Raw genomic sequence first — 132,993 nt, 5'->3', positions numbered from 1 at the left:
ACCAGGTGCAACCACCAGTAAAGCCAAGGGTAAGAGCAGAGAAGTGGCAGCTCAGTAACAAACTTTTTGCACTTCCAATGCATACAAGTCGATGCTCAGTCTCGTTATTCAGCAGCAAAGCCACTTTGGGGACCTTATAAATTTATCCCTCTCCATGCTTGCCAATGGTTTCACTGTTGCTGACTTCTTTGCCTGCATATCGTCTGTGGATTGCTGTTCTTAGATGGAGTACAGTTGTTAGCTGTTTGAGACACCACAAATACAAAATACCTGCTTGTTTGACCTATACTTTAGCAACTGTTAAACAAGGCCTCCTTTACATAATACACCATATGAGAAGAGAAAAAACCTTTAAATACCTGTTGAGAGATGCAAAGCTGAGTAGAAAATGTCCTGATACTGACATAATTTCTTAGTCCTAATCTAATCATAGATTCAGTAAAGTTTTCATCCTGAAACTGTTTCGTGCCGCATGAACAAGAACAAAGCCTCTTCTAGGGCAGGTCTGTCCATCCATCTCTCAAATGGTGGCATGTACAGTTACAGGAGGAGCTCATGACTGCAGCTCTTTGGTACCACCTGAGCAGGCAGCTGGCAGCCCTCCCCTGGTGTCTTCTTGGCAGATGGGAACAGGAACAACATATGTAAAGAACAGAAACAGATAGCAGGGATGAGGCTCTTGGCATCCTCTGAGGCACATTTCTTGCTTAATAAGGCAAGATTTGTCACAGACTGAAAGCTCACCTGCACAATCCAGATGCAGTTGTGACATTGTTGTTATCCTCTTTTCTCCCTGCTGTCAAATACATGTGTCTGCACTCCTGGATCTGGCTGGATTAGCATGCAGAGAGCTGCCCAGTCCAGTGCCTGGTCACTGGCACTGCCCAGAAACACTGTTGGACTCAGAATGCTTTAGAAGCTGACATGCAATATAGACATCAGAGCAACTTGTGAAAAACAGATGAGCTTGTTTTCACACATCACAGTGAATTGCACAGAGCTCAGCCACTGCAGGTGAGGAAGCAGAGCCCCAGCAACACTTCACACAGAGCAGGAGCATCAGGGCTGCAATGCTGAATCAGTGGGAGGGGAGCACTTCATTCTTCTGTCCTCCAACTGAGTGGGAAGGAGACAGAGACCCTATGGAACAGAAGCCTCCATGCCTTTATTTTGAGCCCGAAATGGCTAGGTAGGACCTCAAAGAGAAATTACAATTTTGTGTGGACCATGAAATAACATTTTGGATCCTTACAGAGAGCTGGGTCCCATTAGACTACTTCTACAGCATTCCAGAAATAATTCTTCTTTGAGGTAGCCCTAAATAGATGAAATTCTCACTTAAAGCTTAAATTGCTTTTTTCAACAAGACTTTCGGTTTTCTGGTAAAGAGTCTCTTTTTCATCAATACACATGGAGGGAGAACTAGTTTCTGATATGGTGACTGAGCATCACCTGGTCAAAAGTACAAGAAAAGTGATTTTTGCACAAATATCACATTTTGTGTCCCAAGTCTTAAAATTAATTTCCTGTAACAGGATAGTAAACAACAAATAGACTACTTTGGTGGTAGATAGCACGTTTACCTTCTGTCAACATGAGAGAACATGAACATGAGAACATTGAGAACTTGAAGATACTTGTAAAAGACTCCAGGTACTGTTCAGAATGAGTAAAAACAAGCCAAATCCTGGTACAATCTAAAGTGTAGGAAGTGGTTTTTAGAAAGACAGAGTGCATAATTTCTTTTGTAAGAATACTTCAAATTAAGGAAACCAATACTTTAGGCAAGATAAAGGACAACAAGCATTTACAGCTCCCTAGCCTCAAAGATCAACCACTTCCATAGCAAGTGACACCAAAAAGATGATACAGAGAAGTCAGTAGGACTTAAATATAGTGGGTATATGGCAGGAGTCAAGAGAGCAGCTACAATAACTAGAATGGGGCAAAACATAACTCTGTGGGCCAGAGGCAATGTGGCCAACAAAGTCTTCAATTGCCTGTTGGCTCACTGACTGTCATTGTACTGCCACCAACTACCTACTTGATCACACAGGTGGGGACAGGGAAAGAAGGAGACAGAATTGTTGATTAAGAAAAAAATAAACTAGTTCTGGGTATAATATGCCAGTTCAGATTGGTCTAAAATATGTGACCCCTGACATTCTGCAGGACAAGAGTACACACAGAGTCAGCCTCATTCAAGCTGGGCTTTGTTGGTCTGTTACACTGCCATCCCCACCAGTGCAGAAGACAGTTTTTTTACCCAGGAAACAAGGCTATTGCACATAACCACCTCCAAATCAGCTTGTTGTACTGCCTGTGGTTATTACTTGTGATTTACACATCAGAGCAGTGAAAGCCATGGAGGAATCTCCTTGCACAAGCACTGCAAGCTTTCATCAAAGCTTAGGATAATGACTTGATTACATATGACCCTCTTGACTGCAGAGAATATGACTTCATATATGGGCCTTCCCAGGACAGCTTTTTCACCAGAAAAGACCACACTGTGAAAGCAAAGAACAGTCTTTGTGTTCTTGATCAAAATATCTTTTAACTCCTTTGCCACCAACAGAAGTGGCATGGCAGGTAAGGCATGATTTTACATGTATCACAGTTTGTTTTGATTAGGTTTAATAGGTAAGAAGAAATGATAAGGATAAGGAAAAAAAAATCTTCTCTCCTGATTGATTCCCAAACTTTGGAAAGCTGCCTAGTTTTAACACGTATTGCAGCAAAGAGATTGATATAAACTGCTAGAGGAGTTACCCTGAGCTGTTATGCTTACACTCAGCTAACATAAAACTCAGGCCCACACAAGTGGTGAAACAGTGGAATAAATTGCCCAGAGAGATGATAGCTGTCCTGTGTCTCAAAACCTTCAAAGCTGAATGGGGCTCTCAGCAAGCTGATTTAGTTAAAGATGTACCTACTCATCTCAGGAGGGTTGGGACTGGATGATGTTTGGGTCCCTTCCAAACCAAACCATTCTATGATAACCCCTAGATACAAAAGCTGATGCAAAATGAGATATTATTTACATCTTCTGGCACTTCGTATGTGGGAAGCTCTGAAGAGTTTTTTAGAAAAAGCAACAGCAAGTAATGTGACACAATAAATAGAATAGCTATTTGAAAACCAAAAACTCAAGCACACGAGCACACACATTTTTGCGTAGATTGAGACTTCATAACAACCAGTCTGCAGAAGATTATTAATAGCTGGCTTGGGTAAAACCCAGGCAGTCGGCATCACTTGTTTCAAGGAGAGGAAAGGGTTGCAGTGCAAGTGCTAGAGGCAAAGAGCTTCAGTCAGGAGGTAGGCAGGAGACACTGGCTCAGGGAGGACTAAGAGCTGTGTAGATTTACCAATTTGCCTTCACTGTCTTGCTTTATCAAGTTTAGCTATAACACTTTCTCCCAGCCACCATGGCACAGGTGCATTCCTTTGGATGTAAGAGAATACAGGGATAAACACCAGCAATCAGAGCTGCAGGAAAAGCTGTGAGAGACCCCATCCCCGTTCTGGGTAATGATGAGCATGCCTGGACCTCTATGCCTTGCAGGTCTGCAAGCACAGGGCACCCTCTGGCACCAGCCACCACCACCTGTGATACCAAGATCTCCACCAAGGGGTTCTCAGATCTTTGGCCATTAGAGAGGAGCAAACACTGCAAAAGTGCAGGGAGGCATCACCTCCTGAAGAGCAGGCAGGGGGTTTGCTGTGCGTCTTCCTGTCTCTCTGGAGGTGTTTGCTGTCCTCCCTGCAGAAACACATCCTCAGGCCCACGGGGAAGAGAGGATCCCCTGCTGTTTGCAAGCAGTCTATCTGTCTTCCATCTGCTTTTCCAGCCTCAGATGAGCCTCATTGCCCTGCAAGAGTTACCCAAGTAGGCTGTCACAAATAGTTTGGGGTCTAACAACTGCACCATATTGGAGGAAACAATCCTTCCTTGCAGCTCCCTGCATGATGTTTGATTAGAGGCCATTAAGAGACACAGCTCAGCAATAGCATCTCTTCTTTGTACCCCAGCAAGATACAGCCATAATCAGCAGTCCTTGTATCTCTATCAGACCTTCACTGTGCCGTGTTTGGGCACAGTCCTTCTCAAGGATGCATGTGATGATCTAGAAATTTAGGCACTTGAGAATAATTTTGCATAGAGCAAGACAAAGTACTGTCCTTTCATGCATACATACATACTTTTTAACTAAAGATGCCTTCTGGGGAACACACTGGATGTGTCTGCCTTTCTGCCTTCCCTCTGCCATGAAAGAGTGTTTTCTAAGCATGAAAAAGACCCAAAGCAGATGCAGTGAATGAGAATATGAGATCTCTCAGAAGGGACTATTTGGAGTCCTTTCTAGTGGCCAAGTTATTTCTTGCTCTCTGACCTAGTTACTCTTACCACTTTGAAAGATCTTAGAATAAAACCTAACAAAGGGGCTAAGGATTAAACATCCTAAGGGGTAAACAAAATGGTGGTGACATCAGAAGCTATTAACCCAAAGATGTCATAATCTGCAATGACCCTTCACCAAAATGCTATCAACTCTAAGCTAAGAGTTACAAATTCCATGCAAAACATCCATGATGCAAATCACTTCTAAGGAGGTCTTTTGTCTATACCCTATCATTTACAAACCTTTTACTCTCTAAAGCCTGTAAGTAGGCCCACTGGTGTTTGGAAACATTGATTAAACAAGTACATTGAGTAGGCAGCTGGGCTTTTGCCTGGAGTTGCTGTGTCTTCAAGCTCTGTTCGGAAAACAATAGTTGGATACATACACAGAATCCAGAAAACCTGAGATTAGCAGAGAATCTGCTAATTTAATTCATCAGTATCTGTTTTAACAGTTGAAAATTTAGAGGTGGAGACTAGTTTAACAAGTTCTTGAACCAAAGCATGTTGGTTCCCAAAATTCCCATTGAAGGACTTCTGATTAAGATCAAAGGTGTCCTTTGAACAACCCAATCAGCTATGCCTTTATCACAGAAGTCTCATAGCTAAGGCTGAGTTTAAGAACACCTATAGGCATTCATGCACATACATATTTGTGTATTTATTTTCAGAAGTGTTCATTAGAGACAGACTTTGTACAAACACTCAGGATTTCTCAACCAGAATTGGTCTTGCACCTTAAATAAAATAAACCACAGCACAGTAACAACATTATTGCATTGATGAAATTGGCAATGTGAGCTGTTGCCTATGCTAGTCATGGTGCATAAGAGCTCTCCAACCCTTCATTCTCAAAAATACAAAGCACCTTCTGCTTTGCTAAACTAAACAATATTGCTCCTGGATCATTGACAGCCAGATTTTACCAATGGCTTTATGTTAGCCACTCTCCACTTAATCATTCTTGTGCTCCAGTCCCCAGCTGAATCATCTGCTGCCATACTTAGCAGAAGTTACACCAACACCAGACATGTACAAAATATCACCTCTTTCCTCTGGTTGAAGTCTATCAAGACTGCAGAGTCCAGGTAAATTTACCAATCCCAGATGACGTTGAGAGTACAAAACCAAAGCTCAGTGCTTTGCATTGTAGAATGCCCTGGCTACAGAAGTGGGACTAAAATTCTATTCCTCTAATCCCAGCAGAAAGTGCTTGTTTCTGCTTTTTAACGAAACTAAACTAATCAGCATTCATTCTACTTGGTTCTGCCTTGCAACTAATTTGATCCCCAGTAAAGCTTGGATTACCACCACCAGTTACTTGCCTCTTTTTGCAGAGCCTCTTTTGAAACATCTTTGGAAAGTCCTTATAATGAGAACCCACACTCCTTTACCCAGCTCTGAACTGATATAGTTAGAGGACTCCTTGGTTATGAGCTACAATGAGAAGAGTCTTCAAGCCTTTGTTCAGCATTTGAGTTTTTTCAACCAATTTGTTACAAAACTTACTGTAATGCAACTTCCCTGATCAGACCGAACCTCTTCTTATAGTATAGCTGCTCCCTCTTTTTGCTACTGGGCAGTCCTGACAAAAAGTGGATGGGATGTAATCCAAATACCCAATTGCGAGAGGTGTCTCTGCACTGCCCAAAAGGTCTGCAGTTGTTTCTTCAGCTCCTCCCCACTTCATCACTCAAACTACAGGCAGGGTTTTTAAGATCAGCTTTTACCAGTTTTGTCTTTTACCAAGGCCCTCAGCTTCTTACTGAGAAAACTGTTTAGTTTTAATGAAAATTAACCATTCAACCCTCCTTCCCAGTCAGTTTAGCTTTAGAAAAGACTTCTCAATAGCAGTCCATGTAGATCATTGGTGGATTCAGGGCATAGCCTTTAATATTTCCTTGTCTAGAGCCCAAAACCCAGCATTCCACTGCCTGAACTGATAGATGACCTTGCCCAAAGCATTGCAGGAAGGGCACTGAAGTTCAACTCCATCCAAAGCATCTGTTGAACTATACTGGCTTTATAACACAGGGTATATAATTTGCAGAATGTATAATGTTGTTTCTTTTTATTTTTTCCCCAGCAAGATACGCAAGCTAATCTGTGTTGTTTTCAAGAATGCTTTGGATATTATTTTTTTGTTTATTGATGCACTTTTCTAAAAGCAAACATTAGCTATGTGGAGCTGCCATTGCCCTTGTGAACCATACAATTCTCTTTTCAATAACTCCTCCAACCTTCTTTGTTATCTTGGATTTCTCAAAACCAACTTCCTTTGAACTACAGATATATGGTTCTGCATATCACTATAACCACGCTTAGCTCTTCACAATCAGGCAGGATCCCTCTGACTTTCTAGGATTGCCAATTACAGAAGAAAACTCAGCTCTGCAAAGCTCTTTACTAAAATAGCTGAGTTTTACATCAGTACATGGATCTTGGAAGAACTTGCCTTATAGAAACTCTTATAACTGAATTCAAAGGAGACAGGATTATGTTAGTCAATAGCATCACTACCAGAGCACTAGCACAGATATATTACTAAATAATAATTCAAAAGTTTTCATTAAAAGCATTGTTACACAGCCATTCCTACAATGGACACCACAGAGGGTAGATGCAAGAATCTGAAAACTGGTCCCAGCTGCATGCCATCTAGAGTCTTTTATAGCAGCAGGTAGAGTGGTCCTGATGGGGGTAAATGAGCTCAGCTGGAGAGGGAGAAGCATCTTAGCAGCAGTCCCTGAAAAAGAGGGAAGAGGCTGAGAGAGAAAGGAGGAGCTTTTTGTATCCTGAGATATCCGTCAGCTATTTGGAGTGATTGGCTGCCCTCAGCTGTCCTGAAAGGCATAGTGTCCAGCACCTGGCTGGTATGTAATCTCTCCTTGGTGTTTGAAAGGATTTGGGAAACCCTTCCAAAAGCACAACTTGGGAGCGACCATGGGCATTTCTGGTTTTTGAGATCATGCCTTCCCTAAGTACCTGGGAGAAAGCTGCTTTCCACTGCACTGCCTTCAGGACTTGCTGTGCAGTTCTATTTGCCATGACACAGCCATAAGGAGGCCCTGGTGGGGACAGAGGGACTGGCTTGCTCCAACAGAGCTCTCAATGGCAAATGGTCACGGCTAGGGACTGGGGACTCGAAGAGCTTGGTTCGTTGCCTTCCTCTGGGGGAAATATTTGTAACCTAGAAGCATCACAGAAAAGCACTGCCTATACTCTCAAGGGCATCAGAGAGGTGCATGGGGGCCATGAGGGAGATACTCACAGGCAGAGATGAGAGGCTGAGCCGTGCACAGGCAAAGGGAAGGGGTTCCTTCACAGAAGTGCTCTTGGATTACTGTCATTAAATGCTGGCTAAGTAAAAATCATCATCTTCTCTAGGCTTTCCTCTGCCAGATGGAGCGATTCACACTCACCTGCAGAGGGAGACAGCTCCTCTTTATTAGCCAAATTTTGTTGACACAGTTTGGTGCTGCCACCTTACCAGGCTGGAAAAACCAGATAGGGACTTGATGTGGCTGTCGGGCAGCCCACAGCCAGATTCTCCCATGGACATGCTGTCAGGGGTGTGCAGGGACCCTTTCAAAGCCAGCACTGGGGCTGGAGCAGCAGTAATTTATGAGCTGGTGGCAAAGTCCTTCAGGGGAGCAGCCTCTGGGGCAGTGCCTGGCTGGCTGTGTGCTCCAGCAATGCTGCAGCTCCTGGCACTGGGCTAAGGACAGGGGTCACAACAGGAGCTGTGCCAGCCTGTGGCTTCACCCCTTCCCTATTCCCCACAAGGTGCTGCCGCCGACCCAGGGTTTGGGTAGAGCTGCAAAGCCATCACCTGGAAAACACATTCATTTGCAAACCCAGGGTGTTTCCAAGCCAGGACATCTCCCAATCACAGGGCTGCCATGCCTCTCACAGAGAAGCTCTGTGAAGAGTTGTGGGGCCGGGTGAACCTGAAAAGCTGGCTCAAGCGTGCCCCAAACTCCTCCCTGCTGCACTCGAGGCCCTTGCAGGGAGATCTGCACGCAGCAGCGGGGCCGGGGGTGCTGCTGCATCCTCTGGGTGTTGCTGGACCCTGCTCATGACCCCCTGCCCTGCCAGGAGCAGGACAGAAGGCAGCTTGGTCCTGCACACAGCTCAAGCTGGGGTTGCAGCTCTTGGGTGAGGCTTCTTCAGTCTTCTGAAAAGTATTGACTCACGTCCTATTTTGCTTGAGGGGAAAAAAAAGGAAAAAAAAAGAGCTTGCTCCCTGCTTGCTGCCTCATAAGCCACAGTTTCAATTTTTTAATTTCCCAAGTTACACCACAGCCCTGCATGCCTGCCTCAGTACTTATGACAGGGAGGGCATTTAGTAACTGCAGGCATCGTGAGATCAGGCACCAAGCTGAAGGCAGAGCTGCATGAAGGATAAAGCTCACCTCCATCCCTTCCCCCACCATGGCTTTTTAATGTGTGTGACAGGCTACTTATTATTCCTAATTTAACTTAATAACTAGCTTAAGGCCTTGTTATACTTTCCTTCTGTATTCAATATTAAAAGAATAACAAGGAGCAAAGTAAAGAGAAAAAGCTATGTGTTTATTAGGAAAAGATTTACAGAGGACAGAAATAAAGCTGGAAAAGCTAGAGGAGCCTTAATCTTTAATGAGTATATTCAAATACTTTTACAAAATCACCTTATAATTTAAAGAATGGCTCCTGACAGTTTCTAGGCCAGTATAGAGCTTTTCTTAGGGAAGACTCTTTACTTTAGGGGTGCTTTTTAAATGTCCACTTCTTACTCACAGGGTCCTTGGCCAGGTTAGTGCTTTACTCCATTAGAGAGTTGTCACCAAAATGAGGAATCATTTTTAATAGACTATATATGTCTTGACTCCCTGGATAGACATGCCTCCTAACTCTGCAATACCTTTGGGAATGAAAGCAGCCATGGGAAGTTCAAGTTTAGAGCATATCTGATAGGAGACAACATGCTACTGCTGCATGTGGTGCTTGCTTGAACTTCTTCCTGAAATTGTGAATATCAAGGAGGAAGCAAAGGAAAATAGACTCAGATTTTTGTAAGCACACACAGGCTCTTGGGTCTCAAATACTTCTGTCTGCTCTTTTGCTTGCAAACAAAGCAGTGTGCAGGTCTCTGTCCTTATCAGGCCATGTTACCTCCATGGATGCACCAGTATGCAAACATGGTATGTTTGTCCTCTTCCTCTGTTTCCTTCAAATTCAAAACAATCCAACATTGTCACCAAGCCGCAAGCTTGTCAGCTCTCTTGCTATATTCAGCCTAATCTAAACATCTAAACTCTCATGTAGGCAGCAGTAATGATCTCCTTTTTCTACCTCAGAGATGATAAAAGGCCCCACCTCCACCCCCTTGTCCAAATTCATCTGCTAGGAGCTGACAACAAGGTCACCATAGTGCAACTGGAAAAAGGCAGGAATGCTGAAAATTTGTGTCGGTATCTTTTATATCTAAAAAGAAACCCCAGATCCTATCAACCCCTTAATTTCAACTTGCAGACAGAAAGGTGTTCCTATCACTTATCTACAAAGCCCATTTTCCCCCAATTATCTATTAGCACCTTGCTCTGACCTCTCTCTTCCAGCCATTAGAGACTATGAGGCTCCACATCCTAAGCTCAGAGAGCATGAAGCCACAAAGCACTGCTACAGAGCAAGGTTGATGGGTCTTCAAAAGTCACCTTCACCTTAGTCCCTCTGCAAGCTGAGGGTTGGGGTGGGAAGACAGCACTGCCTGACCTCAGAAGAGCCCCCAAGTCAGAGCCAGGCACTATCCCAACCTAGAGCAAGCCAGGAGCCTAGCCAAACTGCAGTAGAAACACATCTTTCATCTGGGAAAAAACCCACATGGAAGAGCAAGAGAGAGTAGAGCCTAGAACTACCAGCAAGAGCAGCTGTGGCAGTGAGGTTACTCTCCAACTCTTGCCAGCACTCCAGTGGCCCCAGTGGGAGCATGGAACAGAGCCCTTGATCCTCAGTGTGGAACACTGGAAGCAGGACCAGTGAACAATGCTGTGGGCAGGCTGTGCAATTGCACCCCAGTTGGGTTTGCCTTAGAGCCCAGAGTGTGTAAAAACACATTAGGCATCACTCCAGACCATGGCCCAAGTGGGGCAACAGTAGTGTCTGTTCACATTGAAATGAGCAGAGCGTGCTGCTTCTGCAAATGTGGTGTATGGCCCATTGCCTATGACCAGCTCTCTGAGCTATTGACTGCTGATCCTGTGGTCCTGGCATTTGCATCTGTTCCAGATTTTTCTTTCATCACAGGTTTGGAGATGCTATGGACATGGCTGTGTGCCACATGAAGGCAGAGGAGGGAAGGCACTGAATGGAAGCCTGCAGAAAGGTCAAAAAATTGTTGATGGAGGTATGTGGAGACCACAGCAGCAGTAATGAGAAGGAAAAAGCACTTTCATCTTGCTTGAACAACTTTCTGTTACAAGAAGCACAGGTTCACATTAAACCAAGACCAGACAACTGCCACACAGGAGAAAGAATAAGTTTATTTTAAAAAATAATAATTTAGCTTGAACACAAACTGGATTAGAGTGTTGACTGAAGCAGGAAGAACAACATTTATCCACAGAACTTAAAACAGACCAATTTTTTTCTCTTGTAGATGATACTTTCAGTGCCCTTCCTTGTCCACCAGCTATGCTTCAGGTTCTCATTTGCACTTAAAGACATCCTGACTCCTGGGGTTCTTAGTAAGAAGGCAGAGGAGAAATGGTGTCTGTTGCACATGAAATGCTGCTCCTACCTCCAGGATCCAAAAAGCCAGAAGAGCAACACCAGCATCTAAACCAATGTGCAATACAAAGGGAACAACTTGCACTCCTACCTGGAAGTCTACCTACCTATGCCCCATTCCCAGCACCCTGGCCAAGTGCTCCCACCCACGCCTGAATTCACCCCCCCTCCCTACCCACAGGTGCTGTACACAGAGGTGTAGACACAGACCTTTGCAATACTCCTCCCTCCTCTTCTCTTCTCATCCAGACCTGCAGATCTTTCACCTCTCTCCGTGCCTGCATGCCACACATTTCTTGGCACAGCAGCAGTTCATTTCACAGTGATAGGGTATGCCCTGGAACATGCTGGCCACTACTGCAGCTTTTTCTCATCTGTGAAGTGGCCTTTCATGCAATTGCCGTTCTGATACACAGGGCTGCCCCCCTTCCTTCTGCACCAGACCACAGATTTGTAGAGAATGAATCCAATACCAGCCAGACACAGCAAGAGAAGAGCCAATATGTCCAGGCAGAAGTACTCATACAGGGAAAGGTCATAGACAGCCGGGCGAAGGTAGGGAGCCCCATCATGACGGAGGATGTACTCCAGCCAGTACACTGTCCTGTTGAGAGCGTGCATTGGTCTGTCCAGGTGCAGAGCTGAGATGTGCTGGGCTGCTTTTCTGTAGCTGCAAAGGAAGATGACAAGACGTTTACCTTTTAACAGAAACTTCATACCTGAGAAGCAGCCTGAGACATCCAGTGATGCTTTCAAGTCCAAAATAATACCTTGGGAGAGGGGCAAATTTCTTCCATTCTTCTTCTGAAAGCCACTCTCATAGCACTCACCAACCATGAAGGCACAAGCCAGAGTGTATTTTACTTTGTGTTTTGTTAACAACACTGACAGTTTGGCTTGCAAGTACCTGTTCAGTGAGTTCATGTATATGGTAATTTCTGAGGGGAGTTTGCACCTTAAGACCTCACCCACCATCAAGCAAAAGTTACACACTTGATGAGTAGCCAAACCCTTCCAGGTACCAAATTGCAACACCTCTTAACAGGTAAGAAATGCAAAATGTTTTAAAAATCAAGCTCTCAGAGAGCATTTTAAAAAACAGCAGTTGTACGTGTCCTGTTAAAAAACAGGAGTCCTGTGGCCCTTTTCTGTTCCTGCTTCAGTTCTCATAAAATGCAGAGTATATGATTGACAGAAAAAGCAGATGGAGCATTACCTGCAGTTCCTTCTCTGTTTCTACAGAAAGTTTTTTGGACAAGTTCAGGGAGTCCCAATGGGAGGCAGTGATCTCACTCTCCCTGATGACAGGCTGGCGTTAAGAGAAGAGGTCTGTTCTCCAGTATCTCAGCAAACTTTCTGAGAACATTACAGTCAGTCAAACAGGACTAGACTCCTTGGTAACAAATGCTGGACTATCTCCTCCTGTGCTGCATCTGAGGATTTTGAGGCACTGACACATGGTCATCTGAGCAATGCTTGCAACTGTGCTTTGTACAGAAGCCACCACAGGCAGACACATTGTCCCTATACACTGTCTGCACCGAGGAAGAGTGTGATGCTTCCAGATGCCTCACCTGGGGTCAGAGATGACTGTGATGACAGCCTGGTAAAGTTCCTCTTCTTTTACTCTGCTCCAGTCCATGAGGATACCCATGCCCTTCGCCTGCACTCTGGTCATTATGTCAAACTGGTCCCCATAGAAAGGAAATCCCACCACTGGCACACCGTGATAAATTGCCTCAAATACACCATTCATCCCACAGTGGCTGACAAAAGCTTTCACGTTGGGGTGGCCTGCAGGTGAAGAAATGGTAGCAAGTCAATACCTTCCATGTTGCAACAGGGCTACCAGGGGGGTTCCTCAACACACACTATGTATGTTTAGGGAAAAACAGGCATGCTAAGCAGAAAGGACGCTACCCTTTGGGAATACATCTGGCTTTTGGCAGCCCAAAATTGCTGAGCAGAGCCTGGAGGAGAAGGGAAACAGGAGCCAAGCAGCTTCAAGCAGGTGTTAGGTGAGGATCATGTTTTGTACAGATCGGACACACAAGAAGCAACAGACTTAGATCCACACAGGTGCTGCTATCCTTCTGTGCCTTTGCTGTGGTTTGGGCTAAACTCCAGGGGTGTTGTTAGTGGCACACACATGCACAGAACCCAGCCTTACCTAACAGGTCATTCTGGGGCAGCCACCCCATCATCAGCGTATTCTCACCCAGGTTTCTTGGCTTCTCACCAAAATATCTGTGGGAGGAGACAGAGAAAGGGCAAAAGAAGAGAAACACGCAGAGAACAATAATAAATTCAATCCAATCAAGAGACAGAAAGCAGATTCTGTCATTTGAAATGTATCAACCCTCAACATTGTTTTTCATCCAACTCAAGTGCAAATGAATCCTGTCCCCTTCTCACCTCCACACCACCCTTTGTGGGAGGCGAGCAAATGCACCGGCCATCTTCTCCACCAAATCGCCTGGAAGAGCTCGGATCCCGATGCCAAAGGAGACAACAACGACACCTGCCTCTGCTGCTTCCACCCAGAGACGCAGACCCTGTGGGCAAAACACACACAGCTGCCCTGAAGTATTGCTGCAGAAAGGCCCTTCCCACTCTCGCCTCTGTCAGGAGAAAGCTGTCCACAGAGAAGATGAAGCCAAGTCCACCCGGAGCACAAAGCTGCACTGTTTACACCATGCAATGAACTCTAAAACCGCTGTGATTCTTGCACCCAGCCAGGAAGAAATTACTTGAGCACCTGCTGGTCTTGAGAGTTTGCAGGGAGTTGTCCAAAACCTGCATTTCATAGCATTATCTCCTGCACTGGAAGTAACACAATTACTCTTGACAAGAAGAGTTCTGGAAACAGAGGGGCTACGTAGGAACAGCCAGGGCAGAGAAGGAAATTGGAGTAAAAAGAGGAAGGCTATTTTCCCATTACCACTAAGACAGGAGCTTGTCAGGGTCTCTAAATGTAGGCTGATACAAAACATCACACAGCCAGGACCAACTTCTTCCGGGAGAGTTCCTACAAACACTCCAATGTCAAAGGCTCCTGGAGGTCACAGAAAGTTTTGCCATCTTGACAGGAGACTTCTACCCATCCTTGATAGCTACTTGCAGACAGCAGATTTATTTTTTCATCGCTGGACAGAGAGGTAGCTACAGATCCAGAAAAACCCAGAGTTTTGTCCTTCATTTAGAGGCTACCTGTAATGCTACATAAACAGGTCTGTATCTAGAACACAGTCTATACTTTTTTTAACCAAAGCCAAAAGGTAGAAGGAAGAAAAAAATCACCAACCACAGCTGCTGTGAAGCAAACATGGACTATTCCCTCCTATACCAGGCTGGGCTGAATCGATTGCTAATTATGAATTCTGTCTGTCCTGCTTCAAGTTTCCCATGTATTCAGGAGCATTTTAGGGAAGTTTAATAAAAATCTATCTTTGAATATAGATATTTCCTAAAATAAACTTGTAGGAGAACGTGACTTTTTTAAAAAAACTGTCATTAAAAGAGAAAATTAGAGTGATTAATTCAGAATATTAATTGTAGTCTAAAAGTTAGGGGATCAGAGTACAAAAGTTACAAAGCACGTCTTAGTGTTACTCTCCAGGGATATTTCTCCTTTGTTTTATGTTTCAGAGACTCAAGCCTATCTTTTCAGAAATGCTTAGAGTGCCCTAAAACAATCCAAGAATCAAAGCGTTTACAACAGAGATATTTTGGTTTCTCCATTCTTTTGAGTTTCACATCCTTTGAGCAGTACAACCACTGAAATTGCTGCAGAAGAGAAAGTGCTGGCTTTCCTTTTCTAAATAAAGCACAATGACTCCTAAACCAGATGACTAGGTCATCCATTATAATTGGGCTGTAACATTTAACTTACAGAAAAAGCATTGAAGTTGCCAGGGAAGCATGGTTGACCACCAAATGTTCTCACTTTCTCTCAAATACATACCTATATTTAACCAAGTCCTAATTAGAAGCAATCAAAATCATAGTGTTTCAAATAGGAGGAAATAAACATTTAATTACATTTCAGATGGGACATTTTTTAAGGTACACCTAGACCTACAGAGGCTCTCTTCTGCTGGCATCCCATGATGTGGACACGAACATGCCTACCTGCTACCATGACAGCCACCACCTACTGCAGGGCTCCAGACTTATCTCCAGCATTCTTTCCTCAGGTGCCCTGGGAAGCCATGAAGCACATGAGTAATGTCCTAGCAAACAACTCCCTTCTTTATAAGGCAGGTGTGTACGTGGCCAGGTTGGACCAAGCCAGAGTTTTGCAAGAGCTGTGAGGCAGCCACTCTCTGACACAGCTCTCAGAGCACCCTACATGTGTTTCATTACCTGCAGGCTGCGCCACACGGGCAAGGCTCATGTGTGGTCAGAGCTTCTTTTTAAGGCACCTAATCTCACTTTTTTTTTAAACTGAAAAATATTGGCATCCACAACATCAGCTAAAGTTGCCATCAGAGATCTTGACAGGCCTCTAATAATTTGAAAGTTGAAATCTTATCTCTATTTCAGACCCTTAGTCAAGACAGCAGGACATCTTGACTGCCCAAGTTCTATTATCCAGGTTTATTTCCAATGTTTGTACAAGTGGTAAGACAAATCCTACTCTGTTCCAATACTGTCTTCAGCCAGAAGCTTTAGGAGCTTGTCCCTCTGGATTTATTACTGGGATTAGTGAGGCATAGGCTGGAGAAAGCCTTGAGAGGAGTTTTCAGGACTGAACCTTGAGAAAAAGGGGACGATGCCCTTCAGTTTTCTACATTTTGGGATTCGGCACTGAATTTAATGAAGGAACACGAATAGCTCTCCCCTGTGGTTTCTTAACACTACAAGCTCAAGGGCAGAAATGCTCTGTAAGAAATAGGGTGAAGGAGGAAATTCTGGATTAACATATCAGTGACGAAACAAGATTAATTGTTCTTTCCATTTCCACTTTAGCATAGGAGCAAACTATTCATTATCAAGACCCTGAGGCAACACTTTAATCTTAGGAATTCCACATCATTTTATATCGACAGTGAGGCCAAATCCCACTTCAGAGTGGACCACTTAATTCTACATCCTCCCTGCAGCCTGACAGCCTTCAGTGTTCTCCATCTCACTGATGCACCCACAAGCACCAAAACACAGCAGCTTTCCAGACACTTGGGGCTTCAGAACTTTTATAAGGTTCTTTCAAACAAGATCTGAACTAAGTAGCTTCCCCAGTTGATGTGCAAACATAGATCAAAGCTTTCTTGCACTTACCACTGGAAGGGGCTTTGCAGGCTCAGCAAGGATCCCCCCTGTGAAAATGACATGGGGGAGCGTTGGACGGGGAAAGTCCAACACCACATCATTACAGAGGAAGAAAAGACTAGTTCCATGAACAAGGTCCAACATGGATGTCTTGGGCTCCACTCCATGCTTCTCCATGAGACGTTCAAACTTGGGCAGGATGACCAGTTTTGTAGCCACACGAGTGATTATGTAGACTAGGAGATTCCAAGTCCTACCAAAAAAGCCCATCCTGTCTGTCATCAGGGAGTTGAATTCAGGAACATAGGCAATGGGAGAGCTGGCACCAATCTCTGCTGGGAACCAGAAACCAGTGGAAATCACAGCATATTTGACATGTAGGATGTGGGCCAGGATAAATCCACACATCTCATTGGGGTCCACCAAAAGCAGGTCAAACTGCTCCCACTGGAGTTTCTGCAGAAGGGTAGAATTTCCCAGTACTAGGTCACAGTTTTCCAGGTACTTCTCCAAAAATGAAAACACCTCCAGAGAGGTCATCTTCCCTTGAAAGACACGCTTTATCTTCTCCTGCACCCAGGCATCTGCGCTCTCTGTGCTGAAGGTCCCCCAGTATCGCTGCAGGCGGAAGCCAGGCAGGGAGGTTTCCACATCTCGACCCTCATGGAGCAGCAGCACAGGGTCATGGCCCCGGTCAGTCAGTGCCTCTGCCACCCGCATGAACACTCGCAGGTGGCTGTCAAAGACTATGGTGGGCATGATCAGCACTTTGGCACACTGAGATGGCTCCACAGTGAATGCAGTCACTAGGAAAAGAAGAGCAGCAGAGCACAGTAGCACCTTCATCATCTTCATCACTGCAAGGAGACAAACACACCATTAATGTCCTATCTCTGTCAGGCACTTAGCAACTAACAGCTGTGATTGTAGCTGCAACCCAGGACTCTTGAGCTGGGAAAGGAGAGCAGTCTGGAGTTCTTCACTGGGGAACATCCATCCCTTTCCACTCTGCCTTGCCCTAAAAAAAAAAAACAAACCCACAAAAATACCCCAACAACCAAAGTCAGATATCAAGGGAGTTTTCCAGAAAACCTCTTCTCTGTGCTCCTAAGGCTCAAAAACCAGCAGACTGACTCGCAGGGAGGTACTGAGGGTGAATGGCTGGAAGAGCTATGCTGGGTCACAGCACCAGCAGGGACACTTGCTGTTCGGTCCCTGTTTACCGCTACAGAACCAGATCAGCTGGATTTTACTTTTATTTCTGTCCAGCCAGAACAGCTGGTTCTCTCTGAGCTCTTGATGTCTGTGCAAGCTCACAGGGAGGCCTGCAGAGCTTGGTGGAAATGTCAAGAGGTGTACTCTGGCTATGGCCTTCACATGGCTGGCAAGGCACCTTGCTCAGCACAAACGGGGTGGGAGCAAGTCCGGGTGACAGCAGGACTCACTGAGAGGAACTGCAATCCCAGAGGGCACAGCAGCAGTCTGGACAGAGAGCTAGCTGCTCCAGTATGGATCAGTCATGGGAGGCTCTGGGAAAAGGAAAGCAGGTTCCAGGATACTCATCCACTAGAAGAAGGCAAACCCAGAAAGCAATCCCAGAGATGACATGCAACACCTGTGGCACACTGACGCCCCTTAGTCACACTCCTAAAGCCGTCATCCCCTCTTCAGTGAAACACCCAAGATTTCTGTTGTGTAAGGGATGTTGCTACATCACTGGAAGCGAATGTGCCTCACCCACACCTAGCATTATTTTGGGAGAAGAATTATGTGATAATTATTTGGGAATAGTCAGAAGCACGGTAGTTTTCTGAGAGCCCAGTTCAGACACGCTAGGAAGCAGCAGTGGGAAGAGGAAGAAGATACAATGGGCACAACTAGAAGTGGATTTCGGATGGTGCCCACACACTAAGCCTCTGTGGGGCTGCAAGGATATGGTAGAGTGGAATTTGGTACAAGATTTTCTGACAGCCCCTCCACTAGTGCTTGATCAATTAAGAGGTGGGAAAGAAAGTAATGGACAAGATTCTGCTAAGTACAATCTTCAGACTACCCTCAGCAGGCCTCTCTCTGGCCAAACTAGGCACATAAGGGTGCAGATAAGGGAGAATAAAACTGCCCTATTCTTCATTGCTTGCTTGTCCCATGTGGGGACAGGACATAGGAAAGAAACAGAGCAACTGCTGGTTGGGACCCTCCCCTGTTTCAAAGGCAATTCCTGCTAGTGCTTGGACTCCCACCCTTCCCACCTAGGCTCAACTGTGTGGCTGTGCGTGCACGATTGATAAGAAACATGAGAAAAGCTAAAAGATACCAAGAGGGTAGTTGGACCCACTGAATAAGAGCTCCAGAAGAATGTACACAAATGTGATGGGCTGGAGGGGAGGAAACAAGCTCTGCAAGGAAAGTAAGGATCTGCCCAGTATCCTGCCTCCCTAACAGCAGGAAACAGGCTGTCCTGTGACAAAGTGTTGGTCACAACAGAGCTACAGACCACAAAGCTGGTCTAGTACTCAGGTTACTTGAGAGGCCCAAAGGGAACTTATCCTGCCCAATACCAGGGAAGGTAAAGTATTTGGCTATGACACTCACAGCAGATCCAGAAGCACATGCTGTTTCCAGGAAGTGAGGGAAGGATGGCAGTCACGTACTCCTGATCTCCTCTGGGATGACAGGGAGTTAAGGACAGAAACAGGCATAGGCTTGTCCTGGGGCACCTAGTGGGTCATACGTGCACGTAAATGTGCCAAGGAGAGTAGAAGAGGTTTTTTATGTGGGGTAGGGTGTTTTCTCATTGGGCAACAAGTAAAAGATGAAGAAATACTCCAGGTAAAAGGTATAGTTATTTAGAGAAAAAAAATTGTCACCTATCTTCAGCAAGGACTGTGTTCTGCCATGGACCTATGTGCCAGACATTGCTGAGACCCTCAGCTCAGCCAGAACCCTCTGGGGACTGCCAAAATCCAAATGACAAGTAAGCTGTCAATCTCAGCCCTCAGGTCAGGACCAGATGCTGACACAGTGAGACTTGCAAACTGCTCTTGGTGGTTTCATCTCTTCCAAAATCAGGAGCAATCCCTAAAGGTGCTGGCTCAGGAGCCTCTTCTCCCTGCCCAAGCAACAAGGGAGGCTGTAAATCTTGCTAAGAGGTGAGAGGATGCCAAGCTACAGGAAAATACCTTTTTTTCCTATTTCAGCTCAATACCACCAGAGAATCTCTGTTCTGTCCATGCCCAGAAAGGTGCCCTGGTCATAGCTCCAGCCCTAGAGCTGTGCTGGATACACCAGACACAGCCTTCATTATTATCCCAATAGCACTAAAAATCAGGATAACTACCAGCAAAAAGGGCACAAGGGCTCTCTGTCCCTTGTCCAGCAACTAGTCATTGTTGCAGTCTCAGGTTGATAGCAAAGGGAAGGAAGTCCCAGACCTAGACAAGGGGTAATGGCTCACTTGAGGGAAGGCTCAAAATCCACCTGCTCAGCTCACTGGTTTACATCTTACTAACACTGAACAAAAAAGCTGCTCCATGAGCTCTGCAGCAGGGTCCTCCAGCCCGGGCAGCTCCTGTGGCCAGTGCAGCACAGGCTCAGCCCAGCTACTGCAGGCAGGTAGTTGTCAACAGAAACCTTCAAACACCTGGGCATGGGAATGTGATTCTCTGGGAAGGTGAATGCACAGCTTGTGCCTTGTCAGAGATGCAAAATCCAGTAAATGACAAAAAGTAAATGACAGATCCCACACTAGGCCTGAGAGCAGAGTAGACAGAACCATCTCCTTATTTGTGGTCTGGAAGCCCTAGAGGCTATGTCACAAATACTGCCAAAATAACCCTGCCACTGCAAGGTGAGGGCTTTTAAAGAGAGAATAGACTCTTCCCTGTTTTCATGATAAGTGCTACCTGATTTACACAGAGCAATGCCCCAAACGTCACAGTTAATACTGGAAGCCAGAGAAATGGTTCAAGGGAACTGTTGGAAAAGCCCATGCCACAAATGTCACAAATGTTTTAAGTTTCACCGCTTCAGCATTGAGGGCAGAGCAGGCACCTCAGTAAGAACAGGACGTGGGAAAGTGAGACTGTCACTGCAAGCAGCAGCATCTCCCCTACCCTGCACACCTGTCCACCTTCAGCTGCTGGAAGACTGCTTTCAAAACCACAGCAATGCATTGACACTGAAAAGTGAGGCAGCAGAAAGGGAGCAGACAGAGCACAGTTCTCTGAAATACTCCTGAGAAACCTCTCAACTGGGCTGAAATTTGTCCCAAGATTTTGTCCTGTTTAACATGTTTGACAGGGTATGGCTTTGGTATTGATGGAAAATTACACAAATCAACTTAAGTGAAATAACTGAACAGTTACAGCTCTAATTTAATTCAGGCGCCTTTTATTAGGCTGAAGTACTAAAACCTCTGCCAGCAAGCAGTCTAGGCAAAGAACACCACAGAGAAAGGGCTATAAACAGGCTCAAATGCAAGGTCTGCCATTCATATCTCTCCCTCACTTGTTTATATTACCTAGTTCCTGCCCAGGACCTGGAAGTCCATATACCTGGGATTGAATTAGTTCCCCTCCTGCATCCTAGTCTCTATGCAGCTCTTGCCCACAGTAAGAAATGTTTTCACTGCAAACTTCTCAGGAGTTAACAAAGCAGCAAAATTAACTGAAAACTGAAAGCAAAAGATATATTCACCTGGATGCTCTAAACTCTTCCTGGAATAAGATACTGAAATTTGCCTGTTTTGTTGGGTATGATCCAAAAAAACTAGGACCATCTGCTACCATCACGTTGATGACAGCCAGCCTAGCTGCAGCTAATTTATGGAAGCCAAGACTCTGTGAAGGCAGGCAGGTATGCAGCTCCAAGAGCAACTTTGTCACTGCAGGAGGATGTTGCACTACAAGCCGGGGCTGCTCAGGGGAATCCCTATTAAAAACCTAGAGGATACAATACTGTACATAGCAAACAAAGCACAGGTTGAAACAGGGAAGTTTAACCATCAGTTATATCCAGCCCAGTGCTTGGTGGACTTCTGGGCTCTAGTTTTGGTTTATCACAGACTCTGACTTAACCAGAGTCACCTGGGTAAATTACACTAAGATATTAATATTAGCACTATAGAATACTAATCACAGTACACCAATACTAGCATTAGTATTTTAGTACAGAAAACAGTGATAAAGGAAAAAAAAATCCCTTCGTATACAAGCATCCCCTGTCAGTCTACAACCCTGAGGGTTTTCTAAAATACTGTTTGCACACAGACTGAATAGTGCACAGATAGTCTGCTCAAAACAACATACCTTTCTAGCATTTTTCCTTCATATTCATGGCAGCCCACTACAAGCACAGATAACGAAGAAGTCAAGATCCCTAAAGGACCAAAGGGAACAATCACAGCAGTGGTCAAGTCAGCATAAGAATGATTTATACTTTTCACCACATTGGTGCTACTGCTGCCACAAATCACCAGAAGTGCTCTGGCTCATCTGTTTTGGACAAAGACTGATGTAGTCCCCAAACAGTTCCTAACTTTTGGTACTTTGGACCATCTTCAACATCCTTCCTGTCTCATTAGAGTTATATGGAGGAAGTTCTACAGGCAAGGTGGGAATGTGTGGGCTAGCAGGAGGCTGCCAGATGATAGATCACTGCCAGAGAACCATGATACTAAAGGAAATACTGGTCCATAACAGCTGAGAAAAGAAATAAAGATCTGGATCTCAGCTTGCTGCGGTATTTGAAACTACACACATCTTCAGGACCTTGAGCTGGGGGATGGTGTCAGACACCACACATCTGCTTCCTCACCTGGCCTCTCATCATACATCTGTCTGGGCAGTAAGTGAGATTTCCCCCATTCAGTATCCACAGGCTTCCTGTTTGTCTTCTAAAAGGAACAGAGATGGTTTGTGACACCAGGGTGCTCTGCAGTAACAAGTTCTTCCGGACAGCCTTTTTCTCTCGCTTACAAACAGTTGCAAGACAGAAGCACCTGATGTGAGACTGAGCCCCTTTTGAGTGGTCTGAGGTCTGCAGTGTGGAAGCAAGTCAGAACATTATTTGTAATCCCTGGATGAAAGAGAGAGAACAGCTTGGGGCCATTTCCAAATAATCATGTGAGCCATAGACCTCAAAGTGAGAGCACATGACAGGGCAGAAGATTATTTGGCCTTAAGAAGAAATTATGTTTGTATGACACTTTCAGACTGCAGAGAAAACTGGGAAGATTCAGGTGCACCAAACTTTAGAGAAGTGGTCAAGAGGAATGGGGAGGAAAAGAGTCTGCTCATTTACTGCCTCATCACTTCAGCTTCTTTCTGCAGAGAAGCACCACATTTAAAGAAAAGTTATTTAACATCCCAGAAGGTTGAGAAATCTCATGTAGAAAGATATGGGGACTCCTGACAGACAAGTCTGATCACATTTGACGGAGTTACAAGAGTAGAGAAGCTAGGGGTGAGTCTTATCTTCAATGAAACAATTGACGCCCTCATGTAAAAGAAACCCACAGCCAAACCAAAGAGCTTCTTGGCTCTGAGCACGCCAGAGGAATGAGACCTGGCTGAGCAACCGTAAACAGGGGTTGAAGAGGGTTGCATAGGAAGAGGAGGCAGAACAGGAGATGGAAGATACTCCTGAGATTTAATCTTCTAAAGGAAGATGAAGCAAGTTACACAAAAGCGTTCTGACGGGCTGTCCGTGTGCCAAGGCTCTGGTCCTGCGCATTGAAGCAGATGCTGAACTCGAGCCTCGCCGGAGCAAGCCAGGCTGTACACACGCATCCGGGCAGAGCCGGGACCAGGCTGCCAGACGGGAGGGAATTCAGACCGAGTCGCTGTCCCCGTCTCCCCAGCCGGGCAGCTCAGGTGCCATCAGCCCAGCCCAGCCCAGCCCTGCCGCGCTCACTGCAGCGCGGCTGGCAGCCCCACCCGCGGCCACCCCGAGCCCCGCTGCGCATCCACCGACCCCGCCACGCCGCAGGGCCAAAGGACCTCCTAGCACGGCAGCCGGGCAGGACACGAGCCGGGGAGCCCCGCTGGTGGGACGGGCCCAGAAGCACCGAGAAGCACCGGCCGCAGCTGCTGCCGAGCCGGCTCCTCCCGGGCCGCCTGCCCCCGCCGCGGTGCCGGCACCCACCTGCAGCGAGTCCCGGCGGAGCGCGGCCCGAGTGAGAGGCGCGCCGGTGCGGGAAGTGGGAGGGGAGGAAGGGAGGGATGCAGCCGCCACCCGCCCGCCTTCCCCTTTCAAGCCGGCGGGCGCAGGTGGGGCCGGGCGGCGCAGCCTCGGCCCACGGGCCGCACCCCGGGCCGGGCCGGGCCGAGTCCAGGGCTGTGGCACGAAGGCGGGGCGAGAGGGGGACGGGATGGGCACAGAGAGCCGCACCTGCTGCCCTGGCAGCTCGACAGGCAGCGGGGCAGCGCCCGACAGCTGTGCTTGTGCCTCTGGCCCGGCCGGTGTGTCTGATTGCTGCCAGAGCATCTCTCCAGGGACCGCTGCCAGAACACTCCCAGGGCCAGAACCTCCTTGAGAGGAGGGCAGTAGGAACACGATAGTCAGGACAGCAAAAGGGAAACGATGGTGCACAAGAGAATCGGGATGTGAGGGACGGTATTCCAGCACACAGCAGAGAGGGATGTCCTGTTGGTCCAGTTCCAGCACTAATAACAGCTGTAACTGCACCACTGTTGCACAGGGAAACCAGGCCTCTACAGCAGAGCAGAGATGTAGGCTAAGTATGTCTAGCAGCTGCAAAATCTTTTGAAAGGACCAATTTTTCCCAGGAGTGTCAAGCATATCACTTTGAGAGTCTCACAAAGCACTTCCCACCCCAACTTGTTGCACTTGCTCAGTCAGGTGCTGATGATCTCCAGCATTCTTTACATCCTGTGCTGAAAATTCAGAAAGCATTACATCTCCTACAGCATCACGTTCAAAGTGAAAGGGTGTTGGTTACAGAGCAACAGAGACCTCAATGCACATGGTGCATCATCCCACCCTTTCCAGAGAACCAGAGTGCAAGGGGTTAAATTGAGCGTTGCAGAACTCAAGATCTCCACGACGCCCTACTTATCAGCAAGTTTATTTTCCTTGCACACATAGAGGAAGAAATCTAAAGGGGACACAAATCAGTTATTTTAACTAGATCTATACAGGGTTTTTCGGTTGTGCCTTTCTCCTTCCTATATGCTAGTGTTTATATGGCCAAATGCCATACAGCTGATACTTGAGACCTGATGATGTATTCTGAAGGGAAGGGACTTATGCGGCCTCAGTTTTTGATGCAAGCTTTTAGCATCTTACCCAAATTTCTCAGTCATTCACCAGCTAGCTGCACAGGACACCTTTCATTCTGAAGGTTTGTTACATGTCCACAATCACGTAAGATGACAAGAAGTAGTTGTAGAGACAGTGCTGTTACCCCCAAGCACTAGTACCCTCCCTTTTCCCACCCACTATTCCATATCTTTAACTACCAGATCCAGACTACAAAGGCGGCAATCTTTATTTTCTGACACATTAAATTCTCACTTTTCATACACTTTAAAAAAAACCTCAAAGTGTAGAAGTATTTTAAAGAGTTTCAAATATAAGTCCCGAATAACAGAAAAAAGAGGGCAAATGATGAGAAAGATGCTGTTCAAATCCCCATGCAGAAATACTCTTCCCACCTTCCCTTGGCCTCTAACCTTTACTTTCTTGTAATAACCATGCTCTCCTGGGCCCCTCTGTACTGTAGCCTTGAATCCAGGCCCCAGTGATTGTGCAAGCTGGGGGGGAAAAGTCCTGAAAAATGCTCACTATAGAAGTTGCCACTCATGTACATGGGGGTGGCTCATCAAGTCTCATCTAACCCTCAATTAGGTGACACTGCTTTGCACACAAACATAGCTTCCTGTAACCAGGCTCTTCTCATTGGCACCCTTTGGGGAGGGAATGGAAACATGGAAGTCAGGCCCTGCACTACCTCTCAGTGGCTAGCAGTTTCATTACATGGGGTAAGCGTATCTCACAGCCCACTACTACTCCATTTCCAAACATGCACTACCACTATTCAACTCATACTGGCTGTGGGCTCAACCCACTGCTCCTCAAACTAGTTAACTTAACCCACCTAACAGAGGGCAAAGTATTAGGGGGAATATTTTCTACCAGATGCAAGCTGCACCTAAGTAGGGAAGCAGTCACACAACTGAGTGAATGCAAGCCCACCCCTCAGTACCCCATTATACTGTCAGTTGCTCATGAAATCTCAGTTTAGGCTGCAAGTTTATCAACTTTTTTGTGGCTCCTCATACTGAACATACACTTGTAGCTGGTACTCCAAAACTTACAGCACCACGGTTTGCCTTAGTGCTAGGGGGAACAGGCATTTTACTTCTCAAGTGGGATTTAACAGATGAAAACAGCTCAAAGACCAAGTGATCCAACTCAGAAAAGAAATTTAAGGCATTAATCATACATTTATCTTGACTCCTAACAAGCTGCAGCTCACACTGCTGGCAGTAAATGTAAGCTGGCACATTTTATGTTCAGACAGAATAAGGAGTAATGCCACACTGCAGCCAGAGCCTCTGAAACAAGAACACTGCTTATCCACCTCTGCCTTTTGCTAAGAGACCTCTATCTCTTCAGTCTCCTTTTCCCTTCCCACCAAGTGAAACTTCACAACCCTCATGCAGTCTAGTTTCTGTACAACTTCACTCCCCAGCTACACTAAAGGAAGTGTTATCAAGAGTGCCACAATAGTATGATAGTCTTTCTGACAATAGCCCCCACCTTGCAACTGCAATTGATACTGTTATTCAACTACTAAACCATATTTAGACATTGCTTCTCCAAATACTCTGGTTAGTGGCCTCCACAGGAGTGCAAGGAAGGGGAGAGTAGCTATTTATTGCAAGGTGAAACCACAAAACAGAACAGAAAAGGAGCCTTGTCACACTACAAGGGTAAACATGAAATGTCATATGGTGGTGGGGATTACAGCCAGAGTGCTCAAATCAGTTGTTCTTACAGTAACTAGTCAGAGGCAAGTGGCATTACTTGCCTTTTCAAAGGCATGAGAGTTAAACTGGCTGAAGAAATGGGAGGTTAAAATACAGGACAATGATTTCTCTTTCTTTTACTAAATGGGCAGGAAACCAAAAGTAAAAATCACTGCCAGCCTTTTAAAATAAGACTGTAGAAAATGTAAGTCTTGGTGGTCACCCTAGTGGTGCCAATAACACCAGCTTAAGGATGATTTCAAATCAGGAGACTAAAACAAAATTAGAAATAAACAAGGAAACATCCAACCATTCTCCCACATCCCTACACTGGAGCTGCCTGCCCCACAAGGGGCTTGAGGAGGTAGCATTCCAGGGAGGCTTGACATCCATAATGTCCATATGCCCATCCAAGATGTTCTGGTGAGCAGATGGTTTATGAACTCAAATATTCTCAGTCACTTTCAAATTTGACGGAATTGACTTGGGTCGATATAGTGCCCCCACGGTAGCTGCCTCGTTTTTTCTTTGTTTTCTCATGACGGAAAGATTTGCCTTTAGTGTATTTCAGGATGTTGTTAGCCTTCTCACCCCAGTCACCAGCTGCTCCTTTCTGTGAGGGATGGAGGGGGAGAAAAAGAAATTCAAGTCAGTACCCGGGAGAGTGAAGGCGACGCCTCGCACTTGGCCGTACCCAGCAAACCCCAGCACATTCACACAGGAGCTGACACCACTCTCCAAGCGCCTCCTGGTGGAAGAAGTTCTCATCAAACCACTCCACAGAAGCACACCGAGGCTACTCTGCAGACGTGCACTTCCCCTGACCAACTGTTACCACTCTGGCACCACCTAGCCCTACCTTTGCTTCAAATGAGTTATCAGCCACACGGGCATCCACCTCAATCTCTTCTTCCCTTACGCGGCGGAATGGAGAGGACGGCTGTTGAAAAAGAAAATGAGATACAGTAAGCACATACAAACACACAATGTCCCTTTGCTAAGAACCTCCTTCCTTGCCCTGCAAATACAGAATCCTGGTCACATCACCTCAATCTTTAAGTGTTTCTCAGATTCATCATTCTTTCCCTGCTTCAGATCAGGCAGCTCGGGAGTATGCAAGTATATCCGATCAACTTTGGCCAGAATAATATTATGTTCTTTTATGCACTCCCTAGGGCTCCAGATAAGGTTAAAGTGCTTAAGGAGAGAGTAAAAATACCAATAATCCTGTGGGCCCAACCACCCAGAAAAACCCCAAACCAGCCTACTTGCTCAGGAGGCAGAGATGCCTCTTCAGCCAGCTGCCACAGTCCATCCTCACTCACCCGTTTCACCTTGGGAACTGTGTGTGGTGTTTTTGCTTTGATCTTTGCTTTTTTACTGTGTGGTGTTTCTGTCTCCTGAACATCTTCCCTCTTCTGTTTCTTCCCGACTGTGCCTGTTAGATGTACAGAAGTAAAACTTTAAAGGCCGTGTTGGAAAAAGTAATGGCTTCTATTCTCCAGAAAGCAAACCCAATGTTGACACAGGTGTGAGAACTGGTGCCTGCATTACTTCACCCAGAAAACAGACTGCTGTACCAGATACTAACAAATTCTGAGTCAATAAGGACCTCCCCATCCTATCCTAATGGATAAAATTTAATGCAATAGGGTAGCTCTATATAAATGAGTTTGCATACTTGAGAGAGTTCTGTTGGTCAAAATTTGCTAAACTTTGGATTTGTACCATATGCACTTACACACATCACTAGGGCATCGCTAGTTATTTTCCTCCTGGAGGGTAAAAGACTGAGATTGTGCACTGAGGCATCAACTGTGTCCCACTCCACACAGACAAGGTCCTCCAGCAGTCTGCTTTGCTGTTACTAAATCTCACGCATGCACAGATGGCAACTGGCAACAACTACACAGAATTGTACTTCACATTACCACACATTTCACTGCCAGCAGCTATGCAATACAGACAAAAAGGATCCCACCAAATTCAAAACTAGCCCTTCTCTCTTACTACTGCACCAGATGGCACAACCTAATAACACCGAGATTAGAATGAGTATTGTTTCAGAAAGTCTTCCATTCATGCTTTAGCTCAGTAACACTGCCTGACAGACCCACTTTCCAGACTGGTGATAATACCTCCATTGACTTTTCCACTCTCTTCTTCAGAGCTGCTTTCACTGCTACTACTGCTGCCACCAGCTGGTTTAGACTTCACGCTGTTTGCAGCTACTGCAGATGCTTTTGCTTTCTCTGTGGAGGCAGTGGTTTTAGAACCATTCTGCACCCCCTTCACTGCCTTTTTGGGCTTCCCATCCTCTTCACTGGAACTGTCTGATGAGCTGCTGCTACTACTAGAAGCAGCTGCCTTCTTCCCTGCAGTTGCTTTTGCTGCCCCTGTAGATTTGGTGGCTGGTTTCCCTGTTGGCTTTTCTTCTTCACTGCTTGAGCTATCAGAGTCAGATGTGTCTGCTTTGGGAGCTGGAGTAGAAGGTTTGGACAGTGGCTTAGCCACTTTGCCAGCTGGTTTAGCTGGAGGGCCTTTCTTCTTCTTCTTCTCATCCTCAGAACTGCTGGAGCTGCTATCTGAATCAGAGCTACTTTGTGCTTTCTTTGTGGCAGCTGGTGACTTCTTTGCGGCAGGGGCTGCTGCTTTAGTTGTGGGCTTCACAGGAGCTGCCTTCTTGTCAGAACTATCAGAATCTAGAATGGAAATAAAAAGAGCAATCAAGACTTAAGTCCCATTCCTTTAACACAAGGCTATCATTCAGATTCAGTGCTGATATATAGTACACTTCATCATCTGGTTGAAACAACACTGCAATGGTATTCCTGTCCAACCTACCCTCAGACCCTACCTAGAAACAGAAAGGTCTGAACAAAAACAGCATGCATGTAGAAATTCTCCTTCTCTCCCACCCCAATACCTGAGCTGTCTGAGGAAGAACTGGAGTCTTTCTTTGCTTTTCCAGGCTTGACAACTACTTTTGCTGGTTTGGGAGTACTCTTTATCACAGGTTGTTTAGCAGGGAGCTTATTCCCTACCTTCTTTTTATCATCTTCAGAGCTAGAATCTAAAAAAAACACCAAAAAACATGTTAATAGGCTTCATGTGCAAGTTACCTTAGTGAAAACATGTATGGAATTTATGGGTAAGTGAAAAGTAAAGTGGATTGTGGCTCAAGGCTGAGCCACTAAGTAACTGACAAGCATCTGATGAACACTTGAACGGTCAGAGGACAGCATTAATTTTCCATGCATTTTTGTTGGGAGAAAGTGGAAACAAACAGTTTAAGTTCTTCACTAATGCATACACAAGGAAGTAAATATTTGGAGAATAATGTAGGAGAAGTACTGAATAAAGAACTTTAGAGAAAGTACCAGTATCATCAAAGTTGGGAAGAAGGAACATTGAAAAAAAGAGTCTGTGTGGTAAGGATCAAAAAGCCATACAAAAAATTAAGAGATAAAGTTGACAAAGCATACAAAGTGAGGCAGCAACAGGACAGCATCTCATTTTAGCTACTTCCTCTATCAGATGAGATAGCAGCAGTTTGAAAATGGAGACTCTTGAGTACAAACACATCCTTGTATTGTGTTACATGAATCTGGAATACTAAACCTGATCTATTCCAGTATTTCCAAACACTTTAGTAAGAGCAATCAAAAACTTGACAGTTTTGAGAGAACCTAGGTAACAAAACCAGAAGATAACTGCTGACACTCATTGGAGTGTCACACAACCTAGTGCTAAGGGTAGCCATCTGCAGACAGAGTGGCAGCTGCCACCCAGTCCCTGCCATAGCACCAGAGATGCAGAGATTTGCCACAGGAGCATCCTGAACTCAGAGGGAAATTGTAGCACATAGGGAACTTACATGGGAAATACCAAACCTCAAACCTGGTCAGCAGGAGAGACAAAGTACACTGCTCCCATCTCTAGGGTCACATTAGGAAAAAGCAGGCATCTTATGAATCTATTTTGAACTTCATATGGTGATTACCTTTTCATTTCAGAAACTTCTCCAAACACAATGGAATAACAAACCCCAAAAATCTCAAGACACAGATGCTCAAGAAGTTTAACCATTAAACTTCTGAGAATTCTGATTCACAATTCCCTGCCCTTTCCATCTAGCAATATGGGGACTTTTCTGCACTTGCCAATAGTCTTGTCTTATGGTCACATTCCACCTTGAATAGTAGGCTGCTGGTTTTCAATTTCACATCTTGCTAGCCATGGAGATTCTGAAGCTTTTAATCTCACACACTAAGACTCTTAGATAAACCTCTGTGGAGCAACTTGACCAGTAAAAACATTAACACAAAATAATCAACTTGATTTCTTGAATTACCTGAGTCACTGTCAGAACTGGATTCAGCCTTCTTGCTAGTCACACCTTTCTTCTGGGGGGCAGGGGTTGTTTTAGCTACTACTGCTTTGCCTGCAAAACCAAGTTTAACATTAGTAGGCCACATCCACGTTAAACCTTTGTCCCAAGATCCAAACCTCAGCAGATGTGAACAAGCTTCATTCTCAGTACACCAGCCACTCAGCCAGCCCACTGGAAGCCACGCAAGAATAAGGCTTATTCCCCTAAACTAGATCCCAATGACTTTTCAAATCAGCATGTGCAAATCCAACCTGACCACAGTTCAGATCCACAAGTTGTACACAGTGTTGTTTGGGATGCCTTCAAATTAATCAGAAGCTTCCAGAAGAGCAAATAGCAACACAGAGCAAACACAAATGGCTTTTTTGAGGAAGCCAAGGCCTTGCAAAGACCTTGTTGGCACAATGCAGTACTTCCCCTGCAGCCTCTCCTCCTCACAACGTACCTGCTACTGCCTTTGAGGGCACCTCCTCTGCCTCATCACTACTGTCTGAAGAGTCACTGCTCTCAGCCTTTTTTGCAGGAGCCTTATTAGCAAGGCCCTTCTTTGTCTGTGCTCCTTGAGGAGGTGGTACAGCACTGTATGGACCTATGAAGAGAAACAGAACATTCAGATGTCTGCATAATAATGTGAGCAGCACAAGATGTTTGCTGTAGTTAGAATAAAGCACTTCTGCTATTCACTTCCATTTATTCTCCTTCTGTAGCTACAATCCAACACTAGTTTATAATTTGAAAGATTTTATCTGCCCCACTATTACCTCCTCGTTTCTACTCTAACTCTCTTCTTGGGGTTCGGCTGACCCAACCATCTCTGCAGAAGTTTTCTCTGCACTTTTAGAAGAAAACAAAGTTTGTCAGCAAACTTTTTCAGAAAAAAAAAAAAAACTAGGTATGTCAATTTTTCATGGTTTTCATTTATTGCCTTCTCAAATCCTCCAGTCAGAGTCAGACTGACCTTGGATGATTGACCCTCTACTCAGACCAGCTCTCTCCTGGAACCCTGAAGACATTATACCACACTGAACAGAGGCCCATTTAGCCCATCAGCTGGACTGCAACTGAACAGCCCTGGATACTTCACAGAAAAACCCTATTTAGTGTTTCTTACCAGACTTTGGCTTTTGTTTTGCAGGTGGCTTTTCATCATCTGAGCTGTCAGATGAGTCCTCACTACTAGAACTTTTCTCGGCACGTTTCGTTTTCCCAGGACATGCTGGAGTGGCTGCAGCTTTTGGCAGAGGTGATTTCTTGGGAACAGCCTTATCAAAAGAAATATACATTAAAAAAGGAAATTGCAGAAATCTTGTGGGGACAACCGGATGTGGATCTTGTTTAATTCCACAACTCACTTAAGAAGAAATTCTTAAGACAAAGGGAAAAAAATTAACAGAGGCCCTCAAATGCAAATTTTAAGAAACATATGAGCACCATTATCTTTCTAGCTCTTCTGCTATTGCTTTCTGCGCCATGAACTCCTAAAGAGGAGCTCCTCTGGACAAAAGGACAGAGGACTTACTGAAATTTAGCAACTGCCACATTATTAGAAAAGACTATGATTATTTTTGTGTCACAGGAAATATTTTTAAACTCTCACTAGTGGAAAACTCGAAGTTACAGACAGCTAAACATGAAAGAGTCAGGCCAAAGTGACTTTATATAATGGAGATACTACGTGGTTATGACACAATAAGATGTCTTCCTGCACAGGAAGCAGCAGAGAAAGCAATAAGGAGTTATTAGAGAAGAAAGCAGTACATGGAGAGATGCTAGAACACATAACCCCACTGTATGAAGGAGAAGCAGGTGTAAGAGTTATGTCGAGCACAGCATTTGTACAGTCTGTGCCTGCAAGATTATAACACCCAGTCTTACTAGACTTCTACACTGTTCATGAAGTTTTCCATAGCCTAATTTACCTTTTTTGGTGCAGCTTTTTCCTCATCAGAATCTTCACTGCTGCTGCTGCTGCTACTGCTTGCTGCTTTTCCATTGACAACTTTGGTGGCTGCCTGGGCAGCTTTACTTCCTTTTGAGAGAAGAAAAGAGGGACATTGCAAAACATGCTATGGTAGATGAGGGATAATTGCAGTGAGTATCTTAGAGAGAAAAGAACCACAGAAACCTATAGAGCAAATTAAGGTAGACTGCAAAACTATTGGTTTATCCTACTGCAACCTTAGAGAAAGTTTTCCTGGAAACTGTGTCTTCTAGCTCATGGGAAATTCCAAAACTAAAGGGTTAGTAAAGCTCTTCCCTGCTTTTTGAGGGGAAGACAATGGTAAAAGCAAAACATAAACAGTTACTCAAACAATGCAATGTTCAGGACCAGATGTTTTATTTGCATTCAGCTCTACACTTCTGTCAGAAGAGACTAGAACGGAGTGCAAATGGCAGTGAAAGCAGATTTTCAGACTGCTATGTTAAGACATATGTCTTTGCATGTAGGTTCAGCCCCCAGCAATCCTTCCCTGCTTTTTTGATTTTACACTTTACTCATGATACACTGCAACAGGTACCTGATTTAGGTGTTGCTGGTTTGGGTGGTTGCTTCTTTGGTGCTCCTTCATCAGAACTGCTTGAGTCAGAACTGGAACTCTCTGCTTTCTTCTGAGGCTGGATTTTGGGTCCAGCTGGCTTCACCACAGGTTTTGCACCTTTCTAAACAACACCAGGAAAAACTGTTTTACCCTCAAAGTCATGAAAAGAAAACAAGGCAAATAAGGTGGACACATACACAGAGTGTAGAAACAGCTGTCTTTCACAGAGATTACCATTTAGATTTGAAAACACCACTCTGCTGAGTGGTCAGGGTCTGAAAATCCTGGGATAAGAGTTTTGCTCTAGAAAACCTCCCAAAAATGCTTTGGAAGCCTCCTTTGCACATCAGTCTTCAGTTCTGCCTCCTCAAAATGAGGCAGCTCTGACGCTGGCACTGTTCTCTTCCTTCTACAGATCATACTAGCTTGAAGACTGAAAATACTGACTAGGCAACTCTAGCTGGTCTCCTCTAGTGTAAAATGTTATCACTCTTTCTCCCCTGACATCATTCTTCCTTGCCTCCACTTCAAGACCATGACTGCAGCAAGAAAAAGGAAAGACAAGATTTTTTTTTTAAATAAACGCACATCTATGTATAAAGATCAAACTTATAGTAGCATCTGTAAGTGAATCTTTCTTTGCCAAGGAAGTAAGCCCTGGCAGTCTTAGGATAAAAGCAAGGACCAGACTTGGACATGAAACAAACTGGGTGCAGGACAAAAAATTAATTGTTCCTGGGACCAGTCCAAATGGCACTACAGAAATGTCTTTTTGCATTGTATCTGCAGCAGTATGGGCACTTCATAGTTCAGGCCAAGTGAGCCCAATTTCACACACAATTCTGTTGGCTAAATTTGCTATTATTCATCACTGTCAAATATGCATTACAGATGCTATAAAGAAAAGCCAACCTTAGCTGGCTTCTTCTCTTCCTCTGAGTCTGAATCATCACTGGAGTCTTCACTGCTGCTCTCTGCCGTCTTGGCTGCAGGAACTGCTTTTGCTTTGGGCACAGCTGATGCTTTAGCTGCAAATAATGACAAGTTAGTTCACAATTTTCATGTACCTATATCCTGGGTATCACGGCAAAAACATACATTAAGGTCACTAAACCATGACAGAAGTTCATAACACTGACTTTGTTTCTTGAGCAGTGCGTGGCAGACTGCTCCAAAATGGGTAAGCAAAAAGATAAAACCAATTCTAGACTTCATCTTTGTCACACACAAATTCAAGTGCAGACTTCTCTCACCAAAAAGGATAGTCCACAAAGAAAGAGCACCCCCAAACTGAGATAATATTAGCTGACCCTGCATACCTTCCAGCTTAAAGAAACCTACTGAACAAGTACAGACTGGTGCTTGGAAAGAGAACAATGGCAATGCCATGTTAAAGTTCCAGACACCTAAATGCGTTTTAGCCAAACCCACTTCCTGGTTACTGATTCTTTTTAAAAATGTGGAGCAAAAGAAAGAGTTTTGTCTCATATTATATTTACAACTGTCCTTATTAAATAAAAATCTGATCTAAGTTCAAATTCAGCTATAGGATGGTTCAAGTTGAAGACATATTTCCTTTCTGTGCCTCTCCCTCTCCTCATTTATTCCTTCCCTCCTGCAAATCTACTGCTAGACACACACAACGTTGTGTACAGCGATTAAGGAAAGCTACAAGAACAGTTTCAGATAAAAGGGAAAAAGCACATGGATGTATTTTTTGACAGCAGTAATACTCGAGCTTGAAAGAAAAAAGGGCAGCAACCTCACACAAGCAGCAGGCGAGTATGGATGCCTGGCATTTCTCTGGAATGGCTAAAACCTTCTATGGGACACAAACTCTGCTGTACCTAAATTTTAACAAGATAAAGAGATCACCGTTAACTAAAATGAACTTATATTCCACATCATGAGCAAAAGACCTGCCAAAACCGAAATCAGTCAATGCAAACCTAATCTCTGATAGCTCTAAATGCACGTGAGAAGCCAATGCCAAACACCACGTGCCGGTCTGCACTAGAGCCACCCACAAACCTACCTGGCTTTTTGGCAGGGGGTTTCTCATCCTCCTCGCTGGAGCTGTCACTGCTGCTGGCAGACGGCTTCCTCTTGGCCTGGGCGCCGTTCGGGACCAGCTTTCTCTTCTTGGCCGCCGGAGACCTGCGGGCAGAAAGGCTGAGCGGGGCCCTGCGGGGCGCGGGCCAGGCTGGGGGACACCCGCATCCCGAGGGGACTTACCGCAGCCAGTAGGCGAAGATGTCCAGGAGGGAGGCCGCGTTGGGGTCCTGCTCCTTCTAAAGGGAGAGAGACCGCATCAGCCAGTGTCAGTCAGTCGGTCGGTCGGTCAGTCGGTCGGTCAGTGAGTGAGCCCCGTCCCGCCCCGCCCCGTCCCGTCCCGTCCCGTCCCGTCCCTCCCCTCCCCGCTCACCGCCGCCGCCTCCCTGGCGAAGGCGCGCGCGGCACCCTGGCAGCCGCTCTCCCGCAGGAACGCGAGCACGAGTGGGAACAGGTCACTGGGCACGGGCCGCCGCTCCGCCATGTTGCCCACGCCGACACGTGCCGCGCGCGCACACGCCAACGCCTGCGTGCCCCCGTGCGTGCCTGCGTACATACGTACGTACGTGCGTGCGTGCGCACCGTTGGGGCCACGCCCATACCGCTGCCGGGGTGCCCGTGCCATTCTGCTTTGGGGCTCGTTGGTGGCTCGGACGGAGCTTGGGCAGGGACCTTCCTGTTGTGAGGGGATGAGGAAAGGCCTCCTCAGTGCTGGTGCCTGCGTCAAGGCTAACGCGCAGTGCCGAGCGGCTGCTTGTGGACCAAAGGCTGGAGAGAGGCTGGAAACCCGGGAGTGCCCACTCGACTCAGGAAGCGGGAAAACTAAGCCTTAAGTCCACTTAAGCCTCACCAGTTTATTCCTACTTATAATCCGTTTTAAAACACTGAAAGGAGAATGCTGGGGAATGGGAGAGCAGGAGTTAGGTTGTTCTAGGGAGCAGAACAAGCTGAGGGCTGTGGGCAGCCTGGAAGCTGGCAGAGTCCTCACCCGCACGGCCCAGCCCGGCATAGCCCCGCCCGGCTAAAAGGCGGTAGGCGGCGCGCTGGCTACTGCTAATGGGATTCACCGGTACCCTCGGGAAAGATGGGCTGTGAAGCAGTTGAACCCGTACAGGAACGTAGTGAATACTCGTACTAAATCCATACAAGAATAAAGGAAGTTGGTAAAAGCAACACCATGATCCTAAAGCGGCAACCTATAAGAGAGAGAAAGAAAAGGAATTTGAGACAAGGCTAGCTACAATATAGGCTTGAAGGGCTTCAAGGCTGGAGATAGGGTATGAAACAGGTATAGCTCAAGTAAGTGCTGAAGACCCGGACCTGATCCTAAATGGAGTTTCTGGACCTCTGGAAAAGGGTGGATGTGGAAGCCCTACATGAGGCTGAGCTTAGACGGGGACAAGCTTAGCGTGTTAGTGTGCTCGGAACCCTGATGAGGATGAGAGTTCATCCACCTGTTGTATATTGCTGTGACTTTAGTTACTTTTCCAGGGAAGTTTTCTTCCTGTAAAACTGCAGGTTTGCTCTGTTGGATGTAGCGCTCTATTCCTGCCTTTGTGGTGGATGGTGCATTTCTTGATTTTCTTCAATAGAGTGTACTATAAAGCTTGCTAAGGCCCAAGAAAAGAGAGAGTCCTGTGCTTGAAGTCTAGGTTTAGGGCTGCCAGGGTGAAAAAAAATAGTGGTAGGTAGGCAGTGTTTTGCTTTTTACGTTTCCCCTACCTAGCCCTCTGCACTTAACTCTTTCCAAATATTGCTCTTCTGTGGTGTGTGGGTTTTCTGTGCCTCGGTGCCTAATTAACACACATAATTAGGTGGGCTCTGTTCTCAGCAAAGCATGCCTGTTGCTGGTGTTTCTGGAAGGCTCCATGTTTGCACTCATGGGGAAGCAGAAGTCAACTCTTGTGGTGTTTTGTACTGTAAGATTCTGTCATTTTGTACAGGTACTGTAGTCTGTGTAGCAGAAAAGGGGTGTTCAGCTGAGGCTTATTTAGATACGTTTACTTGCTTTTGAGATGCCTTGCCCCTTTTATGTATGGAATAACATGGGGCTGTGTTGCAGAAAGGAAACTGTTTGCAGGCACTAATATTTCTTAACTTTTGTAGTTTCCCTCTACAGTAGCCTACAGCTACAAGCTTCATCTGCAAAGCTCAGCAAACTTGTGCTTTTGCCTGCATTGGAAAGGAAAAGATGCAGCTTTTGCTGGTAAACTGTTGTTATTTTAAGCCCTGCAGTGTGAAGTAACTGCTGTGAGGAACCAGGGAAATGACTATTTGCTTTACTGGCTCACTTTGCTTCTCTGGTTAATAAGTATCTCCCTCTCCTGCCTGGCCTTTGCCAGTGAGGTCTGTGCTGTGTGGCTCTCTAGGTGTGTTCCCCTGTCTTTTGCTTGCAGCTGTCCAGATGACCTGGCAGGGAAAGCCGTTTTGTCACTGAATTCCCCAAGACAGTAGTGGGAGATCCTGGGATCTAAAAAGCAAGCTAATTCATCTGATTTATATGCTACTGCTTGTGAATTCCTTTGTTCCCCTCACCTACTCCTCATAAGTCTTTTCAGTCCTCTCCTTGGCTCCCATATTTCTTCTGTTAAGACTGCAGGGAGAGCTATGCATGGGATCTTTTTAGTATTACAGTGACTAAACTGCCTCCAGCACCCAAGGTGAGGCTGCCCCAGTACAGAGCAGAGTGGGACCATCCCCTCCCTTGCCCAGTTGGTCATGCTGTCCCTGATGCCCCCAAGGACATGGTTGGCCCTCCTGGCTGCCTGACATTTGACTTGCCATCGACCAGGATCCCCAGTTCTGTTTCTGCAGCACTGCTTTCCAGCCTCTCATTTCCCAGCTCATCTAGAAGAGAACGCTTCTATGAGAGGTCTCAGGCCCTTCTTCTCTTTTCCTGACCAAGAAAAAAGTGAAGACACATAGCATGAGTATTCAAACACTCAATCCTTTCCATGTTACTGCTTGTAAGTACCTAGCAAAAAAAGCATTGGCTCTAGAAAGAGCAAACTAGTCCTTTTCTTTGGACAGGGATAAGATAGACCCTTGAGAATAATGCTGCAAATGCAGCTGTGTTCGTATACTGCAATGAACTGAAGCGAGGAAAGATTTGCACAGTCAATTTTGGACAACATAGGATGAAATGCTCCCATATACCCTTTATATCCTTATTTCCGTTCTTTTTTTTTTTTTTTTTTTTTTTTTTATTTCTTGAGGAGATTTATGTTTGTTAGGCCTTCCTACTGTTCCAGGGTGTGAAGAGGCTTTTGCCTCGATTTGTCATCTGAGTTTTTAGTTGGGGGTTGCTGAAACATACTGTTGTTTCAGCAGTTCTTTTACTTAAGCTCGTTTGTGGAGGAATATTAATTTCATTTTAGAGAAGTTTAAATGCCAAAGAGGTTTCCTGTGGGCTTTGCATTGATTAAATAAAATGCAGAGTGTCCTAAGTGACACTGACAGACATGGAGAAGCCCTGTGGTTCCCTGGAAGCTGCCTCTGCTAACCCTCTCTATGATACTGCAAGGCTTTAAAGAGAGAGAATTTAAAAGCTCATTTCATAAGAGCATGTTGAAATTCTCATGTAATATCAGAGAGATTATTTTGTTTTTAACTTTATATACTGAAAGTTTGAAGATACACAGCTTAACAAGAGAAATAATGCGGAACAGTCATGAAGTCATACATGTGGTTATCCATCTATTAGTTCTTAATATATATATTTGCTGTTTCATAATAGTAAAATAATTTGCTTGGAGGCTCTTGCTTCCAACTAGTTAACTTTTGTCTTTCACATAAATCCCAGGTTGGTTCTGTATTTGCACACTTCTCCAGTGCTCATGTGTTCTTTATTCTATTGTATATTTTTGGGATGATTCAGAGGGGAAAGGTACGGTTTCTTCTTTGCATACCTGGAGTTACTCATCAGGAAGGCTCTATTATCAGGAAGTGCTTTTTGTCCTAATACTTCCCTATTGGGAGAACAAACACCCTTGTTTTGGAAGACAGTTTGTAAGCTTAAACTAGGTTTTAAGTAAAGAAAGATTTGGAGGTAACAAGAGAGTTTGCCCAACTTCTAAGAGCTTGTTAGTGGAAAATAGTTGATTCTTTTCTGCTTGTAACCACCTCTGTTCTAACATTAGTGGTGACATTAAGCTGCATACAGAATGTCCAATGACGTCTTGGGAATGACTGCCTCGACTGGGAAGCCAGATTGTAAGGGTCTGCTTTTGCTGTGCTGAAGTGCATCAATGAAAGACCTCACTGGTACAAGTGCTAAGTTTGCAAAGGAATAGGCTGAATAATTTAGACAGAATCTGTTGTTTTGTCTTCAGTGACAAAATCAGTAAGTTGAGTCCTACTCTCTGAACAATAACAATAACTGTCCTTCTGCTGCTTATTGTCTCTACTCAAACAGGAGCATAGTCTTACAGAAGCTGGTAAATCTCATTGGAAAGACAGCATCTTGTAGATGAAAACACAGAACATCGATCTACTTCATTCTGTAGAGAACAATTTGGCTTCCCCCTATGAGTTTTCCTTGCTTATAGGAGACCCGACAAAACCCAAGTTAGGGATGAATATAAAGCAAGCATCTGTTGTTCTTTTCCACAGCTATTGCTCCAGGTTTCTCGAAACAACTGTAACACAACTTTTCCTCGTTGTAGCGCTGTTTCCTCGCTCACCTACGGAACGTGTGATAGGAGCCAGCTGGAAAAGGCTGTTTCCCTCCTCGGGGACGAGTCCCGCCGAGTGCCGGGCAGGAGCAGCCCCGAGCCCGGCTCTGCAGGGGGCGCCGCGGGCGGGAGGCGGGGCCGGGAGGAGCCCCGTGCCGTGTCCTGTGCTGTGTCCTGTGCCGGGGGCGAGGGAGCGGCCGCAGGGCGATGCGCCGCGTTGCTGTGCCGCCGGTGTGAGGGAAGGGGAGCGGCCCCTTCCCCGCCAGCCCTGGACCATGGCGGCCCCCGGTAGGTGCCGCGGCTGTCGTCCCGGGAGCCGCGGGGAAGCGGCGGGGCTTCTCCGCTCAGCCGGCGGGCCGGGGCTCTCCGCAGCTGCCCCGCGCCGAGGTGCCGGCGGCCAGCGGAGCGTGGCGGAGCCCTGCCCGCTTCCCGCTCCCCGCGGGGCGGTGCCGCTGCCCGGCTCTGCGCGCCCCTGGCGCTCCGCTGCGGGGGAAAGGGGAAGGGGGCTCTGCTCTCCGGGTTCAGGGAGCCCTGGCGCTCCTCTGAGCAACGGTGGTGCCTTTGCTCGTTAGCCGGCTGCAGCGCTTTCTTCTTGCCTTGCTTCACTTGTCTCGAGTTCGGGACAGCTGCTGGCAGAGCTTTCCTGCATCTTAAGTGCACTTCGGCTTGGCAGATCAGCGAGCTCTGAGGGAGGGTGTTCTGTAGAGTAATTTGCCCTTGTCTGCCTTTACCACTTGCGTGTTTTTCTATGATGTTTTCCAGAGAAGTCAGTTTTTCCTAAATACGGCTTCATCCTTCAGCACCACTTCCTTTTGGGCGTGGGACTTGGTGCCCCCTTGCCACAGTGGCACAGGATCACAAGCTGAGCTAGTTTGCTGTAATTGAAAATGTTTTAGCTAAAATATGTGCAGGTAAAACTACCTAGAATGGAGCTGAAAACTCAGGGGGAGACGGGTTTAGCCTGTATTATGCAAGTCTTGCAAATGCCCAATTTGCAAGTTCCTCTCCTTGCTGGGAAGCGAATGGGTTTTACCTAAAAAAGGAAAAAACGTGCCATTCTCGGAGTGTGAAGTAACATTTGCGTTTCATTGACGCGTATCTCCTTGTGGGGTAAAAATAAGCTAAATGCTGGCCTCAGGAGACTTGTGGGCAAAACTACTTTTCTCCTTATAAACAGAAGGTGATTTCACAGAGGCCTTTAAAAATTCACAACTTTAGATCAACGTATCGTAATGCAAATCTCTTGTTCCTCTCTGTGAAGTTTGGTTTGCAGAAATTTTATCTGCTTTGATTCTGCTATTTCCTCTTACTTGTTTGCAGCATTTTATTTAAAGTGAAAATTTTCTGTTCCAGTCGAAGTAAGAAGTCTCACTAGGATGTTAATAATTACTGCATGTGATCACTATTACCGTGCATTCCATGTATGCAGAGAATGCATTTATTTCATCATACATCACTTAAATACACACACTTCATATACTAAAATGTGGAAGGTGCTGACGATTTCTCTTAATGGCCCACCAGCAGTTTCTATCACCTCCTGGAAGTGCTCTCTCTTTTGAGAATTTGATTATTAAGACTCCTTGAGTTGCATTTCCTTTATACCATAGACAGTTGTCTTTCATGAAAAGTGAAGTCCCATCTATCAAGGATTGTTATTTTGGACAGCAATATTTTTGTATCCTCCATACACATGAATTGCAAAGCACACTGGAACAGGTTACATAATGCCTTTCTTATGTAGACAGAAGTGGAGATGGATTTTTTCTAGTAGAGGAAAATAAATTGTTTGCCACTTCATGTGATCCTCTGAGTTAGAGTGAAGGATTTAATCTCAGGTTTTTTGCGTATTCTGTGGACAGTGAGAAGTCATAACCTCCTTATGAGAGGTATGTGAAAGATACGGACACGGAAACGTTGTTTATTACTACAAATCTTGAATATTCTTTATGGGGTCTAAAAGTACAATGGAAAACTTAATGATCTTTAAAATGAAAATAGGTCAAACCTTTTGGGCTTATGGGATGAAATAATAGATAATAACAGCTGATACTGTAAGATGTAGGCTTACCCAGAGCTGATATGCCAGCTTCCCACAGTACTGTTTAGCTATTTCAGTGGCAATCAGAACCTTATGATATGGCCATAAACCACTATCATGTGTTTGGGCTGAACCTGAAGATTATCACCTTACTATTTGCAGACACAGTTTGGAGATGAGCCCGATTTGTTTGCTTCTCAGAGAGAGGGACTGTGAAGACATGACATGGTCATGCATACTTCTGTTCTCTTGCCATGAGTGTGTGAGATTTTTACTAAAGTGTTTCATCCTCTTCCATTCTGTGTGCATTTTGTAAGCTAGGGAAAGCTTTGTATCATGTTTTTGCTGTTTAATTTATGCAGCTTACACTTACAGGTCTTCGGCATTTCTGTGGTGCTGGTTTGTAATCTCTTCAGTCTGTTACTGTTGCTGTATAGTGAAATGTGCAGCTGAACACTGAAGGGGCAGTTACAGCTGGAAAGCAGTCCAAAGGTTATGGTTTATCATTGCAAACAGCAACAGAACTGCACCTTCATGATTTTCTATGGAATAAATGGAAGTGCCCTGCAGTATTGTTATACTGCTGGCATTTTGTAAACAGATGCAAAAGTATTTTTAATACTCTAAGCTTAGGAATCCAGTAACAAGGTATTGTTAAAATTTAAACTAGATCATACTTGAGAGTGTGAAAGATAGACTTGTGCCTGCCAACTGTTTTTCTTCATCTTATTATTGTATATAGTGTTCATATATTTCTTCCTTTAATTGAAGGCTTTTCCAAAACCAGCTTGTCAAAAACGTTGTCAAACCATCCATGTAAGGGTAAGGTTTAAGGAAATAAAATGTTTGGTGTTCACCAAAGGCTTCCCTATATGTGAAAAATAGGTAGAGTATGCATTATGTTTTGAACTGTGGTCAATGGGTTTTTCTGATGTTTGAAGAATTGTGAAAAACCTCCCTGAAGTGTTCTGTATTCTTTGTTTTTACACTGTTCCTTGAGGACTGGACAGTAGTTAGTGCTGCAAAGGCAGCGATTTGGTTAGACAAATAGTAGCATGATCCAGGAAGGAGAGTCCTGTGTCATTCTTCTTTTAAAGGGGAATGTTGCAATTGACGTTATTTCTAGATTTTTCGTTTTTGTATTTTTTTTTAAACAGTCACAATGCTGACTTAAGCTTATTTAGCTCTGCAAGACCCACTTCCAGTATTTTTGCTTATGAACATGGAGCATTACTTTGGCTGTACAAGTGGAGTCAGTAATTTTATTTCTCAGTTCTCATTTTAGGAACACTGTTCCTCAGTTTATTGCGTAAAAGGCTGTTGGAGCTGAGGTAAGGCCTGAGGGGAGAGCTGGTACAGCTCTGTTAAGGGGAACAGTGCTCTCCTAGAGCAGTGCTAGCTAGGAAATCAATACCTTTCCTAAACTCCAGAGGAAGTTCCTTCCTGTTGGATGCAAAGGTTGCATTGTTCTGGCAGGGAATTTGCAATGAGTCTGTCAAGTTTGCATCCTTTATCTACATGGCAGAGAAGGGAGGGATTCTTGGATACTCTGTGCCCCTGCAGTGCAAGGTTTTTTAAAGTCAAGGGCTCTTCCACCTTGTTTCCAAGCACAGCTGCTTTCTTTCAGTGAAAGCCTGGAGAAGGGCCTGTTGGCTCACAAGTATAGTTGTGGAAGCTGTGTTCTTCTGAAAGGGAATGACTGGATTAGTTGTTCCATTTTATGGAATGTTAACGTGCCCAGGAGGCCACTACTGATTTTTGCAGAGACTGGAGGTGGGGCTGCTGCCAGAGAGTGCCAGACTTCAAGAGCTTTGGGCACACCGCAGAGAGTCAGTGTGTGGTTTCCCCATCTGTTGAAGTCGAGCTCAGCTGGCCATGGTGCAATGCGTGGGTTCCATTCTCAGCAGACAGTTGTGCTGTCCTTTCCCACTGTACTGTGTGTAAATCAACCCAGGGCAGTGGAAGCAGAAGTCTGTGGTATGTTTCCCTTTCTAGAATAAAACTTGAATTCTGCTTGGTTTTCATGTGTTTGCTCACATAATTCTGTTTTTGCCAGGTGGTGTTCAGTGATATTTTGGCAATGGTGGTGTGCTCACTGGTGTGAAAGCCATCTTTTTTCACAGCAGTTCTGCACTCTTAGCTTAAAGATCCCAAAGTCTTGAATCCCAAGGACTCTGCTTTATGAGTTTGCTGGATCCTCTCCTATGGGAACGCTGTCTTCTACAAGCCTTCATCTGTGGTTCAGGAGCTGTATTCACTCACAGGCATGCAGCTGTCCTAGTGAATATGTCAGCACTGTACTGTCCCTGTTCTCCACAGCTGGGATATCATGCTTTCACTGCTAGAGATTTCCTTATTTATGCAGCTAACTGTAACAGTATCGGTCCAGCTGAGCGCATCTCCATTCTTCTCTAATCCTATCACTTCTCCTGAACTACAGTTTAAAGCTGTTAATTGTATGGATTAGGGCTGGGGTCTCTCAGCCTAGAAACATTGTTTCAGCCTTAATTTCTTAATGAAGGTTCTGGGGAAGCTGATAGAATAAAGTCTTTTATTCTATAGAATAAAATCTCTGCAGGCTGTGCAATTTTGGTTTACTTTTTCTAAGGTGACTGCAAAACTGTCAGCTTCAGTTCTGGTAAATTCACTCTGCAGATCCTCTTTTTGGCTGCCAAATTTTAGGCATTGCTCCACTTTAATTGGAAAAATTTGCCTTTGCTTGCTTCATGATGGAGAAGGGTTGAAAATGTTGACATTTCTAAAGAGTCAAACTGAAATTAGAAGACAATTTGTTAACAAGGTTTTAAATGCTCAGCTCTGAAATTTACTATGGACCTGAGCTGTAAACCTCAATTTTGAGTAAACTTCTTCACAGGTAAATTGAAAAATTACATTTAGACTTAAAAGTTTCCTTGAGATTGATGGGAGAGCACTGCATCATGTCACACTGATTCCATTTGCATCTACTCTTAGCAAGCTGTTAACATTTTAAAGTGCTTTTGTGCCAGAGCGCTGAAATTCATGAGTCTGTAGGTAGAAGCTGTCTCTAGAGAATTATGGAAGAAGTCAGCTCTGGTGAGCATATTTTGGACTGTCTTATGGCCACCACTACTGTATTAGCTCTTTCCTTCTGAAGAGTGTTTGTCATTCCAAAAATTGTTGGGAAAATTTTCTATGACAGTTTTGAGGATGGACTCTAACACGGCCTTGCGAAATGTCTGAAGTGCCTGTGGTGGGAGCAGTGGGGCTGATGTTCACTTAGTTGCATGCATACTTTGCAGGCAGTTTGCTTTCTGCTGCAATGAGAGCAAATATCTAACACCACGGGGCGGTAGTGACTTCCTGTAAGCATTGTGTGACCTCATTTAAATAAAAAACTTTGTTATTTTAGTTGTGCTGTTTAGTGTCTGTTCCACTTGGGCGTGTAATGATCTGCAGTTGTGTTGCAGAGACCCTATAATTGCCTAAAATTATTTTAACTTTTCATGTGAGAGCAAACTTCCCTTTTCAAGCTAGTTTTGAAGGTCTGGTTTTTGTGGCTTTTTTTTCCTATCAGAATGCTTTAAATCTATAAATCTCTGTGTAGTTTGTTTCACTTGAAACTACATAGGAAATGCTCTTCTTTATAGGAGGAGCATTTTAATTTTTTTCATTTTTAAGAATGAAAAAACTACTTAAATTTAGTGAAGTAGATGCAAGTAGGAGTTCATTCATCCTTAGAATTGCTTTGTGGTTGTGAATACCTCACTTTGGACAGAACTAGTGTTGTTTTGAAATTCTTTGTAGTTTCTGACAGGAATTAGACACAGTGCTGTGGGTGTTTTTTGTTGCAAAGCTGTGGGTCAGTTCATAGTTTGAATTTAATCCTTTTTCCTGTGATCATCTTGCACCTGTACAGGAGCCCCTGGAGAATATGATGTGCTGATTGTGTATGCAAGTGACGCCACTGAATGGTGTCAGTACCTCCAGAACCTCTTCCTCTTTACTCGCCACGTTCGAAAGCATCGGATTCTGAGCTACCAGCTGGAAGACGACTCTGCCATCTCCCAAGAGGAGCTGAACCTGTTCAGCAGAAGTCGGAGTATCGTCCTTTTGCTGTCTGCTGAGTTGGTGCAGAGTTTTTATGTTCCTCACATCCTGCTGAGCCTTCAGGAAGCTTTATGGCCCCCGTGCAAAATAGTCAAGCTGTTCTGTGGTGTTACAGACTGTGAAGACTTTTTGACTTTTTTCAAGGACTGGTCTCAGTGGCAAGAACTCACAAATGATGATGAGCCTGATGCTTACCTTGCAGCTGTCGAGAAGGCTATTTCAGAAGGTAAGACCATAGCTAGGAGCTGTGCTTTCTGATTGGAGGAAGGAGATACATGATACTGTTTATTCTTATTTTAAACTGGTAATGTGCTTTACTTAAAGAGAAAACTAAAGCAAATTGTCCAACCTTTGTAAACTAGGAAGTTATGCAAGCAAATTTTTCTATGCCTGGTTGGCTGATCCCTAATTCAGGAGAAATTACCAGCAACTCACAGAGAACTTCTGAATTTGAGATTGTCTTGGGTGCCTGCTTTTCAAGCAAATTGAAAATGAAAACTTTCATATTTTAAATTCTGCCTGTAAACATTGTACTCAGCAGTTTATTGACCCCAATCAATGGAAAATTGTCTTTTATTTATTTAGTTTAAGGAAAAGAATTCTCTTTTTCTTCAGACTTGTTTCTGTCATACCAGAACAAAATAAAGCCTAATATTCATTCTCTGGCACTGGGCCTAAGTTACCGTACTGACAACAGTTCATTTTTTCAGCTATGATTTAAAGGCAGAGATTAATTAAAGAACTGCACTGATAGCCTTAAAGAAAACCCAACCAGTCTGAAAGTGATCACCCTGTAACTAGGGAAGAGGACTTACTAGCACAGAAGTATTAACAGCTGGAGACTACACAAGCCCAATCTACTGAGTGTGAATGGATTCCAAACTTTCCTAAACTCTAGAAGAATTTGTAGAATTCCTTTCTCATCGTTTCTGTTGAAATGAAGGTAGAGAGCTCTGGGCAGTTGTGCTAGTCTTGGTATTTTTATGACATTTCCATAGCTGGGTTATAGTATTCTTTGTCAGCCTCAGCAAGACTGGAATCCTGTGGTTGCATCTTGGCTTAAGATTTATCTCTATTCTATGGCATAAATGAGGCAGTGTGTCTAGTGTTATGTGCATTAAGATACCTTATGCCAGGATAACCACTGCATTAGTCATGATGACAAATTTATCACAGTAAAAATAAATTTTGAAAGTCATGATCTTGGCCAAAGCAGTTCCCCTGAAAAACGTTTATTTAGGGGTTATGCTTGAGATGTCATTCTTAGGTAACCAGGTCACAACAGCTACTTCTTAGTATGTTTTAAAAATCTCTGTAAGTTGAAATTTGCATCTTCCTTTCATGTACATCTGAAACATCTTGTTTTCCCAATGCTAGAGCTAAACCAAACCTAAAGCTCACATAGTCTGGCTCCTTTGCTTTCAGTCTGGAAGAAGATAGAAAACAGTGGCTGAACTTTTATACTCTGAAAAATAAAACTGAACAGATATTAACTTAGCCTTTCTGATGCTTTCTGACCAAAAACAAAATTTAGGTACTGTTTCCCTCCAAACTAGGGTCTAGAACACAGAACCAATATTTTGTTGATTTTAAATATGCTGTTCAAAACTGGGGAGATTTATTAGTATTAGTAGTGTTACTAAACATACCCAAGGACTATCAGAGTTATTTTAGGCCAGACTAGGAGTAAGTCCTAATGTAGTTGAAGAGTGTGTGAGAATACAGAGGGATGTTGATTCTGAAGTCTTTCCGCGAGGCAATTCTTGACAGTGTTGCCGCCAAGCTTGCTGCATTCTGAGCAGCAATTTACTGGGCTGCAAGGCTCTAGAGTCTGATTTCTCACAGTTGATCTGAAGTCCTTCTCCATCTGTGCTGCAAGTTAGCATGTTCTGAAATAAACTGTGCTTTGGCTTTATGTGAGTGGCGTTTTGAAAGGGAGTTCATGCTTTGGATTTTTGTTGCTGTTTCTACATAACAAAAAAAAAGTTTTTCTATTTTCTCACTTCAATAAGCATACATTGGTCTCAAACTGACTCCAGCGTAGCTAGAAAATACTTGGCTGGGAGAAAAAATGAGATAAAACTAAACTCGTTTGCTGTGGAGTCTGCTGTAACATGTTCAGGATAGTTTGGTACACAAAGATTCAGAATTTCTGGACTTCTGTTACGGTTATGGCAGTCATAGCTGATGTGGCTGTCAGCTGCATGCTATGTCAGGTTTTTGGTTTGTGCACATCACAGCAGTTGCAAAGGTGAGCCATCAGCTGTCACTCTAATTCTTGTGAAGGAAGAACTTATTTAAGATGGGCTGCTTTCATGGCCAAAGTATTTGGATGAACGTATCAGATCCTGCTTCTGTGTGGGGAAAAAATGACTGTGACCTCTTCTATTGTGTGATTCTACACAAGTTTTGTGAATGGCCTCAAATGCAAATGTTCAGATGTTTGCCCTGAAGACAGACCCAGGTGTACATGGTTCCTTTTTTGGGTGAAACTGTGAAAACTTTCTTCTTGACTGGTAAAAAAAAATCTGCTATATGGTTTGATTGCAGCATGAGTAACTTAAAGTTTGTGACAGCAGACCTCTCCCACAGAGAAACATAGCCTCTGCTTTGGTCTTAGTCAAGTTTGAATTTTTCCTGGTTAAGGCAGCCCTTAATTCTTACAGCACTTAGCACAGAAAATTCATGACCATATTTGAAATTGTTTGGGTCTGAGTGTCTTCCTCCAAAAGTACTTCTCTTCACATGCACTCACCTGTGCTTCTAACAGTAGTGTCAAAATAGGCCTGATGCTAAAATGGCTCAGCTTCAGCTTCCTAATTTCTGAATCCTGAGCTAGTGAGGCATGGTACAGGGGTACAGGATGCTGTCAGGGCAAATTCTTCTCCAGAGGCTGCACACTGGCCCTGTGCAGGCTGTGCTGTTGTCTCTAGCACAGCTGTTGGCTGTGGTTTGTTTAGGGCATCATGGGACCATGACACCCCCAGACATCACATGCTGAAACCTATTTTAATTTTTATTAGTTTAATATGAATTCAGAAATGAGGAAACATTCATCTAGTTGACAACTGTGTACTGATGCTGACTCTTGCTGTCTTGTAGATGCGGTATTTTTATTTCTAAAATTTCTCAATTCTGGCAAACTAGAGAGCATGTGAAGGTTTGCATTTGCAGGCACTCCTGTTATCTGTGGGGAAGTTTTTCACACCATGCAGTAGTTGTGCTAAGGAGATGGAAATCATAGAATTATTATGTCTGGAAAAGATCTTCAAGATGGAGTCTAACTACTAATCTAACACTGCTAAGTCTATACTAAACCATGTCCTTCAATACCACATCTACATGTTTTTTTTAACAGTTCCAGGGATTCCCACCACCTACCTGGGCAGCCTGTTCTGATGCTTGACCACCCTTTCAGTGAAGAATTTTTTCATAGTATCTAATCTAAGCCTCCCATGAAGCAACTTGAAGCTCTTTAATCTTGTCCCATTGCATGTTGCCTGGGAGAAGAGAGTCTACGGCCACTTCTTTGGTAGTTGTAGAAAGCAGTAAGCTCCTCCTTTTCTCTAGATTAAACAATCTTGCTCAAGATGTCTCTGTACACACCAGCTCAGGTCCAGCAGGGTATAGTCACTACTGCTGCTTAAACCCTCTTGCCTGGCTTGTGACAGCTGTGCTGGGTGCACTGAGCAGCTGCGGGTCTGAGCTGCACAGTCAGAGTCAGTGACCTTTCTCTTCCTCATGTATTTGCAAAGCTCACTTGACATTTCAATTCCTCCAGCTTATTTGTCTCTATCTATGTTGTTTTGAAGCATTACAGATTTCCCATTTTAAAGGCTGATGTTTCCAAAGCATTTACTAATTAATCAGTGGCTTTGAGCTTTCTGTATCCAAGCCATATATTGTGAGGAAAAACACGGGGAAGTCCACATCTGCCTGAGATTGCTGAGGTGGTAACTGAATATGACAGCAGCTGTGCTGCTGGCGGACAAGTGCAGCCTGGCTGAGCAGAGCTCCTGTGCACTGCAACAGACAAGAATGAATGATGAGTGCCAACAAACTTCTTGTGAAATAAGAGGGTCAGAAGTCAGTGTAAGGAATCATATGGTGAAGATGGGGGGCCTTGGACAGTTAGAAGGAAGATGAGAGCTTTTTTTGAGCTTGTAGATCCAGAAGAGCTGAAATGTTACTCCATCTGCTGAGGGGCTCGTTGAGAGATGGCAGAGACCAAGGCAGTGAGCTTTTTTGAGAGGGAAATGGCATAAGAAGAACCACCTACATAAGCTGTATAATTCTTCCTTCTGTTTATGTCAAGGAATTGAATTAAGTTCCTGGTTTTCTTCTGTTGCACTGATGAAACCACAGATGAAACTTGAGAGCATATCATTCAGGTTGGAAGGGACCTCTTGAGATCTTCTAAACTTTCTGCTCAAGCACAGTTAGATAGAGCAGGTTGCCCAAGAACATTTCCAGTTGGGTTTTGAATGTCTGTGCAGGTGGAGACTCTGCAGGACTTCACAGCCTCTCTGAGCAACCTGTTCCAGTTGTTTGACCACCCTCAAGAGTAGCAAAACGTTTTCTTGTGTTCAGATGGAACTTCATGCTTTTTAGTTCGTGCGCATTGCCTCTTTTCCTGTCGGTGGGCACTAAGGAAGTAAATCTGGCTCCTTCTTTTTCATTTCCTCCTGTCTTATCAATATAAGAGTCCCCTGGGTCGTCTTTTCTCCAGGCTTTTCTTTGCTCCAGCTCTTGCAGCCTCTCCTCTTATGAAAGGTGCTGTGGTTCCTTAATCATCTTTATGGTCCTGTGCTGGACTCAAGCTGTAAAGATAAAGCAATCTTAGAATAAGCTACTCAGAATTTAAGGTCACGTTGGACAGATGTTCTCAACTGTTTCTCAGATAGGTGAAGTTGTAGTACATGTGAGATTCCCTTCAGCTTTATGCTTCTGTGATTGATTGCTTACTTTTGCTAATTTAGTTGCCATTTAGGGCTAGAGACCTAAATGCGCAATGTCTTTTAAAGTTTGGCAGGAACTGCCATGTAGTGTTTACTTCTGGATCTCAGGGTTCTGTGGAGGAATATGTTCCTAGTAGTTCTCTCTCAGCTAATTACACCCAACATTGACTTCTGCCAGCTTATTGAGGTGGCCTTGAAGATATGAGGTGGTAGCACGCATTCTCTCTCCCTCCTCTTTGAAGAGGTAAAATTAAGTGAATTCTTAAAACTATATTTTTCTCTGTTCTATTGTGTTTAAACATAAGATGTGGTTCTTTGACCCTGTTCATTGAAGAGGAGCAGGTGAGCTATTAGTCACTTCTCTGGGTGCAAATGAGAGCCTTCTTTGTTCTAGGGGAGCTCAGCAGCCTGGCTGGTTCTCGCTGCCTGCCAAGGAGAGGAAACTGTGACGCTCTTGCACAGGAGTTCAGGTTGAGAGAACATGCTGGTAGCATGCCTCTCCATGCATGGTATACATGACTGATGCTGGAAAGTCAGACACTTTAGAGAGCTGTTTAAAGCAATTGGAGAAACCTTAACTGAGCCCCCAAGTGATACTGAGAGTTCTCTGAGAGAAATGCAGGGATGTTCTTACCCATCTGTAGCATGTGGGATCAAGTAGTTAAAATAATCTTCCTAGCTGGACGATTGATTAATTGTTTGTCATCAAGGTGTTTTGTAAAATCCCAGTTTATTTACATAAGAAGCAGTACTTCATGGTTTTCTTTCATGGTAGTGTAAAATTCAAACAGTGCTAGTATAGGTGCATACTAGCTTTCTAAACAGCAACAATGAAATGATAGCCCAGAAATAGTAAAGGACAGAAACTGTTGTGGTTAAGAAGCTTCAGACTATAATAGTCTTTATGCACCTTGTAAATACTAATTGTATTTCTTTGTGGCTTGTGGTTCTGATTATCTCCTCACAGGTTGCTTTGTGGTGATGTCTAAGACTAATTCTAGGTACCTGCTAGTGAGAACTGCAAGGCTTTAAGACTTAGTTACTTAAAGTAAGAGCCCAGTGGCCATCACTGATCATATTAAAGTCTGGAGCAGCTGAAGTAATTTCTGAAAAATCTTGGCCGAAGTATGTGGTCAAGACAAAGATGCTTTACAGAGCAGGTCCCAAGAGATGTATGGAACAGAATTTAGGTTATTTCACAGTTACACCTTCTTGTGTACTAGGACAGTTGTTTTGCTTCCAGGGCTGAATTTTGTAAGATTTTCATGACTATTTGTTTTTACCTCGGAAAACTGACATGTTTTTCAAAAGTGACTTGAGAATAGCAGTGTATCTTGAGTTTCCCAGGGGGAAGATTCACCAGTGGCATAGGCTGACCTTAACATGGAGTGCTGCAAAAGAGTGTCTGCCCCATTCTCCAGTTCTCATCTGTCTGGATGATCAGCTGTGACATTGGACTGCAAAGATGGTATTCCAAGAGAAATTATTAGAGAGAGGGAAGGCGTAACTGCCTTGCAGTAGTAAAGTGGTCTTAGATCTACTGAAACCACTTGTAGAACCACACATTCAGTCAAACAGTGACTGGTGGAATGTTTCCAAACAGCTGCCCAGCTCTCTGAGGTGGAGTTCCAGTTTTGTAGCCTTTTATGGGGACTGTCTCTTCTGTCATGCAAGTGTTCCGGATTGCACTTAAATTGAAGCAAGGAGGAGATCATGAATTAGCAAGTTGGATGTTCTTATTTCTTATCTGAGGCTTCTCAGGAAGACTTGAATCAGTGATGAATACATTGTGATTCTTGGCACCCTGGAAAATCATAAGGGCATGCATACGCCTTGTCAGTATGTGTTGTCTCTTTCTGCCAGAAGTAGTGGAAGCGAACTATTCCAGCCTCTCTTGCTTGAGATTTTGGTCACGTACACAAAGACTGTTGTCTGGGTAACCAGAACCCTGCTTCTTCCTCTACGTCTTCCCTATCTCTGTCTTGTTCCTGTGCACCCCAGCTAGTTTTTTAGGTTTAGACACTTGATCCAGTCACAAATTGACCACTGGACCTGCAAGAACCTTAGCAAAACTTGACATAGTAAAATGCACCTTGTTTCCTTGAGGGCGGATGAGAAATAGTTTATTGTCGTTTCAAACTTTGCCTGACATATGAAACATGACTATGCTCTTTGTAAAATCGAAAATCTGTTCGTAGGTGCTATGCTTGTAGATGAGTTGCTTGGAGTGAGGGGTTTGGGGGGGAAGGGGGAGATGTTGCATACTTTTTTTTGTTCTGTATGGACAGTTTTTACGAAGTCTTAAATTTTCCTGCGTTTTGTTCTTCTCACTTGCTGTTTTTCTGCAGGTTTCTCTCCACTCAGTTGAAATGGGAAGTGTTGCGACAGTAACACCCAGTTTTGAGGGCTTATCACAAGATGTTTCTCTGATGGGCGTTTATCTCGTTGGTAAAGCAGGGGCTCTGATGTCAGCATGATGAAAGATAACTTTCCCTCCTTTCCCTGACTACTTGTCAGTGCTTCGTCTGCTTCTTGCAAATGTAGCTGGAGTTGCTCTGGGAGGCTTAATATCCTTATTAGCACTTGGGAAAGGATACTGGCCAGTTGCAAGCTTCAGGTAAAAGCAGGAGCTCTCTTTGAGGCTCTTCCCTCTTGCTCTGAGCATAGTGAGGTGAAAGTCTGAAGCCTTGCAAGAGCAAATTGTCTCAAGTGGTTGATGGACAGAATCGGAGGTGTTTACAGACATCAGCAAGGGGCAGGTCTGCACACACAGAACTTAAGAGACAAGCTGTTGCCCAGTTGTGCCATTAGCATTAATATCTGGGTGACAGAGTGCTCTGGACAGACTCCTGACTTGTTCCAAGTATTCACGTGTCCTGTGGTGTAAGGGCTGACTTGTGAGAGACCACAGCTGTTGGCTCCATGCTGATAGCCCGCCAGCTTTGCCAGGAGGAAATGGATGATAGCGCGTGCTGTGTGTGCTCTACAGCAGCAGGTCAAAATAACTGACTGCTTCATGTGAGTTTCTAAAGCTGCTGAATGGCTTTTGAAGCACATGTCCATGCCTGTATTTTCCCTGGGCTTTTCCCTGGGTGAGTGTCTGCAGAACAGCTGTGCAAAGAGCCCAGCAGGGCAGACAAGAAGGGTGTGAGGCTGCTCTCTGCAGCTCAGACTGCTGATGCATCCTGGAGGGGGCCATGTTCTTCAAGGGGAAATGTGGTTGGGTTTCTTGGACCGCATCTCCTCCCCTTGCTGCTATTCTCACAAGTATTTCACACACTGTCAAGAGGGGCCTGAGGTAGCCTCTGTTTAAAAGGGAACAGAAAGAGAGAGCCTCTTATGAGTGTTGACCTACAGCACATGGTCATGGAGAAGCTTAATTCAGGTATTCACTTAACTTTATTGAGTCTGTTGATCCCCTCAGTGATGGCCTCTCTAGGCTGGCTATTATTGCAATGTTGTAACTGCAGAATCTGTATATGTAAATGGGTTGTCATTATCGAGTATCTTAGTGAGTGGGAAACCTGCCCTAGCAATGTCTTGGAGCATGGATATTATCAAATGTAATGGGATGATTTCCTCTTCCAGTGCTTGCGTGTTCATCAGTCAGTCATTAGCACATGACTGGAACTTGCAAGATGAATCATAGGATCACATCACTGCTTATGTGGGAATTTGGTACATTGCAATTTCAGTATTTTCTGAATGAAAAACCAGATGAATAATTCATACTTGAAACTCAGTGTCCCTGTTCCTTTAGCTATTAATCCAATTACTGATTAACATTGTGTGCTTTTTCCTGTATTACCTAACAGCTCTGTGTTCACGTGACCTCCGGGCAGTCAACTCTGTTACAAGAATGCAGAAGTGCAATGCCAGAACGTCTTAAAAGCTCTAGTTATTCTTCATTTGCCAAGTTGTTTCTGGTATCAAATAACACCATTAAAGCAGAGGAACCAGGGGGTTTGTTCTCTCCTTGCCCCCCCCCCCCCTTATCCTTGCTTGCTGTGTATGTTGTAGCTGTGATCCACATCTTTGGTTTGATTGATTTTTGGTTTGATTTTTCTCTGAAAAGGACCACATGTCGGCCAAGTGAGGTAAAAATTACCCCACTAATGGTTCTATATTGGGTTAGGGATGAAGTCCTGAGGATCAGGATGCTGGCAAGTCTTATTTGTGCTTATTTTGAAGGAACATCAATGTGTTGCTGTGTTTTGGTCGTCATTGGCTCTCTTACCTGCTGTGAGCTCCGTCTTTCTGATTTAGTCATATTGGAAGTAACCAACAGAGATTACAGAGTCACTATTCTAGTAACAGTTGCCTATTCTCCCAAAAAGACCTGGCATCTTGCTCTGCATGCGTCAAACACCTGAATTGACAGCTGTCATATAAGGGAAGGATATGGGACCAGTGCTTTTTCTCCTGTATGCAGCAGGGCACTCTCAGGTGGGAGTATTCCATGTTTCTCTAAGAGAAGGGTTCCCAAAATGGGTCTGGCTCTTGCAGCTGATGACTTTGAACAGTATAAATTGAAATACTGAGTTAAGGAATAGAATGCCTAAGTTAATTTTCTCTAATACTTGATACCAGTCTGAGAATTGCAAAGACCACTTTCAGTATAGCCTTCAGCCTTGTGTTGAAGCAGTTGCTTAGTCAAATCTTCAGATTTGGTCCAGTATTAAAATCTGTTTGCTAAATTACATGTACTGTTCTAGGTTTCTTTAAGAAATGTTGATGTTAGTGGTCATGCTTTACTTGAACTTCAGAGTTGCAAGTTTTTGACTCTATTCTTTCTTCAGCAAACCTTAAATCAGCAATCTACTTGTTCTCATATGAGTAGGCTTATTTGCCACGTGGAGAGATTCACATACTTGGTTAAGTGTGTGTGCACCACAATTTGTGAAAAAAATTTCAGCTGAGTGACTTGCTAAAGTTTTGTGGCTTAAAACTTGTCTTCTAAAAGCAAAGTTGATTTCATACAATTCCTAAAATCCCATTTAAATGTATCAAAAATACCTTTTAAAGAATTATGTGACAAAGCACGTCAAATATCCTAAGTTTAAGTCTTTGGTGGTAGTAATAATAATAATAATGAAGTCTACATTAAAATTCCTGACTGACTTCTAACTTCAGTTCAAAACTAGGGAGGCATGAACTCCTTATGGTGGCCCACTTACAGTTATTTTGGCTCTCTTGATTTGTGGGAAATTGATGTACTTAGAGATTGGGGGAGTCTGAGTGAAATCTGAATTCTTGGCAGCTTTGCTGTATGGATGCCACAGGTGTGACAGCACAGTTGATCACTTAGGTCTTTCTCATGAGGACTGAGCATTTTAAATAGAATATTTCTTACTAATGTAAGAACGACAGACCAAGTTGGAGATTTTATCTGGTAAATATTTTGTACAAGTCTTTAAAGACGTGTTTTATGCTAAATAGTAAATAACACATAAGTTCCAAAGTTACTCCTTACAAAGGCTTACAAAGTTTGGAAGTTCTGACCACAGGAAATAGTTTTAAGAAGTCATGATAGTCTTCTGACAGAACTGAGTCAGTGACTCTCACCTTGTGTTCTGGGAGATGGGCAGGGAGGGAAATGGTGTGAACCATGTGAATCAAGAAGCAGAAACTAGCTAGAAAAGTGTTATGTACTAAGTAGCTACGTAATTGTCTTGTTTCCTTTCTCTAGCTGAGAAAAGTATTTCCTGGCAGGGATAGGTAATCCGTTTCCATTCTGGCTAGGTTTTTTTTTCAGCTAGTGGTATCGATTCAGTTTGTTTGCACTTCTATCAATATCCATGCTGGTTTGGGAAACAAGAGTGAGAACATTATTTTGTACACATGTATGGTAGGCTTACACGTCTTTATTCTGCTCTTGATTCTGTTTTGGTAAAGTGCTGTTACTTTTCAATGCAAAGGTTCTGGTACTTTTCAGTTTCACTCTTGTATAGATACTGGAGCTTATGGCTCCTGCTCAATGAACAGAACCCCTTCAGACTACTTCACGTTTTATTTTTTGATTCAATAATGAACTTGGGAGTTGGGTAAGCAGCATTGAGAAAACTAAAGATGCTACTGAAATGACAAACATTGGTTTTCATTATTTAATTTAGGAAAGTAAGACTAAAGGCTGCTGCCCATCCTACAGTGCCTCAGAGTGCTGCTTGAGTCAGATGAGTTCAGATACTGATCATTCTTATATTAGACATTCACACGCTAATTTTCCTGTCTAACATGAGGGGACTGTCCAGCTCAGCAAAGAGTGCCACTGTTGTTTGTTCTGTAAGCATATTCAGTGCTACTCTACTCTTTTTATGTCTTTGTGAATTTCCCCCTCAAATCCTCTTAAGGGAAAAAAAAAAAGAGGAAACTCTGTAGTTTTGCTTTCTTCAACTAGATCCCCTTTTCTGAGCATTGCTTTGGGAGGAATAGCAAGTTCCACCCCACCACCTTCACAGCTGTTTTTCAGGATGGATATGTGTGATAAGCATTTTCAGCAAAGGGGAGTGTTGCAACAGGACTGTGTATACTTTATTTTAGACTCAGGCTGTGACTCTGTGACTGATACAGAAACAGAAGACGAGAAGAATCCAGCTGACTCCCAGAAACTTGCCATGAGTGAAGAACATGAATCATCCAAGAGCACTGGGGACGGTCCAGTGGTGCAGCCCAGCCGCATACAATGTGGGGTACTGTATGTCCACTCCTTGGGCTATGTTCTTACTGTGAGCTGGTGCAACGCATTATGCTGCTTTGTAATGGTCAGATTTAGAGGCCTGGAAATTATCCCAAATTCTTCTTCTGTCACCTTCCTTCTCAGCCCCCTGTTATCTATGACTCTTGTTTCATGGGCTTGGCTCCCTAGGCCCAGGAGTAACTTGGTAGCTGCGGTGCTTAGTGCTGCCTAGGCTGTGGTGTCACTTAATGACTGTCTCATTAATATAGCTGCTTGGCTGTTGGGATGCAGGTGCACACTCTTCCCTTCCTCTGTTCTAGTGGTAAGTGGAGTAAGATGACTGTAATGAACTGATTAACTCCACAGTCAGTATCCAGTCTAATATGGCAATTCTGGTGCATGCTTGCAAGTGACACTGAAAAGCTTGGATCATGGCTTCTTGCCTGAAAAACAGTACTTTTTAAGTATAGCATCTCCTCAGATAGAAAGAGTCTAGGTTTCTTCTGTTTGTTTAGCATGTGGCTGTGCTGCTTAAGAGAAGAGATTGATAGAGCTGAAAGTAAATAATTTTATAAATCTAGCCCTAATCAGTTTATAAATCTATCTAATTTATCTGGAGTTCTACCAGTTTAATGCTTGCATCTATACTGGTGCATGCTGTAGCAGAAGCCACCTGCCCGGTTAGTCTGTGACTGGAAGATGCTCCTGAAAACAATTAAAAACTGTGAAAATGATAGATAGTAAATGATGTGTTAGTTGCAATGAGAAAAAAATCCCTAGAAAATTGACTTAACCAAATAAGTGTTTTTATTTTGAACCTGTGTGTTGTAATGCCTTTTGTCTTAGGTGCAGACAACAGTTTATATTATCATGAAATGTAAACTAGATGGTGAAATGAAAACTGAAGTTGAATTTTCTCCAGAGAATTCATCTTCTGTGCGTGTGCTGGCTGAGTTGGAGAATGAGTACACAATCTCTGTGAAGGCTCCAAGTAAGTTGGACTGAGTTTTTCTTTTTTCTTCCCCTCACATTCCATTCCCCACTGCTTCGTTTCTATCTCAACCTGCCTGTCCTGAGAAGTCCCAGGGGGATAAGGGTAAAGATTGCAATGCAGAAAAACTTGAGTCCAGAAAATCTTGAACTTGCATTCTCACCTGTGATACTTTTGATGAGGAACTGAGAGAAACTGCTGCTTGTGGGTTCTGTTTTCCCCTCAGCAGCAGAAGGGTTGCAGGGTGGAAACACCTTGCTGGGAGTTGTGAAAACAGATTGCAGCTTGTAGAGCACTTTGAACTTAGCTGTGTGTTATGAGCACCACCATGTTAGCGTTGGCAGGGGACCAAGAGAGAAGGTAAGTGCCAGTAAATAATTACATGACTATAACGGCATATGTTTAATGTGTAGTGATCTCTGTGATCAGAGCTGAAACTATTCTGGCTTGCCTTTTAATTTAGGTGTGTTCTGTCACTCAAAATATTTACATTTACAAAACTGAAGGTTGTCTAAACTTTAGGTTCACTGACTCTTAAAGGCATGATTTCAGAGACTTAAAGATGGATATTATTTTCCCAGCATTATTTTAATCTACTTTGGTCTGTCCTTTTGAAGAGTCATTGTGCCATTTTCTCTGAGAATAGAGACTAATAGTCATTGTAGCAACTACCATAAAGTCAGTGAAGTGGGTTAATTTAAAAAAGGTGACCTCATGAACATATAAAGGCTTAATTTAATCTGTCTTATATCAAGACTTATGATATAAACACTGACCTGGAAACTAACTTGCACTTTGAATTATAAACATGACCTTCACATTGATGGAGTATACAATGTAAGGTCTAAAGTTTCTAAGAGTAAGAGAAATAATTTTTAATTCCTTTGTGTTATTAACTGTTTCATCATTTCCTGAGTTGTTAACATGGAAAGACTAATTTTAGTGGGATTCAAAATATCTGTGTTTCAAACAGAAAGTTCAGACTTACAAATGCATACTAGACGAACATCAAGAAGCTCCAAGGTGCAGGTAGAAGATAATCCTGTGCATGGGTGAAGTTGCAAAGCTGGAATTCCTTTTTATTGCTTTTATTCAGAGACTAGTGAGGCTGACAGAGGTTGCAAAATCTCTAGTGACTTTTCTAATTTCTCTCCCCTTTTTCCTCAGCTCTTTGTATTTATGGTATGGCTTTATAGACAGCTCCAGAGAAGCGAAGGGTGGAGAAATGTGAGGCTTTCTAGTTCAAGCTGGAGCACTTTTAACATTAGTGGTCCAGTCTACTGTTAGCAGAGGACCTAGCAGGTTATGTACATTGATATAGCTATAAAGAAGGTAGTTCCAAAGTTCTTTCCTACCAAGTGTTCCAAGATCATGACTCTTTTCATGACTTTTCATGAATTCAATATAACAGACTGTTTTGGTATCCATCTGGGGTATATCCAAACTTCTCCTGTCCTCACAGTATGTCATGCAAACTCATGAATGTTGTTTGTGCTAATGGTGGTTTTTGCTCTTTCCTTTCAAAGATTTAACCTCTGGGACAGTGCCCCTGCAGATATATTCAGGGGACTTGATGGTGGGAGAAACAAGTGTCACTTACCATACTGACATGGAGGAAATCAGCAATCTGTTGGCTAATGCAGCCAACCCTGTACAGTTCATGTGCCAGGTAAGGAGTTTAGCAAACAACTACTTTGGAAACCAGCTCTTTCAGAGGCTAGACAAGTAGGCATAAGCAAAGGTGCTTGCCATGAAGTAGCTCTTCTAAAATGAAGAAATGCAAGGTTATTTAGGGATTTTTCACCTAACTCTAATATCCCCTTTTATTGAAAGCATGGGCGTTTTTTCTGTCTCTGGAGCACATAGTTGGCTAAGGTGAGCCAGGTTATCAAACTAAAAAAAAAATGCACTCAACACCCACATTTAGACCTTAATGACTTCACAAGATTGGAATGACAGAACTTGATATAACAGAAAGTACTGTAAAGAAATAAATTGTTTTAGAATTTGTACCTAGGCATTACTAAATAAAAGATGTAAATAGTAGCATAGATTCATATTAGCTGGAAGAAGCAGAGTAACATAAAATGATTTGTTGATTCTTAGCACTTACTTTTTCAATACAGCCACTCAGTTTCCCTGTTCTGTTTTGCCCAGTTGGGGTTTTGCCCAGTTGGGGTACCTGAACCCTATTAGAGGGGTAAAGCTTGCACAAGAAAGTTTTCTGCTGTGTTGCCCTGTTGCCTGCCTGCATGCTCCTGATCTGCCATGTAGTGGAAGCCTAGAGAGTAGCCTTGTTAGACACCAATATACCTGGGGCAGGGGAGGCTCTTTCCCTTGCTTTTTAGTTCACATTGTGTTGCAGTTGGTACTGGTTGATGCCTCTGCTTAGGGAATATTCCTGCTTCCCAGTAGTAAAGAACTACTTCAAAAGCCAAATGCAGAGTTTGTACCAGAACAATTCAAAATGGACTAGTGCATACTTAAAGCAGGAGTGACATTTCATTGGAACAGTTTCAGAAGTAAGTGTATACCTGCCATGAAAATAGGAAGCAAGTTTTCTGTGCTTCCAGTTGCATGAGTGACTTTCTCATTGTGCTCTGTCTTGTGGAGTATAGAGTTCTCATCTATTGAGGTTGATGATACTCTGTTTCTACACCAGGAAGCCATTCAAGTTCTTTGTTTGACCTGAACATTTTTACCTTCTGTGTTTATACCTACTGTTTTCTGATTGTGTTAAATAATAAAAACACCATGTAAATCTCACCTTAACTGAATCTCCAGACTCTACCAAACAAAAGTACTTTCAATTTATCTGTAGGCCTTTAAAATTGTGCCATACAGCATAGAAGCCCTGGACAAACTGTTGACTGAGTCACTCAAGAAGAACATTCCTGCCAGTGGTCTACACCTGTTTGGAATTAACCAGCTGGAAGAAGAAGATATGACAGCAAGTAAGTTTAAAGATTCTTGGTTTATTTTTATATTTTCTTTGTATGAGTTGCTTTACCTTGAAGCACCTTAACACTGCAGTGTGTGGTACCTGCACCGGCTGTCACAAAAACCTTGTATCTCAGCTAGGAAGCTACATTTGATTATGTCTATAGAAAGGGAGTTGCCATTTGAGTCAGGTGACCCTTTTTTTATTACATGTATCACTCTCACTTCCCTGCACTGTGGCAGATGCTGCTATGTAGACAGCTTCAACCCAGAGTGAAAAATAATGCTCCCCAAATGTCTCTCAGGTTTTCTGCTTTGTTCCTCTCTGTCTCATGTGCCGTTTCTCTAGAACCCAGTCCTTTTCCCCAAACTCCATAAGATACACAGTGGGCACTGAGCAGTTGGGTTATTATGCTGTCTTTTTGTAATGATGGTCTAAGAAGTCCTTGCAAATCTACATAAATTTAAGCTATTACGGTGCCATATTCCCCACTAAAGGTTATAGGACTTAAGCCTGGAGATGCACAAGATAATTTGTACAGTTAGCTCGATTTTGAAACCATATGTATGCTTTCAGAGATTTCACAGCTGCTTTGGTCTGTGTGTTTGCTGTGTCTGTTTCTCACCTACTGGCTCTGTTACTACTAGAGAAAAACTTGTGTTCTAATGGGCTCCTGTTCTCACAGATCAGAGGGATGAGGAGCTGCCAACACTGCTTCACTTCTCTGCAAGATACGGGCTGAAGAACCTTACTGCTTTGCTGCTTACATGCCCTGGAGCACTGCAGGCCTACAGCGTAGCCAACAAGTATGGCCACTACCCAAACACCATAGCAGAAAAGCATGGCTTTAAGGATCTCCGCCAGTTCATTGATGAATATGTGGTAAGAGGAGCCGAGCAGGGTTTCTGCCTCATCCCGCCCCAGGTGCAGGCTCTGGCACTTGGTGTTATTTCAGCAGGAGTGATGGGGTGTAGAAGACAGACATCCAGCCATGCTGAAAGCTTTCAGGCTGGAGGGTTAGATGTGTCTCTGGAGCCAGGGAAGTTCCTGGGGCTTTTGTACAGAGCAAGTAAGATGGAAGCAGAGAGTGCCATGCTGGCTTCCATTCCTCCATCCATCTAATGAAGTTTCTGCAGGGATGTGGGTGGTGCCTAGTGTGCTCTTCTAATTCCAATCCTGGGAAAAGAGCCCCTTCATTCAGCTTGCTTTAGGGAGTAATATGGGAACAGAATATGTTTGGGAATATACAATCTGAGGTCCTCTCTTATTAGCTATAGTATTGTCAGGATTGCTTACTAGCTTATTCACAGCTGATCTGTGTAGTCTGCCTGTTCCACTTGATACCCATTTCTCCCTGCATTGGTATAGCTGTCCATGCTCAGTTTGTTCTATCAGGGATCCCAATTTACAGTTCATTTCTCTTTGAGGTAACCCCACTCCCAGAAAACAGCACTGTGACTTTTCCAGATTATGACATGGGCCTGACTCCAGCTGCGCCAAACAATTGTTTCTGTGCAGTACTTGGGTATGCGTAGAGTTTCTCTGTTCGTTTCAGTTTGAGCTGTTTCTGGCCTGTATGCTTCAAAATAACAAGGAGCTCCTTGATTCAGGTCACATGAATTCTATTTGCCTTTGCTTTAGGTTGAAAAGTTCTGTTTAATTGTCCTTAATGTTGTCTTGAGTGCTGGGTGAGAGATCTGCCAGCTTTAGTGTGGTTCTGCCAGCCAATTGCTGTAGTGTTTAAGCCTCATTTAGGAGGCATGGGTAGTTCTTGGACTTGGGCCTTGTTTCTTGACATTATACATTAGAGCTAAATAAAAGTAATTTCATAATCAGATCAGGAGGGCTGCAGAAACTGTAAATTGTGTGATCAAAATCTTTGCACGGGGGTAAGTGAGACATGTGCAAGAAGTCCTTCCAACCTCTCATTTCAGTACGGTGCTCCTCCCATATTCTCTCCACCAGCACAGTGACAGAGCTGTGTTAAGAGTAGGTTCGCCTTACTGACCATCAAGCTCAGGACAGTGCAAAGCACACAAATCATCTGCAAAAGTGTGACCACTGCAAGGAAGTGACCACTATCACTGGTAGTATGGATGTCTGAAAATCCCAGTAAACCCCTTTACTCATCTCTCATCTCAATTTTCTCTCTGGCAAAGGTTCCTCTGCACCTCTGTAAAGCATTGCTACTGGCCTGGCCCATTTTGGCTGTGGAGGGAAGCATGTGTACACAGCTTTGACACACATGCCCTGTAGATTGAGGACCCGTGAGCTGGCATTTATGGATGGAAGAATATCTTGTAGTATTGCAGCTGTTAAGATGGCTGTACTTGCGACATAATTGGAATTTGGGAATAAGGATGGGATGAAGCTTTACATTTTGCTTCCTTGTGTGTAATTTGGTGAAGCTCTGCCTTCCCCCTCGCTCTATGTTGCAAATGCATAAGAAAGGATTCTGCTTTCCTGTGAACCAGAAGTTGCCTGTATTACATGAACTGCTGTCTGCTGTGAGGTTTCCTGTTAATATCACAGAAAAGGGTCTGTGTACTCCCACTCTGGGTGTTACATGCTGCTGCTAATGCCAAGAAACTGAAACTCAATCTACATCAAAGCTAAAACTTTGCTATTTTGCAAGTGCTCTGCATGTGATAAGCTTTACCCCTTACGGTTAGCTATGCATGCCCCAAAATAGCCTTTGACCACCATTTGTATTTTTAGAATGAGCTGTGCTTCTGTTCTGGGAGTTTGCAGACATTGGGTAGGACATGAATGTGATGGGGTGAGTAGCTGTAATGGCTACTCAGAATGTGTCAGCAGCCCTTGTTTCACCTTTGTTACCTAGTAATACAACATAGATCTCGAAAGTTTGGCCCAGACAGCTGTAGTGGGGATTTAAGACACTTGAGAAGTCTTAATCTTTGGGAATGAGCTGTCTTCAGAGGTTTTTTCCATCACTGATGAAAAAGTGAGGTGTTTTTTGTTTGCTTTTATTCTCTAGATTGTTTATTTAAAAGTGACTTGATTTTTTTTTTTTTTCTTACCCTCCTTCCTCTCCAGGAAACTGCTGATATGCTAAAGAGTCACATTAAGGAAGAGCTGATGCAAGGCGAGGAGGATGAGTCTGTTTATGAGTCCATGGCTCATCTGTCCACTGATCTGTTAATGAAATGTTCCTTGAATCCAGGCTCCGATGAAGAGCTTTATGAATCCATGGCTGGATTTGTCCCGGGTGCCCCAGAAGATCTTTGTATGTATTATTCATACAATTACAGAATCATGAGAAGGTTTGGGTTAGAAGGTACCTCTAAAGCTCACCTAGTCCAAGCCCTCTGCAATGGGCAGAAACATCTTTAGATCAGATTGCTCAGACCCCTGTCTCTCTTAGACACAGCAATGCCTCAGTTACAGCTTTTCTGCTTCCACCACAAGGAAACTATGCTGCATTAACTGACTGATAAAATTGCTTTATACCTTTTTTTTAATTGCTAGTGTACAAGATCATGAGCTGTCTCTTTAGTGTTTCGAGGACTCCCTGAACCCTGAGCAAATAAATTAACACATAGAAATGAGACTAAATTTTCTACCATGTCCTGTTTTTTCCTCCTGAGGACTGAGTTCCTAGGAACATTCTGACACTGACAGAAAAGAACACTATGTGATTTTACTGACAACTGTGAAACCGAAAAACAAGAGCTGAGATTCTAGCTCAACAACTTTTCTTCGCAAAAGAAAGCGAACATCTGGAAATATGTGTTCCGAAAAGATTATAAGTGAAAAATCATTATTCTAATCTGCTTGGTTTATTGCTAAAAATAAAGAGCTAATTCTGATAAATATGCATATGTTTAGTTTTTTCACTATTGCATTAATATTCAGTGAGGCCAATTGGAAATACCAAATTAAGTACCTATGTTAAGCAATTGTAAATTTGCTATTCTTACTCACCTGTCTGTTTGGTCTGACTTATTCCACTGATCTATTTTATGATTCCCATAATGAGCAGAAAATTTAGCTTCTTGTAATTTAAATACCTCTTTAAGGTACTTAAGGACTTCTAGTGTTTCTGCAGTTTTTAAGTGTGCTGCCTCAGGGGAAAAGCTTTCTTTTTGAAGCACTTGTGCTTATGTGCTATATTGGTCCTGGACTGTTTTTCTTTTACATTCGATGATATTATAAAACACATTTTTATTGATTATGAAGTCCAGAAGACTGTATTGGTTCTTTCCTTGAAATTATAAACTCTTTTCTGCTAAGCGTTGTTGTCCACTGCAGGGATAGTTTTACTACCAAAACCAGGATTATTCTGCCTTTAGGTGGAGGTAAGCAGTAAATCAGGTTGGACTTGTAAGGAACAAAGCTGCTCTTGTTTGCAGTAATTCGAGTGAGAGTTTCTAGGTGTTCGGTGAGTCTGCCTCTAATCAGTGCATCTCTGAATGGGGTTGATTGACTAAGCCTCTGGAGGGTTAAAAAACAAGCTCAACACTACTAAGCCAAGCTTCCTTCTTCCAGGCCTGAAATGCCCAGATCTCCCAGAAACTATGCACGGAATTTTCTTGCAAATTGAACTCCCTGTAATTTAGCACTTTTGAACTGGACTCTGAAAAGCCTCTCTTTCCTACTTCTTCTGGAGTTCTAGTGTGTTGCCTCTGCACACAAAGCTCTGCTGTCTTCAGTTCGGGAGTCTTCTTGAAATTCTCGGTTTTCCTTACCTGGTCTGTTAGTCTTTGCCTGAAGAATATTAACAGCTTGTCTGAACAGTGCTTAAAATTTACCTGTATTGTAACAGATAGGTTTAAATTGGCACAGTTCTCAGCACTTTGATTGTCTCAAAGTGAAAGTGTTTCATTATCATTTAGAATACCAGCACACAGGCAAACCCTCACTGAAATTAATGGGAGTGCTGGCTGGTTTATCACACATAAAGGATTTAAGCTTTTGTACTGACTTGAAGGTTTTTGAGGATGGCTCACTAGGAAATCATAACTAACTTCTCTTGAAGTACTTTTTCTAGGAATTACCCTTATGTGAGTAGATATGACTGTGGTGCAGAGGATAATACCAGGGCTATTTTAGGTGTAGCCATATTGTAATAGTGTGCCCCTTCATTGTGATCAAGATGTGCTTCCACTACAGTTTTTCAGAGACTGATCAAAGGAAGGTTAGATACACAGGGTCAATTTTTCTGGCGGGAACTTGTTTCAGAATAAGGTAACAGAGGACTGGAGCTAAACATGTAACCCAAACGATCTAGTTTACATAGCAGTAGATCTATGACATAGAAATAGATATGCCTCAGAAATTCACTTATATCAATAAGCCTCAGCAATCCATTTATATCCCTCTTGTTTTTAATATCATTAGGAACATGGTTACCTAACATTTTATTTTAGTTTTAAGATCAGTTTCAGCGTTATGATAAGGTTGACCTTTTTCTTTAAAATCAGAATTCTTTATGTCAAAACACTGAATTAAAAAAGTATCTTATTGTTTGCTGTCAGTCCTTTCTCAATACTGAATTACCATCTGACCCTCTAAACACTTTCCAGATCCAAGTAATTAACTCGGCCAACTGCTTTGACTTTATCCCAATAAATAAAACAAACATGTTATGTGTCATGGGAAAGTTGTCTTTAATGTGTTGTTTTTCCAAGTCACACGGTTTCCTCTCTGGAGCACTGTTCAGAGGCCAAAACTTTCACCTGGCCAACACACGCTCAAGAATAGCCAAAATTCAGTGCCTGCTTGAAGCCTTGTCAGAACTTCTCAATAGCATTGTTAGTCACCCTCAAATATAAGCATCAGGCAGCTGGAAAAAATTTGTGCAGAGTGGACTGAACATAGCAACTTAGAAGCCTTTTTTGAGGAAAATATCTGGCCATTCGCCCAGCTTCTTTGATTGTGACCATAAAGTAAAAGTCCAGTTCATTATATCATGTTATATCATTCCATGTATTGAAGGATATAATTAACAGGTTCATCTTTCTGGGGTTTTTTTCAGATGTAGAGATGCTTCAATCCAAACCAGACACTCCAGTTGCTGGAGATGAAGTTTCCATAACTACAAAAGACTCAATGCTCCGCAAGTTTTTAGAAGGTGAGACCTATTTTGAAGGAAAAATGGCAGTAGCAAGTTAAAGCAATTAAACAGAATCTGAGATTTCTTCATGAACTCCTTAAGGATAGAAGATAGCCCACACTATTTGCTTTTTTCAGACAAAGCACTAATTCTCTGTAGTACTTCACAGACTATCACACATAGCTTTTGGAAACCATTGGTCTATTTGATTTGTTCACTATTAAAGTATGTTAATTAACTGAAATTAATTAAACTAACTGTCCCTCAAATTCTTAAAGAGAGTTAGGAGATTTTTTACTGTTTCTTCAAAACAGATGGTACACGCATAGTGACAACAGTTACATGCTACTAGATGTTACTGACTTAATAAAATCCTGTCATTAAGGTCTTTGGTACATATAAACTGGATGGTTTTGGCTGTGGAATGGCCAGCTTGGTAAGAATGTGGTACATAATGCATCTGGAGGGAGCCAGTATTCAGTGAAATGGCCAGGTTGCTATTCTTATAAGCTCTACTCCGTTGTAGGTGGTAGCATGGATGTGCCAGATTCCGAGGAAGGAGGTCATGAGCAGTATGGTGAAGATGTGTACTACTCAGTGGAACAAGACCCTTTTCCACAGGAAATGGCAAACAGACCTCCAGTTCCTGTTCCAAGACCAGAATCTAGCTCTCCACAGCCAGACAATGAGCTGTACATCTCCAAAAGTGAGTTGGTTACCAGTGGAAATGTAGACCAGTGAACTGTAGAATGGGCTCTAGTTGCCAAATAAATGCCAAGATCCTTGGTTTATTTGACTCTGGAGTTAGGTTACCTTTGGGATCCAATTCTATATGTGTTTTTTCATCTTTGGCCTACTCTGAAAATGTGGGGATGTTATATCCCAAGATCTTGGCCTAAGCTTGCTCTTCGTGAAAGCGGTAGCATGACAGATTACCCCAAATGGTATAAACAAATCCAACTAAATAGGAAAGATCCTGATATTATATAATAAGTATGCAACCAAGCTGATAAATTGAGACATTGCTGATCTGTAATGGTATCATTGATTCAACTGCATTTGTATAGGACATGATTTTATACCTCAGCACCTCCCTCTGAGGTAGTGTTTTATTGAAATTGAAGAAGGTTGTTCCCCTTAGTTCACTAGGCAACTTTGGAAATCTTGGTGATATATCATGAACGTTCTAACAAGAACAATAATGACATGTGAGAGAGTAATTTCAGTGACTTCTCCTTCCTGCTGTGACAGGACTGTGGAGAAATCGTGTCCAGATTTCTCTTAGAGGTGGCTGAACTAAATTCTTTGAGGTCAGTAGAAGGAGAATTCTACTGTACAAATCTTTGTTTTCTTCAACAGACTTAGAAGGGTAACAGAAGCTGTAATGCAGTTCAAAATTGTGTATGCTTGCCATATTCATCCTTGCTATTTCTGTCTTCATGAGATGCATTTCAATATCTAAAGAATGTTTCTTCTGCAGTTTTTGCACAGAAGGCTCAAAGACCTGAGAATCTTTATGTCCCTAGAGGAAGAATTAAGAAAGGTAAGGCAGAAGTTCACCCTGAAAATCCTTTCAGTAATCCAATAGCAGATCTGTTATGGTAGCTTCATTTGTGTGAAATATGGCAGAATAGACTATTTTGCAAAGCTCTAGGGATAACAGTCCTCTATGAATGACCTGATCTTTATGACCTTTTGTGACACTGGAAACTTTTATAAGTGCAGAGTATCATGGGAGCACATCTCATGTCTTGGGAACTCTTCTTTATGGTACAAATGAGTTAGAAAATGCCAGCATCAGCAGAATGAGTTTTCATTTTCTGGGCTTGAACTACACAGGTTAGCTAGATAGAGTCTAGCTTTGTGACTGCTAAGGTAAAAGCTCTGTTTTGTGAATTGCTGAGGAGGCAGGGCACTTTAAGTAATATGTTTTGTGGTCTTTACTTAAATTATGTTTTTAAGAGCAGAGCTTATCTCTGGGATATATTTGTGTACAAGGCTACCTCTCACCTGGGCTTTTAGACCTATTTTTAGACAAATAGTAGGATGGCCTAAAAAGAAAACACTTCTTAGGAAACATTCAGTCTGTAATGCTTTTTTTTTTTTTATGGTTCAAGGGTGCTTGATCTCTTTGTATTCAGTGAGGAAGGTAGATGCCACAAGTTTAATGATATTTTTGCTGGTGTTCTCATTTCAGAGACAATAGTCAGGCCTGTGAGGGACCTGTCTCAATCAAGTATATATGATCCATTTGCTGGAATGAAAACCCCAGGGCAGCGGCAGCTCATTACATTACAGGAGCAAGTGAAAATGGGCATCCTCACTGTGGATGAAGCTGTACTTCATTTTAAGGAGTGGCAACTGAACCAGAAAAAGAGATCAGAATCATTCCGGTTCCAGCAGGTACAGACTTACATTACTGTTTAAGAAATACAGCTATCTCTCTGGGTATATATCACAAGCTTCTCAGCCTGGGTACATTTTTTTCCTGGTTGGAGCAGGAGGACTGCTAACATAGCCCCCAGCTAGCAGAGTTCTCTCCTGCCATGGGGGAGCTGTTCCCAGCAAGCAGTTTTACAGATCTGTTTGTCTTGCAGTAATATTGTTCGTTTTTGAAGATCTGTGTACATGGAATTGGATCAAATCCATTTGGCTAAATCACCTTTCTAGAGGTCACCTAGCACCTACCTGCTGGCAGGAGACTTCTGTGATGAACGTTTAACTTGTTGGCTCTCATCCATTTCAGATCAGTGAAGACTCTGTGTCCCAGTTGGTATATTGGCTGTAAAATCCTAGTTGGTAGTTGATCTGATTTCTCCAATCGTTTGTTCATGGCTACAGGACTGTTCTTTGCATCTGGACAAGGTCTAGCAACAGTCATTAGTAAAAGCAGAGTGTTTGGGTGGCTTAACAGAAAGAGGGAGTCATTTGGAAGCAGTGACATAATGACTGGTGGAACTATCAGTTATAGTTTAAAATTTTCATTCTCAAGTTAGAGTGAAGCTCTCTCTTTAAAACCATTGCCTGCTTCTTTTGGAGCCTTCTGTTCATGCTGTGGCAGTCTGGTCTCCAGTGGGTGATGTTGTTCTGGAAGTTGTCAGAACAAAGCAAGGCTTTTCTCCTCCTAATTCTCACTTGGAAAGGTTCTCTGACGCAGGAACAGAGGAGTCCATTTTTCTACTAGAGAAGAACATAGTGCTACTTAAGTAAATTGATGTAGAGGAAATGAAGTGGCATGTGCCTCATGTCATGAGCAGCTTTCAAAGTATCTGCTCCGAACTTTGCTTCATGGTATAGCAGTTGCTTCATCTGCTTTTCTACCTATTCAAGGGTTTCCTTCTCTCAGATCTGTATATATTTCCCTGATGAAAAAGGTTGTCTTTTTTCTCCCTACCTTTTTGTACTGTAAGGTGTAATATGCTGCCACACAATGGTGAAGAGTCTTTGCTCCAAGTTGCATTTCTTCATTGGGGATATCCTGAATTCTGAGTTGTACCTCACACTCTGGGATGAATGGCAGCCTTTTCTGTCCCTGCAGTCTGCAGAATCTGTTCATTAGCACAGAAAGGACAGTGCAGTTACTTGATGGTGGGTCTTGTTTCTGTGCCAGTTGTCACAGTGCTAACAGAAAATACAGGGAGTTCTAAACCCAATCTGCTGCTTATCTGCAACTGTCTGTGGGTATGTGAACTTGACCTTAACATACATAATGAACATCAGAAAAAACTTGACTTCTGGAAGGCGCACATGGGTTTCTGAAAGGAATAGGTTAAAACCTGTTGACATGGTTTGGACTTCAGCCAGGTCTAGCAAGCTTTGTTACAGCTTGACTGCAAAGTTAGCTAAAATATAGTACTGGTTTTGTCAGAAAGCTGCTTATCTTCCTTTATCCAAAGCCCTGAAAAGACTATCTTGTGATGTTTTTAGGAAAATCTGAAACGTCTACGAGACAGCATAACCAGGAGGCAAATGGAGAAGCAAAAAAAAGACAAAAGTGCTGGTAACAGTCTTTTGATTGTCCTTATGCAATTGTGTTTAACTCACTCTCCTTAAGTGTAAAACTGTCTCTTGGAGGTTGTAATTGCATAGACCTTTCTGAGCTGTTCATTTTCCCTTACAGATTTGGAAATTACAGTACCCATTCGACATTCTCATAATACTTTGGGGAAACCAGAATGTGGAATATATGAATACGCCCCCAGGAAAAACTTTTATCCACCAAAAAAGGAGTTAAAACGAGGAGACTGGAAAACAGAAAGCACATCCAGCACAACAAGTAAGCAAGCTCTGAGTGTCACTGTCCCCACAGGAAAGCTGGATGGAATGCACTTCCCAAGCCTGACCCTGGAATCAACCCAGGGGACAGGCCTTCTGTTCCTGAATCCCAGCACTGACAATGCCACCCCAAATCTTGCATGCCTCAGGCCAGCTGTTCTAAAAACTATAAAAGCAAGTCCAGGTGTGTATCAAGTGGTTTGGACATCTTTTGTCTGCATCTCTGCAGGAGGAGAACTTGAAAGCTGAGCAAAAGATTCTCTTGAGGCGTCTCAGGGAAGGCATACCACCTTTCTTCAGTTCTTAAAAGTAGATGGCAACTGCTCTCTTATTGGAAAGGGGCTCCAATGCTGTGACTGCCAGCAGACTGCCAGTGTGCTCTTCTGGCCTGAAGGGCAGTTATATTTCAGTCTAGAAACCAGTTTCTACATGTTTTTTCTTCAATTGTTTTACATAAAGGACAGCATTTTTCATTGGTAGCTGTGAGGCCTCTTGAGTGACTTGGGCAGTCTGCATATTTTTATTATCCTTGCTTTTCATGACATTTAATTTGTGCAAGTTAAATCTCAGCATTCTTGCTCTTACTGCAGACTGAGCAATTTTCACAGAAATCATTTAGGATCAGTTTGGTCCTTTGAAAGGAAACCTGACATCCTGTGAGATTACCATCTTTGTGACTCTTGGCAAGATGCAGCTGGCATACATCCAGAATAGGTGCCAGAGGCAGGTGACTGAGCCAGTAACTTGCATACAAGCACATGTGAGAGAAGTGTTATCAAGTCTGCAGAGCTCGATGTACACACCTTGGTGCTCTTTCTCATGCTGTGATTGTGAGAATGGACCCTAACACGGTATTTAGCACTCTTAAGTGCTGCCGTTTGTACCAGCTGATGAGACTTACCAAAGCTAGCAGGAAGGTTCTGCGTCTTAGGAGAAAAAGCTCTCTAGCCACCACTTCAGTGTAGAGGTTTCTGAATATTAGTGTCCCAGTATTTCACAGCCCTATAGAATGTTATCTATTTATGACTGAAACCAGCCATAGCAGTGTAGGATATGTTTATGAGTTGCTGTCACCTTTGGAGTTGGCATCACTGATTGCAAAACAACCCCTTATCTGAGTCCATGACAATTAAATAGGTTTGCATAGATGGGTACTGAAAGTTGTTTGAACAAACTTGTTTTTAGCTTAGAAATAGACTAGGAAACATTCCTGTGATGAGTGAGGATTATTGTAAGAGGGGATAGTAAACAGTTATTTATTTGGAACAATAACTTCTTAAGCAGTCACTCCAGGAATGAATGTAACAGTGCTCAGAGCCATCTATCTTCATGCAGTTGTTAAAAATATGGGGACTGATAATGTAAGTGTACTTAAGTGTTGGGTGTGTAACCCTTGCGAAAATATTTGTTTGACTTGCCAGATATTGGCACTGGATCTTTTCAGTTAGATTATAGTTGTGAGTATTTAACCAGAAGACTGGATAGAGAAAGATAAGGTAGAAATCTAGAAAGAAAGCATAATTGAATGGCTTGGTCCTGTGGTTCGTGTTGTATGAAATGTTGTAGTTTGGATCCTGAACATACGAAAACAGTGAAAATAAATGAATCTAAACAAGCATTAATTATGTGTGCAAGAATTAAGCATGAGGTTAAAAAGAGGCCCGAGTTAGGGATTTTCGGTTAAATCACCAGGGTTTATTAATCAGCTTTTCTCTTGCTTTACTCCAGGTAGTGCAAGTAACCGCTCCAGCACTCGGAGTATATTGAGTGTCAGCAGTGGGATGGAAGGGGACAGTGAGGTAAGCTCCCACCTCTGCTATGTACTGCTCTACTGTCCTTAAGTACATGCCTTTGTTTGCATGTTAAAAAAAAGAGCTCAGAGCTGGCATTGCATTGAGAGAAATGCCAAAATGTCGCCAATTCTCTTGTGAAGATACCAAGAACTAGATTCTCCTGTTCTGTAAACAATTCTCTTTATTTTTTAGGATAGTGAAGTCCCAGAAACAACAAGGAGCCGCAGCCCAGTTCTTCACCAAGTAGAGAGGATTCCTTTCCCAGAAAGGCCTCCCAGAGTGCCCCCTCGAGGTGCAAGCAGGTAAAACTAAAGTGCAACTCAAAATGTGTGCTTTCAGTGAATCCACATGGGAGCCTTGGACAGAAAGCAAGGCAATTAGCAAGGCAGAAAGTGAGTGTGTTTTTGAGCAAAGTCTACCAGACTGCTGTCTGTCAACACACACTGTTAGGAACTGTAAGGTCACTGTTTCTTCTCTGTGTGTGGAGGAATCTGTTTCCTAGTTGGTAACAAGGCTGTTGCAGTGCTGTCCCTGTGGTTCATGCACAGCAAGAGGCAGCAGTAGTGAAGCACACAACGCTTGCCATAGTATGACTGACCCAGGCAGAGTCACATTCTGCCCTTGGCAGAGATTTAGTACCTGACCCTCCTGAGAATATCCTCTTGGAACATACAAAGTGTAGTGCAGGGGGAAAGTTCCTTTTGGCATTCTCTTGGACTTTATTTTTACAAAGTTCAGACCTCTCCAAAGCATATATGTTTACACGTTACTGACCTCAAAGAAACAACTGCACTGGTTTTATAAATGGTGCTGAGGAGTTTTGCCTTCATTTGATCATAAACTTAAATAACTTGTAAACATTCCTTTAGTCCAACCAGTGCAAGTCTATGAAGTCGATTGCCCAAAAAGCTCTCTCAGTACAGATACTAATACAATTCTCCAACTGTTAAAGCAGTAATTGCCACTGTGCGGGTGCAGCAAGGTCTGTGTTGTTAGCTTGGCTTTGGCAAGGATATAGCTGGAATTTATCTGCAGTTAGTTTGAAAAAAGGTTTTGAATCTTTTGATCTCTTCCTATTGCATCTTCATTTCAGGAGAAAGCTACCATACTATCAAAGCTTTACTCCAACTATTACAGCATCTCTTTCCAGTAAAAGTAGAATTACTGCAGCTGAAGAACAGAAGAAATAGCTTGGACAGGAACAGTGCTCTGGCAGCTTGGCATCTGCTCTGTTGCTCAATCAGCCTGTTTTTCTTCTTGTGTGACTATTGATTGTACAGTATGCTTACATATGATGTTATTGCATGCAATGTGTTATTCCAAACTCTATTTTCTACTACTTTTACATGCGTTTTCATTCTGTTTTTTTATAGGCCTGTAAGCTGTGAAGGCTTTTATCCTCCACCTGTGCCCCCAAGAGGTCGCTGAGTCTCTCAACATCTGTGGAATATGAGATTTTTTCTTGTTTATATATGTGTTTGTACAGATATTTTTTGGGCTGTCTTAAATTATTTATAAGTGCGTTCAAAGTGATTTCATCCCGTTCATCCTCCCTGAAGCACTGGTGACTTTTCCCATGATTTTCACTGGGACTTTGGCGTTCTATAACTTTTTTTGGTTGGAAGAATTTTGGTGCTTTAGGGCTTCAAGAAAAGGTATCATCATTGAGAAGAAAATGAATGTGTGTCTTGGGAGCCTTGCACCAACACAAAGATGACATTTGATCAAGAAAGCACATGTGTCCTGATAAGCATTGTTACCAAACCTCTCAATACAGTCTACCAGGGCTTGACTGGAAACCGTGCTTGAAAAGTAAAGGAAGTAAGATGTTTGAAAAATGCTCATTATAGCAGGAAGAGGTGAATGTACTACTGCTTGGCATAACATTTTGAATACAATTACACTGACCTTTCAGAAGGTGTAGCATCCCCCTTTAGCAATTATTAAACCATGGGAAGGTGAGAAATTGTCTTCAAGAATGTATTTTGCATACAGCCTTGAAAACGCCTTTCCTTTTCCTGTTCCCTCCTTGAAGAGGACAGACAAGGTGTTGTGTGTGCTGTATTTACCATGAAAATTCCCAAGACAGCTGGTAAAGGACTTTATCACAAACCAACCGTACTTAAACCTTTTTCAGGCAGGGTGCAGGTATGGTGTTACAAATTCACATGACTGAGCTCTCAAATTAGAGAAGGAATTGGTGGCAGTGCTGTGTTCTGTGTCTTTTACATGTGGTCATCATAGCAGAAATATGAAGTGATTTCACTTCATACCCTGGAACAGTAGTGAATCTCCAATTATCAGTGCACACCCCTCACAAATACCAGCTGTATTTTAGATGGCTGCATTGGAAGCAGCCTGGGGGCTGGACTCTGCTTGCTCTACTGTTCCTTTCTACCAATGTGACTCTGCAGCAGCTATGTCCAGCCTTTTTTCTGCCTGAGGGCTTACAAACTTAAGGAGGCTTCCTGGTTTGGCTGTCTTCCAGACTTTGAAATCTTCTGTGCATATCCCAACCCTTGGGGGACAAGTTTAAGGCTCTGGTTGTCCATGAGTGACAGAGATGGGAATTCTGCAAGATGACATTCAGGGTAGAGAATTAAACATCATTGCATGCTTGGTTTTCAGGGATGGAAGAGGGGGAATGGCTTTAAAAACACGCAGATACATCTGTATTAGGTGATTCCTCAGGTACAGGTAGGACATGTAGAGCTTATGTCCAATCATGTCAGCTCCCCTTCATCGGTAGGAGAGCAGGGGACAGAGTTGCCTTTCTCTTGTAGGGTGGCAAACCCAGTATGTGAAGCTGCAGAAGCGACAGCAAGCACTGAATGAAGGTGGAGAAGCCCCTGCTGCTTTCAGGGATAGGCATGTGCTAAATATCTTCTGTGCATTAGACTCATAGGATTTGGGTGACTCCAAATGCAGTTCGTATACACTCTCCTTTTGGGAGGATGCAGGTGTTGTGCTGCATACACAGCACAAAAGATAAAAAGGTGTCCTTTCTGTTTTGTTTTTTTTAATTTTATTTTTAAAGGAACCTCAGTGCTGTCTCCAGTAACTGCCACTATAGACTTTCAGAGACAATTTGCTTTTGTTTACTGTAGCCAGGGGAGTGGTGAGAGCTGTCTTCCTGTGCTCTTCTTGGAATGAAACAAGGTTTCCAGCACTATTAGCTCAAACTGGAAGGAAGGAGGTTTTGGTGCTGAAATGAGAAAAATAGTAGTAAAATTATGAAAAAATTAGGGATAAAAGATAAACCAAAAGAAGAAATTCAGCAGCTTGATTGTCTTCAGCTGTCACACGCTTTGGTTTGCACACAGCTCCCTGATTTTGCTCAAAAATTCCCTATCTTCTTGGTACTGCCTGCAGCTGTGCCCCAGACCTTGGAGCTGTGATGTGGTAAGAGGAATTTGTCTGCTTTCACATCTGCCAGGTACAACATAAAGTAGAATTGTAGGGTGTGGGTAAAACTGTAATAAGGCAGGTAAGGAAGAGCAAATTATATGCATGTAATATATGCATAGATGTATCATATATGTATCATGCAGATTTTGTTTCAGCACTGTTGGACTGAAGCAGCCCCAAGGATCCGTCTTTCCAAGCTAATTTTTAATTCTGCATCCCCTCCATGTTATAGCCAAAATGTCCTCTATGGGAGGCATTATATCTGAGCATGGTTGTGAACTGGATATTTATTGCTTGTGGAGAGATGGTTATAGCTGAATTGCTGGAAAGTAGCTCCTAAGTAGCCGTTCAGTCCCTCTCCCATCTGAAACTTAGATACTTCATTACTCTGACCTGGCCTATCACACAGAGCCAAATGCTGGTGGGGCTCAGGTTTGGAGAAGAGATGAGCTGGGAAAAGGGGAGCTGAGCCATGCTGTAAATGTATTCTGTTGAGGCCCCTTCTGCACTGCTTAAGGGAGGGAAATTGAAGATGCAGATGTAGTTCCAGGCGTTCCTGTCCCACTGCTGCTGGATTAGTGAGGGATTTCAGTAACCAACAATCACTTCAAGACTCTCACCCTATTGAGGAAAAAAGGAACAGCACTAAAATAGCTCTACTGTTAGATGCAGGTAGACAATTGGATGCAGGCAAGTCTTTCAAGCCTCTTACAGTCCAACAGTGATGCACCTGCTTAGCCACCAAAGTATGTGTTCCACATATGTTGGATTCATCTAGTTGCTTTCAGCCTCTTATATTTCAGTGTATGAAGCCCCTGTATCTCTATTTTATGGTGGTAAGCATGTGGTGTGTGTTGCTTCCACCCAGGATGAGAAATGCACCAAAACCGAAGATCAGAAGAGACCAGAGAAGAAAACAGCAGACATGAAGATTGCTGGTTAATTAAGAATGTGCTTGGGAGGGAAAGTGGAAAGTGAAGTCAACAGTGCTTCTGATACATATCAGAGTTCAAGGACTGAAGAGATAATAAAATGGCTTGTAAAAACTTAAGTGGCCTGGCCAGTTGTAAGGGCATCAACCAATCCACCAAACTCAGGTGCCAGCTGGCAGGCCTGGGGAAAGTGTTTGTTCTTTGTACAGCATGCCTTGCAAACCCTTCTGCAGCAGATGGCTCTGGTTGGCCCTGTTGCTGACTGAGAGACTTAAGTACTGAATAAACTGAAGATGCTGAAGCTTCCTCTCTGTCTCCCAAGGGTAAGCTACTCTATTTTGGACTGAGATGCAATGACTAGAAAGAAACATATGGTGTTATCAAAACTGTCTAGGTTTTCTCTTTTTTTAGTCTGTATGTGTATATGTAATACAAGCATAGCTTTTGCATGGGTTTTGGCAAGTATCTCTTCAGGGACCTTGCTTCTACTGAAACAGTGCAGGCACTCTCTCCTGAGTCTGAGTCTCTGGAAAAGGCTTCATATAAGTATACCTTGTAAAATATGTTCAGGGAAGGTAGACTGAATGTGTAAAACCATAAGAGGAAAAGCTTTTAGAATATGTATGATGGTAACAGGGAAATTGTTTTCTGCATCATTTCTACAAAGCATGGATGACACATAACAGCATAGAGTTCCTGCCTTCTCATGTCATTTGAAGTCTGTCAGCTTATTTGTTGGCTCTCTTTATTTGAGAAGGTGGTATAGCCCACCCCCTTTTTTTAAAAGTATACCATAGCTTTTGAAATTTTTTACTGTGTTTCTTAATTTAAAAATTGTCTGATGCATCAATGTTCAATACCATGAGCTTGCTTTGGTTTCGTTTTTCTTACTGAGGATTTGTAGTTTGAGGTAGGTCCAAGTTTGGAGGCAGGTTTGTGGGTTTTGCCGTAGCCAGTACTGACAGAAGCCTTGCCCTGAACAGGGTCCAGGTCTGGCTCAGCACCTGCTGCTCCGTGTGCTCCCACTGCTTGTGCGAGGGGTGAAGAGAATGGGCCTGTGTATTTCACAGAATCACAGAAATTATGAGCTTGGAAAAGACCTCTGAGAGCCTCGAGTCCAACCTCTGCCTGAACATCACCGTAGCAACTAGACCATGTCCAGTCTTTCCTTAAACACCTCCAGGGTCAGTGATTCCACCACCTCCCTTGGCAGCCCCTTCCAATGTTTCATCAGCCCGTCCACGAAGAAATTGCGCCTAGTGTCCAAGCTTAAGGCCATGTCCTCTTGTGCTGTCAGTGGTTCCTTGGGAGAAGGGACGGACCCCGGGTCGCTAGAGCCTCGTTTCAGGCAGCTGTAGAGTGATGAGGGTCTCCCCTCAGCCTCCTCCTCTCCAGGCTCAACAACCGCAGCTCCCTCAGCTGCTGCCCCCAGGACTTGTGCTGCACAGGGTACTTGTACACAGCCCTGCGTCCGGCCGTTCCCAAACACCTTTAGATTACTCTATCGATCAAAACCAAATACCCATCACAATTCCATCTCGTAAGAAGGGCGCTCCCGCTGGCTGCAGCGTGTCTAAGGCCCGCGGGCACGCCCGGTCCGCCCGCCCGCGCTCTGTGGCCCCTCCTGCGCGCCCCGCGGGGCTCCCGTAGCGCTGCCGGAGCGCCCCCGCGGTTCCGGCGGGCGGGCGGGTGACGTGGCGGGCGGGGCGGAAGTGGCGTCGGCGGCGGGCGCGGGCCGGTGCCGCGGCGGGGCCTGCTGGGGACGCCGAGGCCCGAGATGGCGGCGCCCGGGCTGCTCCTGCTGCTCCTGCCGCTCCTGCCGCTGCGCGCCCGCGCCGACGAGCACGAGCACACGGTGAGGCGGCACCCGGCTTTCCCGGGAGCGGCGCTCGGGCCGCGGCCCCCGTGCCGCGGCGGCGCGGAGAGCGCGGCTCGGTGGGCGGGAGGGACGGACGGGGAGCCACGGGCCGCGGCCCCGGGGGGGAGCGGGCGGCTGCCGCCCCGCGGGGCTCCCTCCGCGCCTGCTGCGCTGCTCGAGCTGCTCCGGCCGCGCGGGCCGGGGTCGGGCCCTGCGCTCCGGTTCGGTGTGACGGGCACGCCGGGGCGCTCGGGGCAGGGCCGCCTGGTTCTCTGATCCGGTTTGCACATCCTTGTGCGGCCGGGCGGGGTGTCCCACCTTTTCCTGGAGCAGATAAACGCCCCGGCAGGTACGCGTGCTTTGTTTGGAGAGCGCTGTTTGCTCTGCTCTCCTCTCGGGAGGATGTTTGCTCTTGCTTCAGAGCAGAACTCCGAGCCGGAGCGCGGTTCTGACAGCCCCGCGGGACAGGGGGTGACAGCTCCCGTCGGGAAAGGGGCAGGGATAGCGTGGGAGTGGGCTGGGGGGTGAGAGCAGACCGGGGATACTGCCACGGACCCGCAGGAAAAATGGCTGTCTAAAATACTACGGATTTGAGCGCTCGCGTATTGGCCTGAGAATAGTTTTTCTGAAATGCTCGCAGTATTACCTAAAAAGAATCTCTAGGAAAAAAATACCAGTGCTTCGTCGGTTTCTGATTTTATATCGGAGAGTTGTTTCCCGTGGCTTTCAGTGTGAGAAAGTGGAAGTTTGTGTGATAAGCTGAGGTGTGATTTTGGAACGAGACTTCCTGAAAGCCATCTCTGTTTCCTGCAAGTGGAGTGGATTTGAATGTGTCCGTGATTAAACACTGGGTCTGTGTGGCTGTCAGGACTTTTTTTGCTCTTGAGTAGCCTGGCTGGTAAACACTTGCTGAGTTTCTTAACATAGTTTTCTCAAGGTGAGGTGTGGTAAAGCTTACCAAGTGTTCTTAATAAAACAGATAAATAGTATTGATAGGTTTTGTATAAGTGGTAGGTAATTAGTTGCCTCATTCCATGCATTTTTGAGGATTTTAAAGCTGATTAGGATAGCATTTATTTTTTGAAAGGGAGAGGTATTTATTGGTGCTGCAGTTAATGACAGAAAAGTTAATCTAATATTCAGTACTTTCAAGAAACAGATATTCTTTGAACTAGTTTAGATCCCAGCTTTGTTGCTGAACCTGTGCTTTAGAGTGAGGCTACTGCAGAGGTGAGATGGTTTTCAGTATAGCAGTATGTTTATTTTAAGGGCTGGTTGACTTGAGGGATTATTCATTACTAAATTAATATTAGAAATCTTCTAGGGAAAAAAAGATAAAGTTGTCACTGAATTTATTTGGGTTTGAGCTCTCCCTTCAAAAGTGATTTCTGATTTTTTTTGGTCTTCTGAATGATTACCTAAACAATTACCAATGGAAATCACAAATTTCTTTTGAAGGCTTGTAATTTTTTTCCTCTAAACTACTCAGCTCTGAGGGATTATAAGTCTATTTTGGTTTAGTATTCTTGTTCACGCAGTGTCCAGTTTATTAACTGTATAGGTTATGTGATAGGTTAGGAATAGTTGGTGTAGAAAGGCAGTTGTCTTTTTTTGGAAGGCTGTCTCCTTGCTTGGGTATTTTGATATTTTAATCTTGTCTGGGAGATTGGAGTGGAAGCATTAATAGTATGAATGAAACATGACCAGGGTTTGGTAGTAGTATACTGATTTTAAGATAAAGATCCTGAAGGAAATATTCCTTTAATACTGCATTTTAATGAATTTCAGTTTTAAATATGAATGCAGAAGATTACTTTTCTTGTAATCAAAGTGTTTTATTGCATTTTGAAGGCTCTGGTCATTTTTGGAGAAGTGGAAGGGAAATTTAGAATTTGGTAACCTCAAACTAAATTTTTACTGACTTTAAGACTCAAGACTTCTTGGTCTGAACACACATCCTTATCCTTCCACGTCCTCAGTGTGCAGCTCCCTGGGGGAAGCTGTGCTGGTGCCTCCTGACACAGCTGTACAGGGTGTTAGCAGTGCTCAGCATGTTGCACATACACAAGTGCTGCCTTCAGCTTTTAATGCTGCTATGACATGGAGTAGGATGCAGTGTGTGCTATAATATGTGTTATATGTGTCTTTTATTTCATAATTGTGGACTTCTAAGCAAATACTAAAAAAGGTAATTGTGAGAGGACTCTGCATGAAGCTCTAGGTCTGTGCTGTTATTTCTGGAGATATTAGGTATGGATGTCATTGAATCAACAGCTGCATCCTTTATCTTAAATTTGAATTAGTCTTTAAAAATCACATCTGCATTTCTTTGGAAGAAGGATAGTGTAAATACAATTATAAGATAAAGACATGGGTATTTAAAATGAATACTAAGGGAAGAGAATCTTTGATGCATCATTTAAAATCTGCACTGTCTAAAGACAGTACAGCAGTATAACTTCAGAGTTTATCAGGAACTAACTGAAGACTTGTCTGGTGATTCTTTCACTTATTTTCATACTTCAGAGCATGTCATGTACTTGCTTATTGCCTGTATTATAATAATTGTAACATTTTTTGACAGTTGTCCTTTTATTTATGGAAGCAGTAGTATCAATGGGGTGCTGGTGGCCTTACCACGGTGTATTCTGATCCTGCAGAAACAGGGCTGGGGGCTCCTGCCTGGCCTTTGCTTTCATCTCTTCTGTTGCTAGACTTGTTGAAATTGATGATGAAATAGACAAACCATAAAACATTCTGAAATATCCTGTGGTTTCTGTTGCTGGAGAATGGTCTAGAGAGTAGGTAGCAATTTTAATGTTGCTTTAGTTTGATTGTCTGTGCTCTGTAAGAATAGAAATACATGAAAAACATTGAAAAATAAACAAAGTCCAGCCTATATTGTGTAGGAAAATTTCTAATTTAATATGATTGAGAAAAGCATTTTTGCTTGACTTATACCCTCATGAAGTACATTAAAACCCTGAGCATGTAAGGCTTATTTAAAATTAGTATATAAAATTAGGAACTTTGTATAGTGTCTGAAAATTGTCAGTTAGAGAAACATTGTGGAAAATAGTTCATGTAAAATACTTATTTGCATGTGAAGTTGTGCACAGGTGAGCAGCCTGATTCCTCTTTGAAGCTGTGTTTGCATTTTGAAGAGGTGAAATAAATGTCATGGAAGCAGGACAGGGTGTGCCTGAGCAATCTCATGCATCTAGGAAGTGTAACAGTAAAAGTATTGCATGTACAGTAGTGCAGCCTGTGCCACCACTACAGCTCTAGACACATCTTGGTGAGGCCTAAAATTCAGACAGAAATAAAGAAGTGTTACTAGAAATAGCCTGCTTTGTCTAAAGGAGGGCATGAGGCTAAAATCCACAGTTTAATGGGGTGTGGATGTGAGCTGCAAACATCGAGTATTGTGACAGTGCTAGATAAATAAAATATCTGTAAGATCCTGGGGACTACATCTGGCATTTTACTTGCCAGGTGAGTCTTGCTTGCTGCCTCCTGCATATCTTGTCTTGCTTCGACATCTTTGCTTTGCCAGTGACAAATAATGTTGGTCCTTTTTTCCCCCTGAAAGATGTGCATTGTGGAGAGCCTCATTCCAGACTTCTATTCAAGAAAATGAGTAATATTGCATATTTTCTGGAAGAAACTGCCTTGATTTTAATTTTGCTGAATCATCACATGAGATTTGGCAGTTGTAATCCTCTTTTTGTCTCCCATATTTTTTTGCAAAGTGTTTTCCTGGTTTAAAGAATACCAGCAACCTGACAGTATCACATATTTTTCTGCAACCTTTCATATACTGACTTAATAATGCCTTAATTGTTTTTTAAAATAATTAGTCTATTTTTTAGGGTTAGCATGCTAATTTCTACAGTTGTGCAAAGAACATAAAGTTGCTTTCCACCATGAGTGCCCTGTTGGGTAACAGAAAAGAAAGATGCATGTGCTGTACTGAAGGTAGTGTCAGTATTGCTATACTTGAATAGTTTATAAACTGTAAAAGATGCATGGAAACTGTCTTTGTATTAAGCCTCAAAGTGGTGCACACTAGTTTTCCACTAGTTTTATTACATAGAAGAGATCCACTTCTGGCCAGGTCAGACTGCACAAGCTTCCTGCCAGTTTAGTGTTCTGCAGGGAACCGGAGTGGACCCATCAATACCAGCAACAAGGAAGAACTGTAGATGGGTTGGATGTGATTTTGGCTTGCACAGGCACATCCCTGCAGCCCAGTGCTCTGAACAGGCAGCATGACCACATTGTGCTGCTTTGGAACAGATGTCCTCAGCTGTGATGAGGGTTGGGGATGATATGTAGTTGCACTTGAGGTGCAGGTTGCTCCTCCACCACCACCTGATTGGCAATTACAGAAAAAAGTTTCTGAAGGTTTGTCTCCCTTAGCTTAACAGCTGTATGGTAGGTAACTTGTGTCGATGCTGAGACTTTTCAAGCTGCATCTATAAATACATCATTATATATGCTATATAGTTACAGAAATTACTAAGCTGATATTAAGCTTAATGCAGAAAAATATGCAAAGCTTACAGACGTTTTTTCATAAATTACAGTAAGTGAAACAAATAAAAATCTGTTTTGTAGCCTTCTGTCACATGTGGAAGTACTGAACTATATGAGTTGTGGCACTGTGACCAAGTTGTTAAATGCTTGTGTCTGTGAATATAATTAGGATCTTGAGCTACATGCAGTATATTATCCCTTCATATGAACCAAAACCAGAAGAGCTTGCTGAGATACACCAGAGTACAGATTGCAGCATCTTACTTGTTGACCTTCTTTGCCTTGTCATTTACTATGTTCATCTTGGCTTATTTTATGTTCTCTCTCACAGCATGACCTTTTTGCTGAAAGGTGTGTTATATGAAAGCTTTCTCAAAACCTAGTAGTCCTCATAAACAGATGACTAGTCTTCTACAAGATACTCTGGTGCTTTGTCTTGCCTAAATACATTTTCCTTTGTGTTGGCACTGTTATTTGTTGTAGATGTTTTGGTATTATGAAGGCACTAATGAAACAAGCCAGACAAAAACTCACCATCAAACCTCCACACTTGAACTCTTTAATAGCCCTGTGTTCTTGCCATCAAATTACCCTACCACTAGGCTAAGAATGCAAGGACAAGATATATCATGCCAGAGAAATGTATTTAAATGTGAAAGCTCATCCTTATAATTGACAATGAGCAAAACACAGCAAATATAGATAGAAGAAAATGTCCTTCAGTTTCTGCTAGACACCACCCCAAATTTAACCTGAAGGTGCTTATTTTGCTAATTGCAATGCTCTTAATGTGAGGAGGCCACCAAGAGCCTGGTGGATGGCAGACCGCTGTGCCTAAGGATTGCCATGAGTGAAGTGTAGCCTGGGCTGGCTGAGCTGTTGTGTTTGTTTATGTAGCAGACCTGAAAAGATTTATCTTGTGCTGTTCTGGGGTGTTTGTGAGAAAGGAGGAAGTAATAAATGCAGACTGAATTCTTTGCATCTGTTTGGTGTGGCCCCTTTTCTCTCTAGAGCAGACTGATGGCATCTTGGAGCCATTGTGGGAAAAACTTGTAAGTCCTGAAGAAGGACTAAGCCCCATGCAGATAAGAGACAAGCAAAGACCAGATTTGTTATTGCAGATGTTGTAATTGCTATTTAGTTACATTCGTAGATCAGAAAACATAGCAAGATTTTGCATGTTATGTTCTTAATCTGTGGGTTTCTGCCTCGTCTCTCACTTCTGGTACAGTTCCAAAAATGTGGAGGTCCCAGCTCAGTATGAAGCATGTCAGAAACAAGCAGCTAAGAAAAGCACTAGTCAGTGCTTTCTTTATTCAGGCAGTCGAAGATGATCTCACAGACCTAAGGATGTTGTCATATTCTATTACTGAAGGTTGAACAGAGACATAGGTCAGCTCACATGTAAGCTGTTTGGTACAAGTAGTGCTAAAGTGGGCTCTTGACAAGTTAAGACCATTTTGAGAAAGGGCTGGAAATATGTCCTGCAGCTGTTAGAGGAAGAAACAGAAGACATGATAGAATTAACAGGCTAGGAAGTGATACGGACCAGCTTGTCCCGTGCTCCCCTGGCAAGAGCTAGAGGGGGATTTGAAGTGCAGATTCCACTGTGTGCTTCTGCAGCTGAGGGGGTTGGTGCTGTGAATTTGCTTTCTTTCTGTTTTCTTTACCAACTTTCTTTGGACAACTGTGCAGCACTGGTACTGCACTGGTATAAACTTGCTGGTTGCTGGCAGAGAGGAGGAATGTCTACCTACTCTTGCTTTCTCTTGTTGTTTACTTTTTATTTGATGCTTCTTTGGCATTCTTTACCTGTCAGAAGTGCTCTGAAGTGTGCACTCTGCAAAGGGGCAGGTTTGTGAAACTGGCAAGTGTTTGGTCTCTGCTGCAGCTCAGAATGAAATTAGTAAGATATTTTAAGTTTCTTGTTGGATATTACTCCCATAAGAAGCTGGAATGACCTTCGTACATCTTTGTGAACAAATTAGACAAGCCTTTAATTGAGATGGTGTGTTAGTTTAAAGGGATTAAATTATTTTCCAAAGCGTATTTGTTTAAATCCTTGAGTTTAACTTTTAAACACTTCATCTGAAGAATTTTTTTCATTCTGCATGTACCTAATTATTTCTGCATTAACCTCCTGGTATGACTGTGGTTGTTCAGAATAAATGGAGTTGAGGAACCTTTGTTCATTTGTTAAAAAGGGAGATACAGAACTGTATTTGGTATTTCAGCTGTGCACTATATAATAGTTTTGTCTAATTAACATTTTACTTTTTTTTCTTCTCCACGGTGTTCTGTGTCTGTGTTTTGGTCTTATAATAGTACTTTATACTTCTATACCTAACTAAAAATCAGGACCTATATAGTTATAAGTAGGGTTTTTTCTGCCTTAGAAGTTATATTACTGTCCCTGTCCCTCTTATCCTTTTGAAATTACAGGTGAGAGTTTGTGTAGTAATCAGCAAATCTAATACCTCATCCAGATGCATACAGATATAATGCAAATTATTATTTCTGATCATTTAATTTTCCCAAATTCATCCAGTATTTAAACACTGATAGATTTATGACTTTAAGTACTTTTTTGTTGTTCAGAAGTAATAAGGGATTGAAAAAAAATTACTGGCTCCTAGACAAGGAATATGTTTTCCTGACTAACAGTAGCTGTGGAAAGTGAAGAGTGAATGTTCCCACAGAGAATTTCATGGCAGCCACCAGACTTCTTGCTGTTCTGTTTTTTCACTGTGGGAATGTTGAAAATGCATCAAAATACAGTTCTTCTGTCTGACACGGCTCTTGGCTACTGTAGGTATGCAACAGTTTAATTTTAGTGCTTCCTGTAAGGCATTGTGCTCTTCTGGGAATTTTGAATGCAATTTATACCCTTGCTAAAAAGAAAGGGACCTGCATTTTAGAAAAATATAGAGTATCTGTCAGTGTGGGTAGATTGCCTGAATACTGCTAAGATCTTGTTTAACAAGACATAAATTTAGTGTTTCCTTTCTTTCAGTTGAGATAAACAGAGTTTTGCTTTTAACTGATCTATATTTTTACAAAATTAGTAAAAACTTATTTATTTTCAAGACTTCTGCTTTTTTCTGCTTCTGCTCACTGCATCTTCTACATCTTTCTTAAATCTCCCTTACTTGATACTTCACTGATAGGCTCTAAGAAAGTATATGATCAACTTGGCTTTTTTTTTTCTATGAAAGCAGGCTGACATTTTTTCCTAGAATCCCTCTCATGCAAAAAACAAAAATGCTCAGCTGTCTTTAAATGTGACTGTTGCTATGATTGAGTAACCCTGCTAGTTAATATGAATGAGAGATTCTTGAACATTTTGATTCTGCTGGGCTTCTCATCTAACACAATAATTTTATCTTTCAGTACCAAGATAAAGAGGAAGTTGTTCTTTGGATGAATACTGTAGGACCCTATCACAATCGCCAAGAAACATACAAATACTTCTCTCTCCCTTTCTGTGTGGGATCAAAAAAAAGCATCAGCCATTACCATGAAACCCTAGGGGAAGCACTTCAAGGAGTTGAATTGGAATTTAGTGGTCTTGACATCAAATTTAAAGGTAAGTGATTCAAAGTGCATTTAGTCACTTAAAAAATATACAAACTCTTCAAACTTGATCTTTTAATGAAAAAAACTGAAGTTTTCTTGCTGCTAGCAACTGAGTGTATTTTGTATCATTGATTGATATGCCCTGCAAGGTTACTACCATTGGCTTTTGAGTTTACATTGAAGTTTCTGTCTATGTGCCTTTAGAAGAATATGCTTCCAGCAGATACTGCTTCTGAAGTAGCTGGTATCATTTTACAAAGTAAAACTTAGTTTTCTGTGTATGAACGTTTAATAACTTACTAGAATTAATATTCTGGAATTACCAGAATGAAGATGTAATTTTTTCCTATGATGATGAGTACTTGCAGACTCACTGCAATTGCAAAAGTATAGCAAGGGCTCAACATCTCAAAGTTCCACCTCAACAAAGTTGATGATTGTATCCTTCTGATTACTGTCTAGTTTAAAATAACTCTGACAAATATCTTTATAGTACTGTCTCTAACTCATCTTATGCCAGTCAGGATGGAGTAGGATGAAGCTGGTTTGTTTTGGTTTTTTTTCCTATTGTTTCCCATCCTCACCATCTTGCCATACTGTTCCAGAGAAATCATTTAACTTCTTTTGCAAATATATTTCTTGGTATTAAGGCCTGGGTCTTCTATTGCATAATTTCTCTGTTTATGTCCTTTCAGATACCTGTAGCTAGTAGTTGCAGAACTTTAATTAATAACAGATTATTTTTGCCTCTTGAATTTTGACATTTATTAGTTTAATTCAATTTATGTTTCTGTGTATCTTTCTTTCCAGAACACTGCACTTATTGCATCACTAGTGCTTAACTGGATGGAGAACTTAACCATAGTATCTCTTATCTGATAATTTACAGTCAGATGGGATTTAGTTTCTGTGAGCTGTAAAAGTTTTATTCAAAACCAGACATCTGCAGAATAAAAAACCTAATGATGTTTTTGCTAGCAGTAGGATAAGGGTCTTGAATAAAAGATTTTTAGAAAGTTTGTTAATACCTCAAATTCTTCATAATTTAAAAATTGACATGGAGGATAGCATTGCCACACTAAAGGAGTTTGGAATTGAATCTTTCCTTTTAAGAAAGAAACAGTACCTGTACAAACACTGGGAAATACTCCTACTACTGGTTTGTAACACTTGTAGTATGCTGAAAATTTTCCTCAATGTGGGAGAAATAGTTTTCTTGTCAAACCTCAGAGAATATCCTCAGAAACACAGAATAGAAAGAACAATGAAGGCAACTGGCAGCAATTCAACACACTGGTGAAGATTAATAAAACTCCTGTTATCAGAATATGGTAGATGTTCGTTTGGTATAGCCAGTTCGATGTGTAATTTTTACTTCCTGTTTTACTTCCAACTTTACAAAGAGATTCTCCTATTCATGTGACAAATGCACTCTCTAGGTGCAGCACCAAATTGAAAAGACCAGAAGGTCTGTGAGTTGATGTTTACTGCTATGATGTAGCCAATGCACACAATTTAAAAAATTCAATTATTGATATTAACACCGTGGAGTTTAGTAGATTGATAATCCGTATTGGACCTGCAGTGAATTGAACTCCCAAGCAAAGTAGCTGCAGGTCAGACGTTTTCAATAAAGCAGATGGTACATGACAGCTGGTTGATTGAAGAATGTGGGCATGATGTATGAAGCTGTACACGTGCACTTCTAGATTTTTCTCTTGCAGTGTGTGTGCTCTGGATAAAAGATGAGGACAACAATCTCTTTGCTGTTAACTGTTATCCAGCACCTTCTGCACCAGGAGCTGTTTTACTGTTTCTAGCAATGGTCTGTGAAATGAAATTTCAATGTGAGGCAACTCTTTTACTATCCTTAATCTGCTGTTAAAAGTATTAAAATACTATTTTTTCCCACATTTCAGAGTAACAAGTATAAATTAATTGTAACAGTAATTATTAGTATTTAGTTAGTATTAGTATTAGTATTTAATACGAAATTATGTAAAATTTCTGTAATTCAGATCCCCTTGATACACAGGTTTTAAAAATAAAGAAATAGAGCAGAAGATTGCAATACTTAAATTAATTTATTTAGAGGCTTAAAAGCTGTCATAAACCCGGTACAATTTATATCCAATTTACGTGTTGTAAAATTTGGATTTCTTAGATCAGTTCTTAAAGTTTAGCATTTGTATAAATAATTCTTTTCCAGTTCTGTTGTTGAAATGTGATGGTAGCTCAGTTTTTTGGTGACATTTTAATGGCAGATCTTGTTCTTTGCGGAAGTGGTGGTCTCATTTTTTTTTTGTTTGTAATTGTAACTAGATTGTATCAGTGAAATTGAAATAAGTTTTTTTGGTAATGGATAAGTTTTATTTCAGTGTTATTGATGCAGGCTTCAACTCTGCATCAGTGTTCCAGAAGTTGCTGCAATTAAATTGAAGCAGGGCTGTTGGTGTTTTTGTGGTGGCTTGGTTTTTTGGTTGGTTTTTGTTTTCCTTTTTCTTTTTATTAACAGAAGCTTGGTTGGTACCAATAGATTGATATGTTCTTAAGTAAAAGATACAGCTTGAAGGAATGTTGGGTATCTAAAATCTGGAGCTGAAATAATTAAGATAATAAGTAATAAACTTGCACAGATTTTCTTCATGAATATGTGAATCATATCTGAGCTCTGAGTTAACACGCATCTGTGCTTTTCTTTATGTGCATTTGGCATTATGGCAAGATGAACAGTTGCAGGCATTTCTTTCTCTTTAAAGTATTATATGAGTTTGCAAAATTAAATTCGATTTGAACCTCATACTTCTAGGTTTTTATCCTCTAAAGTGAGTAAAAGGGAAATAAAATTATTCTAATCAATTAGCTTCTGCAATAAAAAATAATTCCATTCTCAGCATTGTTTGACTGGACAGCAGTAGCAGGTAAGTGTGAAACTCTGTGTTGTTCATCGTATTCAAAGTATTGTTTAGGCTACAGCTGTTACTAGCTGAAGTACTAAACTATGTAAGTAAAACTGGCAGTTGAATCAGTTGGCATTGCCTGTATTTTTTAAACTAGACTGAAAAAATTATGCTTTTGCAGAAATGTGCCCTTCTGAGAGTTAAGGCTTCCACTTGAACTCTGATGGTGGTGACTGGTGGGGCAAATCTAGTGTATTCAACTCTCCCTGAAGTAATGTTTCTTGTATTAAGTGTGGCATATGAAAGGATACATGTAATCATACAAGGTAGCTGGATTTTCCTTCTGTTACAATATGAACAATCTTGTTCTTATATCACAAGTCTCAAATCTGTATAAATATCTGTGTGAAGGAAAAAATGAATTATTAACATACACTCATATTGTAATATAACTTCTAAGTTTTTGGTTGGGTTAATTATCTTGTCAAGCTAAATCTAGGATAATAATGCTTTTTAATTAATATGTCAAGTTCTTTACTCAAGTATTTGAGTGACATCCTCTGTTACACCTGAGACCTAGTAAATGATTAAATGTATTGAACATTGGTATCATAGTGACTTCAATTTGAAAATTTATTTTTTATATTACCATACAGTGCCATTAGAGAAGATAAAGAGGAAAAGGATGTTTTAACAAAATTGCATTCTGTACTTCTTCAGAAATGTTACTAAATGCCCATATTTCTAATGGAGAATTCTTTGCCCAAACTTTCTTCTGCAGCACTTCTAGAAGGATGACATTTAGTGTTGTCAGATATAATGAAGTTTTGTATGGTTCTAATGTTTGAATAAAACCCCATTGATCTGACTGTCCATAGGAAATTTGAAATCTGCCTAAGCAGACTTTTCTAATGAGTCATGCTTTAAAAAAATTTCCTGAATGTGCTGCTGACATTACTGAAGCTTTATTGCATAGCAGATACTACCTCTTTGACATCCCTGATACAGAGGCACCACAAAACCTGCCTTTAACTTGGCTCTCCTCTTGGATACACATCCAGCCATAACTGTGATAAGAATTCTCTAACATATGCAAAACCTTTGATCTGGTAAAGCTGTAATGAAGTAGACATTAGGTTCCCCAGCCACCAAATGCTGTTCTTTCATTTGATCATTTGACACAGTGGATTTAAGCCTGACCACGTAATCCTGTCCTGTAACTAAACAACAGCTTCAGCTGTCAGTGGCTGCAGAAAGGAGCACTTGTCTTTCTTCACTTGCTTTAAGGGGAGGTGAGAGGAACTGTGCTGTGCAGTGTGGCTGACATCATATTCCATGTGTGATGTCATGCCTGTGTTTTGCAAGAATTGAATGAGATTGTTTCTAATGATTATGCTGGTTATGGGTTTTGTGTGTGTGCCCTGGAGAAACTTGTAACACAGCTAGTCCAGATTTGATTATACTATCTCTGTTATGTCTTCTGATATTCTGAATGCTGGGAATAAGATCTGTAAAAATGGATGAAGACAGTTTTTTTTTGTGGCATGCTGCTATCTGCAGCCTTGTGTCAGTGCAATCATTTCACTTCAGATGATATTCCAAAGTCTTTTGTTAACAGCAGCAAATCTCAGTGTTATATTCCTAAAGCATTATATGCAGAATAACTCATTTCAGTTGGTAAAACAAACAGACAAGTGGCAAATTCTACAGTCTGAAAGCCCATGGAGTATTTAGAGTAGGTTACAGTCTAACCTAAATGTGCTGGTACCACTGTGAACCAGAGAGTCACCTAAAGCAGCCTGGCACCCATAATACTTCTACAAAACAGGCTTCTTGCTTTGGCCCGGGGAAATGCTTTCTTTAACAGTCTCTGTCAGCTTCTCTTTTACCTGTATTTTAATTAATGACTTTTCATTTGATCTGTGTGTTGAACAATCCTTTGAGTCAAAAAATGTAGTATTAGAAAGTTTGAACTTTATTTGAACATAGAAAGGTGTTATCCTTTATTTGAACATAGTATCACAGTGAAGTGCCAAATATTTTGGAAAGAATCCCTACTTAGCAACAAATCCAGAAAATAATGATTTGGGGGGTTGTGGATTGGCTTTTTTTTTCTCCTTTTAATTAATGTCAAGACAATTTAAAAATCTGTTAAAATGAAAAAGTGCCAAGCAGAGGCATTTTACGGGTGGGGGGAAACAAAGTCCCAAAATATAGGATCCAGCTCAGTAGAGGCATAAGTGCAAACTTGAATTTGTGCATCTGTCTCAACTGTGGTGCCAACTTTAATGGCTCCTTCTCTTGAATGTACCAGTGTGGGCCCTGAGAGTGCTGTCCATGCACTAAAAGTCTTCTTGGTACATTTGTTGACTTGAATGGTTTTGTTACTTTCTTTTTTTTCTCCAGAAAAAAAGTTTTGTTGACCAGATGTACTTGGCATATTTTGATTTTCGTTGTTATCAGAGAAATTATGTTTTGTGTTAGAAGTATTCTGCTTGCCTGTGCTTTTTCTGTGCAGGTGATTTGATTTTCTTTTCAAGCTTTATATTGTAGTTAGTGTATCAAAGAAAGTAAGCTGAATTTTGATACAAATTAGAGTTGTATTTGGGGCATAAATTAATTTTATCTACTAAAATGGGTCCTCAATTCCTGTGATGACAAAAAGAGGAGAAGCTGGAATTCTCTAAGTGTGTTTCACTCTTTGCAGCATGAAAACAATTACTAAGATGTAGGTGAGGGAGTTAGAATCTATTGCTATCTGAAGTCTTGTAAATACGGGGCCTTTCATCTTTCTTCACTTGAAAAGGAGACATTAGGGAAGGAAATTGGGATGCAAAAGAATGCCTGCTAACAGTATAATTTAGGAAAATAAATGGGGAAGGATAGCTTTCTGGCTGAATGAAGTGAATTTATTTTATTTCCAAATGTAGCCGTTTGTGCATTCTTTGCATTATTCCTATTTTTGTCTTCTCTCCTTTTTTTCTGTCTTTACTCTGATTACTTTGTATTTCCTTAGTGTTAGTTTCTTCCAAATTGCTGGGAACTTTAAAAAGCTTTAGGTTTTTTACAAACATTATTCCTAGTCAGTGAAGCTGATTATACTAAAACAGAGAGATAATGTTGTAAACAGTTTTAGGTATTTGTTAATAATTTCATACCTCTCGTTAAAGTCAGAGAGATTTCATTATCTGTTCAGGTAAATCTGCCATCAGCTTTTGTACCTTAATTTAGTGTGAGTGAAGCAGCAAAAGGATACTGTGAAACCTTTCCTTGTTCAGTATGTGAGAAGCCTCTGCATGCAGAGATTTCTGAACACAGTCATGTATTTGCTTTAATCGTTCCTTTTTGAGTGTCCTTTCTTGTTATCTACTTGAGGATAGCCCCAGGAGGGCTTGGAGACTTCAGCACTGTCCATTCCTCTGTTTGCTTGGTTTACCTTCACTTTGAGCTGGCTCTTTAATAAATGTTTAACTGTGCTTTGATTTTTTGCAGATGATGTAATGCAGACTACTTACTGTGAAGTTGACTTGGACAAGGGAAGAAGAGATGCGTTTGTGTATGCTATCAAAAATCACTATTGGTACCAGATGTATATTGATGACTTACCAATATGGGGTGAGTGATATTATGCATTAATGACTGGATTACACCTACTCGGGTCCTGTACTAGTGGGTTGCATGGAGTCATTTAATGACTAAGCTTTGTTACAAGAATTTCACAAGAATATGAAACTTACATGCGAGTCAAATTCACAAAAATATGAACGGAAGTAATAGAGGACATAGTCTTAAGCTGCACCGGGGAGGGTTAGGTTGAACATTAGGAAGCATTTCTTCACAAAAAGGGTGATCAGACTTTGGAGTGGGCTGCCCAGGGAGGTGGTGGAGTCACCATCCCTGGAGGTGTCTAAGGAAAGACTGGATGTGGCACTCAGTGCCATGGTCTGGTTTACAAGATGGTGTTGGGTCATAGGTTGGACTCGATGATTTCAGTGGCCTTTTCCAACCTAATTAATTCTGTGATTCCGTGTGAAATAAGTTGAAGGCTTATTGCATTGAATGAGCAGTAGGATGGCTGTACTAGTGAAATACAAAAACAGTGACAAGCTTTTGTTTCTCTGCCCTGATTTAATAACAGTAAGGTTTAAATTTGTTCAAATGTTCAAGTGAGTGGTAATTAGGTTACACATAAGGTCCATGTTACTGTGATCATGAATAACAAATTTCATAAAATTATCTGAGACTTGAAACTTTATTTTGCTACTTCTCTTTATTACTCATGCAAAAACTGTTTTGTTTAGTTCTGTGGTAATTTAGTAGCTGTTAACAGTGTTCCTTTGCACTCTGTTTGTACGGAGTTTAATTTTACTTATTCTTTTACAGTTCTCAAAATTTCTCTTGTTGAGTATAATTAATCTGGTCTCAGAAGTGCTCATGTCTTGAATAAAAGTGTGTGTGTCTTTACTGCCATTGTTTCCTAAGGTCTCTGTGTTTTGTTGCTCCCTCATAACCTGTGATCACATATCTAGTAAAGAGTGCTCTGCAGATTGCACGTTGCCCTGATAGCAATCAACCAAATTCTCCAAGGTCTAATCTCCCTGTTGTAGATAGAAACTGAAAGGAAATGAAAAACAGCCAGAAAATGTTTTGGTAAGGTAAGGTCTTTGTTGCCTGTGTTCCATGAAGGAGGTAAAGCTGCCCAAACTAAACAAAATCCCACAGCATCTACGAAAATGCAGTTCAAGTCTTGCAAGAAAAGCTCCTTGATGGCTGCTGGTATGAATAATGCTATCCATCATTCATTCATTTTGACAAAGGGTGCTTTTTTTTAGCTTTCTTATTTTAATTGGTTTAAGAAAATATCTGTCTGATGAACCCGGCAGAAATATTAATTCTTTATTTATAATTTAACTGGTAGCCAGGAAGCTCTGGGGTTTTTTGTTTTGTTTTGATGTGTCTGTTTTTAAGAGATACCATTGTAATGCCTGTAGAGAAGTACTGAAGTATTGATTTTGTTCTTTTCAGCTGATTTGCTTATTGTGTGTAATGGCTTTCTAGCCAGGCTTGGAGTAGACCTGAATTACTCTGTGTGCCCTTTATTGTACTATTTGTGCAATTGCTAGTAGGTTTCTTAAAAGCATGCATGAGTGACAGTTGTTGCTACAATATTTTTTATGGCTTTGGCCTTTCAGCAAAAGACCAATGAAGTATTTTTCTAGACTAGTGGCAGATGTGTAGACTTTGAATTGCCCAAGGATGATGGATGCTAAGCTGACTTTTTTGGAATCCTATGTGGCTAACAAGTCTTGGAGGCAATCTTTTTTAGGATTTATTTTTCTGGTCATGTTTCATCATCTAAAACGCCAAAGAACAAAAATACCTACTAAATCTTCTATACACTGACAAATTTTATGCTCTCAGCTAAAATGTCTGTTTTCCTGTGATTCCAGTGTTTTTAATGTTTCCCAGTAGTATGCTTTTTATGCACAAGAAGTCAGCTAGAAAACATGTAGAATCTAGGTATCATCTTTCTAAGATATTAAGAAGCTGCTTTTGATTGTTTGGAACCAGGGTCTCAAGCTCTGCTATTTAATAGGGGACTACAGGATCATAAATACTGGTCATATTATGTAAGCATGTAATCTGACATCAGGTGTGAAAGCAAGTGGTGCTGACAGTTTTGGTCTGTGTCTCCTGTGGTTTAGGTAAAAGTAGCAGGACTGCAGATTGGTCAATATTGGCCTTATAGTCAAAAAAAGTAATGAGTTCTTGGTAGGGGGCTGAGAAAAGAGTGGATGCACCTGAAACAATCAGAAGTGTTTGTCTGCAAGTCTGAATGAATATTTTGGACCTTTGTGTTCCCAATACAGTGGAGAAAACTGGAAATATAGCTTATCTGCAATAATTTTGGTTTTCCTGGGTCTCTGTTCAACAACAGAAATGTTTCAGGCTCTGAGTGCTGCTTAAAACTTAAAGCACTGACACTTGCTGCTAACTGAACAATTTTTATTTTAAGTATTTCTGTTATCAATATGGCATGCATGACACTGTACACATGCCTCTCCCAGCTTGCTGGTGCCTTTAAGTGTTGTGTGGACTTGTCTAGTACCACCTAATGTGGTGGTAGGTAGAGAGACTCTAAAGAAAGCAAGTATCTTTTGCTTGATTGTTGTTCCATAGCTGTAACTATTTCTAAATAGTTACTAAATTTCAGTAATTATAATGAAGAAAACCATTAGGACTATTTTAAGGTATGTGGGTGTAAGAACTGAAGTAGTTATGATGGCATCTCTGCATACTGAGAAGGGGTTTTTTGGTTTCATGAAGATATTGGACTTTTTTTGTTACTGTGTGAGGGCTATCATGTTGATCCACTTCATTTGGATTACCTATCTTGAGAACCTCACTAGCCAGCATGTATTGTATATACTGTATGACCCAATATCCTGTATTTTTTCATTGTTGCTTTGCATCTTGTAGCTGGATTAAACCAAAATTTTGTTCCCTAAATGTAGATGGCTAGAGTCCTCTTTTAGTGCTACCAAAACAAAGTTCTCTCTGAAGACTGTAAAAGAAAATTATTAAGATGATGATAATGTTTGCTGAGAATTCTGGGCAACTTCTCTTTAATTCTATTCTTAAAGCAGACCATTCATTTCTCTGGGCTCATGCAGATGCATTCGTGGCACTCCTCCTGTCTGCTGGCAAACTTTAGTGAAGTTCATCCTTTATGGTTTTCCACCTTGCTATGGCTTACTGACATCAGACATATGCACAAACATTAATTCTTAAAATTCGCCCTAGAAGTCCTCAAAATACCCTGTAGAGAGTACTGTGTTTTCAGTAAAGACTAGGCATAAATTAACCTTTCTCAACTGCTGATAACTGAAGGTAATGACATCAGACTGCTGTTTGATGGCTCTGGAAGGTTTACGCTGCTTTCTAACCTGAAAAAGGCAACCAGATCTTTTAAAGTGCATTCAGAAAAAAATTATTCCATTTTATATTTTTGCCTGAATTGCTGTCCCACAGTGGAGAGACTAGGCTTGATTGTTTCAGGACATTCCCTACCTATGTGAAGCACTGTGTTAGTTCATTCCCTCAGTGAGTGATTGATCAGAATGTCCTTTAAGTAGTTTAGAGGTCTATATTGTCATGGTTCTGGATGCTACCATGGGAACAGATGGCATGGCAGGTGCCAGGCTGTGTGGTGGAGGCACACACTGCCACATGTTTTGTGTACATGGCATATACGAGGCAATCCTGACAGATGAGTATAAATCTTGACAGAAAAATGCCACCTTGAAAATTAAAAAACAGGTGATGCACAAAGGCCGTTCCTTCATATACCTGGTGCTTTGTGATAGTCTGTTCCATATCCTTCACCTACTTGTTCTCCCATTCCCCTCACCTTGTGTATCTTGAGTGCTGTTTTTTTTTGTGACTTTCCATCTTGTACATCTCTTAACATCAGAGGTGACACAGCCTGGGAACTTGTTGGCTGTTAAACTTTTTCTGTTTTGACCCAGCAGGGCACAGTCTCTGGAATTGTTCTGTAGTAGATGAGACATTTTGCACTAACTTACTGAAAATTAAGAACTTAATCATAGAATGGTTTGTGTTATTTGAGTTGGAAGGGAGCATAAAGATCATCTTGTTCCAACCCCCCCTGCTCTGGGCACAGGCACCTTCCACTAGATCAAATTACACAGAGCTCCATCCAGCCTGGCCTTGAACACTTTCAGGGATGGTACAGCCACAACTTCTCTTGGGCAACCTGTTCCAGTGTCTCACAATCCTCACAGAAAATAATTTCTTCCTAATACAAAACCACGTTTTTGACAAACATTGGAAACTTGTGTGCAAATGAGAGCAAAAAGCATGTGTTGGGAAGTCCACTAATGAGGATTGCAGAGAGAAAGTAAAATTTTTAAGAGGAAGAAAAATGAGTGAATAGATAGATGGAAGATGGGAAATTACAGAGGTCTTGGCTAAGTTCTGTTAGGGAAAATGAATCTCTATTTAGCTAGTTATTTATCTGGTAAGAATTGCAAATAAAAGTAGAGACACTGTTGTTGAGTCTTCTGCAGTGTTTGTAGCTGCATGCTTTTTCTTTCAATGCCATTACAAAATGCTTCTTTCAGAGACCCATGGATTGAAAGTGGAGTCCAGATATTAGAGTTGAATAGAAGAGCATAAGGTCTTCTGTGTTCTCTTCGTTTATGTTGCTTTTTTAGCTGGCAAAACTTTTGTAATGCCTATTTTTAAAAAATAAAGGTAAAATATCTGAAAAGCATACCTGTAATAGATGCTTACACTTGTTTCCTATGCAGGGATTGTTGGAGAAGCAGATGAAAATGGAGAAGATTATTACCTTTGGACTTACAAAAAACTTGAAATTGGTTTCAATGGAAATAGAATTGTAGATGTCAATCTGACCAGTGAAGGAAAGGTGAAATTGGTACCAAACACAAAAATCCAGATGTCATATTCAGTAAGTAATTTGGTGATGCACCTATAATAAGAAATTCTACATGGTGAAATAACTCAAAAATAAGTACTTCTATAGTACAATAAGTACTGATATTTTGGGCTATGTTAGAGGAAGATGCATTTTCACTCCTTCAATTAATTCTTTTGTTGCTGAAAAACCGTGATAGATTTATTAATAACAAATGTAAAATTATTATTTTTTAAGTACTCCAAACAAACTGGAACTTCTATAATGTGCAGAAAAGTGTTTTAGTGGGAAAGGAAAATACCCTGAAAGGATGGAGACTAGAAATATAGAGGACCTGCGAGTAGGTGCACATTGTCTTCATGTTTGGACTTCTGACAGTTGTATCATAGATTTGAAGTGGATTCTGAGCTAGGATAAGAGCCCACTGTAAGCCTTTATGCTTTGCAAGCAGTTAATATCAAAATTTACTTTGTTTTGCAATTCCAGTAGACATTTCTTATTTATATAACATGATTAATAAGGATTTAAGTTTCTTTTTCTGAAGCTCTCTGCTATGATATTGAATTGCTATGATAAAAGGTAATGAATGCTTGCTGGTTGAGACAAATTAATTCTTTCAGTTTTCCTCTTTATTTAGTTGATGTTATTTAAATCAAGTGATGGTTCTCTTGTCATGTTCAACACATTTGTATAGTGAAACCATTTTTTAATGCATTGATTTTTTTCTTTGTGTTAGCAGCGGGCATCAGCATAGGATTTTATTTCAGAGAATATTCTTGCCACAATTACGTTTCTTGTGTGCTGAATAAGTTGTATAGTTTGAAGTACAGATAACTGGGCTTTGTACGTGCTTTTTTGAATTGCATTTACACTTACTTCCCTTTTTTTGCTGCAAAACTGATAGAAATTTCAGAATTTGCTATTTCAAATTCTACCAGCATTGTAAAGTCCATTTGCTCTAAATTTTAAGTTGGACAGCATTGAGTAGTAGCCAGTAATAACATAATATAAAATAAGATATTCCCTTAAAATACTTTTTAGCGTACAAAGCTCAGGACTTCTTTATCCAATTCTGTTGGCACCACTGGGCAATTGCTGGGCTGGCCTGTGTGTGGTGTTTAATTCACAGATTGTCACTGGCAGGTTTGTTCTAAGCTATGCTTCATTGTGGCAGATGCTCTAATGAGAAATATATCTGCTTGAAACAATTTTGAAGGCTATTAATGTTCTGAGCTACTAATCTTGAACAAGGTTGTAATTTGTACTGAGGAACATTAATATCAAACCTCAAAGTGAGTAGTGCTGGCATCTTGGGGTTTTTAATACCCCTCAGGACTGTGGTGAGTGATTGAGGTATTCAATCTACATTTATATGCTTTCTTCTTTACTCAGTAAGAAAACAGCTTTTGGAAGGGATAGTTCCTTCTCATGTATTTTAAAATAGATGTGTACAAGGGGCTACATTTGTTTCAATATCACTAAAAATCCTGGTAATTTTTGGCATGCTTTTGAAAAAGATTTTTGGGTAGGTTTGTATTTCGTTTATAAAATTGTTTTGATTTAAATTTTAAAATGCAGTCTTGCAAAAATGCTCAGAAATACTTTGTGCTACTATATTAGCACCATATAGTTCATTAATGCAATTACATTTTCCAAATCCAAAGCAGTCCTCTCTGCAGCTGGGGGAGAACTGACAGCAGTAATATGCTATTGCTCTGTGATAGTCTGTCCATAAACACATACTTTTCCAGTTGGTTTCAGAGTAATTTATTGGCAATTGAAGTGTCTAGATTCATAGTAATTATTTTTTTAAAATTTTTTTGTATAATAATGAAAAAGGTTTGTTGTATGTAACAACGATAAATTTGTATCTTTGGCTAGCCTCACAGAGGCAGTGCAGGACTGATTCTTCCTTGTTCTTAAACATAGGCATGGACAGGATTAGATCCATGAGGCAAGGTGGCTGATGTTCATTCTATACCTGACCTGTAGATGCCAGTCTTTGAGAACATCATTCTATTGTTTTTTGCTAAACCCCATTCGTATTGAAGAAAAAATCTAAAGTAGATGATTTTTAATATGTGTTCTGGGTTTCTGCATGTGAGTATAACTAAAAATACTGTAAGGAGCTTTTCAAATGTAGATATTTCTCTCTTCAGGTGAAATGGAAGAAGTCAGATGTGAAGTTTGAAGACCGATTTGACAAGTATCTTGACCCATCTTTCTTTCAGCACAGAGTACGTATTGTTGTAAGACTGCCTTACATCCCTTTAAAATGGTTGCATTAGTTTAGATGTCACGCAATTTTTGGATTATGTCTTTGAATTTTCAGATTTTACAGCTGTTCTGGGACAATAAAACAGGGAGGTCTGACTGTTGTTTAAGTGATAGTGTTGCTGCTAAAATAGGATGGCTCCGTTTTTTTAGAGTGCTTCAATAAATATGCAGGCAAGCTTCAACCGTGCAGAAAATGCAGGGTGGTTCAAGAAAATACATTCAGGTGACCAGAAACAATGAAACTTCAGGGATACGACTGTGCAGCTGTGTAAGCTGAGTAAGTGCAATTGGCCATAGGCACACTTCTTTCTGAAGTAAATGCAGAGCAAAAGGCATTAGCCTAAACCAGTTGGCACTATCAGTTGTATTTAAATCTGTGGTTGTAATCTCCTTAAGGGTAGTGTACTGAGCTGTGCTACTTTCTGAAAGTAGAGACTTTGCATTCTGTTTGGAGCTCAGTGAAAAACAGAAGGATATGCTTTGAGAGCAAAAATAATGCTGCTGCACATTTTGATCCTGTGCAAAGCAGTAATTCCTTTGGCTTTGCTACTTAAACCTCTTCTTCAGGAAGGCAGCAGTACATCGTGTTGCCTTTTGCTTACCAAGGGAGTGTGCACGGCCAGTTGTTCAAACTTTGCTGCTGCTTAACTAAGTTTTGATAACTTCTTCCTGAGCAAAGCTGGCTGTTAAGAAGGTTTATGTATGGTGTTTCACAGGCCAGCTTTAGTGTCACTTTCTAAAAATGTAGTGTTACTCACGATGGAGTTTGTTACTTAGCTAGTGCTGACAAGCTGTCCTTACCAGCATCAATTTATCTTTCTAGGAACATTTTGAAACACATTTACAGTTCTAAACCTTATGGGTGTGTTTTCCTTTTGTAGATTCACTGGTTTTCAATTTTCAATTCTTTTATGATGGTGATCTTTCTGGTTGGCCTGGTGTCTATGATATTAATGAGAACTTTGCGAAAAGATTATGCAAGATACAGCAAGGAGGAAGAAATGGATGATATGGTAAGATCTGCATTCACACTTTAAAAACTTTTTAAGGCTTATTGTTTTCTTGTTGTACATTCATTGTGCTAGCAGTTCTGAATGGCTTTCTTCAATTGGACAGAAAATGCCTTTTGTGTGTCTTGGTTTTCTTTATAACATGCTTCTAGGCTGCAGCCCAAAAATCTCTCTGTAGTCACTGTGTTAATGTTCATTTCCAAACTTAGGATGAATTTTAGGTCCATTCTGATTTTGTATTAGAAGCCTGATGTACTCCTAAGCACCTCAGAGGCTCTAGGGAGAGGAAGGGATTCTGAAAGATTTTATTGTGTCATACATTCAGGTAGTAATTTGTTGTTGTCTTCCATAAGCATCTGAAAAGTAAACTTTTCTCTTAGATTTGGTGCGTTCGGAAGAGAAGACACACTTCACTTGAAGTTGCTTTATTGAATCAGACCTTTTGTTTTTATGTAGCTTGTGTGTTTGTCTTTAATTGTCATGACTAGACTTAAAATTTGTTGTTGTTGTTGTTCCTAGGACAGAGATCTAGGTGATGAGTATGGGTGGAAGCAGGTCCATGGAGATGTGTTTAGACCATCCAGTCATCCTCTAATATTTTCATCGCTTATTGGTTCTGGCTGTCAAATTTTTGCTGTGTCTCTTATAGTCATTATTGTTGCAATGATAGAAGATTTATACACAGAGTAAGTATAATTGTGCCATGTCTTCCATATATAAATGTTTAAGTGAACAAAATAATTACAAAAATTATTCTAACTGGCCTGAAAGACAGTGTTTGAGAGTCTTTAGTCGTAATCTGTACATCAGATGTAGTATTAAAAAGTGCTCTTTTAATTTGTAATGAAACTTTCTCCTACTGTTACCACGTTAGTCAGTCTCCTTTGATTTTCTTTTAGTGCTTGCTTTTTGAATGATTTATTATGAAACTAGCTTGTTCTGCAGGATCACTAGTAAAAAATACGGGAAATATATGTATATGAAGGTGCGTATTTCACTCCTGGTTTCATCCAGAGTAACAAGATATTAGTGTATTTCTGACCCTACTTCCCCACCATGTTCTGTGAAGACTAAAAAAAGAGTGTGCTATGTTGTGAATAGTCCTGTTTTCTGCTGACAAGTCAGTATTAAGTCAGTCTTATCACAAGTCTGCTTGGGAATTGTAATGTAATTCCTTAAGTTCTTTTGAACTTGAAGTTCATAGTGCTCAGCCTGTGTTGATGTAAAATCCCCAGAAACAGGTAGGTAGGTCCTGACTGGAAAGAATCAGTTTTTAAAAAAAGAAGCTTCTTTTAAGTTAAAAAACTCAAGCTTCAATTTAACACACTTGTAGTTCACCTGTTTTCTTCCTTTACCTCTTAATTTGATTGAGATTTTTGGGTTACTGGGTGGACTTAATCTGTTTCTGTAGTGATTGTATTTTGGGTGTTGGACGGAATTATTGTCTTGTGTTTTGGGTTTTTTTCGGTTTTTTACAAGTGATCTGTTTTAAGCAGTGACTAAACTTCCACCTGTGACTATCACCTGTAACTTGATTTTAACCAGTTGTAATACTTCTAACGTGCCACTAGAGAGAACTCTTGCTTTTCGATGTAGAGGCCTTTTAACGGAGTGTTTAAAAAGCCCCTCTGTACCAGCAGAATTTCGGCATGTTTTCATTTCTCACAGGGTGTTATTCCCCTCCTAGTGCCTCTTGGTTATATTTCTGGACAGGCATACATACACACTTTTAATTGTGCAGCATGTCAGCCCTTCAGAGGACAGAATGAAACTATTTCAGAATGTATGTGCCCTGTAGGGAAGCTGTAAGTTTGTCATGTCAGTTGTAAAATGTATCAGAACAGTATTTTTTGGCAAGATATGTGCACTTAGTCTTTTATTGCAATAGGCCTTTCTGTCACTTCCAAAGTGAATTTAATTATGGGTGCGTGGTGGACCAATTGACCAAATGTGGTGCAGACAATTCTTATGTTTAGGAAAATAGCACCAAGTCTGGTGCTCTCACTGGTAGCCTAGATTTAGACAGTGGCAGTGGCATTTCAGACTGTGCCTGCACTTGAGGGTTTTGCGTGTCTTTCTAAATTATCTTCAGTTACGAGAAGTTTTTAAAAAACAAATGTTGGCAAAACAGTCCTTCAGTGTGTGTGACCAGCAGGTGTATTTGCTTTGGTCGTGCTGTCATGGAGGCTTAAGTGCTAAAGATTGCTTCTTTGGGTACAGCAGGCATCCAGGAATGGTTCCTCAAAAGCCAAAATGGCAGTAACTAGAATCTCTCAGAGCAACTAATTTGAAGAAAGTACAGTAAGTTGGCTGAAAACCTACTGCTATCTGCTGTTGAAGAATAGCAGAGGGATGTGGAGAAACAACTCTATTAATGAATAACATTTATATCCTATTCTTAGATATGATCTTTTAAAATGTATTTGGAAGTGGCTTCTTTGATTTAAAATTATTAGCTTTGCTTGTAAAATTTCAGAAAAATTATGCCAAAATTAGTAGTCCAACATTTAATGGGGTGACATTTAAAAATTACTAAGCTCTTCTGATTGCACTACTTAATGCTGATTTGTGACTTCATTATAGTATTTATAGTTTCTAAATCTCATTTTCTGCCAGATGAGCACTTTCGATCCTAAAAGTTAATTTCTGGGAGATGGCAGAAACATTATTCACAATCTTGGTATATTTTTGTTAATACTGGCCTTTTGACATTTTATCTGCAGTTGAATCTTACACTTAATGTATGTCATGTAAATAGTTATTTATGCACAAAGTACACACATCCAAATGTCAGAGTACATTTATCAGAGGTGAGATTCTGTACTCCAGTTAATATAAATGCACGTTAGAAAAGAGTGTAGTTTGTCAAAACTCTCTTTCTCACAATGAATTAGACTTGGCCAAAGCCTTGTACACAAACAGTTCTCATTCTTATGCAGATTTTACAGTTAAGCATTTCTAAATATTTGTATTACATAAAAATATTAAATTACTGCTTCTGCTAGAAATACAGGGGTTTGGTTTTTTTCTCTAATCATGTTTGGTTTTGTATTTCATTTACTAAATACATCCCTTCTTGTAGGAGAGGATCAATGCTTAGCACAGCTATATTTGTTTATGCTGCAACATCGCCAGTGAATGGATATTTTGGAGGAAGCCTTTATGCTAGACAAGGAGGTAAATTATTTTCGTGTTTCAGCATTTTTGTTGTGTTGTTTAATGGAGAAGTTACTATTTTCTGATTTGCACCAATGTAGAAGAGTCCTCATGGAGTTCGATGGAATCCATTAGGTTCTTAATAAACAGAAAATATTTTGAGTATATTTAACTTTCATGTTATCTACTCATCATGTTATTTACTTATCCTGTTATCTACTCAGTACTGGCTAAGCTTTCTAAAAAGATAACTGAAGTTTTAAAGAGCTAAAGAGCTGTTAACAGCTGTGCCTTCTGAATTGCTTGTTATAACCTTGTATATAATTTTTGGCTCATGACATCCACAGAATCGTCCACATCCTTTCCCTTTTGTGTAACACACTGTTAAACAGCTCATGTCATATTCTTCAGATGGCTTCTACATAGTCCTCTTCCATATGTACTAGGGGTGTTACATTAGGCTAACACAAAAAAGATGAGTATAGATTATTTATTAGACCATTAATTGCAGATGGGGAAAACTGTTTATATCATCTTTTAAAGAAAGTTGTTCTACTTTCCAGTATATGCTCTACTTTATACCTAGCAAATCAAAATGAGCATCAGTAGAGAGCAGAAGCCAAATAAAATTGACAGAAGATTTGCACAGGCTGTCTTCAAACGCTCCCCACTATGCCTCTTATGGTTATCTAACGGGTTATGACCCGTTAGATTCTTGCAGTGCACTAACTTCATCCATTCCCTGTGCTGCAATAAAAGAATAATCAATATCTATTGTCTTCTAGAGTGCTTAGAAAAAGTAATTCTGGTAAGTTCGCAAAAGAAAATTTGTATCTTTTTAGCATGATATACCTGTTAGTGTTCAATCTCAACTGTACCTTGAGTTTGGAGGTTAGAAGTTTATTTTCATGTGGCTTGTTTATAAACCTAGCAATTTGTACAAAACCAGATCTAGTTAGAAAAGGGTTGCTGTGCTGTAATGTATTGTAGTCTATAGTTGAGCCAGATAGGCTTTTTTTCTTTACAGATAAACATGTATCAAAATGTGAAATGCTGATTATGTTGGCTCATGGTAAAAATACATATAATTGTCTTGAAAAAATACGCTTTTAAATATTGTTTTTACTTACTGCATATTAATATCGTGGTTGTATAAATACAGACAGTATTTAAGAGCATAAAAAGGGAATACAGAGGGGGGAAATTTTTAAGGTCTTTGAGCTCCTCAGGGAGCTCTAAACTTAGTGATAACTGCTAACAAGTGTTTTGTTCCCTTGATGCTTGAAGTTTAGAAATCACTTCCTTTATACCTTTTCTGTTGTTGAAGATGTCAGGAGCCCAGTTTTCCTGTATGTTAAATGCTGTGGTGTTTTGCTTTATACCAGGGATAACCATTTCCTTAATGCATCCTGACTGTGTGTGATCAGCTTGGTTGGATGAAGCCAGCCCAGAGCAGGTGCTGCCTGGAAGCAGCTGTAGTGCTGAGTTGTCCTGGGAGCAGTGCTGAGCCTGTGTTCTCAGTGGGAGCAGGTTCTGCATGGGGCCAGCTCTGCTTCATCTCTTCTCTTCTGCAGCTTCATACACCCTTAGGTTTCACACCTCAGGTTCTTTGCCAGCTTAGTCAGCATATGCTGTTCTTCAGCTGAAATGTTCTCATGCTGTATCCCTTTTCTTGTCTTCTCACCTGGCCTACTAAATTGATTAATGTGCTGTATCTTGTGAGTTACCAGGAGGCAGATGAAAATTTGTTTGCTCTTAGCTCTGATATGGATGTAGTATGTTGTTACTTATTTCTTTTGTCTTTTATGGGAGAAGTAGTCAAACATATAAATTCTGGAATGTTTGCTCATAAATAAATAAATAAAAAACAAGCTGTATCTTACCAGTCCCATTGTAATGTCCCTTCTTACAGGAAGGCGATGGATAAAGCAGATGTTCATTGGAGCCTTCCTTATTCCAGCAATGGTGTGTGGAACTGCCTTCTTCATCAACTTCATTGCCATCTATTACCATGCTTCAAGAGCTATACCCTTTGCAACCATGGTGAGTTGTTTTATTAGAGAATTTAAACTACACTGTACACACAGAAATTTATGAATTTTTAATCTAAATACATTTGTGAGTTGTAGCTTTAGCTAATTACAAATTTATCATGGGGGAGGTTAAGGTGCTTCAAGTGTAATTCATTTTAATCACACTAGCAACAGCTGCTGGATGCCAAAAACAGTCTTATGTCTGCTTAAAGTGACACTTCTGCTTTGTATTTAAGCTTAGTGTTTTAACAATGTGGAAAGTTAGCAACTTGAATTTCCTTCTGGATGGCCAGTGCAAAGTGTTTATAATATAAAGTGAAATACAAAGAGATTCAAAGTCAAAAATACTTCTAAGTCATTGCAATCAAGCAAAAAAAAATCAGGCAACAATATGAGATAAGACATTCTGAGCAGATCTGTCTTTACAAAAATGACTTACTCTTTTCACTTTGTTTAGTGTTATTTACTGTCCAGTTATGGTCTTGTGTCTGTACATTTTCCCTATCACTTGAAAACGATGCTTGTTGTTGTACTTTTTCATTTAGTCATGATGACTTTCTCTATTTCCTTTGTCAGGACTTTGTGTTGGCCCCTGTCAGGCAACCTCAAATAATCATGTGAATAAAACGTGGGCAATAATCATGTGCCACTCAGGCAGAATTTCTGTTTCAGCTTGTAAGGGTTAGTGTTTTAAAGCAGAATTTTTTTGAAATATGCACCATAAGATTGCTTTTTCTAGTTTTGTGCAATAGCACTGTTAACTTAAAAGAATATCTAAATACAGGAAGCCTTGTTTTCTTTTCAGTAGTATCTGTAGCAGATCTCGGAATTTAACATTTTTATAAATTTCTTCTTTGCATATCAGTTTTTGTGATATGTTAGGCTGTTCAAATAATTCAGAGACATTCAAGTAGCCTTGGATTTCTTCTTAGTTCAAATCTACCACAAAATGAAGCTTAATATCAGAAGTTTCTGCCTTATATTGTATTATTTGGGTTTGTGATGAGAATTCAGTATGTGACTGAAAATAATTCTAAAGAACACGTTGTTAATGAATGAATGTGATAGAGATTATAAATGGTAAGAAGAGAGACAATTCTTCAGGCAAAGACTTTCAATCAGTAATTTTTTACTGGTGGAGGAGTCATTCTGTATATGTTGCTGGTTCTAGTCACCTCCTTTTTAACAGTATTATCAAAGCATGCCTAAATACCAGCTTTTTACATTGCATTCATTTTTATAAAACCACTAACTATAATATGAAGCTGAACATGTAAACTCTTCACTTATTTTTTCTGGTTTTCTTCTTCGAGAAATTAGATAAAAATTCTGTCTTTGGGTATGTTTCTGTTAGTTGGTCAGTGTTCCAAAGCACCATTGTGTTGTTTTTTCTTTCCTGCACTAGCAACCATATGCAATACTGTCAGAAAAGTTTACAGCATTGATCTTTGATATGTGCAAAGATACTCTGTTGTACTGCTAAGCAAGCAGTAATGGTATCCCATTTCTCACTTGTATTCCCATCTGGAGGCCAGGAATGCTGTTCCACATGTGCTGAAGTTTGTCTTGTGAATTTGTTCAGCTGATTTGTATTTTAAGACCATGGGCACGTGCATGGAAAAGTTAATGGATATATAAATCATCAGGGTTCACTTCATCAGGATGTTAGGACTCTCAGTACACAGTGATTTTAATGTTTGCAAGGTTTTATGAAAGCATTTGAATCATTGTGACTGTGGCAATAAAACGTAAGTGGAGTTAGCAGACAAGCAGGTTATGAATCGGAAACTTCATCAGAATGAGCAACGCTCTAATGACTTCAAATCAACAAGCTGGTTTGTAGGAGGAAATGGAAATTGTTTGCAATTACCATGTTATGCTTCAAGTTGAAGTCCCCAGGAAGCCCTCTGGCTTTATGGATGAGATCCCTTTGTGTCTCTCCACCTCTGTTTTCAATGTAAAGAAGCTTCCAGAATTGTCTAATGCAAATTTGCTGCTTTCTTGGGGAAATAAAACCTCTGCCACCTAAATGTACTAGAACACAGAAATAACTTCCTTTACCCTGACATGTCTTGAAACCACTCTTCTTGATTTAAATTGCTGGCAAGTATTGCCCCCTCATCTTGACTGTTGTAAATCTGGAAAAAGCAGAAAGTGAGTTGCTGAAAAAAGTTCTTTAACTGAAAGGTTGCTAAGAAACTATTCTTAAATATGTCATCCTGTACTTGGCCAGTTTTGCATTGCCACTTCCCAGTGAAGTATCTCAGTAGTCTCTGTGACTTAATTCTTCCCTCCAGAGGGGTCTTCCTATGGAATTTAGGCAAGGGCAGCTGACAGAATCAAATCCAGGGCATCCAAACGAACACCCAGTTGCTTTCACCTACCTGGTGTCTGCTTTTCTACACTTTGTCTTGAATTCCTCAGATTGATTGGGCTTCATGCATCTCATTATAGTCTGTTTTGAACTTTAAAACTTCATTGACCTTGTATAACTCATTCCTGGTGTCTGGGATCTCCTTGAAGATGTGTCAGGGCCTGGGAAGATGCAAAGCTTGTTTCTGAAACCAGTCTTCACTCTTACAACTCCACCCTTAGCCCTTTTAGATGTACTTGCAAGCTGTCTTGCCTATGGAATGACAAACCTGCAGTGAAATAAGCCATGAGCATGAACAAAACCTTTATCTCCTCCTTGGGGTAGTTTTCAGCTGCCCTTCCCTTCAGAATGATACCAAGAATATGACAGATTTTATTCAAATATGAGACCTTTTTAAAACTTAATGCATTAAAGCTTTCCAGAGCTTCTGAAGGAGACATAAAATCTGTACTTTTTTCACTTATCCCTTCACCTTTCTAGAAAAGCAATGGGTACTGTTCAATTATTCATGCCTTTGGAGTCCAAATTTGTTCTTTGGTGTATCTTACTAGTGAACATTGAGTTCTGAAGTTTTTATATGTCTTGACTTAGTTTCTGTTGATGTTTATCAGTCTTTCTGGTGTATTTAACAATCATCTTTATATTTTTTTGTTTGAATTATATGTAAAAAGTGGAGCATGGAAGATTTAAGAAGAATTTTAAATAATGGTATGTGAAGTTACTTCTCCATAATATGTTTGAGGAGTATGGTACTGGTTCCATGCAGAAATACTGACTAATGCAGAATTTCTACAGAGTACAGTATGATTGGATTTGAAGGGACCATTTTAATTCTGGCATTTCATAAGTTCTGACTGCTTACATTCTTCTGTGAGTGATGCATAATTTAAAGATTTCCATTAAGGCTACTATGACTAATGTAATATTCTGACTGCAAAATCTATGCAGCTTCTATTAACTGTTTTAAGATTTATCATTTTTGTTTTGTTTGAACAGGAGGTTCCTTTGTGGCTAAGGTTTCCAGTGTGCATTTTTAATGGTTTAATTAAATAAGGTTAAGCACACTGCATTTCTCTTGGGATTGCGACCCTGTTGTTTGCATCTTTTGTACCTTATTTTGAAAAGAAAAAACTGTCTCCTCCAACAGATAGTTTAATCCAAACTGCAGCTTTCCCTGACAGCTTTGAGTTGATATGAGTATTGACTGCCACTAAAAAAAGAGGACCCGGTAGTGCCAATGATGTTCATGCCTTGAACCAGATAAAGAAATACACCTGGCTAAAAATAGGAAAAAAATCCTGTTACATATATTCAGCAGGGTGCTTCCTCAAATTGCTTGAAAGTGACTGTGCAGCCCTTGGTCAAAGCCCTTCATTTTGCTAAAAATAGACGCAGCTTAATTCTTCTGCCTACATTTTCAACAGTTCAATTTATTTCCCAAAGCAACACTCTAGATTAACAACTTAGTTGTATTAAAACTAATAACACTTTATTTTGAAGCCTTGTATTCTATTCTTTTTCTAGTAATGTTTGGATAATGTGCAGAAAACTGTTGTGTTATACAAATTTAGTAACCACTGTATGGGAGTGAGTCTCATGACTGAGAGTGCATTTTGGTAGCTGACAGGGAAGATCAAGCTGCTGCTTTGACAGTTAATTTTTATTGCTTTTCTTCCCTGTGCATTAAGCAGACATGACACCATAGCCTGCCAGTAGCTGTTTAATATTAGATATGCTCATAAAAATTTTAATTATCACCTTTGAAAGAAGTTTAATCTACAGTTGTCAAGAAATATGAAACACATGGCACTAGGAAATAAATTATATCCTTCTTGACAATGTTTCCTTTCAAATATGGAAAACTGAATTCTGCACATTCAGTCAAGGGCAGTAGAATATTCTTCCCCCATCAAAACAAAAAGGAGTTAGAAAAAATGCAGGCTTGGTGAGGTTGACAATCTCTTCTATGGCAACTAAAACCCACCAACTAAATCAGCTGCTCGTGTATAAATAAGAAATTTTGTACAACAAAATTGCAACAGTCAAAAGAAGTATTTTTTAATGTACTGACTTGGTACAAAAAGCTCACGTAAATTACATAATTTGTTTTGGGTAACATGGATTATAGAGAATCTCTGCTTGTTTGCTTGATGAAAAAACAGGTTTGAAGATGTGTTTGCCTCTTTGCATAACTTATGTTTTATGAAGTAGTTAGAACAGGTTCTCTGAATTTCTCATGGCTCATGTTACAGTAATAACTCTTAGAGCACTCATAAAGCCATAACTTTCTTATCCCTGCCTGTCACACAACTACTATTCTTGGGATCGGATTTTTTAGTATGTTGTCAGTGACTTTGGCAGGAGGGTAGATGTGTGTTGATCTTGTCTTCATTTCTCCTTTCCATTTGTGATGGTGGAGGCCATTAAGTGCCTGAACTGCTTTTCCCATTGTATTCTTACTCCTGCAAACCTTTTAGGCAGCAATCTTGTAACTTCATCTTTAAGACACTTTTTACCCCAGTACCGTGTTTGCTTCAGTTGGGATTTAGACTCTGTAGGTTTGGATATTGCCCAGCCTGCAAACATTGTCCTTGCCATCTGTGGCTACTGGCACTCACTACCTGTTTAGTTTGAGTGGAGGGGCACTGATTTTACCTCAGACTTGTAATTAAGAGGAACATGCCTGAAAAACACCAGCTATCTCCAGCCATCTCTCACATCCACAGAAGGCTTATTATTGTCAAGAGTGAAGAAAGTTGTTTTATCAGTCATCAGTCTGAGCAGGTAGACTACCTATGAGTTAGACAAGGAGTGGAAAGCAAGAAAGAAGATGCTGCTGAGTTCAATGTGGTGCATACAACCACAGTGCTGGTTTTGTTGGTCATCTTTCTAAGACCAGCAGCTTGCTGTCACTAGGGTGGTCTTATCTCAGTGGAAAGAACATGCATATCATCTTCATTTTGGACAGTGGGAGTAGGAAGCATTCCTGAGCCTGTGCTATGGCTCATCCTTGTTTGCTCAATTGTGTCTCTTTTGCACTCCAGAATTAGCTTAGATAATTTTTAGATTCCTGAAATGGCTCCAGGATAAAAGGAAAAAAATGTACTTCACTTTCAGGTGTCCTCAGAACACAGTATAGCATTAAGACAGGTGGTATTTCACTGTTTAACAAAACGTTGACTTTATCTAATGCTGCTGCTAGGTATCACTGAAGATGCTGGCTGTTATATTTGAAATCAGTTTATTTTTTAGCCAAATGGATAACAGAATGTAAGATGCTACACCATTGTCAGTCATACTTTGACTGATCTGATAATGAAACCACAAGCACTCATTTTCTGATTTTTCTGATGGATGCCAATTACAGGTGTACTGGGGATAGCTTTCCTGTAGTTACTGAAGTCTTTATTCAAGGAACCTTGGTCTGTCTCAGCTTGTTTTCTGCAGATGAACATTTTAGATTTCAAAGCTACTGCTGAGTCAGTTTCCTGGATAACACAACTGCCAAGCTCTGCTGGATCAGGTTGACCCCATTCCTTTCCCACCTGATTTCAAGCCATTGAGCTCTGCAGAGGGTGTCACTAGAATGAAATGCTACTTACAGCCTTGTTTTATCCAGGAGTTTGCCAGCTAATCAGTAATTAGGCCTGGATGTTCCTTGTTTGGTTCCTTGTGCAAGGTTATAATCTTTCTGTGTGGATTCTGTAAAATAGACACATCTTGCAAGATGGACAAATACAAAATGCTGAGTGTTGTTCCAGGTGAGCTTAGAGTCCAGGGCTGTTCCTGGGCAGTTTCTTTGTGCAGTAAAGCAGTGGATTCTCTTTCTACCACTGTCCCCAGTCAGGCGAAATTTCTAAGATCAAGAAATTAAGCTACAGTGATCTTAAAACTTGCACTATAAAATAAATAAAATTGTGGCTACATGAGCAGTACAGACCTTTCATGCTGCCTGGACCTGAGCTTTCTGCCTCAGCCAGGTGTGACACCTACCTGCCAGAACAACACCACAGAGCACGATGGACTACCCGACACATCCGGAGGGCCCTGCTGCAGGAAGCAGAGCACACTCCTCTTGAAAATGGAAGTGGTTTCAATATGTTCAGCTCAGAAATTCTTTGGATCCTATCCAAGCCTTAATTCTTGAACATCTCTTCTACCCACTGCACCTCAAACAAGCTGGGACTTTTTGGTTAGGATTTTAATAAATGTAGCACTCAAGATGATGTTCTTTGATGTTCCTGATACTTTTTGACGTTTTTCTCTGAAAATTCCCATCTGCTCATTCATTCAGACGGAGCAGTTTTCAAGGGCAGAACTTGTATCCATTAAAAGAGTTTTATGCTTCTCCTGTAATTTATTCTTAGGCAACCTCAGTGTCCTACTTAAATCATTATGCTTGCTTACCTGTGTTTTTTGAGTAATGGAAGAAGATAAATGGGAGATACTAAATTAATTGTGTGAAAACTGCTTTATTGTTATTATTTATACTTCAATTATAAGTACAACTTAATGTCTCCTTATTTACCAGTGGCACTTCATATTTAGTGGCTCATGAAATAGTTCTTTAATAACCTCTCCTCAAAGATATACAGAGCAGTCTGGAAAGTGCTTCTGCTTGTTGACTCACCAGTTTGGTGTACCCCTCCTGTGAAGCATGAAGGCTTGCACCATCCAACCCCAGGCAATGTTTTCCCTTCACATCTGACCTCAGCTAGCCAGTAATAGAAAAATAACCCACTGGCTTTAGTCAAATGTTTCCTTAAATTTGTGTGATTCACCTAATGCTGAGTTTGTATTGAACTAATGTCACTCTTTCTTTTCAGCTGCTTGCTGTAGATTTCTTAGATACAGCATACAGGAGCAGCTTCTATTTATCCTCAGACTAACTGCTTCTTAAGCAAGTCAATGTGTGCTCTTAGATCTGTTCTGCTCTCTGTTATTTTGCATTAATCTGCTGCCATGGACTTCACATTCTGCTGGAGTGAAGACAAATGTAGCTCCTTTGCTCAGGAGGCACCAGGGTGTACACAGAGCCTCAGGCAACAAAGCCATTAAAGGCAGTATTTTCATATGTTTGCATAGAAAAGGTCACAGGGTCAGTATTTAGTACTGTGGTGATTGCATTATGGGCAACTGTTCTGTCTTCAGTTATCAATATCAAAAAGTTACCAAACTGTCTCATGCTATTTCTTTTTGTGTTAAAGAGTTACAAGTAGAGAATGTCTTGCTTAACACTTGAAATTTTCCTATTTTTTGGGAGATAAATTATGTTGCCTTTAAGGAATAGAAAAAATAGAGCTGCATAAGCATAGTGGCATAAAAAGATTCATGGTAGATTTTGAGAGAGGCTGTTCCATTGGAAAGAGCTGGAGCATTGGCTTGACCTTTCCTGCACTGTACATAAACTTGATTTCTATGTCTAAGTAGGGTTGTTGTGCTTCTAAATTGTGTGCCTTTGCATGCCAGTGGTTGCTGGTTTGTCAGTCTGTGTTCTTGATTGCCTGGTTGGTGCATAGTGGAAAAAACTGAAACCAAAACTGGTAGCATTCTTACGTAGTTTTGTGATTCTTATTGGGTTGGTTGGCTTGTTTTTTGGTTTTTTTTTTTAATTGGATTAAAAATTTTTACCCAACAGTTGTAATTTTCAGTACATACCTAACTGCTAGATGTTAATTCCTAGAGGTAGCACTCTTTGCAAAACTGTAAAAGATGCTGACAGCACTTTCTATTATGAAGTACTATGAAGATTTCCTTTTATTTCTTGTGCAATGTATTGAGTATAATGACTAGGTGGAAGCAGTAAAGCAATCTGTAATGGTTCTATTCTCTCAGCTGATGGATGAAAATATGCTTAATAATGTTTATTAGAAAGTTTCTCAGGGAAAAAATGTTTCTATTTGATAAAATATATATTGACTAATATTTCATAAGTAGGAGTATGATTCTACAGCAATAACTATTAAGGACTAATAATGGTTGATTATCTTCTATTTTTGCCTTAGACCTGTTTTTTTAATAGCAACTGTAATTTTTTGCTTGCAGGTGGCAGTGTGCTGTATTTGTTTCTTTGTCATCCTTCCACTGAACCTGGTTGGGACTATTCTTGGTCGAAATCTGTCAGGACAGCCTAATTTTCCATGTCGTGTCAATGCAGTGCCTCGTCCTATACCAGAGAAGAAATGGTAAAGATGAGCATAAATGTTAACTAGAAATATTCACTTCAGTACATTTAAAATGGCTTTTCTGCTGTTCAGCTTTAATGGAATAACTCCTTTTAATTTAAATTGACTTGTGCCTATAAGAGCCACTCAACTGACATTTTCTTAATATGGTTTTGCTTTTGAATTAAAACACCATGGTTAATAGTTGTAGCAGATTTTACACTCCTGGATCACTGATTCACATTTTGCCTGAAATGCTCTTTAATCCCTGTTTAAAGGGGGTGGTGCCAACTCAGTTCTTGTATAGATAAATTGACACTAAAACCTTTCCTCTTCATTTAATGCCTCTTACAGGTTTAGGATTGAACGTGCCTTGGAGGCAGAACTGTTCTGATTAATGGTCTCCTTACACAAGCTGAGACATATTTGCAGGGTTATGGTGGGGAAAAAGCTTGCAATGCTGTTCCAAATTTTGTACTTTTGTTGATGGCACAGAACCTAAAATATATTACAGGTATATGGTTTGAATTGTGAAGAAGCCTTTATAATTTTTGAAGTGAGTGTAATGTGGTGCCTAGTATCAAAAAGTATATTTAGGTTTTTGGAAAATTATGAATGCAGTCACTTTTTCCTGTTAATTTAATTCTGAGGTGAAAGCAGCAAGCTACGGAAATTAAAATATCAGAGGACTTTTTAATAGATTTTCTTGTTTTCCCTGTTCAGAGGAATGGAACAGACAGAGTGAAAGGGGCACTGAAATATGTAAACCTGTAATGTCCAAAAAGTGCAGCACACTTAGCCTCTTGTTAGTAGTGGGTTGTGTAGTTCAGATGTTAGAATTTAATTTATATTGTGACCTGTATCTTGGAAATTTGATGGATTTTTCTGGATCAGCATGACAGTTAAAGATACTTCACTTGACGATGATGAAGTAACACACCATCAACTTAGACAAGTCTGCCTATAAATAATAAAATGAGCTGCAAATTAAATCTGGTTACTAGCTGGATTCAGCATCATTGCAAGTACTACAGAGAGGTCACCTTTTAGTGACAGTGTCTTCTGCACATAGCTGGGTATTCATTTTAGCTGTATGTTCATGACTCAGTATAGCATTAAAAATGAGCACTGGTTCTTATTTATATAACCATTCTCCTGTGAAATTTTGCTTGCACTTTTTGCTGTATTTGTAGCCATCAACAGCAGTGTGTTTTCACGGCCTTCATTCAGGGATACGGCTTGATTGCTTAGGCCCCTTTTGTCAAGAAAGATTGTTTCTGTGGCTTTAGGACTGGTTAGAAGGCTAACCTTATCCCTGTAGGTGATAGGCACAAGCATGTTTTGTTTCAGCTTTCCCCAAGAGTAACAACTTCTTTTATCTATATGTGTGACATTTTTGAGGGAATTTTTCTAATCTGCTGGTATGAGACAGAAATGTTGTTAGCATGCCTTTTAAACAATATTCTGTGCTGTATTAATTATCTGGTCTTAATATGTTTATAAATGAAAAATTTAAATTGTTCCCTAAACTAATCTTAATATCTTTCAGGTTCATGGAACCAGCTGTTATTGTTTGCCTAGGTGGAATCCTCCCTTTTGGATCAATTTTTATTGAAATGTGAGTACACCAGCTGTTTCCCAGTTTGATTAAAAATTGCAATTTAAGTTAAATTACAATATCATCTGCATATTTTGTTTACTCTCTTCAGGTATTTCATTTTTACTTCATTCTGGGCTTACAAGATCTACTATGTTTATGGCTTTATGATGCTGGTTCTGGTTATCCTCTGCATTGTGACAGTTTGCGTGACCATCGTTTGTACGTATTTCCTGCTAAACGCAGAGGATTACAGGTGGTAAGTGTTGCATTATTTTCATAGTTAACCAGATTTTGAGACTTTTGTAGAAAAGCAGTGTTTCTTCAGTCCTGATGGGTCTTTTCCAAGTGCATTGTGCATCTTCTTGGGGAACTTTTTGGCTAGTTGTATGATGGACTTATGTGTTTACTTTTAGGCAATGGACAAGCTTTCTTTCTGCGGCATCAACTGCGATTTATGTTTACATGTACTCCTTTTACTACTACTTTTTCAAGACAAAGTAAGTGATCGTTTTCTTCCTTGAATGTCAGATTACTGTATTGTAATCAAGTAAGTTTTATTGATAAAAAACAGGGAAAACACCTGGTATAAATTTCTATCTTTCTTTTTCAGGATGTATGGCTTGTTTCAAACATCATTTTACTTCGGTTATATGGCAGTATTTAGCACAGCTCTGGGAATAATGTGTGGTAAGTTCCAGATATTTTGGCAGTTTTCTAACAGATTTCTTCAGACTCTTATTTCTGACTTTAGTTCGTGGTTTTGGTGGTTTTGGAATGTGTATGTCTGCAAGATCTGCTCAAAAAGTCTTTAAGAAGAATCTGAAGATTTTTCTGCTTGTACTTGGTTCCTACCTTATGTAGGAGATTCCTGTGGATTGTGTCTTCTGATAGGAAGATAATTTATGTACTGTGCAGGGAATTTCACCCTCTGTGCAAGCTTGAAAAACCTCAGTATTTGGCAGAAATCTTGCAAAATAAATTCCAAATAAAGTTGAGACCAAGCTAGCATTTTGCTTTGGATTTGTTACTGTCACCCAAGACAAGGAGCTAGGTGTACCCACTGATAGCACAATACTGATGATAGTGCTGTGTGTATCTTGTGGCATGTATATATGAGAGTGAGCAAAACAGAGGATTGAGAGCTTGAGGATAACATTTGAGAAATAAGTATTGCAGTATTCACAGATGAGGAGAGTGCAGGGTGCTACTGTGTGCAGCTGGATTTTGTTGCTTTTTAAGATACTTTTTTGACAGATGTTTAGAGAAAAATGCAGTTCATGGCAGGGAGGTCATCTGATGAAGCCGAAGACCTGTTCACATGTTAACTTTGTTTTCATCGTTTCCTTTATGACCTTCAGAAAGTGCTTCTTGATTCTTTTGCACTTTTCTATAAAGTTGGGGTTTTTGTGAGTGATCTTAATTTAATACTTCTTAGCAGTGAATGAATAGTCCTATAGCTAGTGGGAAAGTTTCTTAGAGTTATATTTGAAACATGAGATGTCTTACAGGAACTTACTTCTGTAAAGTATACATTTCTGAATATCTTAAGAGGGTGAGTAATAATGCAATGCTTTATAAAAAGGGGAGGGTATTTATCACTTAACAGCTGAGTACCTGTTCCCTTTATCTCCCATACAATGTAATTTTGCTTCATCAGGTTCTTGGCACATTACAAGGCTTCCCTGCTGTTTTGGTAGTCTTGCAGCCATTTTTTTTCTTTAATAGGCTTATACTTTTCGGCTCTAATGTTTTCTTTCTAAAGTACTCAGGCCAGTATTGATTAAAATGTCTGTGATGCAGAAGCCAAGCTTGTCCATCAGTTTCTGTAATTAAAATGTGTTTCAAAACACAAAAAAGGAAAATTGTCATATGCTTTCTTCTCATGGTGGAACACTATTTAATGAAATATTAGAGTAAAATCCAAATTCTTTAAAACCAGAAAATACTTCGGCACACTAAACTTTATTTCCACAGCTCTATTGAGATTTCTTTTTTGTCTTTTTAAATGTGTTGGACGAGAAGCTGTGAGATTCCTTTTTAGTGAGAAGTGCCGTTTTCAGCATGTGGAGTGGAGGGAAAAAATCCCCTGTCAAAAAGCATTTATGTAGGGAACTTGCAGCCATTGAGATCTAACAAAGACATTTGAGTTAAAGAATTGTGCAGTGTGTGCTACTGACTGTAGGTCTGTGAAAAGCGTGTGGAGCTGTACTTTGGAGGCTCACAGGGATGGGCGTGTTGGGTATCACAGTTGGATGTGAGATGAACCAGTTAGGGCCCAAAGCAGCCACAGGGAAACTCTCTGCAGGCATGGATCATCCAGCTCTGGGTTTAATGCCCTTGACAATGCCTAGTGAACTCAATCCCACATATACTGGGATGCTGTGATCCACAAAGTTTGCTGCTCTCTGCAGAGCATCTCAGTTCTGGGAATGGATAGCAGGGAGCACGTGAGAATTTCCAAACCTTTTGAGCTCCTCATGTTTCCCTCTTAGTGGGAGAAAAGGTTAAGACTCATTTCCCAACTTAGTGGAAGGCTTAGGAGCTACATAATGTAGAAGGGCCTCTTGCAATACCACACTTCAGCATTCAGATAAGTACTGTAAGTATACTTAAAGAGCTTTTAAAAAATTTGGTGCTTACAAAGTCACAACAGTAATAATTGGTAATTGGTTTGAAGTAATAGATGGGAATTAGTCTCTTTTTGCTTTGTGGTTGTTCTTCCTCAGTATTTGAATTTTTCTCTTTATTGAAAAGTGTGTTGTTCTGCTGAAATATGCTTGCAGTCTATTTCTGCTAAACCTGTATAGGCTATAATCAGGTTATAAATATCATCTGGTAAGGTGTTTAATTAAGTAAATTAAATATTTTCCTTTACTTTTTTTTTTTATTCAAATGAGCCAACTGCATGCATTTGAATCAAGAGGACATTCTTTAGTCCTCATTGCCCAGGGTTTCTGTCTCCCTGCCCCATGTTTTATTCAAGGCCTGGGAAGTAGCCTTGAGGCTTAACCTCTGCCTTGGGTATTGGCCATTAGTGGCCTTCATGGATAAGGCACCTCTCTGATTCAGAATAGGTTATGATTTGTTGATGGGCATGAGAGTGTATTGTGGTCTCATGTGACTGCTACTCTCTACTCCTCCCCCTTACTTCCACCTCATGCATTCTCTAGATCCCAAGTGAAGCACAGTTAAAGCTTAGTTCTCTCAAATCTCTGTGATACCTGGCATCACATCACTAGGGGAGCTCTTAAAGAACAAGTTCTGGAATGTATCTCAGTTTAGCAACAGAAATAGGCATTGGATCTGTTGGCAGTGTTTACTTTAACAGGAAAAGCTCAGTGAGTCTAAAAGCAGGAGTTCAGTGCCATTATTTTGTTCGTTTACTTCATAAGACAGAAGATTAATTTCTTGACAAGCTGCAGAAAAATCTGCATGTGCTTCTGTATGATTGCAAGCTCACATCACCTCTTCACAGCCTGCTCTTAGGTCTGTCCAAGTGCTGCACTGATCTCTCCTTGAACATTCAGACCTTCCTTCTGCTGCATCCTCAGCTTGCTTGCAAGCAGCATCCTGATCTTGTGTGTGCTGTACTTGTTTTAATCAAACTCTACTTTGCCCAAGTTAGTAATGCAAATCCCTTGTTTGCTGGCCAGTGGAATGGTTGCCATGATATTTATACAACTTGGAATGCTGTGCTGTACAGAAGCTGAATCCACAAGCTTGTTAGTGTTCCAAAAACATTGGAATGATTTATTATTATTTATTTAGGTTTGCCTTGTGCAGATTTCTTGATTGGGTATGAATGTTGGGCTTTTGAGGGTCTAAAAATCAAAACTTTGTGACAGCTTAATGGCTACTTCGTAAATTATCCCATCAGTCTCCAGGATTTAAAGAACCCTTCAGGATCTGAATAATTCTGTAGTCAGCAATGCCAGCTGCAGCTCTGTACAGCCTTAATACGTAAAGGCAAAACAACCACTTTATATTTTTACTGGAAAGTTTTGCATAAAAATTTTAGCATGGGTTTGACTTCTATATTTAATATGTCTTCTGCAGTTCTCGTGCATCCTAGTTCACTGCAATGCTTTGTTCTGGGCCTTTCTTCATTGCTTCAAGGATGGAAAAATATATTTTCTCTTAAGAGTGTTCTTTACCAAGCATCCAAGCATTTCATGTTAGGAATTCTCTGTAGTGATTTACAGCCCCTGACTTCTCTATCCATCCCGTATTGTATGACTGTGTTGGCAGTCAGACAGCAGTTGTCTCTAATTCTTGCCTGATTTTCAACTTCACTTCAAACATGATGATTAGCCAAATTGACTTACTCTCGTTTTGCTTGGAAGAGCTGGAGACATTCCCTGCTGATACTGTAAGACCACAGTATTTAGTGAGCCTGGCAAATCTGAGGTTCTGGGTTTGGCCAGGTAGGTTGCTGAATGTCTTTCTGAGAAGAGGCCTTAGTCCAATGCATTTCTTTAATTTTTCTGGATGTCCATAATACTGAAATATTTTGGGTTTAGCATAAACTGTTGCCCGTATCAAAAACTCAGTGACCTGTTCTCTTATTATTGCTGTGTCAATGCATACTTTGCTCATGACTCTTACTAATTTGAAAACCACAGGTTGCAATTTCTTTAACTACTAACTGCTACTTGTTAATGTCTTTGTACAGACCTCCATGGAGTGTAAGACTCCTGGGATGGGGATCTATTATTATTTGTGCTTTGCAGGAGGGAAGAAGCCATCTGCCAATAAAACACTCATCCAGAAGGCATGTAACTTATAATAAAAACCCTCCCTCCCATCCACCTTCCCTGCAGAGTGGGTGATTGTATGTTTTTTACCCTCTGCTCAGAAAAAATGGACTTGGTTATTGGCAGCAGTAGGAGGGCTGCTAAATTTATCAAGGCCAAGTGAGTGTGGCCTCTTGGTAAAATGGCTTAATGGCTTTGGATTGCTAGACAGGGGAAGTTCCTGTCAGCCATTCAGGGGGAACATGGATAATTAGTTTGAGAACAAGTCTTGCAGGTAGAGAAGTTCCTGTGTGCAGGGTACGTGTTTTATGTGACTTTCTGTTTAAGCGTGTGTGGTTTATATCGCTGGCTGGTTTTGATGATCAGCTCTCTAACATATTCAATGTTTTTGGTTTATTTTGCAGGAGCTATTGGTTACATGGGAACAAGTGCCTTTGTTCGTAAAATCTACACTAATGTGAAAATTGACTAAGGAAATAAGAAAATTGAACTATGGATCAGCTCCTGTTTTCCTGGGGATGAACTTGCACAGCAAAAAGCGCGAGAAGAGATTTGGGTTTTAACACTGGGCACTATATGGGTCTCCATTTTGTGGATGGCTTAAAGTAACATCTATTTCATTGATCCTAGGTTCTTACTGACTGCTTTCTCCAACTGTTCACAGCAAATGCTTGGATTATATGCAGTAGGCATTACTACAGTACGTGGCTAATCTTTCCCCCCCCAAAAAAAATAAAAAAACAAAAAACCTAGCTCATTAAAGATGAATAGACTAGCTCTCTTCAGTGAAGAGGACAAACAGTTTGTTTGAAGCATTTGTTCCATTCAATAAAATGAGGGAAACTTGGCTGCTAAAACTACTTGATTAGTAGTCTTCCTGGTACTCAACATTTCTAAATTATGTAAAAATGCTGTTCCAGAAAGATTACTCTTCTGATTTTTACTGCCATTGCCAGGATAGGAGGTATGTTTTGTATTTTCAACTCCAGGTGCTTTTTGGTTTATTTGCAATATCAACTACCCTACATTCATTTTTAAAAAATAATTTAAACATATATAAAACTCCCATATGCATGTAATATATCAGCTATTCTTCTAGTTGGACCAACTTCCCTTTATTTATCTTTAAAGTAATATCCAGCTACATCTTAAATCCATCCAAAGAAAATACAGTCTGAAGACAGAGTGTGTTCTCTGCAATGCAATTTACTGTACAGTTAGAAAGCAAAATGTTAAATGAAGAGGATTGTTTGTTTTTTAATAAACACTGAGGTCTAGATTAAAACAAAACCAACATTTTAACTGAATGTCTAAAGTGATTCTCCTTTTTTCCAAGTTAGTCTTGCATATTTTTTTGGGTTTGGGTTGAATGAAGATTTTTCCTTTAGACATCATACAAGGGGTAATAAGTGTATATAACATTAAATAATGTAACTTAGGTGTAGATCCCAAATGTATTTGGATGTACAGATTTACTACAGAGTACTTTTTCTGATGATTCGGTGTAAAAATGTGTGAATTTGGGTGGCTTTTTACATCTTGCCTGCCATTGCATGAAAAGTTGGGGTTTCTTCACAATGTGTGTATGTCATGCTTTTCTGTTCTATTTCTCAAGCTCTTACAGGAATTAAATTTGTAATTTAGAACATTTTAATTTTTGTTAATCCTCTCTGAACACTTGTGTAACATCAAAAGCACAGTTGCTTTAGAGTGTTCAGAAAACTAAAATAAACTTTTCAGACAAAAATGTTTTGATTGTGAAAATAGATGAGTTTGCAATTGAGAATGTTTGAAAAGGCAATACTGCTGAGAGCCAGTTTCTGTATACAATATTAGTGTGGTTTTCATCTATCAACCCCCCCCCCCCCCCCGCTTTGAATTCAGAATTTGCTTACAACTGTATTGTACAATACAACTCCAAAGTGAATGACCAACCCAAAGAGATTCTCCTTGGCTGTGGAGAAGTGTTTTGTGATCCACCCAGTGTACTGGGAAAAGTGTGGGGGTAAGTGTGGACTGAAATAAATGGGCAAATAAAGGTTAAGTCTTTCTAAGATGACTGTTAATTATGCACTATATTTAGTTAGAAAGATCCTGAATGTGTTTGTGACAGATTTGAGAGCCACTGGGCTTGATCTTTTCATGGGTTTTTTTTAGACATCTGCCATGTAGGGATGTTTTCATCAGTGTGGCTGTCTGAAATAGAGCACCGGCCATGGAGAAGGAAACTTCCTGAATTTAAAAAATGAGCCAAATATTTGTATTGATTAGCACTGTGCTGTTTCTATATAAAAAGTACTGATAACGCAGTAGCCACAATGAGAAACATCCATATTTAGCTTGGGTGAACTGTACAGGTAGGTAATAGTGGGAAGCAGTGCATGCTGCTGCATATGGCTTCTGAAAAGTATTTGAGCTTTCAGCTCTGGTTTTGCTGGCCAGTTTTAACCAGTCTGTCAGAAAATAAAATTAAGTTTTGCTTCAAGTGAATCATTGGTATCTGTAGGTGAACAGTGAGCTGCTAAACATATTTTTTTTGTTTGTTTTGAAGAATTCTAAGATGAGCATATAAACTGGGTCAAGAGTTAGTTCATCTTTGTTCCAAAACATGGAGACTTAAAGCAAATAATGGATTTTGTACTAGTACTTGCTAGTGCATACAGCTGTGGGAAGCCCTCTTTTCATCCATGTTCTCCTAAATCTGAAGTGAGAAGCCATTATCTCCACACAATAAATACATTAAGTACTCTGCCAAGATAAAAGTTTTTTTAAAGGGAATGTTTTGATAATGGGTCTGCTTCTCTGTTTAGAGCACTGCTATGTGATTAGTCTATCAGAAACTTCACTAAACCATTTGTGAATTTCATTTAATCACTTTTTAATGCCACGGGATGGTGGGCTGCCTACTTGCTTTTTCTATCCTCTGGCATTACTGGCTTTTGCATATCCAGATAGGATTGTATATCTTCTAAAGTGACATTGGAAAGATACTTTACTGCACAGGCTTTGCTTTTGTTTCTGCGAGCAAGTTCCTCCAGAGAAATACTGTGCTTAAATAATTGACATTTTTATACAGCCACCCTAGCATATAAGCTGGGAGTTTGCTTTGGTTTTCCCTTTTTGGTCTCTGAAGGAGTGCAAAATGTGACCAGTTTTCTACAGCTTGTCTTTATGGTTGCTGTTTGGGGCAAGGCTGTTTGTTCCCCTTCCCCCTCCTTGCCCTCCTCCCCAAAATATGGGTATAGCTTGAACCATCTTGCTTAATAGAAATTGGAAGCTCTCTGCTTAGATGATGTAGTCCTTCCTCTTTTATGGAAGAAATAAAGATCTTACAGACAATACTCACCATTGTTGTTTCTTAAGAGTTTTCTGGTTCTTGAATTCAGGCTTTTTGATAACTCTTCAGTTGGCTGCTTAGTGCTTTTCTTCCCACTTCTTGGTACAGGGGCCAGGGATTTAAGTAAATAGTTGCATAAGCAATAGCCAGTCTTGACCAAATATTTTAGGCAAATATAATTGTAAACATCTTCAATTGAGGCAGAGTGCAACATCGAAAGTGCTTCTTGAAATTCATATATGCAAATATATGGTGAATGCTGGATTGGAGGGAATGGAGACTGCAGATAATCATTATTTTATGCTCTTTTTGACATCTGAGTGTTTTGAAGCCACAGTGCCTATTAAGTCCTCTCCAGAATTACATTCCAAAGTGTATAAACGGCACACAAATTGTTTTTTGTAGGATAGCCCAAGGTGTATTTCTTCAACTAAAATTCCAGGTTAAAAAACAAACCCAGGACACTAGCACTTTTACAGTTCTGGTACTAAAACAGTAAAATTGATAGCATGTTCTTATCACTATCATTACTGCAGAGCTAACACAAATGAGAAAGTTGCATTTTGCTCCAACTTCAACATGACCATTATCTAGCCAAATTTGCCCAATGAAGTGTATATACACAGCTTCACTGAAGACAGTAAAATTCTGTAATTGTGCCTGCTTCAGGAACTTCTCCACTGGAATGTGTCCGGAAATCATCAGCTCAGGGAAGGACAAGTCTCCAGTCTGTGGACAAGGAAACTGAATAGCTGGAGTTTAGGGTCCTGCTCTCTTGAATGAATTCGTGACTCTGCAGCTTATGGTTCATTTCAAGTCTGTTGGAGCTGTAGATTGACGAAGAATTTTGGATCCCTTGGATCTTTTCCCAGCTAATGCACTATGGCAGAGCAGCCCTGCAATGGCTGTTTAGCACTGCTGCCATCTAAAATCAGTATCTCATACCAGGGTTAGCCCTGAAGTCACGAAAAGCCCCTGCTATTGCTGAACTTCTGTTGGAATACAGCCACACTTGAAAGTGTTGGAGCACTGTGTTTATGGGTTGCATTCTTCAGAGGCATCATACCTCATTTAAAAAAAAAAAAAGTTTTGGTGCCATGTTTTTTTCCAAAGCCTTTCAAGGGCACATTTTCATTCTGCTAAATGGCTTCAGTGAGAAAATTCTTAAAACTTGCAGAGGAGGCATTTACATGTATGTTCTGCAAGTAGTGTGATTTTATCCAGGAGTGCGTTTTCAGTTTGGGAAAGGGGTTCTTCCTTACTTTAAGTATTTGCTTTCATTCAGTGGTTCTGAAATTTTTATTCCAATTTTGGGGGTTTGACTTGTATGGGAAACCTGTAAAGATGAGGAGGATGCATGAATCCGGAAGGCTTTGTGTAGTTCTCAGAGAGAATAACTTTAAAGGGCAGAAATTCATTTGGGAAAAGGATAAGAAAATGGCTTTTTTTTCCTGGTGGACTAACCTATTTGGAAGACAGACCTTGAAACAGATAAGCTGTTAAAAATGTCATTGCCCCCAGCCCTGTACCAGTTACAGCGTTTTTATTTTCATCAGTGTATTTGCCACAGTGCAAAGCTTTTGCAAAAAACCAAGGACTCATCTGCCGTGAACAAGGGAGTCATATTGCCTGGTACCAGCATTTTTGGCTTATTGATGCATTGATTTTCTCACCAGCTCTTAATAATACAATACAGAACAATTTGTCAAATATCTCTGGAGGTTCTACCATGCTGAGGGTTGTTTTGTTATGAAAACGAAACTCATTTGAACTTTCCTTACATTCTAGATACATCTCTTTCAGGACCATGGGCTTGGAGCATTCCAAAACATACCTTCACAAGCTCCTGCTTATCCTTCAGCTGGGATCAGGTGACTACAGCATTCCAGAAAACACATGCATTTGTAGAATTGGGAGTTTATCTGCAGTTAACAAAATCCCTAATTTTACAGAACTGTTATTTTAGGGTTCTCCTTATACTATGAGGTGTGCTTACCCATATGATGCGGTGGTTACCTAGGTAGATTCCAGCTCCTCAAAGCCTAGACCTTAGTCCTATAAACTGGAAATGCTGGATATGGCTGAGAAAGGCCAGTCTCCAGCAGTTCTGTATAACAAACTGCCCGACCCAGAAAAACATGCTACACTTACACACCACACAGTGAATATTTTTTTGTCCTATACCCTGTGTGTCACAAGCTTTTATTTGGTTTCTGAAATGTTTTGAGAGCTGTAGTAACTTTTTCTGAGGAGCTTCGAAACAGAGCTGAGAACATAATGTGAAGCTTGATTGTGAACTTTCTTGAAGAATTCAAGGAAGTTTTTGTGGCTGCTTGTTCTCATTTTCCAAACATGTAATTCTTTAGATTTTATTTTATGTGTTTTTTCATTCCGAATCACTTGTTTTACCACCTTATTGGGCTGGGAAAAGTGGGTTATGTAATTAACTTAGTGTGAGGCTTCTCTTGCTCTGCTACACAGGAGTAACTGCAAGAATGGGATGGAAATATTTTCCTTATTTTCTTAATGTCTGACCAGACATTAGCAGGTGAATAGTGAACATTACCTACTGTTTGCTTTAAAAAGATGTGACAGTTTTACAGTCAGGCACCCATTTACCTGCAAGAACTGGAGATCTGTGTAATAAAATGTTGAAGCAATACTGTTAGGTTACTTGAGTTCTGCATTTGGATTCAGTCATTTTAATTGGCAAGATAAAAGGTGATTTTTGTTGAGAATTTTTTTCCATTTATCTCACTACCAGAAAGTGCTCAAACACCCACCTTTGTCTGAAGCTGGAATTACCATAAATTTTAATTATGTGTATAGCAAAATAAATAATGAAAACGGAAATCACTGTTCCTGGTTTTAGTGATCTAAAGAGTGACTTGTAAGATTAACCTATTTTAAGATGTTGCTTACCTAAGAAGAGGAAATATCTGTGTGTTCTCTGTCTGTGGTTTGGATGAAGATGTTACTATAGTTAAGTCTCTACAGAAATCCTGTGCAGGAGCTGTAACTGGGAAAATTCTCTAAGGCAATTTTTGATGGAGCAACATCTCTGCTTTTCTAGGAGATTCATTAAATTTTACCCACTTGTCAAACAGCTTTAACTCAGGTAGCATGAGTTCCATCCTCTGTAAAGGATGTGTGCCTGTGAACAGGGAAATGCAACTCTCCCATCTTCATCTCATAACAGAGGATTGGAGATACGTTTATACTTTCACAGATTTATTCCTCTGCATAAAGAGAAGGAAAAAAAAAAAGAACTTTTCCTGTGGCAAAAAGTACTTTGGAAAAACCAATGGATTCAGCTCCTCAAATTTTGAACAGCAGATGCTTTTCCAAAGATGTTCCCATGCCCTTCTTCTTAACCTTGCAGCAGAGATCACCAAAACCACCAGCTCTGCTCAGTGCTTTCCAAGCATAACTGACTCCTGTGTGAACCCTGAAAATGGATTTTAAGTGAAGTAATGAAACATCAGTTTGACATGCCTCAGTTTGGGAAACAGTGGTCAGGCCAAAATTCATGCTTCCAGATAAGACAGATTTCTCTCCCTGCCTCCCACAGCTTGTCCCTATACGACTCAAAATTACCCCAGAAGTATCTTGGTTTTTCTCACATAGTTCAAGGATTGCATTAATGATGGAAAAAACGTTTGTTGCTTTTTTTATGTGGGGTGACTTCAAATCCTTCCTGCTGCTACTTTGGTGAACAAAAAGGAATTTTCCAACCATGGCTTACTTCTAGTTTTTCTAAGTGTCACTGCCTGTTATGACAAGGCTGTTGTTAATTATACATTGAGTTGTTAATGCACAGGTGAACGTCCCTGTGACTGCAGTGAGTTCTGTTCAGTGGCTTTCAGAACCCCTGGAACACATTTAAGCATGTATGTGTCAGCATCTTAAAAGATTCCTTTTAGGTAGCAAATCATTTAACCTTATAGGAGGTACTTCCTGGTTGGTAATGCAATAAACTTGATAAAAAAAATTACCCACCCCCAATCTACTGGACAGGAAAGTGAAATGGGTGATGGAAAGAAGAGAAAGCAGTGGTTGATAGTTATTTTAACACTTGGATTTGTCTGTGACTGCTCAGGGAAGAAGGGACATCCCAAGAGTGGTCAACTCTGTGAGTGGTAAAGGAGTTGAGAGCAATAGATTGCTAGATATAAGCCAGTCAGAGGAAAAAGGAGATGGGGAGGTGAAGAGGTTTTGTCAGAGTGAAAAGGCCTGTAATAGTACTAAGAGTAAATGAGTCTCTGCTGGAAGGGAGTGAAACAAAGGGAGGGTGATGGTTCTGCAGAGGGCCCCATGGTGCCCGTAGGCAGGGATGCAGCTTATTGGGCTACACCTGCAACAGCAGTTCTTTCCTACCTTAAAAAGAAGCAATGAAAGACGTTTAAGGAGAAGTGAGGGGCACTAGAAATGCAGAGGGAAGAAGAAAGAGAATGCTCTGGGTTCAGAGAGTCATGCTCCATCTCTCCAGGACTCTATCTGCCCTTGTATTGGTGATGCAAATACCTTGGTGTGTTTGGTTTTTTGTAAACCTGGCAGCAGCTGTGGAATCAGCAGTGGGACAGGCTCCAAGGGAGTGGTGCCTCAGTCACTTTGTTAGAATTGTTGGACCCCAAGTGCTGGCAAGAGGGAAGAAGCAGGTCTTGTGGAAGACCTAACAAACTTTGTGTGTGTTTTGGCCTCAGGACACGTTGTGTGCAGGGATATTCCATTAGCACTAAGTAGCTCACACATAGCTTTGCTCATGGATGCTATTCAGAAAGAGCTGTGTGCATTCCTGCTCAGCGAGGCTTGAAAGGACAGTGGATTTTGACTGCTGTGTTGGGCAGGAGAGGGTTCTGCAAAGGAAAAGACTGCCTTTTACAGCAATGGATATAGACTGTTTTCTTTCCAGATAATTAACTATTGGTGTCATGAGTTGCTCTGCTGATTTGAGACTTCACTGACTTTTTAACAGCTCAGATGGAAAAGATCCTTTTCACAGGGCTTTTTGTTGCAGTGATGTGGCCCTGCCAATCCAGATGACATGAGCTGATCTCCTAAACACCAGGTAGCAATCACTGCTCTGGGTACACTGCTTTGGCTGCCAGTTGCAAAGTGCCATGAGTGTTACTGAGAACTATTTCTGGAAGGTTTGAGCAGTTCTTTCGTTAGAGACTTCCAGAGTTACCTGTGGTAGGCCAACACTATATTTTGTATGTGGATAATAGTGATAGACTCCTCTGAACTCCCTCACAGACTCACTCTAATTGCAAAGTTAAGGATGCATATTTTAATTTGCACTCTTCCTCCTTCAAAGCTGTAGGATGTCCTCTTCTACATCCATCCATGTCTATAATAGAGGTTCTGTGTGCAGAAGAGGCCAGGCTCCCCAGTGTAAATTGTCATTCTGGAAGAGGTTAACAAGCAGTTCCCATGTGGTCAAAAGACTGTTCTTAGTGGGTGACAGCCCAGCTTTCCACAGGGATGACAAAGATTCATGATGCTGATCAGGGAAGCTGTTGACCACCCTTAAAATGGTTCAAACTTTTGTCTTTCAGCTTCCCATATCCTCAGCAAGTTATATTGCCAGGACCTTTTTGCAGAGAGAAAAGAGCAGCTAGTGCTCATCCCATAAAAGCTATGAATTCTGAAACACAGACAGGTGACCAGCTTTTCATTTTTAAATAACCATTAGACTGCTCTTCTATCTGACAAAATCAAAGATAGTAGCAATCTAATACAGAAAATGTAAAAGTAGTTAGTGTGTAAATGGCAGTATAAAACTCAGAAAACGGATAGTTACCTTACTAAGTTTAATCTTGATGGCTGTTTGTCTACACTCCTCTTCAAAAACTCCCTGGTTCTTCATGGCAATCTGCTCTAGGACTTCACTGTTTTACTGCTAGAAAGCTTTCCTGAAACCTAGATCTTCCTTGGTTCATTGAACACCAGCTGTAAGAAACTCCAGTGTGTTTGATTAGCAGAGCTGTTCACCATCGTCTTCATGTCAGAGTTTGATGCAGCCTTTTTGGCTTCTGTGAAGTCTGAAGACAATTTTAAATATTAAATGAGAGGCAGGGTCAACAGTCAGGAACAGTTTGCAGTAGACTGCATTGCTGCTGAGGAGATGCCTGAATCATGATGTGCCCTTTTATGCTGAGTTATCAATCGGTGTTGCGGGCTGCAAGAGAAGGGACAAATTTATGGATGGCAAATGATTGTCTGTCTGAATGAAGGGAGGGCTTGGAGCCCGTGCTGTATTGGGAAATGCTGCTTGACAATCCTGCTGTGGGAGCTTGGAGGTACACAGCTGAAGGAGCAGTTTTGGCACAGGGAGATGGTGGTATACAAGTTCATCCCAAGAACACCCCACTGAGCTTGTACCCTTAGCTCTGCTTGGCTCACCAGGATGGCAGCTGTACCCTCTCTGCCTAAAGCTGTGTCTGCTGAGCAGCATGGGCACAGATGACCAACCCAAAAATATTGCTCCAGCCTCAGCCCATCTTGTTAGACCAGAGGCTGTGCTAGGCAGTGTTGAATTCATATGGAAGCACTTGGCTGGCCTTTGTGAGATTATTTGTAAGACAATTCAGCACCCAGTGAGATGGCTGGGCTTTGGGCATCAGTCCTTTCCCTGTCACAATGCAAACAGCAGAGTCATCGTGCCTGTGTGATCT

At 41.3% G+C, this 132,993-nt stretch overlaps 4 protein-coding genes across 5 annotated transcripts; 2 read left to right on the top strand and 2 right to left on the bottom strand.

Moving 5' to 3' along the window:
* Window positions 1–10,909: 10,909 nt before the first annotated feature.
* LOC106855308 (2-hydroxyacylsphingosine 1-beta-galactosyltransferase-like) lies at window positions 10,910–23,646 on the bottom strand. Its single transcript, XM_014879848.2, has 6 exons — window positions 23,591–23,646; window positions 16,457–17,304; window positions 13,592–13,731; window positions 13,347–13,423; window positions 12,751–12,970; window positions 10,910–11,846 (listed from the first exon to the last, which is right to left on the bottom strand). Exons 2-6 carry the CDS (start codon window positions 17,300–17,302, stop codon window positions 11,531–11,533), a joined length of 1,599 nt encoding a protein of 532 aa, XP_014735334.1. The 5' UTR covers window positions 17,303–17,304; window positions 23,591–23,646; the 3' UTR covers window positions 10,910–11,530.
* Window positions 23,647–24,931: 1,285 nt separating this feature from the next.
* NOLC1 (nucleolar and coiled-body phosphoprotein 1) lies at window positions 24,932–35,974 on the bottom strand. Its single transcript, XM_014879958.2, has 14 exons — window positions 35,798–35,974; window positions 35,608–35,663; window positions 35,408–35,529; window positions 34,285–34,400; window positions 33,352–33,493; window positions 32,752–32,861; window positions 31,944–32,094; window positions 31,278–31,421; window positions 30,794–30,883; window positions 29,366–29,512; window positions 28,578–29,141; window positions 27,765–27,877; window positions 27,299–27,379; window positions 24,932–27,052 (listed from the first exon to the last, which is right to left on the bottom strand). The coding sequence occupies exons 1-14, from the start codon at window positions 35,906–35,908 to the stop codon at window positions 26,894–26,896; spliced, it is 2,106 nt and encodes a 701-aa protein (XP_014735444.1). The 5' UTR covers window positions 35,909–35,974; the 3' UTR covers window positions 24,932–26,893.
* Window positions 35,975–40,243: 4,269 nt separating this feature from the next.
* PIK3AP1 (phosphoinositide-3-kinase adaptor protein 1) lies at window positions 40,244–75,903 on the top strand. Of its 2 annotated transcripts, none has more exons than XM_014879945.2 (17): window positions 40,244–40,385; window positions 46,037–46,453; window positions 57,726–57,874; window positions 58,708–58,852; window positions 60,379–60,521; window positions 61,674–61,806; window positions 62,479–62,675; window positions 64,851–65,040; window positions 67,792–67,887; window positions 68,396–68,575; window positions 69,350–69,412; window positions 70,067–70,272; window positions 71,797–71,869; window positions 71,990–72,145; window positions 73,873–73,943; window positions 74,130–74,239; window positions 75,311–75,903. In XM_014879945.2, exons 1-17 carry the CDS (start codon window positions 40,373–40,375, stop codon window positions 75,363–75,365), a joined length of 2,397 nt encoding a protein of 798 aa, XP_014735431.2. In that variant the 5' UTR covers window positions 40,244–40,372; the 3' UTR covers window positions 75,366–75,903. The 2 variants fall into 2 exon arrangements, with proteins under 2 accessions (XP_014735431.2, XP_014735432.2); XM_014879946.2 differs by having other exon boundaries at window positions 40,270–40,385; window positions 57,756–57,874.
* A 4,136-nt stretch (window positions 75,904–80,039) lies between these two features.
* TM9SF3 (transmembrane 9 superfamily member 3) lies at window positions 80,040–126,320 on the top strand. The gene is made up of 15 exons (XM_014879936.2): window positions 80,040–80,132; window positions 88,065–88,260; window positions 94,643–94,765; window positions 99,484–99,644; window positions 101,771–101,848; window positions 102,770–102,901; window positions 103,418–103,584; window positions 105,981–106,075; window positions 107,967–108,097; window positions 116,507–116,646; window positions 118,175–118,243; window positions 118,335–118,481; window positions 118,639–118,722; window positions 118,836–118,912; window positions 123,384–126,320. Exons 1-15 carry the CDS (start codon window positions 80,055–80,057, stop codon window positions 123,449–123,451), a joined length of 1,746 nt encoding a protein of 581 aa, XP_014735422.2. The 5' UTR covers window positions 80,040–80,054; the 3' UTR covers window positions 123,452–126,320.
* Window positions 126,321–132,993: the final 6,673 nt, after the last annotated feature.

This window comes from Sturnus vulgaris, chromosome 8 (assembly GCF_052056855.1).
Source record: "Sturnus vulgaris isolate bStuVul1 chromosome 8, bStuVul1.hap1, whole genome shotgun sequence".
NCBI classification, from domain to species: Eukaryota; Metazoa; Chordata; class Aves; order Passeriformes; family Sturnidae; genus Sturnus; species Sturnus vulgaris.
The sequence above is the reverse complement of the archived record's forward strand: the minus strand, read 5'-3'. Positions and strand labels throughout refer to the sequence as shown.

Bases quoted from the DNA above. Each gene is read 5' to 3' on its own strand.
- LOC106855308 (XM_014879848.2), bottom strand. From the start codon at position 17,302: ATGAAGATGATGAAGGTGCTACTGTGCTCTGCTGCTCTTCTTTTCCTA. The intron at 13,424-13,591 runs GTGAGAAGGGGA...CTCCTCCCACAG, and splicing joins CCACAAAGGGTGGTGTGGAG to ATATTTTGGTGAGAAGCCAA. The intron at 12,971-13,346 runs GTAAGGCTGGGT...CTTCACCTGCAG, and splicing joins GCCCCAGAATGACCTGTTAG to GCCACCCCAACGTGAAAGCT.
- NOLC1 (XM_014879958.2), bottom strand. From the start codon at position 35,908: ATGGCGGAGCGGCGGCCCGTGCCCAGTGACCTGTTCCCACTCGTGCTC. The intron at 35,664-35,797 runs GTGAGCGGGGAG...CTCTCCCTTTAG, and splicing joins TCGCCAGGGAGGCGGCGGCG to AAGGAGCAGGACCCCAACGC. The intron at 32,862-33,351 runs GTACCTGTTGCA...TTCTCTCAAAAG, and splicing joins ACCAGCAACACCTAAATCAG to GAAGTAAAGCTGCCCAGGCA.
- PIK3AP1 (XM_014879945.2), top strand. The intron at 57,875-58,707 runs GTACTGTATGTC...CTTTTGTCTTAG, and splicing joins CCAGCCGCATACAATGTGGG to GTGCAGACAACAGTTTATAT. The intron at 72,146-73,872 runs GTAAGCAAGCTC...GCTTTACTCCAG, and splicing joins AAGCACATCCAGCACAACAA to GTAGTGCAAGTAACCGCTCC.
- TM9SF3 (XM_014879936.2), top strand. From the start codon at position 80,055: ATGGCGGCGCCCGGGCTGCTCCTGCTGCTCCTGCCGCTCCTGCCGCTG. The intron at 99,645-101,770 runs GTAAGTAATTTG...TTCTCTCTTCAG, and splicing joins AAATCCAGATGTCATATTCA to GTGAAATGGAAGAAGTCAGA. The intron at 116,647-118,174 runs GTAAAGATGAGC...AATATCTTTCAG, and splicing joins CCTATACCAGAGAAGAAATG to GTTCATGGAACCAGCTGTTA.